The sequence below is a fragment of the Muscardinus avellanarius genome (genome assembly GCF_963383645.1).
Source record: "Muscardinus avellanarius genome assembly, chromosome: 8".
Lineage (NCBI taxonomy): Eukaryota > Metazoa > Chordata > Mammalia > Rodentia > Gliridae > Muscardinus > Muscardinus avellanarius.
Genome location: NC_137794.1, coordinates 116,686,930 through 116,829,992, shown reverse-complemented (window position 1 = coordinate 116,829,992; position 143,063 = coordinate 116,686,930).

Sequence of the window (143,063 nt, the reverse complement as noted above, 5' to 3'; positions counted from 1 at the left end):
CATGGTCTTTACCTGGTGCATCCATTTCCAGAGGCTTGGGGCCATTGGTAGCCCTGTCCAATTGAATTGTAGTTCCCTCTGACCTTTGAGCTCAGCACGCAGCACGCGGGGCCTTCTGCATTGCAGAACATCCTCTCTCACTGCTCCGGTGGGGACCAGTCACGCAGCCAGCATAGTACGCCCTTCTTTGCCTGTTGACTCAGAGGCATGAGGACCCTAAGTGGCATCTTGGCTCCCAGCTCAATGGACTCATTGTCCTGTCTCCTGGTGACTGCATGCTCCCAACCCCGCCTCCCCTTTTCTGGAACTAAGGCCTCCAGTCTAGCAGGGCCAAGGTCATGAAGCTGGAAGCAAACATTTTGTTAGCGGGGGCCCCCAGGGGTCATAGCGAGTGTAGCCACCCCTATTTCACTCTCTTGGTGTGAAACAGGGAAGTGGCCCATTTCCTGCTGTGGATGAAGATAAGCTTATCTGACCTCTTCTTTTTAAAGCAGAATTGGATATGGCTAATTAAAAATAATAAAAGTGTGGACATTGCAGGGCAAAGAAGGTCTCCAGAAGTCTTTGGGTGTCTGAGCTTCTGTGTTTCTATGTCCCCTGGTGTCTCCCAGCAGCACATACCTGGAACACAGATCTGTCCAGTCAAGTGCCTTGAGGTCTGCATTTCATCTGCTTAGTCATGAGCTCATTCAGCCATCCTTTCATTAATTTACTCATTTATTCAACAATTATTTTGAACAAAACAGCGTGCTGAGCACTGTTCTGGGTATGGGGTGTCCCTGTGACCCCATGAACAAAGCACACAACTATTTCTGCTGTGGCAGACCCGGTAACTGAGCACATGTTGGAGAGCACCCCACGTTCCTGGCCCAGGGTCTTACAGTAAAAGGGCGACAGGCTTTGGGTTTGGATGGGGATGCACTGACAGGTGGAGTGAAGGTGGTGGTTCTCCTTCTCAAGACCTGGTAGCCTCTTTCCTTAGAGAATATGTTTCTGAGAACTTTAGATTTGGTATGCAAGTTCTCCACAGCTAATCTAGACGCCTTGAGAACCAGAACAATACATATTTCCTTGGACTAAGAAAATAACAGAATAAAAGAGAGAAACCATCTGATCTTATTGTAATGATGGAAAAAACATTTGATGAATTTCCTAATAAACATGTTTGGCAAACGTGGACTAGAACTTCCTCAAGCGATAAAAAGAATCTGTTAAAACCCTACAATTGACATCCTATTTAATTTTGGAGGAACAATGGTTTTTCTCCTGAAACTGGGAACCAAGCTTTTCTTGCCACTTCTGTTAAATACTGTTACCCACTCTAGAGAGTTCCATATGGCAAACTGACAGAAAAAAAGGCATAAATATCAGAAACAAAGTGAAGCTGTCATTATTCACAAATGGCATTATGGTATATGCTAAAAACCCTATAGAATATCAAAACCATGTAGAATGAATAGATGTGCTGATGTCACAGGGACAAGTGAATAATAAAAATGAGTTGCACTTTCATATGTTAGCAGTGAACATTTGCAAAGCAAAAATGAAAGAAAATGCCAACATCTAAAACCACATTTGAAACATGGAGGAATAAATCTAGTGAGATCCATACGATGCCTCTATACTGAAAAGTAGAAAACATTGCTGATGAAAATGAAGGGAACCTGAAGAAATGCAGAGGAGACCATGGTCAAGATGAGACTCAGCCTGGCATGGTGGCGCACGCTTATAATCCCAGCATTCGGGAGGCTGAGACAGGAGGATCACGGTTCACGGACAGCCTCAGCTACTTAATGAGGCCCTTTGCAGCTCAGTGAGACCCTGTTTCAAAATTAAAGAATAAAAAATAGGGCTGGGGTTATAGCCTGGAGATAGAATGCCCCTGGGTTCCATCCCCAGTAATAAAAAAACAAAAAAAGATTAGGAGACTAGACTCAATATTGTTCAGATGCCAATTCCCCCACATGGACTTAGACTCAATACAATCTTTATAAAAACTCCATCAGCTTTAAAAAAAAAAAATAGGTAGGCCGGGTGTGGAGCACACGCTTGTAATCCCTGCGCTTGGGAGGCCGAGACAGGAGGATCGCGTAGGTTCGAAGCCAGCCTCAGCTACTTAGTGAGGCCCTCAGCAACTTAGTGAGACCCTGTTTCCAAATAAAATATAAAATAGGGCCAGGCGTGGTGGCGCATGCTTGTAATCCCTGCGCTTGGGAGGCAGAGACAGGAGGATCGCGCAGGTTCAAAGCCAGCCGCGCGCGCTGGCTTAAGAGACCCTGTTTCCAAATAAAAATGTAAAAATAGGTCTGGGAGTGTAGCCCGGAGGTAGAAGGGCTTCCAGGAACCCCAGTACCACCGAAAAATAAATAAATAAATAAATAAATAAATAAATAAATAAATAAATCTAAAATAAAATAGGCCTGGGTGTATAGCCTGGAGGTAGAATGCCTCTGGGTTCCACCCCCAGTACCATTAAAAAAAAATAGGTAGAATTAACAATATGATTACAAGTGCTGACTTTTTCAAAGGGCCTATACTAGCCAAAACATTTTTGGAAAAATTTGTTGTAGAATTTAGATTACTTGAATTCATAACTTATTATAAAGCTACAGTTGGATATTGGAAAAAGATTGACATATGTATCACTGGGATAAAATAGACAGTCCAGAAATCTATATAAAATATATATATATGGTGATATGGTCAACTTATTTTCAACTAAGCCACCAAGACCATCAAATAGAAAAGGTCAAGTTGTTCTTTTGGGGGGTTACTAGGAATTGAACCCAGGGGCATTCTACCGCTGAGCTACATCCCCAACCCTTTTTTATTCTGAGACATGGTTTTGTTAAATTACCACATGCTAACCTTGAACCTGTGATCCTCCTGTCTCAGCCTCCCAAGTATCAGGATCCAGATGTGTGCCACCATCCTGGCTTTGAAGTTTTTGTAAGCAAACATTTGGGTGGATAGAGTTAGATATCTATGGAAATAAATTAAATCTGACCATTTTCTTTGTGCCTATATATAAGTTCATTTATTTGTTTATTTTTATTTATTTATTATTTTTTATTTTTTTGGTGGTACTGGGGGTGGAACCCAGAGGCTTTCTACCTCCGGGCTATACTCCCAGACCATTTTTATATTTTATTTGGAAACAGGGTCTCACTAAGTTGCTGAGAGCATCACTAAGTAGCTGAGGCTGGCTTCGAACCCATGCGATTCTCTTGTCTCAGCCTCCCAAGTGCGGGGATTACAAGCGTGCGCCACCACGCCAGGCTATAAGTTCATTTGAACTGAGCATAGACCTAAACATAACCCTTCTAGAAGAAAACAGAAGAAAAATATGACATAAAAGCACTAACTATGATAGAGAAACATGCTTGGGCATGGAGGGGCACTCCAGTAGTCCTGGCTGCTCCGAGACCGAGGTGGGAGGCGACTGGGGACCAAGAGTTTGAGATCCGCCTGGGCAACACAGCAAAACCTCCATCCGGAAAAGAAAAGAAAAAAAAGAAAGGAAGGAAGAAGAAAGGAAGAAAGAAAGACGGAACCTCATAAAATTTGATATGTTCTGTTCATTAAAGACGGCATTAAAAAAATTAACCAAAGCCGGGCGTGGTGGGCATACTTGTAATCCCAGCATTCGGGAGGCTGAGACGGGAGGATCGTGGTTCTTGGACAGCCTCAGATACTTAGTGAGGCCCTCTGCAACTCAGTGAGACCCTGTTTCAAAATAAAGAATAAAACATAGGGCAGAGGGTATAGCTTGGAGGTCAAATGCCCCTGGGTTCCATCCCCAAACCCGTAAGTAAGTAAGTAAGTAAGTAAATAAATAAATAAATAAAATGAAAATTAACCAGCAAGCCATAGACTAGGAGAAAATATTTACAGTTCATGTAATGGACAAGGGACAGTCAAACTATGAACAGTTCAACAGGAGAGGAGCAAAGGTCCTGGGAAGGGTGGAAAGTGGGTTGTGTATCTTGTTTTGTGTAGAGTCCTTAAACTGGACACTTAGGGTTATTTTTACATAAACTGTGAGCATAAAAGGCTGCTGGCATCATGAGTCACCGTAGAGTGCAAATCAAAACCATAATGAAATGTCACTTCACACCCATTAGTGTGACCAATACACTGGTAGGAGTGTAACAGGGAACCTCCACTTTGGGGACCTCTGCAGTTTGTATTGACTTGAGCAGACCTCGCTCAGAGCTGGAGTTGAGCTTCAGTAGAGCGTACGCTTATGCACAAAGTCCTGGTCCAATTCCCAGCGACGACACCCCACTAAATTCAACACACACCTCTCCTACGATCCAGCAACTCCACCTACCCCTTAGGTATCTACTGCCCAAGGAAAAGGAAACCGTATACCCACCCGAGACCTGCTCACGGGAAGCAGACTGACTGGAAGCCAGCCCAGTGCACACCACCCCGAAGTGCACGGCAAACCGCGCTCTATTCACGCAGTGAGGTAGTGCCTGGGACTAAGGGACAGGCGGCAGACACGGCAGCACCGCCGAGCCTCCTACCCCAGAGGACACGAAGGGAGCCAGATGCACACGGTCCCAAAGGCCGTACTGCGAGCTCCATTTATGTAGAGTCCGGAGCAGAAGAAACTCTGGGCTGGGAATCAGGGAGCTCTCTAGGGTGATGGAAACTGCCCCGTGTCTCGTTCTGTGTGGTCACGTGGTGTCTGCTGTGTGGAGATGCACTGAACGGAAGAGACGAGACCTGCTCATTCCATTTTGCACTAATTATATCCAAATTTAAAAAGGAGCAGAAAAGAGCAAGTGCCGCGGCGTTGTGCCCCTTGGTCTCCTTCAGGCCAGCGCAGGGCCCCTCCCTGGACACCAGGGCTGCCGTCCCGGCTCACACAGGGCCAGCGGCTTCTGGACAGCTCTCCCTTGCTCCCTTCGACCAAAGTCAAAATTTCTCCAAATGTCGGTTAGGGTAGGACCTGCTTTGCGTGTTTCATAGATGTACTGAGAAGAGGACCTTTGGCAACATGTATCTGCTCAAAGACGCGTGATGGGCTAGGCCCTGGGGGGTCATGGCACAGACAGGCTCACACCACCAGGAGCCTGGGGGCGGCGGGCTCCGTGTCCGGCTGGACCAGAGCAACACCTCATCTCTCATGTCAGATTTCCACTGTTCTAAGTTTCAGATGGTGCGAATTCATTACAGAAACATTTTTAAAATACACAAAAGCATAGGAAGAAAATGCCAGGTGCCCTGGGCCTATGAGACCCAGCACCATTGTAGACACTTCAGCCCTTTTACTATATGTATACCTTCCCTCAAAATTATGATTATAGAGTACATTCTATGTCGTAACATCTACCAAAAATGCACTAAACATATACTAAAAAATATACCAGCTGGGCATGGTGGCCCACACTTGTAATCCCAGTATTTGGGAGGTTAAGACAGGAAGATCGCAGGCTCATGGCCAGCCTCAGATACTTAGTGAGGCCCTCATAAATTAGACCCTTTATTTATTCAAAATAAAAAAAATAGGGCTGGGGGCATAGCTAGGAGATAGAATGCCCTTGGGTTCAATCTCCAGTACCACAAAAGTAAATAAAAATATGTATAAATACATATATATATATATATATATCATATACTAAAATAATCCCCCATGGTATGAGATACTATTTTTAGACACTAGTTTTAATCACTTCCTGGTATTTCATAATGTGAGGATACTACAACTTATTAAGTCTGTTACTGGAAAATGTGTTTCCAATATTTATAAAATCTTGTACACATGGGCCTGCATGCATATTTCAGGCCCAATAAGTGCCCTTGACCACAAGTCATTCCCAAGTGTGTGCTGGGGGATGACCCCACGGAAGTGGGGGCTGGGTGGGCTCTGAGAACATTCCTTGCATGGGGTGCTGCCGCCGGGGCCTGAGACTCAGGATGGAAGGAGGGTTGGGCTAGAGCAGCAGGGATGTGCCACCACACCCCTGGTGCTGGGGCACGGGGCTGCCTCTGAGCGGGGTGCAGAGGAGCCTTGCCATGACGCTCTGCACAGGCGCTGGGATGGGAAGGCACCACCCTTTGGGGACCCTAGTCTTGGCAGACAGGCTGCCTGACGGCTGCCCAGGCTCCTCTACTTTGACCAGCTGGGGCCTGGTAGTGGCCACGGAGCGTTGGTAAGTGCAGAAGGTATGAAAGGCGCTTGGGCCGACGCCCAGAGTTAGCCAGCGCAGAGTGCTCAGCGGTGGCTAGAGTGCTGGGCATGTATCCCGGCTGCGCTCCTCTGGGGTCAGGGAGGGTCCCAGGCCACACTGGACACCTGCCTCTCACTGGAGAGCCCTGTTCCCTCTTGGGAGCCAGCATACAGGGGCAAGGGGGCCCGCGGTGGCTTCCCACCTGCTGTCCTGGGGAACCCGAGGCCTAATTCCTATCTCTGGCTGCTTGGCTGTGCCCTTCACCCCAGGACTAGCTCCAAACCTGCCAGAGCTTTTAATCTCAGATTCACCAGGTGGATTGCAGAGAATTCAAGAGGATGCTAAGAAGGGAAGAGGCAGGCTCTGGGTGGGGCTGGCTCTGGCCTGACCTGCAAGGCCAGATGCATTGACCCTGTGCATCAGTGCCCGCAGCCCTGTCTGGACACCATGGGGACCCAAGGAAAGTGCCTTCCGCCTTCTCACTTTCCTGAGCGTAGAGTGGCCCGGCTGGGAGCACTGCGGGGCTCCACTACATCCTCTCTTTTCACAGATGCAGGCGGATAGCTGCCCACAGCCCAGGATGCTGAGTTCTTGAATGCATTGCATGCACTCCGAAGGAGCATCCTCCCTGGGAGGAACACCTAGGGCAGTTGGCTTGCCATCCACAGGCTCTGGAGATGCTGGGCCCTGGGTCCCTCCAGAGGGTATTGGATGGGCTCCTCAAGTCTCAGGGCCTTTCCAAGAGGGTGAGGAGGACATGAGGAGAAAGGACATTTGCTTAGTTTTGAAGGCTGGCTCTCCACAACACTGGGACGTGGAGAGCCAGGCTGCAATGCTCATTAGCACACGCAAAAGCAGCTGGCCTGGCACCTGAGAGCCCCGTTCCCGGGTCTGCTTTGTTCCAGGCTCCTTAGGTCCCACCTGCGTGTTCAGCACAGCTGGCTTTCTCATGAACAGGCTCCTGAGGGCGAGGGAAATGTGCTTCAAACAATCCCAGTGACCAGAGGGTTAGGGTTATGGCAGAGAGGAGCCCAGGGAGCGGTAAAGGACCGCCCCCCACCCTCCCGCAGGAGTGGCTCTGTGGGCCCGGCTCCGGGCTGAGGGCAGGGTCCCATGCCGTCAGGGTCGGGTCAGCTTGGACAAACAGAGGGGGCAGGAAGATCAGAGGGCTGGGGCTGGGCGGTCAGCTGGGAGGCCCCGCAGGATTCTCTAATATTTTGCAGCTCTTGTCCTTTCAGAGCCAGGCCTCGGGGCTGGCAGGAGGACTGGCTTCTGGCCCCTCCCGGCTCTTTGTGACGCTGGGCGGTTCACAGCTGCCCACTGCTGCCCTCCCTGCATCTGCGGCACGAGGTCACTGCATTGCTAGCTTGGCCAGGGCCTGCAGGCACAGGGCATGGAGGGGCCTCGTGAACCCACGAGGAGCACCATCCTGGGACCAGATCCCCGGCGAGGGGTTCAGGGGCGATGTGGTGAGGAACGGCAGGCTGGCCCCCACAGCCCCACGAGGAAGGCGGGCCGCCGTTGTTGGGCCTGGGCTGGACCCCTGGGAGGGGCTGCCTGTGCTGGGGCTAGAGGCCATGGTCTCCCAGCCGCAGGCCGAGGCTGGGACTCCACCCAGGCTGCAGCGAGGTCCTGGCGCCCTGGCCACACCCTTGGCGAGGACCCTGCTTTCATTTATGTGTGATCGAAAGCTACAGCTGTGCCCGGGGTGGGGTGGAGGACAGCTTTCCTGCTCAGCAGGCTTACTGTGAAGCGCCTTTGAAAGTGCTGTAATTAAACCCAAATCGCTAAGGGGCATCGCAAGTTCAGGGCACCGTCCCGGGCTCTGCGAGCTCTGGCTTTGTTGCGGCTAATGGGTATGGCCGCGAGGTCGGGATTTAAATAGCCCTCTCCCTGGATAATGGCAGGCTGCTCTCAGGAAGTTGCACGATGTCAAATCGACTCCAGTGCACAGTTGGGCTCACAAAGACAGAGCGCGGTAGGTGGAGTGTCCGTCTCTTGGGGAGGGATTTAGGCCATCGATTAAAATAAAATGTTTCAGTGGAAAACCTGCACTTGTCCAAACACTGAGAGTGGGCTGGGAGCCACGGGGAGCTCAGGGAGAGGATGGTCCAGAGAGCCCAGGGCAGCTTGTGAATGGACAGACCATTCCCTTTGAAAATGTGTCCTACTTTACAGCAAGAGGATCAAATGCTGGGGCTGGATTTGGGTCTGGGGCTCCGGGAAGGTCTTGTGTTCACACGCACCGGTCCAGCTCCTTAGCAAAACTGATGTCCCCGCTGAGGGGAATGTCCTGTGAATGGCCAGTACCCTGAGGACGGCTTCCAAGCTGGACCTGCCCACAGAGGATGGCCATTCGGAGAAGGCTATTTCAACAGGTAACACAGGGAGAAGTGTGGGGGACGAGGAGAGGATGGAAACGGTTCTCTAGGTGAGCAGGTGAGGGGTGAGACAGTTACGAAGTTGAGTCATGTCCGGATGCAGAATTGACCAAACTTGATCATCAACTGGGTCAGAGGGCCAGGGGAGGGGAGCTAGCGGTGCCTGCTGGGTCCAAGGACAGAATTCAAATGTGATGAACCTGCCACAGGCCGGGGCAGAGCGGATGGCGAGGGGTCACGGACTGGGATGAGTTCACTTTTAGCCATGTTGGGTGTGGAGCGAGGGGAGTAGGGGTTGGGATGGGAGGTCTGTGCGTGGGTTTGGAGCCCAAGAGAAAGTGATGGGCTAGAGGTAGCAACGCAGGACTCTGCAGCATGGAGATGGTAATTCTAGAAGAGACAGGATTGTTTAAGACAGGGACAGGCAGAAGTCAAAGGTGGACTTGCTCAGGAAGAGCTCCCGGGCCCCTGAGTAGGGGCTGCGGAGGAAGGTACTCATGAAGGAGTGTGGGAAAGACCCGCAGAGAGCGGGGGCACACCGTAGGGGGCTACCGGGCGGTGAGAGTGGGGGCACCCTGTCCGCCTGAAAGCCCCTCACCCACAGAACCCCGGGGCCAGGCAAAATGGCTGCCTTTGACCGCAGTGAAGCAGTCAGTGTGTTAAAACACCTCGTGCTATGGCTGTTCAAGGACACACTGATTTATTTCTAAGGTATGAGAAGGAAAACTGTGAATGCCCAACAGCTCTTGAGGACATGTAACTTTTTGGGTAATGGAGGTGGTGGGGTGAGGAGGGCTGCGATGACCAGGTGTTCCCCGCACAGGTGCGGTCCTCTGGCATAACAGGGCTGGGAGTCCGTAGGATAACAAGGGTAGTTGCGCCACCCCAGTTTAGATTGTAATTCTGCTTCTTGCCAGCTGTACATGGTGTTGAGTTAGCCAGGATGGTTTTGGGTCAAGGCAGAAAGCAACTCCAACGAGCTCAAAGAAGATTTTCTCTGCTTTTGTGATTGTGAGCACCAGGGGAAAATTGCTGGCTTTGGTGTACTGTGCCATGGTGTACTGTGCCAGGGAGACACATGTGTCTCACCCCGCTCACTCTCGTTCAGCCTTGTTCCACGTGGGGAGACATTCACCAGGGCTTAGCCCTCCAGAACCCCAAGCTCCCAGCACCAGAGGGTTGGGAAACTCCTGCAGTGGGTCTTCCTGGGATCTCAACAGCCAGATCTATGTGGGGCTCTGAGCAATAGCTCAACGGGGAGGTGACTTCTCAACAGGAAAGATGAGCAAAGGGACACACACACACACACAGACACGTACACACACACACACACACACACACACACAGACATATAATCTAATGTCTCTGAACCTCAATCCCCAATCTGCAAAATGCATATGCTATCTAATGTCATCATGTTAGCTCTGTGTTCTTTGAGATAAGGTACATACTGCCCTGGTTTAGTGGCTAGCACAAAGTAGGACCTCAACACATGAGAGCTATCACTTTTTAAAGACTTGCTCTTGAGAGATGGTACAGTAATAAGCCACATACCTCCTGCCTCCACAATCCAGCCTTCCCTCCACCAACATGCCCCCAGAGTGTTACCTTTGTTACAGCTGATGAAATTGTACTGAGACACCAGCACCCTAAGTCCATATTTCATGCTGTAGTTTACTCTTGGTGGTGTACATTCTATGGGTCTGGGCAAAAATATGATGATATATATCCATCACTTTAGTACCATATGGAATATTTGCACTGTCCCACAAGTCCCCTGTCTTCTGCCTGTTCATCCTGCCCATGCTACCTTTTGTTACTGCAATAAAATACCAGAGATAACAGACTTAAAAAGAAGGAAAGGTTTACTCTGGCTCGTAGTTTTGGAGTTTCTGTTCCAGATTGAGTCTTACTATCCATGAACATGGAATATCTATTTGGTTCTTTTATTTCTTCATGAGAGTTTTGTAGTCTTCCTCATTTAGATCTTTTTCATATTTTGTCGGATTTATTCCTGAGATGTTCCATATGGGGAGTGCTAATAGCAATAGTAATGTGTTTCTAATTTCAGATCCCAAGACTGACTTTCGTATATTCATTTTATACCCTGTAATCTTGCCATTATTGTTTATAAGTTCCCGGAGATGTTTCAGTCAATGCTTCCAGATTTTGTCCGTAGATAATCACGCCATTTGTCAACACTGGCTTTTACTACTTCCTTCCCAGTCTGTGTAGCTTTTAGTCCTTATCTTGTTTACTGCATGAGCTATAAACAATGTTGGAAAATAGCGGGGAGACAGGACCTCCTTGCCTGTTCTCCATCTTAGGGGAAAAGTTGGATTCTTCTCACAATTAAGTGTGATGGTAGCTATGGGGTTTTAGAAGCTATTCTTTATTAAGTTGATGTTCCCTAGTTTACTGAGGGTAGCTATGATTCTTTTTGCGTGTGTGTGTGGGTCTGGGGATGGAACCCAGGGGCATTCAACCTCTAAGTTATACCCCCTGCCTTATTTTTTATTCTTTATTTTGAAACTGGGTCTCACTGAGTTGCAGAGGGTCTCACTAAGTAGCTAAGGCTGTCCGCGAACCGCGATCCTCTGGTCTCAGCCTCCCGAATGCTGGGATTATAAGCGTGCGCCACCACGCCCGGCTAGCTATGATTCTTATAGCTGAGCAAAAGGGTTGCAGCTTCAGGAGGGCTCCTACTGCACTGCACCACACAGTGTTCAACCCTGTGGATCCTCAGCTTCAAATGAAGACACAAAACCTAGGCCTGGGAGCAGAACACACCTAGAGGCCTGGCTGTCCAAACCTTCTCTGAAGAAGCTTCTCTTTAGTTGAAGGTGAAATGTGGGGCTCAGCCAGGTCCCCAGAGCAGGGCACTCAGGGCTGCAGAGTACAGTGCGTGCGGGGTCCCCTGCCCTGGCTGGCTGTGACTGTCCTGCGTGAGCTGGGGCCCCCTGCCCTGGCTGGCTGCGACTGTCCTGTGTGAGCTGGGGCCCCCTGCCCTGGCTGGCTGCGACTGTCCTGTGTGAGCTGGGGTCCCCTGCCCTGGCTGGCTGCGACTGTCCTGTGTGAGCTGGGGTCCCCTGCCCTGGCTGGCTGCGACTGTCCTGTGTGAGCTGGGGTCCCCTGCCCTGGCTGGCTGCGACTGTCCTGTGTGAGCTGGGGTCCCCTGCCCTGGCTGGCTGTGACTCTCCTGTGTGAGCTGGGGTCCCCTGCCCTGGCTGGCTGCGACTGTCCTGTGTGGGCTCCTCTGGCATCTCCAGAGCACACCCAGCCTATGATAGAAAGACTATCACAAGTGAGCAAACTGTACAACTGAATTAGGAGAAATGGTTTTTGAATGTTTTCTGTTTTTTTTTTTTTTTTTCTTCTTCAAAACAGGACAGTGAGGAATAGATAGGAACCAGAAGAGAGAGCACCTATTTCTGTCTCTCTCTCCCTTCCCAGCCTCCTCCACGTCCTGCTCTTGTCCCTCCCCGAGGAAGTGCTCAACAGTCCCCAGTGTCCAGCCCTTTCTGTGGTTAGACTGTGACGTACAAATTCCTGCATGTCTGGGTCTTAGCATTTTGTCATAACTGTGCTCAACTCTTTCAATGAGAAAGGTGATTACTGTCATATTGCTGTTATTATTTTAATAAGTGATTATTATTTTTAAAATATGTCCTGGAAGTTACATTAAAAGAAAAAAAGTTTATTCACTGAAGACATCTAAAGCAATGGAGAGCATTTTCTCTTAGCCTCATCGACAAGGACCTGCCTCTGCTAAACACTTTGGGGTTTAAATATTATTGAAAACTCAGTTGATAACACCCTATCTTCTTGCAGTTGGAAAGGGCTTGTCCTGTAAATCCTGTGTCCTATGCCAGGATTTATTTTCTGCTTTTGAACTCGGTAAATTCTAGCCAAGTGGACCCCTGAGAAATTGGGAATCCTTTGTTATTGTTTTTAAGAGGAGGGGCCTCTCTTTGTCAGGCAAAGGTACTGGATTAATAAGACTGGCCCAAGGGCAGCTTCTTACTAATGTATTTGCGAATGAGAAGAGAATTGGCAAGTAGAGACCCAATGTGCTCTGCCAGTCACCCTGGATTTTCTCTTTGCATTTCTTATGGAGACAGGCAGGTTTTCAATGGTTGAGCAACTTTCTGATCTGGCTCAGAAACCCGGAGTGTAAACACGAGCCATGTCCAACCCACTTCCTTTTGGATGGATGAAAAAGGAACACAGACCGCACCTCATATCACAGAGTGCTTGGAGGCCATTAACTGGGGCTAGATTTACATTTTTTTCTGGCAGAACGGCACAATTCCCTGTGGAGGGACACAGACTAATACTGGTGGTTTCAGGGCCTTAATTTGATAATAGGGCTCTCAGACCTAAGGGACAGCTGGACTCACAGCAAAGGAAAATCCAACAAAATAAAGAAAATTTGATGCTGGTTAGCATCTCATTTTAACTTTTTTTTTTTTTTTTTTTTTTGGTGGTGGTACTGAGGGTGGGAATCCAGGGGCTTTCTACCTCCGGGCTATACTCCCAGACCTATTTTATACTTTATTTGGAAATAGGGTCTCACTAAGTTGCTGAGAGCCTCACTAAGTAGCTGAGGCTGGCTTTGAACCTGTGGGATCCTCCTGTCTCAGCCTCCCAAGTGCTGGGATTACAAGCGTGTGCCACCACGCCCGGCTTAGCATCTCATTTTAACAGTCACTGGAACAGCTTAGCTGTGTTGACCAGCACGTGACAGATGACAGGGAAGGACAGAGCTGCCGGGCACATGGACTGGCCAAGTGGTCCCAGGTCCTGAGCCTCAGCAATGCAGGCGCTATGTGTCATTTGTCGCATTTGCAATGATGAGGGTGTAACAATGCAACGATGCTCGTCAAAATCAGGTAACCCTGATCTCAGACCACTTCACGGAAGTCACGCCGTGGAAAGCCTACAAGAGTATGTGTAAATTTACACATCGAAAGATTTTCGTGTTGTGTTATTGCTGGAAAAAAAAAAGAAGCCTACCATCAGCAAATCCAAAGGCTGTAACAGGATGTATTTAAGCAGCGATTTGAATCAGGGCAGTACAACAGCAAGAAAACATTTTAATTGTATAGAAGAGTTTAATCTCATTTCAGATTAATAAGGGAAATTATGTACAATTTAATAAATGATATTAGGACACCCATTTATTTCTCTGGGGGAGAAAAGTTAGATCCTACTTCATAGAATTTACAAAACTAATATTCAGATAGATTAAAAAACAAATGTTTTGAGCTGGGTGTGGTGGGCACACTTGTAATCCCAGCATTTGGGAGACTGAGACAGAAGGATTGTGGTTCACTGACAGCCTCAGCTACTACTTAGTGAGGCCCTTTGCAACTCAGTGAGACCCTGTTTCAAAATAAAAAATATAAATAGGGCTGGGGGTGTAGCTGGGAGGTACAATGCCCCTGGGTTTCATCCTCAGTACCGGAAAAAAAAATTTTGTTAAAAAATCTTCTAGAACTGCCGGGCGTGATGGCGCACGCTTGTAATCCCATCATTCAGGAGGCTGAGAGCAGAGGATCACAGTTCAAGGCTCAGCTACTTAGTGAGGCCCTCCACAACTTAGACCCTGTTTCAAAATAAAAAATAAAAAAAATAGGGCAGGGGGTGTAGCTCGGAGGTCAAATGTCCCTGGGTTCCATCCCCAGACCAGAAAAAAAAAAAAAAAAAAATTCCAGAACGGATACAGGACAGTAAATGAGATCATGTTTCAGTTCTTAGGGGATAGGAGAGGTCTTCTTAAGCAAGATCCCCAAAAGACAAAGACACTAAAGACTGATTAATTTGACTACATAACATTTTGATGTTTAATTTTTAATAAATTCTTGTTGGAATGTAATATACAATACACACACACACACACACACACACACACACACACACAAAAGCACAAAGCCAGTAATTCCCATGGCTAGTGGGATGTCATGTAAGGAATATTGTGTAGCTCCCTTTAGGTCTCCAGAAGGCTGCAGCTTCTGCCAGCAGATACTCAGGAACATGCTCTAAGAAGCACGCTCACGGGCGAACTGGAGCCGGAGCTCCCAGCCAGCAGCCAGCGCCACCACCCACAGGTGGGGCGCCATCTTGAATTTCCCAGCAGGACTGAGCCTCAGGACTGCAGATGCAGCCCAGGCGAGTCAGTCCACGGAAAATGAAGATGAGGCCTTAGCTTTTACATGACTAACTCTTGGGGTGCTCTGTTACGCAGCAGCAGCACGCTCACACGCTTCTTGGCTAGGCCTGTGCAGAATCCCCTTTATCTAAATCAAGCATCGCACTTCAGATCTCCTTTAGGGTTTTTCTGTCCCATTGTTCCATTTATCTACACTTCCACCAGCCCCGTGAAATGGGTTAGAGCTCCTCACCTTGGTAACACTGTGGAGTTTTCTATGTAGCGCGCTTGCGCATATTATTTTTAGCTTCACCCATCTTGTATTTCCTGAATATACAATTATGCCATCTGTAAAGAACCAAGGTTGTATCTCTTCCTTTCTAACCTCTGCCTTTGCTTCTTGTCTTTATAGAACTGGTGAGGCCCTCCCTCCAGTCAGGTTTCGAATAGAAGAGACGGCATTACACATTGCGTCTTATTCCCACCCGCAGAGGAAATGTCCAGTATACCACCACTCACATAGTATTCAAATGGAGATTGTCTTTTGCTGTGGTTGTTGGTTCCTTTTATCACACTGTGGGGATTCTCTTTTCTTTCTAGTCTGCTAAGAATCTTAAAATCAATATTTGACTAAGTCTTTTCTTCCTGTGTTTTTGGGATGATGTTATGACTTTATTTTTTGAATTACATTGATTTTCAAATCAATCCCACCTTCCTGCTATCTATCTTATGTGGTTGCTATGGATTTTTCTTTTTATATGTTGCTGGACTCAGTTCTCTCTCTCTCTGTCTCTCTCTCTGTCTCTCTCTCTCTCTCTCTCTCTCTCTCTCTCTCTCTCTCTCTCTGTTGGAAAGGGACATTGGTGTATTATTTTCCTTTTTGTAATATCCTTACTAGATTTTTAGCGCAATGGTTGTATAAGCCACATAAATCAAGTTAGGAAGTTTTCTCTTTTTTTTCTCTTAGAAGAGTTATTGTAGGTTTCATGTTATTTCTTTTGTTAAATATTTTGTGGGATTCACTGCTATAGACATTAGGGCCTGAAATGTTCTTTGGGGAAAGTTTTTAAATTGTAAATTCATTTTAATAGATATTATGTATAAACTAGAAATTTCTCTTCTTGCTATCTGACACAGACTGAAATAATACCCCATGTGTGTGCTGAATTATGCACAGGGATATTAATTGCTGTGTATTTAAAAAATTTTTTTTTGCCTGGGCATGGTGGCGTACGCTTGTAATCCTCGCGCTTGGGAGGTGGAGACAGGAGAATCATGCTGGTTCGAAGCCAGTCTTGCTGGCTTAAGAGACCCTGTTTTGAAATTAAAAAATATATAAAATAGGTCTGGGAGTGTAGCCCAGAGGTAGAAGGGTTTCCAGGAACCCCAGTACCACACACAAAAAAATGTTTTTGAATAGTATAAAATGGAAGCCATCTATATTTTTATGATATGAAATAAGTCTAACAGTTTTGAAAATGAATATACATTAATATATACTAATAATGGATGGAAAAGACTAGTGTCTTATCCTTTGAAATTGCTACAAATGTTTAGACTTATCTGACTTTGGCTGGCAGTGGCAGAGACCCCACCCGTGCTTGTTTGCGGAGCAGAGGCTTTCTAGAAGACCCTGGAGCCCGTTCCTTCAGGGGCAAGCTCAGAAACCCAGCTCCTTCCTATAGGAAGTCTAGGGCGGGTCTGGATTCAGGCACAGATGGATCCAGGATAAGATTGCCAGATTGTACAAGACAAAACAAAGCAACGCTAAACCAAACAAACTCGGAGTCCATTAAATTTAAGTTTCCCATAAGGAACGAATGTTTAGCATAAGTCTGTCTCCTACTCATTCTTTCTCTGCAATTGCCATTGAGTTGGGTAGCCGGCATGTTACCTGGTGACCCTATCCCAAGGGCTCGAGCAGTGGTTACCCTGCCTCTGCCTCCTCAGCCTGAGCACCTCTCCCTGTCTGCTGGTTTTTTTCTGGAAACCTCTGCAGAAGTGGTCTCCCCTTCCAGAGAGCGAGGCCTCTTGTCTTGTGGGGGCTGCAGGCCAGGTTTCAGGGTCCTGCCGGTACCATCCCGAGCTTCAGGGCTGAAGAAGAGGAGTCCTGGGTTCCTGCAGCGCGGGCTGTGGTGGGAAGAGCGGCCGGCCCCACTCCAGCCGGTGGAATGACTCCCCAGACGGGGCTGCTGGCCTTGAGCTTGGGACACCTGTCTCCTCCTGGCCTTGAGCTTGGGACACCTGTCTCCTCCGGCAGCCCAGAGCAGTAGGCCACCGGCAGCCCAGAGCCGCTCTCTTCTGGGGGAGGGATTCCCTTTCTTCTGTCCCGGGTTCTGAGGAATTCTTGGGGTCTGCATGCAGCATTCCTTTTTCTGCTTGCTCACCTGCCCAGGGGCCCAAGGCGTGTGCTGGGGAAGGAGCGGCTGAGCCTGCACTTCTGGGGGGAGAGCGATCCTGGGGGTGTGCGGGAAGAAGCTGAGCTGCTGCTCCAGAAATCGTCGTTACATTTTTAACTTGGCAGAAAATAAGTCACTCTGGAAATTAATATAACCAAGAACAATGGTAACAACAATAATAAAAACATGTCCTGGGGGCAGAGCTGAGCCATGCAGGGAACTGCAGTCAGAACTGAAGCCACCTGGGTGTTGTGTGCTCCATAGCACGAGGCAAAGTTCAGACTTTGTGCTGAGCTTTTATGTGTGTGGAGACACAGAGAGTTGCAGCTGATTCTGGGTGGGAAGGGGAGGTTGTCAGCGGCTGCCAGGGCCGGGGGACAGGTGGGTCAGGAAGGATGCTAGCGGGTTTCTGGGAGGCTGGCGAGGGGCGTGCGCCGCAGAGGTGCAGGCGATGCTCCCTCTCCCTGGAGAGGTGCTGGAGAAGCCCCAGCTTACCCTGCATGTGGCCCGGGTGGGCGGCAGGACCGCAGTCAGATGCTCAGCGGGGCTGGCGGCTGAATCCATCTGAGGAGAAGGGCGGCGCCTAGCCCAGAAACCAGCCTCGCTCTTCAGAGACGCGTTTGCTGAGGGACGGCTGAGGACGAAGGCAGGGGCGTCTGCGCTGTGCCGGCTGAGGACGAAGGCAGGGGCGTCTGCGCTGTGCCGGTGTTGGGAGATGGCTTCAAAATGTATTTGAAGATAGCTTTGGGACTAGAAAGCCAGAGCTTGGGTGCAGCAGGCACTCAGACAGAGAAGGACTCTGCAGAGTTCCAGGCACCGAGGGTGATCAGCAAGAAAACAGAGGGAGCCCAGGACCTTGTACATTTTAAACACAAGAAGAATTCCTCAAGGATGTGGGGAAATGCCATAGCCTTCAAGAGATCCCGGTCTCCGATAACTGATAACCAATTAATACATTTTGGGGTATACCAAAAGTCTTGGGGTCCATACCAGAGACAGGGAAGGCCTACAGTAAGGAAGCCGCACATCAAAAGACGTGCCTGAGAAGGGGCAGATGTATTCCGGTTAGAAGATTATTGGTTTAAAACTGTTCTGTATCCAAAAAACTTCAGGGACTTCAAGTCATCCCACTATATTACACTCTGTGACGTGACGCTTCAGTCTGTCTGTCCTGTCTTTCCATCTTTGGAATAATAAGATTGCTTAAGCTTACAGCAAAAAGGAGTTCTGGCTATTGTTTTCTACACAGAGCTGAGAACAGGAACCCATGGCTGCATCTCACTGTTACAGCTGAGAACAGGAACCCACGGGGCACCTCACTGTTACAGTTTGGGCACCATAACTTGTGCGAGGGACGCTGAGCTCCCTGTCTGCTTCCCGGAGGCCTTGGCTGCCCGGGCCCGTCGGCAAGGCCTCACGTGTCTTTCCACTGTGGCATGTGGTGAGGGTGCTCGCGTCGCAGGGGGAGGAGGGTCCCGGGCTGCACTCTCCCTTGTCTGGACAAGAAGACAGGCCCGCCAGGACCCACCAAGCCCGGCTGCCGCGGGCACGCGCATGCCTACGTGTGGAGTCTATGACCCTACAGTGACACGGGAACAATCTGTCATGCAGTTAGTTAGTAAATAATAAATACACGTGTAACTGGTGGCTAAATTATTTAGTGCAAAGCTTCAGTTCTGAAGGAGCTCCAGAAAGGGTGGGGTGGTGTCTTCCTGCGGGAACAGCAGCTTTGTAAGGGGCTCGGGGCTCGCAGCCGCCTCAGGATTCTGCGCACAGCAGGAAGCCCATGGAGAAGACTTCACCCAGATAGCGGTTTGCTTCATTCTTACGTAAAGTAAGCCCGGAGGCAGCCGTCCAGGGCAGTTTGCTGCCCTCTGCCTCACTCCTAATGCTGGCTGTCAGCATCTAGAGCTTTACTGTCTCTGCTTCCTAGTTCTGGGTGTGTAGCCTCTTGCCCTGCCCCAACCCCAGTTTCCTCATGGTTGCAAAATGGCGGCTGCTGCAGCTATAACCACCATGTCTCCATTCCACCTAGGCGAACCTCCCCTCTTAAACAGCTTTCCTGGAAGCCTCCCTTAACAGCTCAGAGTCATCTCTACTGCAAGAGAGCTCCTATTTCTAACATACAGGACTTCTCTGACTAAAAGGCAGAATGGCTATTAGACGCACAGTCACAGGCCCCTGGTTGTACAAGAGGACCCAGCTCCCACCCCATCCTCCCTCTCCTTCTGGCTCCGTCTGGAGCTGGAGCCCAGGGGTGCGCTGTGTCTCCCACGGTGGAGCCTGTGGGTCTGGACTGTCCACCATCTGCCTGGCTGTCTGCCTCTTTGGCCTTGGTGCCCAGTGAGACTGGCAAGGGGCCCAGGGTTCCAATGGGTGTCTTGCCTGTTCTGGGAGATGAGGTGGGTACGGACAGGAGAAGAGGCTCTGGGCTCTGGGGGAGTCCCAATCACTTCACCAAAACCTTCACCTCTTTTCTGAACACCAACCAGCCACCTGGCTCTGCTGATTCATACTCCGCCAGCCTAGGCACCATTGTCTGCTTAAAACAAAGGCGTTTTTACAAAGAGGTGGCTTCTCGGGCTATTCTGATTGGCTAGAGTTGATAAGGCTCGGTGATTTAAAAAAAAAAGAAAAAGGTGGAGAAGGTAGACACTGAGCCTTGACCATGAAGAGAGCCCGGCTCAGCAGCCCAGCAGCCGGGCAGGAGGGCACGGTAGGTGTTTCTTCAGCTCTCCTCTCTCTCAAAATTACTACTGTTGAGCCAGTCTGGCAACACACACCTGTAATCCCAGTCCTCGGAGGTTGGCACAGGGGGACTGTGACGCCAGCCCCAGTGACCTCATGAGACCTGGTTTCAAAATAAAGTAAAAAAGACTGGGGTGTACCTTGGAGGTAGAACACCCCTGGGTTCAGTCCTCTGTGGATGTACACACACACACACACACACACACACACACACACACACGTTCTTCTGAGACTGTTGTATGTTCTTTACTGGGGAGTAGAGCAAGAAAACAGAAAGTACAAAAAAATCCAACATGTGTTGGATCCAGTCTCATCACCCAGAAGTTTCTATTGACCGTGTTTGGGGAACTTCATTGTAGAGACTTCTCAATGTGTGTATTCTCTGGAGAGCAGAGTAATTTCTAAAAATTCAAATACAAAGCCAGTTGTAGTGGCGCAAGCTTGTGATCCCAGCATTTGGAGGCTGAGACAGGAGAATGGCAGGTTCACAGCCAGCCTCAGCTGCGTAGTAAGGCCCTTTGCAACTCAGTGATACCTGTTTCAAATAAAGAATAAAAATTAGGGCTGGAGATGTATCTCAGAGGTAGAATGCTCTTGGGTTTCATCCCTAGTACCACACACACACACACAAATCAAATACGTCAGTTCTTGATCTTATATTATTTGTATGAAGCCCAAACTGAAATAAAGAAAATGAGTGTGTTTAAAGTGCATTGGGGGGGGGGCACGCGTTGGGCCCGCCAGCAACCCCCGGAAGGTCCAGAGGCTCGCGTGGAGGGCGGGCGGCCCGGCCTAACCCCGGGAAGGCATGGTGCCAGGCAGGCGGCCAAGCCTGAGTTCCAGGAGGCCCGGTACCAAACAGGAGGCCCAGCTGCAAGATACAGAGGAACCCAGCACTGCTGTGGTGGGCCAGGCCGTGGTGTGCTTATAACAGCAGATTCTGCTCTGCGTGGTGAGGCTGTTGGACTCTGCTCTTGGAAGGGAGGAAAGAAAAAAAAAATTCATCACTACCGAGTGCCTGATTCCACAACCTCCTCAAACCATACATACTGTCCTCTCTTATTTAAAAAAAAAAAAAAAAGGAAAAAAAGAAAAATATTGGAGAGGGGTCAAGAAGGCCACGGCAGCAGCCAGGATACTGGAGATACAGACAAAATATATCCAACTGAACTGGAAATTTTGGAAAAATTCCCCACGAAGTAGGACTGCTGTTTCTCTACATCGCTAAGAATCCTGGACATCACCTGTAAGGAGAGTCTAGCGGAGACCTAGGAGGAAGGCGGTGTTGCCAGTGGTGGCCGAGATGGCAGTGGAGGCTTGTATTTGGGAGAGGCAGAATTCTGATCCAACCCACCCTGATCTTCTGAAGAAATTACCCCAAAGGTTAAATGCAACCATCACACATGCTTAGGAACACTGGACAACATGCACTGTGGGAAAAGAGCTTGGGAAAGATTTGAAATGGTGGAGACAGCGGCAATGGCAGCAGCAAGTACTCAGGGGAGGCAGAGATCTGACGCAGTACTCCTGGAACTTTTGAAGAAATAACCCCAGAGGCAGAATGCTACCACCACGCACCCTCAAGAACATGGGACAACCTGCTGGGTGAAGAGGGTGCTCGGATCGGAGCCTGCTGAGGAGTGAGGCTGGTGACGGGGACAGCAAAGCCAGGATTGGAGCCTGCTGTGAGGCAAGGCTGGTGCTGGGGCCTCTGAGTCCAGGATCAGAGCCTGCCGAGGGATTAGGCCGGTGCCGGGGCCAGCAAGGCCAGGATCAGAGCCTGCCATGAGGCAAGGCTGGTGCTGGGGCCTCCAAGGCTGGGACTGGAGCCTCCCAAGGGGTTGGCTGGGGCTGGGGCCAGTGAGGTCGGGATCAGAGCCTACCAGTACTCGGGCCTCCAAGGCCAGGATAGGAGCCTGCTGAGGGATTAGACCGGTGCCAGCGCCAGTGAGGCTGGGATTGGAGCCTGCCATGATGCAAGGCCGGTGCTGGGGCCTCCGAGGCCAGGATCAGAGCCTGCTGAGGGGTTAGGCCAGGGCTGGGGTCAGTGAGGCCGGGATTGGAGCCTGCCATGAGGCAAGGCCAGTGCTGGGGCCTCTGAGGCTGGGATCAGAACCTGCCGAGGGGTTAGGCCGGTGCGGGGCCAGTGAGGCTGGGATCGGAGCCTGCCGTGAAGCAAGGCTGGTGCTGGGGCCTTCGAGGCCAGGAAAGGAGCCTGATGAGGGGTTAGGCTGTTGCTGGGCCCAGCAAGGCTGGGATTGGAGCCTGCCATGAGGCAAGGCCGCTACTGAGGCCTCCGAGGCCGGGTTCGGTGCCTACGGAGGGGTTAGGCCAGTGCCGGGGCCAATGAGGCCGGGATCGGAGCCTGCTGTGAGGCAAGGCCAGAGCTGGGGTCTTTGAGACCAGGATAGGAGCCTGCTGAGGGGTTAGGCCGGTGCCAGGGTCAGCGAGGCTGGGATCGGAGCCTGCTGTGAGGCAATGCCGGTGCTGGGGCTTCCGAGGCCAGGATAAGAGCCAGCTGAGGGGTTAGTTCTGTGTGGGGGGCCAACAAGGCCAGGATCGGAGTCTTCCATGAGGCAAGGCTGGTGCTGGAGCCAGCAAGGTCAGGATCAGAGTCCTCCGGGTGGTCAGGCCACTATTGGGGCCGTCAAGAGTGGGATCAGAACTTGCAATGCAGGATGCACAGAGAAATATCACAGAAAATAAAAACCAGATGTTTCCCCTAATTAGCAAAAACTAGGAGGAAAGGGGTAACAGGAGGAGGTCGAGTTGTAGAAAGGGCCCTATTGAGAAGCAATCAGACCAATCAGAGGGGATGGGATGGGGGAGGATAGAACCTCTTTAAAACTCATGAGATACATGAACAAATATATCAAAGATAATCACCCCTCAGGAGGCTGGTCCCTGCCTGGTGTGGGCAGCTTCCCCTCAGGAGGCCAGGTCCTCAGGGAGCTCACCTTCCCCTCGGGATGCCAGGTCTCTGATGCAGTCCTCCAGCAGCTTCCCCTCGGGAGGCCTGGTCCCGGCCGCAGCACTGGGCGCTGCTAGGAGAAGAGGCCAGGCCAGCCTTGCGAGTTGCTTCTCAGCCTGGACACGTCGTGCGTTTTTATCCTTCAAATTCAGCGACTTCCCTAGGGTATTTCTCAGTGATGAGTGGCTGCAAAGTATTTTTCCCTGTAATAAGAGAAATTGCCCTTTTAATCTGCACACTTGTTCATTTCATTCTGTTTATTTCTATTATTTTTGTTTAAACACACCGATGGTCCTTGTGTTAGCTCATCCCCATTATCTAATTAGGTCTAACCACTGGCATTGCCATTTGGGGCCACTCTTAGATTTATGAAGATGGCGTTGGCATCACCTCGGTGTGTGTGTGTGTGTGTGTGTGTGTGTGTGTGTGTGTGTGTGTGCTCCCTGACTATCCACGTGCTTGCCCTGTGTGCCACACTGGGCTCCCGCTGTGTGCAGCCGGCTCGTGGCTTCTCAATGGGTGGGGCTTCTCTCATGATGAAGCAGCAGCGTCCATTTGCTCCCTGGCCCCTGCAGTTTTCTTCTTTTCATTTTATTCTGCTCTCTTCATCTCTTCTCAGTAATTTCTATCTGTTTTTTTTTTTTTTTTTAGTTTTAGTTTTAGCTAAATCTCAAGTTATTTGCCACTGGAACTTTTTTTTTTTTCTATTTCTTGGAACATGTTTTAAGAGTAGGATTCAGCTCTGTATTTTGTACCCTGTACACCTTTCCCTTCTTTTTCTTCTTTCCTTTTTTCTTTTCTTAGCTGTGGCGCCCACGAGAGGAGCCTCCTCTCCACGTCTCCGGCACTGGGGCTGCACTCGGAGGGACAGGGCTGTCTTCTGCCTGTTCTGAAGCTGTTGAGGTCACAGTGGGGACAGCAGTGGATCAGGAGTCAAGATCTTCAGCCTCTGTGCAACAGTCTCTGTGCAGGAGTGTGCACATTCCAGCACCGTGGCCTACTCTCGTCTCTGGGCAGCACACGCAGGTGTGTGATGCCGCCTGGCTTGGAGGAAGCCCTCCCCCCCCTCTCCCCGCTGGAGACAGGGTCCCAGGCAGGCACTTTAGGAGAGTTCAGCATGTTTTCCGAGGAGAATACCTCCATTCAGAACAATGCATGCAGGGGCGGCCCACCCTGTGGATACAGCTGGTTGTCAAGACCTACAATGTTGCGATTACACTTCACCTTCTCCCGAGAGGCTGTGCTGAGTCCTACCTCTGCGTGTCTAATGCATTTACCTTGAAAGGCACACAGTTTCCAGGCCCAAGGCCAGGATAGCTGGACTGTGCAGAAATGGGGCTGGCCTTCCAGCCTCCCGCCCACCTCCCAGAGCTGTCACTCAGCCCAGGCTAGAGCTTTCTGATTGGTGTCTCCCAGCACCACCCCCGGGGCGTGGCCTTACTCTGGTTTCTGAGGGGAGCCGAGTCCGTTAGCATAAAAACAAAGCGGAAGGCTGTCTCTGAAAGACTTTTCATATTAATAAACTCTGAAGTCGGGAAGCCTGGGTGAGTGAGGCCCGTGTCCCAGCGCTTGAGTGGGCCACTGCTGCTACCAGGCCAGCACCGTTCGGTGACCTGCCGTTCCACCAGACTCCTGGTGCAGCTTTGTGCCAGTGCCTGTCCTAGGTCTCACTCAGCCTGTCAGGTGTGTGTGTGTGTGTGTGTGTGTGTGTGTGTGTGTGTGTGTGTGCGCGCACGCGCGCGCGCCGTACTGGGGATGGAACCCAGGGCATTCTACCTCCAAGCTACACCCTCAGTCCTATTTTATTCTTTTTTTGAAACAGGGTCTCACTGAGTTGCAGAGGGCCTGAGTATCTGAGGCTGGCTGCGAACCACGATCCTCCTGTGTCAGTCTCCCAGATGCTGGGATTACAAGCCTGCACCACCATGCAACTTTTAAAGCCAGGGATTTAGCAGGGTGTGGTGGCGCATGCTGGTAATCTTCATCCTGAGACAGGAGGATCAAAGGTTTGAGGTTCGCCTCAGCAATTTCTAGTGAGACCCTTAGCAACCTAACAAGACCTTGTTTAAAAAAAAATAGAGCTAGGGGTGTAGCTCAGAGGCAAAAAGTCGTGGGTTTAGTCCTCGGCACCAAACAAAAACAGGAACTCTGTGGCACTCCTCCTACAACACACAAGGATGCTCTCAAAGGCGGAGGGGTGAGTGGACACGGGGACACAGGCCCCACGGTGTTTGCACACGTTTGGAGTTCAGGAGAGCTGAGTGTTTGATGTGAACACCATTCTCTGGTTTATTCTTCTCTCACTGATTTACAGAGCAGGTTGGAGCCCGTGTCTGTGAATCGCTGGCCTCCCGAGGCGGCTCCTCCGCCAGCCTGCCTCCCTTGAGTCTCAGCACAGAGCTCATGGTCGCTTGGAGAGCGTGGAGGGGCCGCCTGGCCCTTGCCCTCCTTCTCACATCCTTCCTGACCCGGGCTGGGTCACAGCTGCCCCGCCTGTGGCCTGCATCCCAGGGGAGGACAGCAGAAAGCCCCTGGGGACGCACAGGCTAGTCACAGCGCTGGGCAGATGCCAGCCGCTCTCTCGCTCAGCCCATGACTGGCCCTGTGCCACAGGAGCGGCTAAGGCAGAGCGGGACCTCTCTGTCCCGGGGGCTCTGGTGGTCCTGCCAGGGGATTCCCTGAGCTGCTCCAGCCCGCTATGCAGCTTGGTTTCTGAGTCCCAGAGAACCGCCCAACCTGGGGAGCTCTTGCGGTCTGTGTGGGGCTCATCCGAGATGTCTAGCAGCCCTGGGCACACCTCCAGCAGCCCGGGCTGCTGTCTCCTAAGAGGCTATTGAGACAAGACTCTGTTCCAGCTGCTTCTGTTTTAGAGAACTGCCCACCTTGGCCATGCCCCACCCTGATATCTGCATCCTCAAATCCTTCTGTCGAAGACGAGCATAGCCTGATTCGTACGGGGCCCCACACCTCAAGGGACTTGGGGTGCTTGACTCCACCCTGGAGCATTTCTGGGTGTCCTTAGTCCCTGAAGCACCGGGCCCTCTTTTCTTTCTTTGGCCATGGGCATCACGACATCATAATCCAGCAAATGCCAGGTCTCCGTGGTGTGGGGCATCGATGGCTGCTTCCCGGCCTGGCCCGGTGGTCCCAGAGTCAGGCCCCGCCAGCGGTGGCATGCGCACGACTTTTCCAGACAACTGGGCACAGTATTCTGCCCTCTTTGCAACCCCCTTTCTTCCTTTTGCAATTCCAAGCTCATTTTCTACCTGTTGATCAAAGTGGCCTTGCATTCTAATATTAGTTTCAATTTCAGAGAGGTGTTCTGTCTTTTTTGTTTGTTTAATGAGAAAAAGAAGGCCTGGCACACCACACTCCTTCCTGGTCCACAGACTCCCTGGGCTGCCATCCATGGAGACCCCTGTGGAGCACTGTGCAGCGGGCAGTGACGTCCTGTGCACTCAGAAGCGGAGTGCCCAGGACACTTGGACACCCGGCTGTACAGCCCTCACCAGAGCAGCAGGCTCTGCCAGGAGCTGAGTCGCCATGTCCAGGAGCCGAGCTGCCCAGCGGCTTGCACGTGGTGTTGCAGTAATTAGGACCCTCGCCCTCTTTGTGGGCTTCCTGCTGGGTTTTTGCTGCTGTCCATTTGCTTGTCTGACATTTAGAGGCTTAGCTCATTAGTTACACAGGCTGCGTGGTGTCCTGAGCAGGTCCTGGGGACCAACGCAGGTCTGTGGTGGACCACAAAGTCTGTTTTCCAGTCTGCTGATCCAGAGAAAGGCGCTGCTGGGCCGTGGGCCTGGTCTCCAGGTACACCGGCCCAGGACTGCCGCACCATGGTCCAAAGGCTGGACGCAGCGAGACAGAGGTGGCCATACTGGGAGCAGCTGTTTGGAGGGGCTGTTTGGAGCACTGTCCATCTCTGTCTCATCAGGGAGGAACAATCAGTCCCAGAATCTGCTTCCTCTGGACCTCTTCTTGGCATTCTTGGTCAGAGCGGGCCTCGTGGCTGCCCTGACTGTGATCAAAACCGAGGCAGAAAACACTTGAGGACCCACTGTGGCCGAGGTGACGGTTGGGAGCTGCGTGCGTCCGGCATGGCTGAGAGTGGACCTGGCTCTGGGATCACATCCGGCTGTCTCTGCGACATGCCATAGCCGTGTGTGTCAGGGTCTCTGCCCCGCTCCCTGGGCAGCCTTCCGGCCTGCAGAGCAGCAGAATGAGCTGCCGCTCCCAGCAGGGAGAAGCTAAGCTCTTGCAGGTCCCACAAACCCCAGCCAGGCCTGAGGAACAGGGCAGTGTGGCTGGCAGGCTTGGTCTAGGCAGAGAGAGCGAGCTCGGGGTGGCTCCCTGCCACAGCTTCGTGAGTCTCCTGAAGCCCAAATGCAGAAGTAGCCAGACAACACCCAGCCCGGGAGCCGGAACCCGGAACCCGCGGCTGCTCTTACGCATCCTGAGGGTTTGTGGTTGTCTCTTGTGGTTATCAAGTTGGAAAGCCATCACCAAATGAAATCACAGCGTCTGCCAACCTGGTCACCAGAAGCATCAGAAAGAATGACGTGTGCGGTGCGAGGATGTCACCCTGCAGCCTACCCTGCTGGGCGACCTGTCCTTGGCACTCCGCAGCGATTTCTCCAGGGCTCTCTCTCGCTATATACTCCTTGTAAAACCCTAGACATTATGCTACAGATGGGATTTTCTACTTAATAGCATATCATGGGCTCTCTTCATCTTACTGACCACTCTAATTAGACACCAATTTAATAACATGTTACTATTGTGCTGTTTGTATAGTCCCAAGGTGTACAAGTGTTTTAGTCAGGGACGCTAGGACTTAGTTTTATTTTTTATTTATTTATTTTTTTGGTGGTACTGGGGTTTCTGGAAGCCCTTCTACCTCCGGGCTACACTCTCAGACCTATTTTATCTTTTATTTGGAAACAGGGTCTCTTAAGCCAGCGAGGCTGGCTCCGAACCTGCGCGATCCTCCTGTCTCCGCCTCCCAAGTGCAGGGATTACAAGCGTGCGCCACCACGCCCGGCAAGGACTTAGTGTTAAATATTATAAAAATGCAAGGCAGCTGGGTGTAGTGGGCACGCTTGTAATCCCAGCATTCGGGAGGTTGAGACTGGAGGATCGCGGTTCTCTTGACAGACTCAGCTACTTAGGCCCTCTGCAACTCAGACCGTGTTTCAAAATAAAAAAATGGAAAATAGGGCTGGGGGTGTTGCTCAGAGGTAGAATGTCTCTGGGTTCACCCCAGTACTGTTAAAAAAAAAAAAAAAAAAACCCAAACCATGCTAGGGACCTGTCAGGGCAGAGCGTCACTGCTCAGGGCTCCGCTCCTTACCGCCTCCTCAGACACGCCGGAGCTGGTGGATGCCGCTGCTCTTCTACGCGCAGGCCTCCTTGCTCCTGGGAAGCTGCTGTGCCTCCCTCCTGTCTGGGGCCTCTGATCTCAGTCCTCCTCAGCTCTGAGCTGGACCTGAGATGGCGGGAGGAGGGCTCTCACTCACGGCAGTTGCTGTGGGGGGCGCTGACTCTGTGCTGCTGTGATGGACCTCCGCCCCCAGTTTCATGCTGTGGCTGTCACAGAGCCCACCTCCACCCTCACTGGCACGAGGGTGACCCCGGGTCTGATTCTGGCAAGGCTGGACGGGACACGCAGGGGTCCTGGGAGGGAGCAGCCCTCCGCCTCCACCGCACGTCGTCCTGACTGGACAAGACTTTGGGTCAGCGCCAGTCTCCCACTGCCCGGCGTCCTGAGGCCTGCAGCCAGCCCCGCAGCGCCCTGCCCACTCCCGGTCATCGTGGAAACCTGCTCTCTTCTCTTAGGCGGGGCGGGGCAGGCGCCTGTCCTCTGTGGTTCGAGCCCCCTGCTGACGCACACACGCGTGCTCCTGCTGCCTGCTCTGCCCATGATGGTCCCGGAGTCCTGGCGATGGCGGCTCGGGGGCTAAATCGGGAGCTCAGTGCAGTGTGCTCAGGATCCCTAACTTGTTTGGAATGAAATAGGAGAGAAATAAGGAAGCCGACGGGGGGTTCGCTGGCCCCGGCCAGCTCTGTCTTGTGGCTTTGGGACTTTGGCCAGGGCGCTGCTGACCTCTGAAGATGCCTTCTCTGTGGGGATGGTGGAAATGTGAAGCCTACAGGGGTTTCTAGATGGAATAAGATAAGGGCCCAGAGGTGGTCCCCGCAGAGGCCATGGGGCCCCTGATGTTGGAGGGGCCTGGAGCGTTCTCTCTCTCTCTCTCTCTCTCTCTCTCTCTCTCTCTCTCTCTCTCTCTCAGGAAGTTTCTGGAAGCTTCCAGAAGCCGCCCTTCGAGAGCAGGGAATGAGCAGTGCTCGTTGCTCAGTGCCTTGGCAGCAGTTCCAGGGATTTTGGCTCTTGCTGAAGAAGCAACAGGCCTGAGGAGGTGTGGCAAGAGAGAGGAGAGCGCGCTGAGGGCCACCTTCTGGATGGGTGGTTGCGGGCTCCGCCTTTAGAGCATTAAATTTCAGAAGACGCAACACCGCTAAAGCCATTTGGATTTATTTTTTAAATCTATGATAAATGGAAATAAAATAAGTTAAATTTATCAAATATTCTTATCAAGCATTCAGTGTGTTTCCTACATGTTGAATATACATCGACGATGTCTTCAGAAATGAATTTAGACACCACGTTCTGAACTCTTTTACTTTCACATGGAGAAGGAAGAAGAAGCCCTGCAGACCTGTGTGGTCCGGGAGTTGTGTACTTAAGAAAAAGGACATACTGGGTTTTTAAATGAAAAGGCGAGTCAAGTTTAGGAAAATAAAAGGTAAATAATGCTATGTGTATTAGGAGAATGTGGCTAAATGACAGTGATGGAAAAAAATTGCAAAAGCCTGAGAATTTTACAGCACAAAGAGTGCACGCTCCCTGACTAACGTGCTTTTTACCACAGCACACATCTTTTTCTCTCATTCATGGTATCACATGACAACCTTTAATCCTGAATGGACTAAGTCTTCTTCACTACCGTTATTTTTAGTATTTTCCAAGATCACATATCTTATCTCAAATTATACTACAGGTACATTTAAGCTTTTATATTTTTGAAATATCGTACGGCATAAGCAAGTTTGGGGGAGGATTATGGAAGTATTGTGGTGCCCGCCTAGGCTTGGGAAAGGGGTGCTGCGTGCCACGGATCAAGAGAGGGCGTGAGGGAGGATAGAAGAAATAACAGGAATAGAAAGGCAAGCGGGAGAGAAAGGGGTAGAGGGGCTAGTGTTTACATCTAAAACTCCAAGGACGCCTTGCCCTACTCCCCACCCTGCAAGCCCATTCCCCCCAGCCTGAGTTCCTCAAAGGCCCCGCAGGCCTTAGAGCCCTGTAAGTCCAGTTCACTGGTGTATACTTATCTTGTTAACTCACACAGTGTATTTTTAGGCTGGTCCATCAATTAGATAACGTCAACATGGAGGTTCTAAGTGCTGGCCATCAACCAGATAACGTCAGCCTGAAGAATCTGAGAAGAACCAGAGCGGGTGCTCCAAGATCAAAGGACCAGGCTCACACCAGTCCCCCATGTCCCCACTGCCCCATCTGCCCCCACTTACAGCGTTCCCATAAGGGAGAGCCAGGCTCCCGAGGGCCAGCGCCTCTGCAGGCGCCTGTGCGCTGGCTCCCTGTCGGCGAGGTGCTGTCAAGCCACATTCCCGCACTCAGCTTCAGGTCACTAATCCATCTGGGCTCCTGTTTCTGTTCCTAACTATTTTATTTTTTATTGCCGTTGCTCACTTTTTTGTTGTTGTTGGAGATTTGATTGGAATTTAGTATCATAATTCGATTTGAGAGTTTCTATATCACTTATTCTAACCAGTCTCGGGAGGTTGGCGGCATTTCTATACTGCCGTGCTTATATCATCAGCTAATTTTTTTACGTCTAATTTCAGTTAGCTGAATGTATTTTCAAGTAAGTTTTCTCAGGAAGTATACGCTGTATAAAGTTCTTGCATATCTGACATAATCTGTGCTACTTTTAACTAAAAGTTTTCTTCTTAGGTTAAAGGGCAAGAGTATGAATTTAAACACAGGAGCCTGTCTTACACTCAGATAGAGATCTGACTGGTGTTGTGATTTCAGGGTCAGTCTTTTTTTCTCTCTTATTTATTTATTGTGGTGCTGAGGATGGAACCCAGGGACATTCTACCTCCAAGCTACACCCACAGCCCTATTTTTTATTCTTTTTTAAAAATTTTGGTGGTACTAGGGTTCCTGGAAACCCTTCTACCTCCGGGCTACACTCCCAGACCTATTTTTATATTATTTAGAAACAGGGTCTCTTAAGCCGGCACAGCTGGCTTTGAACCTAGCGATCCTCCTGTCTCCACCTCCAAAGTGCGGGGATGACAAGAGTGCGCCACCACACCTGGCTTTTATTCTTTATTTTAAAACAGGGTCTCACTGAGTTGCAGAGGGCCTCACTAAGTAGCTGAGGCTGGCCGTGAACCCACATCCTCCCGTCTCAGCCTCTCAAGTACTGGGATTACAAGCGTGGGCCACTGTGCTTGGCTTTTCTCTCCTTTAAACTCTGTGTATGCTGTGTCATTTTGTCCTGGCATACAGAGCTAATTGCAGAACTCCGGCATGGCTTTAATTTGTGTTTGCTTGTATGTATTTTTCTTATAATATTTTGACCTGTATCTATCTAGGTGGATGGGGGTATTTAAAGGCTGGGCTGGGCGCACTGTGTGACAAGTCACAAATTCTTATTTGTGAGCTACTAGTCTTAACACCCACCAGAGACTTAGCGCTTCAGAGGCATACGGTCACAGACCTGACCTGACCGGGGCCTCAACGGTGCCCGCGCGAGACTCAGCAGGGCACACAGGGCGGCCTCCTTGGCGGGGGCCGCTCGCTCCCAGTTGTGGCTCTGGAACTGTGGTACATGAAAGGAAATAGGTGGTGCTCTCAGCTGCAAGAAACAGAAACTCTGACTCAAGCTGGCTTTAAAATAAGAGGAAATGATCACCTCCGACCAGGAAACAGGAAGTTCCCAGCAGGTGTGGCCTGAGCGGCTGAGTCAGGGAGAACAATGGCTCCCGCTGGGCTCAGCGCTCCACGGCTGGGGAGCTCGGCCCCGCCTGGTGTGGGACTGGAGAGCTCGGCCCCGCCTGGCGTGGCTGAGAGCAGTGCCCCAGTGGCGTCCAGCTCACACCAGCTGCGGGAGGGGACGGCCCAGCCACTGCGGCACACCCCTCACTCTTTGGCCTGCTGGACCAGTTTAGGCCTGTCCCCGCCCAGGACGGACAGCTCACAGGGAGGGGACGGCAGCTGAGAGCGCCCAGGGGAGGCCTGCAGGGTGGGGCTCCTTAGAGATGCAGAGGCCGGCTTGACCACAAGGGGCCTGGGGTGGGCCCAGCAGTCTGTGCTTTAACAAGCCTCCCTGTGTCTGCCCAGGGAGCAGACACAGGGAGGGCCAGGGTGGGGACCACCGGCTCAGACTAATCAGATCCGACCCTGCAGCTGGGCGAGGAAATGCCAGGAGGCAGATGGGGATCTGAACAAAATCACGGTGCTGTCAGCAGGGAGCAGTGCTCCCCGGCTGGGGTTGGGGTTGGGGCCAACAGCCTGCACAGCCTCTAGGGTTCTCATGTCCTAATTGGAGGAGAAGAGAGAAAAGCGCCAGATGGGAACTTTTTTATTTATTTATTTTTTGGTACTGGAAGTTGAACCCAGGGACAGTCTAAGGCTGGCCTCAAACCTATGACCCTCCTATCTTAGCCTCCCAAGTACTGGGATTACAGGTGTGCGCCGCTTGCACCTTGCTGGAGATGAAGACTCTTAATGGGGCAGGTGTCTCGCAGTCCTCAAAGCGCGGGACCTGGTGGCTGAGTTGGACTCGGTAATGAAGATGGCACACAAGCTCAGGGCCTCTGAAGTCTCCCGGTTCCAGGATTCCCGGTTGCTTGGAAAAGTGCCTGTGGGACACAGCGGGTCCCAGGCACATTTTCTGGTAAACGCCCCACACAACCACGGAGGACGGCTGCTCTGGTCCTCACTGCAGGCCCCATCGGCAGGTGCTAACACACATGGCATGTCCATCTTGAGTCGCTCTTCCGTGCACTGACCTTCAGCTCCTTCTCTGGCGGCTCACCGCTCACCTCCCTTCTCTTGTCACTGGCTGAAGGGTCTGGCACACCCTAAGGCATCAGTGTGACTCCAGGCTCCGGATGGCTGGGTGTTTTCCTCTCCTTCCACCCCCACCCCAGGCCACTGGCCAGCCTGCAAGCCTCTGTCTGGACTGGCCGGGCTCTTGTGGTTTGGCATCTGGTCTCCAGGGTGGACAGCGGGGTGTATCTCTGCAGCCGCGTGGCCTGGCAAGTGGCTTTGGCAGGCCCCATGGTGTCCGTAAGCCTCAAGTCCCTGGCCTGGCCCAGAGGGCACCGTGACGGTTGTGGTGCAGCCTCAAGTTGAGCTGCAGCGAGCTCGCCTGAGATGCGGAGGCGCCATGCACCTTGAGGTGACGTCCCTCCCGCGGGCGCTGTGGTGAATGCCATCACCACCCGCCTGTGTCCAGGAGCCCTGGACAGGCTGGAGGCACCCGGAAGCCCCTGCGGGACCTGCCTGCAGGCCAGGTGCCAGGAGGCACCACGCTGCAAGGACCTGGGTTCAAGTCTGTTTGAATGTGTTTTGCTCGGGGCCTTTGCCCGTGTTTTGTTTCCTCTTATTGCGGGGCAGCTCTGTGCTCAGGAAAGTAGAAAATCAAGTCTGTTCCTGCTGGAAACCGTAAAAAAGATGGCGTGCCTCCGCTGCAGGAGCGAGGCTTGGGGCTGCGGCTCTGAGCACCTGCTCCTGAGGGCAGATGGTGCTGCTGAGAGGCCACAGGCCAGCGTCCAGGTGCGGCCAAGGCCACCGCCGCTGAGATGCGGACCGCGGGCAGCACGCGGGAGCCCCTCTCTTTATTCATTCAGCAAACATGGGGTTTTAGAGGACACGAGTGTTGTGGGAGGAGTGAGAAGGTTGTAGAGATGTTATTTATCTTATTGTTTTTTCTGTCATAGTGAAGACTCATAATACGTGAGGAATTAAATTAGAGTTGGATTTCAGAGTTCTGCTGCACCAATAAAAACACTAAGCAGTGAACTTAGTTCAGAAGTAACTCTGCCAAAACCTAAGGGAACATTTGTCAGATATGGACTGTGAAGTCCATATTCCTCTCTCCACAAAATAAAATGAGAGACAGAGAGAAAGACAGAGAGAGAGAGAGAGAGAGAGAGAGAGAGAGAGAGAGAGAGAGAGAGAGAGAAACGTGTCTAGTTGTATAACATTAGAGCCTGGTAAATAAATAGATGAGATATTGCCAGAAACATCCGGGCAAATCTCTTCTTATTCCAGTGAGCAATACCAATTTTTAAAATTCCCATGGAGATAACTTACATGTAAAATCTCTTCATTACTGTTTTTCTTTCTATAAAGTAAATTCAGCCTAATAACAGAAACAACAAAACTAAACCTCATAGAAATAGAGAAAGATCAGCAGAGGAGTAGAAAACTAGATGCACATTTCTCCAGCGCCGGCCCCGTGTCCACCCGTCGAGGCCCAGGGCCGGGGCCGGTCTGTGCCTGGTGACAGTCCTTTGTGGTTTGTTTCTCTGGCTCCACTGAAACAAAGACAGCCTGTGACTTAATTGTCCCAAGAACTGGGTCATGCTCTGTTTCTGTTTTTTTTTTTTTTTTTTTTTTCAGTACTGGGGATGAAACCCAGGGACTTTCTACCTCCGAGCTACACCCACAGCCCTTTTTCTTTTATTCTTTATTTGAAATAGGGTCTCACTGCATTGCGGAGGGCCTCACTAAGTAGCTGAGGCTGTCCGCGACCCGTCACCCTCCTGTCTCGGCCTCCTGAGCGCTGGATGACAAGCATGCGCCCCAAGCCCGGCTCTGGTCCTGTTTCCCTCTTCCTTTATTGCTTAGCAATATGCTACAGCCTTCTCTCCACCACGGTACCTGTGGATCTATCTTGTTCTTTTAAACAGCTTCCTTGTATGGCTCCATCATGATTCTTTTTAACCAAAACCCTGCTGATTGACATCTGGGTTCTTTCCAATTTTTGCTATTACAAAAAAAAAAAAAAAAAAAAAAAAAAAAAAAAAAAAGCTACAGTGAAGATTCTTTATCTACAAATATTTCAAATATTTCTGAGTTGTGTGGCTGTTTCTCTGGATAAATCCTAAGGCGTGAGTTTGGTTGGCCCTAGAGCTGCGCTTGAGGTGCGTGTTTAAGCCCCACGCCCTGCCTCTGGGCTTCCTCCTTCAGGGGTTTGGGAGGCCTCTAGGAGGAAGCAGGAAGCCTGGCTGGAGCGCGGCCTCCCCTGCCCAACAGGTAAGCGAGGCGTCAAGCTCCCTGGAGCTGCCACCACTCTCTGTTGCTGTGGTTGCCCGCTCCCTCTCCTCCTCTTCTGTGGGTAGTTTGTCGCCTCTTACGAAATGACTGTTTTCTGTATCCTTTTTCCTCCGGAGGCCAGCGTTGTGCATTCTGGATCAGTTCTTTTCGCACTGCTCTGAAATTTTTAGCAGCCTGCTCCACTTCACCCCCAGAATGAACGCCAGGCCCTCCTCCAAAGGACACAGGCACCTTGGACGCTTTAGTCTGGCCCCCTTGCGCTGTCCCCCAGGCGTTTGTCCATTACTTCGTTTTATTTATTTTGCAGCATTGAGGATGGACCCCAGCACTGGACAAGCACTCTGCCACTGGCCCTGGCTGTCTCGAGAGAGAAAAAGGAAAGGGGGAAAAGAGAGCTGAGGAATATTTTTAGAGAAAAGGGAGAGGTGGGGGGGACAGGTGTAAGTCCCTGTGCCTGGCTCTGTGATCGGCACTGCGCGGCTCTCCAAGGGGCCCACGACGGCCTGCCCGGCTCCATGCCGTACGGCTCATCGTCACTGCTGTGGCTTTGACGTGGAAATGGCATCCAGGCGAAGCGAAGCTCACAGCCTAAGGCACGTTGTCGTCCCGGCCCTTCTCCACGCACGCTGTCTCTTTGCCTTTGAGTGATTGTTATCCTGAGGAGTCAGAAGTTGGGTTGTAACACTCTGATTCCTGGGCCTAGGTGTTTATGTGGTTTAAGACCATCGTCTGTCTTCTGGACCTGCCTGGACTCCTGCATCCACCTCGTGTTCGAATCCTTCTTGTGTTCCTTCCCTCCTGCCAACCGCCTCCTCCCTCCTCCTCCTCCTCCTCCTCCTCCTCCCTCCTCCTCCTCCTCCTCCTCCCTCCTCCCTCCTCCTCCTCCTCCTCCTCCCTCCTCCTCCTCCTCCCTCCTCCTCCTCCCTCCTCCTCCTCCTCCTCCTCCTCCTCCTCCTCCCTCTCCTCCTCCCTCCTCCTCCTCCTCCTCCTCCCTCCTCCTCCTCCTCCCTCCTCCTCCTCCCTCCTCCTCCTCCTCCTCCTCCTCCTCCTCCTCCTCCCTCCTCCTCCCTCCTCCTCCTCCCTCCTCCTCCTCCTCCTCCCTCCTCCTCCTCCCTCCTCCCTCCTCCTCCTCCTCCCTCCTCCTCCTCCTCCTCCTTCTCCTTCTCCTCCCTCCTCCTCCTCCCCCCTCTTTTCTCTTTCTCCCTCCCTCCTTCTCACTCTGTCTCTTCCTCTTCCTCTCTCCCCTTTCCTCTCTCTCCTCCCTTTCCCTCTCTCTGTTTCTAATGAAGGTCATTTTTCACGCCTCTTCCTGGGTGTTCCCAGCTTTCATCCACCTCTGAATGGGGGAGGTTCTACTCTGGCCTGTTTTCCCCACCATCATTGCTGGCTTCTCCCTGAAGGCTTCTTTTCATACAGATTGTCCTTTTAAACCACTGCCTGTGGGCTAAGCGTTCATGCCTATGAGCTGTTTGGAGGCGGCTCCTGGAGGCATCAGCAGCAGGCCAGGACGGATGGTTGGGGAGTTCAGAGCCTCCCAAGAGGCTTTCATTAAATCTCTGGGTCCCCAGACACAGGAGGACCAGGGAACTCTTGGGTTGGAAGTCTCCTCCTTACTGGAAGGGTGGGTCCCCGAGCCCTGGCATCTTTTAGACAAGTTATTTTAGCTCTCCCGAATGGTTCTCACCTGTCACTTCTGCAAATGGCTCTCGGGTCTCCCCTTCCACTGCCTCCTGGGAATTAAGACAGTAAGTATGTCGAGATAGTCTGCTCATTTAGGGTGGACACGTTGATGACCTGATGTTGGAAGGCCGTTCCAAAGAGCACGCACTCTAGGAAACAGCTCAGAGACATGGGTGGGCACTCAGCTGGTATGGACAGAGCCTTCTCTCCTTGTTTCTAATTTTATAGTTGAAATAATTCCACACTGATTTTCTTAAAAAGAAAAAACATGTCAGGCGTGGTGGCACACGCTTGTAATCCCAGCACTTGGGAGACTGAGACTAGAGGATCACACAGGTTGGAAGCCTCAGCTACTTAGTGAGGCTCTCAGCAACTTAGTGAGACCCTGTTTCCAAATAAAATATAAAATAGGTCTGGGAGTATAGCCCGGAGGTAGAAAGCCTCTGGGTTTCACCCCAGTACCACCAAAAAAAAAAAAAAGAAGAAGAAGAAAAAAAAAAGAATATGACTTTGTCCTGTCCAGATGATTTCAGAACAAGTGTGCGGTGTGGGATTTGAAATGTGAGCTTCGGCCCTTAGCGATGTTGGAGGTCAACCCCAGTGAAGGAAGCGCACTGGCTCCAAGCTGACGCTCTGCCTACACTGGAGTGGGCTCGGGGCTCGCAGCCCACTCCACCGTGACGCTGCACCTGCGCGGAGTCTATTTTGAGTTTTTAAACATATCCCTCCGATAGTCCAGGTGGAGTCCTGGCATTAGACCACCTCGCAGCGGACAGAAGGGCCTGTGTGATCCTCGTTCAGTTCTCAGAGGGTCCTGGGACGCAGCCACCGCTGAGGCTGGCATGGAAATCGGGAGCGTGGGAGTGGCCGGCCAGCAGTGCAGAGCCCCGGGGCTCCCTCAGCTCTGCCCCTCTCTGCCGAGCAAGGCATCTAGGAGTTCATTTAAACTCAGAACAAAAAGCACCTTCAAAAACACAGGAAGCGATTTCTATTTAAAGCCTCTTATCCACTATTGACCCAGAAATCTGATGGGCGGTTCGGTGATCAATGAGAGAGCCACGTCTGAGGAGACGTCCCAGTCCCCAGGGAGTGGCGACGGGGATGGAGTCTGCGGAAAGTCCCCACAGAATGGCCACCGCATCGCCACCTCTGCCTAGAACCGCGGCCCATTGCTCCGCTGCTGGGGACAAGCTCTCCTTGCCTGGGACTGACTTGCAGGCCAGGGCTGGCAGTAAATATGGATGCACATAGCCAGAAAGGTCCCAGGATGAGAGCCCCGCCTCCTCCCCTGGGGGGCTGTTGGAGCGCCCCTCCCCCGTGTGTGGCCTCGTTCCTGTGCACAGTGCACAGGACCCAGAGGCGGCCCTGCCCTCCCTCAGCAGTGTGTGGGACACTACACTGGGCCCTCCGGTGACTGGTGCTTGTTTCTGGGCCTGGGCCTGGGCTGTGGGATTTTGCAAAGACTTGCCGTCTCACCCCACCAGAAGAGTTGAGCCTGCGAGCGTGCTCATTATCTGTCATGAGCTGGGTCCTGGTGCTGCGTGGTCAGGAGAGGAGCTGCAGGCTGTACCTGGTCCCAGCAGAGACCGCGAGCCTCTCTATAGAGACCCTCTGCTTCTGAGACCCCTGGGTGTCCCCAGGGATGGAGGCTAATGCCGAGAAAATGGGGTCCTGTGGGTGCCAGGCCAGTGCTGGAAGGCCTGGCTGATCCTCTTAAGGGAAGCCTTGGGTCGAGCCTGGGGAGGGAAAGGAAGCTTTCAAAAACGCTCAGTCAGGCATGAGAGTGGCTTCCCCGGGAATGCACTTGGGCGGGTGGTTTCTCATGGACTGACCAGGCCCCAGGAAGCTGCAGCTGTGCAGAGCAGGAAGCCACACGCTGCCCACCCTGTAGTCCCGTCTGCCCATGGCCATTCCTCCCAGCAGCTACCGGACACCTTCAGCACTAGAGGCAGGTGTCTGAGAGGAGGAACAGCAGGACCCCTCCTGCTGACCTAGCCTGCCTCCTCCCTCCGAGGACCCATTGAGCCCAAGCCTCTTGCCACATGGAGGGCTCCTTCTTCAGCATGCGGTGTGGTTGGAGAACAGAGGCCCATCGTGTGGAGGGGGAGACACCTGCCACTGACCTTCCCGGGCCGTGTGACGGGTCCCAAGCTTGACAGCGGGGGCTGTGTTCCCAGCATCACCTCCATCGTGGCCAACTCCAGGACACACATCACAGGGACACAGTGTGTGGCAGAGCACAACAGCTCATCTCATGGCAGGCGAAGAGAGAGAGAGAGAGAGAGAGAGAGAGAGAGACCCCCCCCAGGCACAGAGCTAGTCCCCAGGGCTGCACCCCAGTGGTCCTCCAGCCACACCTGCCCCTGCTGCCACCCCCTAGACCCATTCAGATTGTTGACCCTTCAGCAGATTTACCTACTGATGAGCTTAGAGTCTGATCAATGACCTCCCCTCTGAATATCATTGCACTAGGGACACAGTCAACACATGAGCCTTTGGGGACGCACCGAGCTTAGACTATAAGAAGGCCCAAGAAGACCATCCCTTTATTACAAAATTTTTATTGTGCTGATGGTCTATGAGCAAAGAGTAATCACAATACCTCCTGAAAGGGACTACTGCCAACCTCCTAAAGAAACTTTTTCTTGTGTGTGTGGTACTGGAGATGGAACCCAGGGGCATTCTACCTCCAAGCTACATCCCCAGCCCTATTTTTTTTATCCTTTATTTTGAAACAGGGTCTCATTATGTTGTGGAGGGCCTCACTAAGGAACTGGGGCTGGCTGCGAACCTGTGCCCCTCCTGTCTCAGCCTCCCAAGTACTGAGATTACAAGCATGTGCTACCACACCTGGCTCTAAAGGGCCATTTTAATGAAGTAGTAAAGCGTCCCCAGCTCTCCGTGGCTCCGTGAGTCTGGGTGTTTTTCGGAACATTAGCCCAGCCATCCCTGGGTCTTTCCCTGGCCAATCACTTTGGATGTCTCCAGCGCATGCTGTCTGCTTCGCCCGGGCCTGTCCCTGGACCAGTGCTTCCCTTCACTGCAGCCCCCTGGGGCAGGATTGTGCTGAGGTCCCTCGAAGGGCCGCACATCACAGCGGGGCTGCTGGCCCGCATGGTGGCCCAACGGGTCCTGCCAGAGCTTGTTAAACAGCGGTCAGTGCTGGTTTTGGTGTTTAAATGGGTTACTAGTCAGTGCTGGACAGGACCGGGGAGCTCCAGGGTCCCTTCCAGAGAGAAGAGAGGGCCTGGGCCTCAGATAAACTTGCTGGCTTCACTGCCTGGTGAAGAAGGGCCATGCCGATGTCTGCAAAGCATTCCTCAGGGGCATCGTGTGCTCTCCCAGCAGAGGGCGAGGTGCCCGTGGTCTCCAGGAACCCAGTATGTTCCTTAGTGTGTAGCCTCAAGGCCCAGCCCCTTCACCAGGAGGGCTGCTCCAGGAGAAGCCTTGGGGCCTGGCGGGCTTCTTAGCTGACCACGTGCTGGAGGGCGAAGCAGGGACTGATGAAGCGCTCGGCTTGGACTCTGGGCAAAGTGCTCACGGAGAGTCCTCGCAGAGGGCGTCCCACTCCTGCCCCTGTAGGAAAGCACTTCCTGCAAGGCCGAAGCAGCCATGCATCCCCCACCCCAGAGGTCAGAGGGAGGGCCTGCCGCTGCCTGGATGGGTGTTGGCCCGTTGCTGAGTGCTCCTTGTCTGCAGACCTCTCTGAGCTTCTTAAAGGGAGGTGAGACTGTGGTAAGGGCTTAATTTAGAGGAAAATTCTCTCATGACATCAGCTGTCTATGCTTCTCCAATTGCTAGTTCTAATATGTTGATTGACTATCAGGAGTCCAGGCTTCCTGCCTGTGTGCGGCGCCGTCCACCTCGAGGATGCACCTTCGCCTTCCTGCTCTGATTTGAGGTAGGGTGGGAGAAATAAGACAGTGGGAGGACAACAAGGGAGCGGGGGAGGCTGTAACTGCAACCCCAAGTTCTGCACGGAGGCTCTCGCACCCTCACCCCAGAGCCGGCTCCACTCAAGGCCCGGCGCTCCCGGGCTTCTTGGAAACTGCAAATCTTCACCCCCGATCTTAAGGTTACTGGATAGTCACCCACTTGAGAAAGTTGCCCTGTGCACTGTTAATTAACCCACGAATACATGCATTTTTAGAATTGACTGAGCAGAGGATATACAAATCCTACAGTACAGTGCTTTCCCAGTGTTATATTGATCAGATAACAGAGAAGACGCTAACCTCGTAGTCAGCAGACTGGCGTCGTCCCCACACTCCCCCAGCCCACCTTCACTAGGTCTTCTTTAAAAGACCCCAGGACCCCTCATTCCGCATCCCACCCTCGCGATGGCCCCACAGTCTCCCTTGGTCGTATACTTAATAGATCTCTTCTTTGCCTCTGACACGGCTTGAAGAATTCTTTTCAACCAAGACGGTTGAGGAGCCCGTCTTTCTGGGTTGCGGTCCCCCTCTCTGGAACCTCCTTGGACCCCCTCTGGTGACATTTCAAAACACATTCAACCATTTATTCATTATAGCAAACAGCATCTGTATTCAGGGACAGCTCTCAAAGATGAGAGCTTCTTAATCTCCAAGTCTGCAAGGGAAGTGTCAACCAGAGGATTTGTAGCAGGAAACGGAAAATGCAAGGGGCACTGCATCCAATCGAAGAATTCCCTGCCGAGCGCGTGACCCGCATAAAGCTCAAACTCCTTTCCAGCACCCCTCAGCTTAGCATTAGAGGGTGCGGCGCAAAAGGCGAAGCCTGCATTTCTATTCTTCTTGATGTTTAATCAGCATTCTCTTTCTTCTAACTGGTATGAATCCCAAGCATCCAGCACCGGTCAGCAGCATTTGAAGTCCTCTGGGAGCCTTGACGTTTGGCCTCTCAGCTCAGGACGCAGGTGGAATGCTGGACAGGGGTCACGGGGGCAGCCAGGATGGTGGGGACCTGCTTTGCCATAGGGCTGTGGGGGAGGGGCTGAGCGAAGAGCTAGGAGGAGCTGTACGTACAGCCAGCGCCTTGATTCATATGCTAAGGAGCATTGAATTTGGCTTTAATTGGTGTGAGCAAGAGAAGTGCTGCAGCTGCCTAGTCTGCCCTGTGGGGCGCTGAGTATGAATAGATGCTTAAAAATAATCCCTGCCGGGAAGACCTGGCGGTGGGGCCGGCTGCAGACCTGGTAGTGAGAGCCCTCAGTGGGCCTCTGGGGGTGTAGTGGCCTGAGCTGCAGAGCACAGACCCAGGGGCCGTTTTCTAGTCTATACCCCAGGAGCCTCAGTCCTCCCTCTGCATTGGATGAACAGACCGGCCTCACCCTGGAGTGAGCAGGCCGTGGTACGGCGGACCAGTACCCCTGTCCCTGCAGCGGGGATTCTAGCTGGAGAGGGGCCAGGGGACCTTCCCACCTGTGTGCCTGCTCTCCAACACCCCACCTGGGCCTAGCCAGGGTTTGCAGGGAACCTCAAAAGAGGGTGTATTTGACATTTTTTTTTTTTTGAGCCACTGAGAGAAGGAAATGGAAGGCCCCCCCGGGACTGCTTCTCTGTCCAGCCCTGCTTGGGAGCGGCCAGCCCTGGTGGAGCGGATGCAGGTCTCTTCCTAGCTGGGTGTGAGGCGACCACGTGCGCAGCGGGCTCCAGGCCAACGGGCAGCAAGCTCAGTGAGTCCAGGTCAGGGAGATTGATGTCCATAGCAGGTTACACGATTCAGGTTTCAGGAGCTTTCCGACGTGCGTTAGGATGTCTCAGTCATCTCTGCTTTAAGGAAAGCCTGCTGGATTCCATCGTGCAAAGGACGTTTGATAGGGTTTCAGTAAGAAAAGGCCAGATATTCTAGGAGCTGAGGATGGTAGCTGACATGGGGCCAGACGGGTGGACACTCGCCGGGCTCTGTGGGCGGGGCCTGGCCACCTTCTGCTTTGCAGCAGCTACAGGATTTACATCTTAGAACAGTCTTCTTAGTGATTGGGCTGGATCCTACTTGTATAAATGTGATTTTAAAGCATGGGCTTCCAGTTGGAGGCGGCCCATGGCCCCTCCCCTGTCTACCTCAGGCTCCCAGTCCCTCACTGTCCTGGGCGTTCCTTTGTACCTGCGAGCCATAGGACTATAGCAGCAGAGTTGCTGATAGGTGAGCTCAGCCAGGAGGAAGCCGGGCCCCAGGCCGGGAAGCCAGGGAAACACCGCAGAGCTGCCCGTCCTGAGGCTGCGGCTGTGTGTGTGTGTGTGTGTGTGTGTGTGTGTGTGTGTGTATGTGCGCACGCGCGTGTGTGCGTGCCGTGGGCACCTGACATGGTGGACGCGGGCGGATGCCCCGCCAGCTCCAGGGACTGTGCTGGCTCCCGGGCCCTGGACCCTCGGCAGCCACTCTGGGCTAAGCTCCCGCTCTGGTGACGTCCCCAGGGGCGGGTCCAGCCTTTGTGTTTCCGCCTTGGTGAGCAGGCGCTTCTTCCTTCTTTGTCCCTGGCTGTTTCAGCAGCTGGTGCACGCAGGGCAGTAGGCCCAGGCATGGGGGGCAGCTGCACAGAGAACTGCAGGGTGGAGTTGTGCTTGGCAGCCAGGGTGCCCGGCAGGTCAGCACTGCGAGAGAGGGTCTGAGGAACAACGGCTCCTGCCTTCGTCCACACTGGCCTGGGCTCTGGGGAAGAGGAGGGGCCAGAGGGCCTCCCTGAGCTCTGGAGATGAGGCAGTGGCCTTTGTCTAGGCACAAGGCCCCCAAACTTATTGGCTCACCTCTCCCTTTTCAAGAAAAAACAAAAACAAAACAAAACAATAAAAAAAACTGCTCAGCACCCCTGGGCACTTCCCCCACTCCCTTATTTTTATCCAAGGCCACAGCCCTGTGATGCTCAGATATGGAGCAGCCCCTTGAAGAGCTCATAAATGGGTGTGTGGAGTTGAGATAATATCCTTTGGAGTTTGCAGTCTTAGTGGATAAACCCACTGTAATGGCTTCCCTGGGTGTGACTGGAGGGGTAAGTCCCGGGGGTGTCTTGGGGATTGTACTTGGTTCCTCCTCCCCCTGCCCTCGCTCTTGTTTTGGCCTCCATGTTGTGAGGAGCACAGCTGTCACTTTCCCCCTCTGCCTCCGGCTGCCATGCCCTGAGATCCGTGGGCCCCGGCCTCACCTGGACTGAACCAAAGACCATAAGGCAGTAAACCTTCTTTCCTCTGTGTTACAGTCTTTTAGATCATAGTGGCTAGAATGCTGATGTGAACGGGCGCTCTGATGGAAACATGGGAGGTAAGGTCACCCCCTCTGCTCAGGTGGGTGGAGTCTCAGCTCAGGCGGGGCGGGACTCAGCTCTGGCCTCCTACTCCCCATTTAAGCAGGGAGGGGCACCAGGATCATTCCCTGATGGCCACCATGCAGCTGAGCACCATTGCTGGCCCTGCCGGAGAGGCCCCCACAGAACCTGCTCACTCTGCTGGGGGCTGCAACACCCCTTCCTCTTGCTCTAACACCATGAGCTGTAAGACATGCCCTGGCTCAGGGGTCACCTTCAGGGAAGGAAGCTCCACTCTGCAGGTTGTCTGCAGGTGCACCCTTCCCCAGACTCAGTGAGCACCAGAGAGCAGTCAAGGAAGTCCCCTGGGGGAGTAAAGACTAATAACAATGCCTTTAAGTGAAGATATCCCCTGGAGACGGAGTTAATACTGGAATGACAAATCAGGGTTCAACATAATTGCAAAGACTGGAACAGTGGGCTCTTGTGGCAAGATGGAAGTTGGACAGGGTCATGGACAGTGGATGGCAGGCGGCAAAATTCAGGACAGGATGCATTAGTCAGAATTTTCTTTTCTTTTTTTATTTTTGTGGTACTAGGGGTAGAACCCAGGGTGGTACCCAGGGGTGGAACCCTACCTCCAGGCTACACTCCCAGACCTATTTTATACTTTATTTGGAAACAGGGTCTCACTAAGTTGCTGAGAGCCTCACTAAGTAGTGGAGGCTGGTTTTGAACCTGTGCGATCCTCCTGTCTCAGCCTCCTGAGCGCGGGGATGACAAGCGTGCCCACCACGCCCGGCAGAGTTTCATATCTACAATCTAAAGACATGCAGTTTAGAGGAAGGGGGACTTACTTGCTCACAGTTGGAGACTTTGAGACCAGGGACCGTGGGTCTCAGAGCGTGGCGGTGGGGGAGTGCACAGGGCTCACTCTCACGTCATGGAGGCCGGAAGCAAGAGGTGAGAGGTGAGAGGAGGGATCATATATAGTCCTCAAGACTGCAGCCCCAGGACTCAACCTCTCCAGCTACGCCGACCGGCCCGACACTCAGATGAACCCATTACAATGATTTAGCCACTGCTGAGAGTATAATCAAGCCCCGCTTCCAACATCGTCACCCTGATTCTCTAACGGAGAGACACCCCCAAGTCCAAACCATTGCACACATGTCTCGAGGCAAAGACGTGGCCGCTCACTGGACCGAGCTTCCGAGGAGTGTGTGTGCTGATAACTGCCCTCCGTGGGGTTCTGACTGTGAGCCCAGAGCGTACAGGAGTGTTACGTGTGTGCTCTATACACACAGATGCTTACACACACACGTGCATGAGCTCCTTTAGTTCTCTCACACCCACAGTGCTGAGTGGTAAACTGAGGGCTGGAGAAGCTCGGTGGCGTGCTGAAGACCACGCAGGGCACTTGACTCAGGCCCTGGACTCCACGACTGTCCTGAAGGCTAGCGGACTCCAGGCACGACTCCGTTCCTTTAGTGTGGATGTAATATTTAATTTAGAAGAATAGGAGTGGGTGAGAAGGTCCAGGCATTCTGAATTCTGACTCTGCCCACACTGGACAGCGGTGCCCCTCAGCGAGGCCCAGCCTCCAGCAGGACAGTGGGAATTCAGCGTTGATGTGGCCACGTTTGGCTTCTGGAGAGACCGTCTGGTGCGGTCAAGGCTCCTTAGGTGTTCAGTAAGGCCTCTGGAGGGCCCACGGTGCTGAGCCTGTGTCGTTAGCCCTTCCCTGTGGAAGGCTGAGAAGAGGGAGAAAGGAGCCAGGAACAGGGGTCCGCCCCTGGGTGGTCTGTGCATACCTCGTGCGGTGGACAGAGGGCAGCTGGAATGGGCCTCCTGGTGGCGGCCTGCCTCAGGCCCCCGAAGGGCAGGTGTGGAGACCACCAGACACCACGTGCCCTCAGGCCGGGAGGAAGAGGAGCAGGTCAGGGGTCATGCAGCGCTGGGCTCCAGGTCCAGTCCTGTGCAGGACACCTGTGGTCAGGATGAGGGCGGGTCACCCCCATGCCTCCTTGGGCTCCTCCAGGGGGCAAAGAGCCAAGGCGCATGCTCACCCCTGCCTTGGTTCTGTGTCCTGCTGGGAAGTGTGGGTCCCAGCAGCCCAGGGTTAGTGAGTGCCTAGGCACTGGAAGGTGACCTTGTGTCCCTCCCATGGCGGGGGCTCAAGGCCAGCCTCTGCCTTTGCCCCAGTTCATCTGCCTCTCCAGTTTCTCCATGTCTGCATGGAAGGCCACGTCTGATGGTGGGTTGGTGTAGGATGGGACAAGGCGGGGCTTTGTGTCTGGACAGTGCTGGGGGTGAGCTTCCTCCACACACCTGCCCCAGGTCAGGGGTCACCAGCCCTCCCCTCTCAGGGTCTTTCATGGCCAGCGGCCCTGCCTGGTCTCCAGCTGCTGGGGCGGGAATCCATGCTAGATCCATGCTAGCACCCCGAGCGCAGGATGAAGCGGCTCTGCTGGTCTCTATCCTCCCTATGCCGCCCACCGGGGAGCCTAAACCTGGGCCCTTCTCCCTCCTGGCCAGAAGGAGAAGGAGAAGCCTTCTGTCCACTCTGATCTTAGCGGCAGAGGAGCCCAGACAGGAAGAAGCATCTCCAGAGAGGGACGGGCTGCCCTGCGGAGCAGGTGGGCACAGACACTTTGCCCACACTGAACAGCCCGACCTGAGTCCGCTCTCCCGGTGCCCAGCTCTGCTCTGCCTGAGCTCCCTCTGGCCCAGGGTGCTCCTCCTGCATTGCTTTACACACACGTTTGGGAGAGCAGCACCCTCCTCTGTGGCTCCCTGCCCCCCACACCCCTGGTGAGGGCCTGAGGGCTGGGCCGGGGCCTGGTCGGGCTCCTTTGTGCAGAGTCAGTCCTGGGGAAGGACTCTTGTCCATGTGCCTCAGGAGCTGAGCTCACCCTTCCTGACCTCTGGTCAGGAGTCACAGACATCTGTGTGCGGACTCGCCCCTGAGCGGTGGAAGAGGTCAGTGTCCAGGTCTCGGTCAAAACCCACGTCTCAATCGGGTGTTCGTCCTCCACAACCCTGTGCATCCTGCAAGTGCCCAAAAAGTCCTGCTGACAGGATGGGATGTGAGACGGGAGGTGAGCGTTCACAGGCGAGGCGGCATCTCAGGCCGGCTCTTTAGGGCAAGAACGGGAAGGAGAAGGTGAGAAAAGTCAGCTTGGGAGAATAAAGTAGAAGTGGGATATTCTGGGGGACGCTGTGCATCTGAATAAGGCAAGGAGGCCGGTGCGATTGCGGGTGGCACAGGAAGCTGCTCAGAGATGGCCGCTGTCTTCCGCCTCTGGTCAGGGGCTCTGAGGGACAAAACTAGCTTGACCTAAAAATTCAGTGAAAGAAATACATCATCTTGCGCTGCCTCAGGCTGACTGAGATAAACAGCTGCTTTCAAAATAAACAAGCCACCCTCCTCGGAGCAGACCTCCAAACTTGTACAGAGTCCTTGGGCTCAAGACCCAGGGCGCCCTGTCCCCTCAGTCGGCTCAGCACTGAGCTTTATGGAAAGGTAAAGACACAGCAGGGGACCCAGCATCATCTGCACCCTCTTGCCTTGATCTTTTTACACTGCGCGTTCGTGGCCCACCACAAGGTACTCTCCTTGTGTGGTGGTAAAGTCAGGGCAAACATTTTCTGAAATTATCCTTCTTAATGGTGGCACAGCCAGGCTGTCTCCTACCCTTCTGAAGCCAACAGCACCAGGTGGCTATGAAAGTCACTTAGACATCTCAATAAGTACCCAGGAATGTGGCCATGAGGGCAGGGCCTCCCCCCAGCAGGATGCAGGATGAGAGGCCACTTTGCAAAGCTCCAGAGGTCAACTGAGGACAAACAGAGGAAGGAAGTGTCCTTTACACCATGGGTGTGACTCACGAGGCTATGGATGGAGTGGGGCTGAGATGGGCAAACGCCATAGGGGCTGGACTCAAGGGGCCGCCCAGGAGCCTCAGTGCGGGCGTGCTGTGTGGAGCCCCGGAGGGTAGGGCACGCTCAGCGGGGCCGGGGGGCTGGGGTGAAATGCAGGAACATAGACTTTACCCCTTTAACCACATTTCAGCGGTGCATTCTGAGACACAAAGTACGTTCACAGTGCCGTGGAGATGTCCCCACTGTCCATCCCAGGACGTTCCATCTCCCCACCCTGAGGCCCTGTGCCCACACGACGCTGACTCTGCCCTTCCCAGCCCCTGGCACCCCATCCTCTCCCTGCCTCCGTGAGTCTGACTGCGTGGAGGACCTCAGAGTGAACTGCGCAGCGTCTGTCCTTCTGGCTCCGGCTTATTCCAGTCCCTAGAGTGTCCTCCGGTTTCATCCACTTGTCCCGTGTGCCAAGACTCCCTCCTTCAGGAAACATCCGGCGCCAGTGTGGATGCGCTAACGGGATGACAAGTGACTTCTAGACCCACTGGGAACTTGTAAAGCGTGTGCCTGGCCATTTCTCAACAGTGTCCAGTGATTCCATATCTGGTCCCTGTTGGAAACAAACAAAACAATTTAACAAACTTTGTGAAATGGCGCTGTGCGTCTCCAGTGTGGGAAGAGACGTGGAGTGGGAAGGGTGCGGCACCTCCCTCGCCGGGCCCCCCTGAGCATCCTGGCCCCTTTCCATGTCTCCGCGAGGGGGAGGCCGGCCCCCAGCCGGCACCCAACACACTGCCCCCACTGGGAGCAAGGGGGCACGGGGGCATTTGGAGCGGGCACACAGAAAGGAAAGACAGTTCTGTTTTCTCTCTAGCTCACACACCCACCACAGCACTTCTGGCTCCAGATCCCCAGCAGAATATCTAAGAATTCAGTTCTCACACTCTGTATGGTGATAGTGTCCTCACCTGGGGTTGAGGGCTCAGTCCCCTAAGCCTGCCCCCCCCCCCCAGACAGCAGTCCCAGGCCAGGACGCGCCCTGGTCTTCCACAAGCTGGCTATCATTTTGTTCCCGTAACCTCTTCTTCAGACTTGATTAAGTTTCTAGAGGGGATCACAGAACTCGCGGAGATATTTAACATTTTTTAGTTTATTATAAAGATATTACAGAGAATACAGATGAGGAGATGCCTGGTATGAGGGACAAGGAAAGGGGTGAGGGCTTCCATCCCCTTTTGGGGACAACACCCTCTAGCAGCTATCTGGAAGCTCTCTGACCCCCATCTGGGGGCAGGGCTGGTGACAACAGTGGCCACGGTGATCAAAGGAACCCAAAAGCCCTGCTCCTCCCGGGAGGGTTCCACCTGCAGTCCTGCCTTGACATTTCTGACAATCAGCCCCCTCCCCCTAAAACTTCCTAGCTCTCCTACCAGCAGTCCTCTTATGGGCATAGAAAAGAATCTCATCACCTGAGGTTGGAGGTTTTCAGAGTTCCACGTTAGGATCCCTTGGTTTTCGTTTGCTCCACCCTAGAGAACTGGCAGCTGAGCTTTCCGGAGAGCAAGGATGTCGTGGCAGAGATTTCATGGTTTAATTTCTCTGTCTGCAACTGCTCGAGTTCAGAGAATGCTACCCCTGAAATACAGTGTTTATTTGCATGCAGAGCAGTTGAATTGAATGGAAATTAAAAAAGCTATAAAATGCACAGAATGAGGGTCCTTCATCTTTCCCTTTCTATTTCACATCCCTGAGAAAAGAGGTTTCTGCAAAACTCCCTTATCTGCCTGAAGCTCAAACGCCAGGGAAGAAGTAATCACCTCTGTCTGTTTGTTCCTGAGCTATTGTTAACCAGCTCCTGTCTAGAAGACTGAAGTCTGTCAGTGCACCTGCGCAGACTCTTGGCACAGCTCATTGTCCTCTCCTTTGGTTCCCTGCAGGGTTTCAAAGAGAATCGTCACAGTTTATCATCTATTTTGCTGGTACACCAGACTTTGTCCTGTGCCAAGGACAGTTTCCTACAAACACACTGGAGAATTGGCTCCCAGAGGCTCGGCATGCAAGACAAAGAGAAGGGGATGGAGGAAGAGAAGGGTGGAATAAGGGAGTCCTTTAGAAGTGGCTTTCAGACATTGCTTACATAAATACATGATGATGATGACAATCATAATAGCAAGAATTACAATACACCTTTCATTTTTTATTTTTTAAATTTTTATTGGTGCATTATATTCATACATCATATTGGGGTAAAAAACTTGTGTGTAGAGACATGCACACATCACTGATTTAACCCCTACCCCATTCCCACCCCATTCCCTCCCCGTCCCTCCCTCCCTTGCTCGGCTTAGTGGTTGACTCGATATGTTTAAGTACATTGTGTGTTTTAGAGATTTTCCTCTTCCCCCCTCCTTTCTCCTCCTTTAGGTTGTCTTGTTTGCTCCTCCATAGGATTTCCTTTTTCATCTAGAGTTCCTCCTATGACCCATTTCTCCCTAGCGCTCACATATTAGGGAAAGCATCTGATTTCTTATGTTTTGTGACTGACTAATCTCACTTAGCATAATGTCCTCCAGTTCCATCCATTTCCCTGAAAATGATGTTAACTGAGTTTTTTTTGATGGCTGAGTAAAATTCCATTGTGTACATATCCCACAGTTTTGTAATCCATTCATCTGTCGATGGCCATCTTGGCTGGTTCCATAGTTTGGCTATGGTGAATTTGCATGTGTATCTATGTTCATAGCTTTCAGGATCAAGTCACTTCCATTATTTTGGGCAAATAAAAATGCAAGATCATTTCACCATGCCCTGTTCTACAGTCCTCACTCAGGCAGCCTGAGCTGGACCGGTTCACAGACACACACGTGTGCATGCACAGCCATGCATCCACATTTGTATATACACTGCACACAATGCACGCACTGCGTATACGTGTAACACGTATGCATGCACAGCACCACATGCATGTGATCCACTGACAGTGCAATCACACAAGTACACATGCTCACACAAGCATGCAGCCATGCATTCACATTAATGGACACAGCACATATATGTGCACACAAGCATAAATACATAACATATGCATGTGTGTACATACACACCCAGAAGTGCCGGGGTCCAGCCTCGTCCAGTCCAGGGGTCTTGAAGGCGACGTACGGTTGGCGAAATGAAGAATGAGAGACACCACGCTTAGTAGCAGGGGGAAGGCATCTCTGCTTATGTTCTAGAATATACTTTATTTATACACGAATCTGACAAATTACAGCCAGCCACATCATACGTATTTTGTTTTTCGTGTAGTTTTTCAAAACCACATTACAATATATTGTTTTTCATCTAGTTTTTCATTAACCTGAATTCCATGTAGCAGGCACACCTTGAAGCCACCTGTTTTTCCTGTTTTTGATTTTTATTAATTTATAATAAATTAACCTACAAAACATATTACTACTCTACATCACACATAATAAACTTTAACTGACTTATCCTATCCTCTATCTTAACCACTCAATATTAGACTTACTGTATCTACTTCTAAAATTAATTGCTAATTTTATCTGCTATTTTGGCCGCTATATATTCTATTAACTCATTTTGACCCAACTACAAAATCACCACTGAACTTATTCTATTTCTCTAACAAACAATGCCTACACCTAATTTTCTATAATACCTATTCAGTTGTTTACCAAGAGAACTCTTTTGTGCCTTAGTGAGCAGGCACCAAGGAGGTCCCTGTCTGCCCAACCCTCTGTAGAAACGGCAGAGTCCTGACATCAAGCCATTTTCCAGTAATATTAACTGTGTGTTTTCCATTCATCATACGCTCCTGTACAGGAAAGTGGAGGATGGTTGGAGGTGGAAAAGTATTCTGATTAGCACTAGCTCCTGAGGGGGATGCCACAGTCCACCCCCTAACTTAGAAGCAACATATGGAGGGCCCTGCACAGTAGGTATAATTTCCCTAAAGTTAACTTTTCCTTTCCTGGCTAAAACCTTAAGTGAGTCAGGTGTTGTAAGCAGAGGAGCAAAGCCCTTTTCTACATATCTTCTTGAAAGTTCTCCCACAGTCATATTCTTAGTTCTGTTCCCAACACAAACCTTAGGGCATTTTCCAGTCATATTCCCATCAGTTTTCAGATTATCACAAAACAGCAATCCCCATTCAAAGCAATTTTCAAATTTCATTAATATTATCATTATTATAATAAAATCAAGAGGGACAATGGCTTCAGTTTTGCCAGAGTCTTCCAGCCCTGCGTAATTCTCTTCCCAGCTGCGACCCTGTCATACAGCGGGAATGGCGCCGCCTCTGCCACAGAGGTGCGAGTAGCGTGGACTCACAGCCTTCTCCCGGTTTCTGGCCCCACCCTCTGGCCTGCAGGTGGCTGAGCTGTGGCCTCCTGGACCCTGGGTGGTTCTCTTCTCAGTGCAGAGTCTAGCATGACCCCTGTTCTGCATGCATGTGCAGTCTGGGAGTGGGCTGCACCAAGCTCACGTGCTGACCACTTCCTGGGGCTCCTGTTTGTCCAAGACATGTTTGGACATACCTGTGATCTCAAGCTGATACTCACCAGCGCCTGGGGTTGTCTGCGGCCCACACAACCTCTGCCCAAAAGCTTAGGTTTGACTTCTCTGTAATTTTCTGGTGGGTGCAGGTCTAGAGTCCGGGTGCGTGGACTGTCCTCTCCCGACATTGGAAAGGGGACCTCTTGGTTGTGGAGTGGTGCGTCACGGGGGCTCCTCGAAGGAAGGAGTCAGCACACCGCAGTATAGATGTCAGCTCAGAACCTCAGTGCAGCGGAGAGGCTGGCCCCCAGGGCCGCATGGACGGCGCTGTGGTGGAGAGCGCTGGCCTTGTCTCCCACCCCTCTTGGGTCGTTAGCACGTGTCAGTACCCCGCTGGGCCCCACAGGACATGGCCACCGTCCCTTGGTGTGCTTCTCTTCATGTGTTCTGCATGTCAGGAAGGGGTAGGACAGCCTTTGAGTTCCTTCTCGTACTGGACTGCAATGCGCTCCTGGGAATACTCAGCAGACAAGGAGTCAGGGACATGACTGCGGTCAGCAGGCTGTGCTACAGACTTTGCAGATGCCTCAGGGGAACAAGCTGGGCCAGGACAGGGAGCACGGGGGCACATCCTGGCCACCCAGGCTGTGCTGTGTGGTGTTTTGCTAGGACGGCTCAAGTTGACTAAGAAGTGTATTTTATTTTACTTTTGTGGTACTGAGCATTGAACCTAGGGGTGTTCTACCTCTGAGTTACAGGCATGGCCCCCCTTTTTTGTAGTACCGGGGATTCTACCTTCGAGTGACATCTCCAGCCCTATTTTTTATTCTTTATTTTGAAACAGGTTCTCATTGAGTTGTAAAGGACCTCAATAAGTAGCTGAGGCTGAGTCCGAACTGCAATCCTCCTGTCTCAGCCTCCTGAATGCTGGGATGACAAGTGTGTACCACCACGCCTGGCTCACAGCCTTTTTGTATTTTGAAACAGGGTGTTACTAATTTGCCGAGACCTCTCTAAGTGGCTGAAGCTAGCCTCGAACCTGTGATCCTCCTGTTTCCCCTCAAGCACTAGGATCACAGTCATGTACCACCATAACTGACTCAGAAGTGTATCTTAAATTATAAGTCACAGAAAGAGAAGGAGGTTTGACAATCTAGGCTTACCAGAGGCATTACAGTCCTGCCATGATTTAAGACCATACACATAGTCCCAGCACCCCAGTAAATAGGGCTCCCTGCCGGGCAATCTCGTGACCCTTCCCTCGTACCATCCTAATTCTGGTATTTCAGAACTAGCAGGAGTGTTATATGAACTAACTCTTGCCCCGTATCATGGGGGAACTGCGCCAGAGGAACTCTGGAAGCCGCATCAGTGTGACCTCACACCCTTTCTCCAGTCGTTGGAGCCTCTCAACGCTGGCCTTGGTGGGCCCTGGGATGTGGCGCGTCCCAGGGCTGAAGTGCTGTGTGAGTTTTGTGACTCTCCAGTCCCGGTGCATTTCTCTACCTGCCCCTAACTGGTTTCCTTTCAAACCGCAGACTTTCACGTCCACCTTGAAGGTGGCCGTGGCGGAGTTGATTCTGGGAGCCCACACTCTTCACTCGCACGCGTCTCAGCTGGCTGGGGAGGCTCACCCCGACCTCGCTGTGACTCGGGCTTCCTGGGGAGGCTCACCCCGACCTCGCTGTGACTCGGGCTTCCTAGGACCGTCTGTGCAGTCCACCGTCCGTGTTGGGTGGCCAGCAGGGCCCCACGCGGCGCAGCCCCTCTCCCTGGGGGCCAACAGGCTGTCAGTCCACGTGGACCTGATGGGAATTGGCCAGAGGGCACTGGGCTGGGTGCAGGAAGCCAGCGGGATTGCACAGTCTGAGCTGCTTCCTGTTCTGGTGTCGCGTGATTCTGTGTTACTTCTACCAGCTCTGATCAAAGACACCAGAGTTGTTATACTCAGGACTCGAGCCTCTTGCGCTGAGGCCTGGGAGCCCGCCCAGCCACACGGGTGGGGCAGTGGGTGGGGAAGGGGGCCTCCACCCTGAGCTCGCCTGTGGCCCTGGCATCTGCCCACGAGATGGGCCGTGTGAGGACCGCCTTATCACCTCTCCCTGATGACTGCACACACATGTGGTCAGAGCTCCCTGGTGAGCAAGCAGAGAGTCTCAGGAGGGGGCCCTGCGCTGGCCTCACCCCACACAGCCCTCAGAGCGCCTCCCACCAGGACGGCAGCACACGCCCCCTCTGTGACGGTGGGTGTGTAGGTATTGCGTATAAGTGTGTTCTGTGTCTGATGGTGGGTGTGGGATAGTGGTATGGTGTGTGTGTGTGTGTGTGTGTGTGTGTGCATGCTCCTATGTTGTGTGTGTAGGTATGTATATGTGGTGGTGGTGGTGTGTGTGTGTATGTGAGAGAATGGTATGGCATTGTGTGTGTTTATGTTGTGTGTGTAGGTATGTATATGCAGTGTTGGTCTGTGTTTGTGTGTATGTGATAGTGGTTTGGTGTGTGTGTTGTGTACCTGGGTCTGTGTATGCAATGGTGGTATCTCTGTGTGCGTGTGTCTACATCTGGGGCCCTGTGGGCAAAGAGACAGTGTCGTGACAGCATGGGCGCGCGGGGCAGATTGATTAGCTATGACACCTGTCAGCACAGGAAGTGGCCACAGGCCCCCGTAGGGCCCCCTGGTCCCCGCCAAGCCGGAGACTGGCTTGGCAGAGGGATCCTTTCCTTCCTGTGGCCCATGGGGCGCTGTGCCTGACCACACCACAGAGCAACCAAGAGTGGGCCCTCTATTGCAGAAATCCCAGGTGGCCTCGGCGGACACATCCACAGGTGTCCGTAGGCCGTCACTGTCAGGCTCCAGCGAGCCCGCGCCAGGGCCCCGGGGACCGCAGCGGAGCGGGCCCAGGGAGTCCTCTCTGAGCAGAGGCGACTGTTTCTGCTCCCCGCCGTCCTGGCGCTTGCCGATCAGGACACGGCTCGAGAGTGTTGGGGTCTTCAATCCCTTCAATCCCACGCCCACCATCAGACACTGGCCTCCTTTGGTCACGTGGCCTACGCCTTTGACATAAAATGGCTCTCCTTTTATTCCACATCGCCATTCCGAGGTGTCAGCCTTAAACTCTGAAATGGGATTTTTCTTCTACAAATAGGCAAGAGTTGTTTGGAACTTTTTGGAGAAATACAGTGAAGAATAATGCTGGGTCATGTGATTTTTGGTGAAAAACCAGAAATAAGACTGGCTCTTGGCGGCTCAGACTTGCCCTGGAGGCAGGCCAAGAGGGGATTCCAAAGATGTTTTAAGCGCTAGGCGGCCTGGCCGCGTGTGGGCCAGCCAGGGCTTCCTGCAGCGCCCACTTCAAAAGGCAGCGCTGGAGGCCACCGCGGCCTGTGAGCTCATTAAAGAAGCGCTCAGCTGCCAAGCCAGGCGAGGCTCTGCACACAGGATGCTCTCCCCAGAGCCCAGGGCGTCCATGCCCAGCGCTGCCTCCCAGCCCCCGGCATGTCAAGTAGGTCTGTTTCGGACTCTGGAAGATTCCCAAGGCAGACAATGGCTCCTTCACCCAGGATCCTCGATACTTGGCTGGGATTACTCCCTGCCCGATACCAGGAAATTTATTTTTAGATCAGGAAGAGTGTGGCAGAGGAGGTGGGGTTTGGTGGGTAGAGCATTGCTGGTAATGGGTCACCAGGGGCTCTCTTGGAAGGAAAGAATTTATGCGTGCATGTTATACACGATTTTTTTCCCCCAACAAAAAGGTGCAAAGCACACAGTAACTCAAAATGAACATACGGTCCTCTTTCCCTGGGATCTGGGCAGCCATGGGTCCCCTGTAGTGGGGGGCTGGCGCCCGCCCCTCCCCATGTTCGTCGCCCAGCCCCTGGCTGAGGGAGACAGGAGTTTGCTGGGAAGTGTACTTCCCTGATTGTCCCGGGGGCTCCCCAACGGCATTCTGGATTTGCGACAACTAAGGAGCGATTTGCCTTATCGTTCCCGACTAGCTTAATTCCCGGTAGTGGGTTAAGAGCGTGCCTACAGTTTCCACAGAAGATGGACACGTGGGCCAGAGTGACCTGCTCAGTTCATTTAAGAAGTAGTCATCTTAGACATGGCTCCTGGGCTGCTGGCTCGCTCTGTCTGTACCAGGAAGAACTCCTCAGCACCCAGAGAAGAGAGAAACTTAAATGCTCCTTTTCCCATGCACCCTAAATTCGACCTGGTGTCCCCATGTCATGCACACACCGGCCAGCGTGGTCCCCTTCCGCTTCTGGCGTCTCTCCGTGTGAGCACATGGTGTTGGCCCACGGCAGCCCCCTGCCACGTGAGGACTGCGGCTCAGTTTGATGCTCTTAGAATCAGTCAGTTTTGAAATCTAGTTCGTGTGCAACCCACAGGCATTTGTCACCTTGCCTTCTTCTAGATGAATGGCGTTCACACGGCATTAGTGAAAGCGGAGACACGCTGTGGCTGGCTGGCAGTGCCCGTGAGGTTAGATGACCCCGTGCGCCAGCGTGGGCCTGGGTTCCATTCACTGCTGTGTATTCCCACTCTGCACACAGCCTGTACTTTTCTCTTGGGCAGAGTTCGAAATGTCTGTCTTCGTCATCTGGGCTGACTTGTGCTGATTTGGGGTCTGTATGGAGGGCTACACTTTGGAATCGGCCTTGGGAAGTTTGGGGGAGATGCAAGAGAGAAAATCAAAACCAAAACATGAGCTGGGTGTGTGATGAACGCCCGTCGCCCGAGCGCTGGGTAGGCCGAGATGGGAGGGACCCTGTTTCAAAATAAAAAATAAAATGGGTAGAATTCCCCTGTGTTCAATTCCCAGTAACAATGAAAGAAAAAAGGAAGAGGGAAAGGATGGAAGGAAGGAGAAAACAGATTTCTTAGGACCTCGGGACGGCTCGACAGTGTGACTGTATTGTTGGTATGATGTATATAACACGGCCATGAAGGCAGACAGGAAGATTGAAAGCAGCCCTCCTGGGGAGCACGGGGCTGGAGGCAGGCTGGGCCGCCCGCTGCCTCTCCTGATGTGGCAGCTTGGTCCTGGTAAGAGAAAGGTGCAAAGTGGGCGGCCTCACAGAAGCCGAGCGCTGCTGAGTCGGAGCGGGAACAAGCGCCTGCCCTCTCCTCCTGCGATCGCTGGCTGAGCCTCTGGCTCACTTGCCCTGGGCGTGTTTTAAAAACCAGCACGTTCAGTTGACGCCAGGAGACACTAAAGTCCTGGCCGCTGGTGGCTTCCTCGGGCATTACTTCCCAACCTCTGGGCCGTTCCCGCCCAGCCTCACCCAGAATCCGACTGTGAGGGAGGAGGATTTGAGGTGTATTCTCCCATGTGAACAAATCCTCGTTTGCAGTATTCATCGTTTTGGTGACTGGCGTACTGTGAGGTGGGCAACGGGCCTGATTCAGTCACACGAGTAACCATCAAGACGAAAGGGTTCGGTTCTCGGGGAGATGCAGTCAAATCGCACCACACTCAGGCGGCTTCTCTCGGGGCTGAAACCGTGGGCAGTTTTCATGTCCTTCTTGAGGACTTAGGGGATGTTTGTGTGCTTACGTCCACAGGCCATCATCTCTCCGGAAGCTCCGTGCAGGGCTTCCAGCGGAGGTGCTGGCCGGGTTGGGGGAGCCGGATGCCACGTGTAGCTTTTTCTTGTTTTAAATTTTAAGGCAAGTGAAAATAGTGGCTTTTGAAAAACACAGTTTAAACAAAACATCCACTGTATGGGAAGTGCTTGTGTCCCAGGTGCTGTTGAAATGGGTATTTTTACAAACAGAAAAGTGATCCCACGGTTTATTTGGGGAAAATCAAAATCCTTACCAAGTGACCATGAGGGTAATTTAAAAATTTTAAATGTGATAAGTTTGCACCAGGTGTGGTGGTGAAACGGGGGTTTCTTGAAAACCCGGCGAGTTCTTGTCTACGGAGAGCGAAGAATGACACCCGCAGACCTCAGGAAGGGGAGTAAAAGGTTTATTGGAAGCAGCAGGGAATAGGGCAAGGGTGGCTGAACACCCCCAAAGGGGCTGGAACTCGGGGTCCAGCAGCTGCCTTCAGGACAATACTTGAGAGTAGCCCAAGCCGAATTGCCTTCAGGTGCTTTCTTCCAGAGTCCACGCGATCTGCCAGAAGGGAATAGAGAAAAGTGGCCGAACACCCCATAGGGGCGGTCGGAACTCCGGGGTCCAGTAGCTGCCTTCAGGGTCACTACCCGAGTGTCGCCCGAGCCAAGTGCCCATCAGTTGCAAACTACTTTCTCCCAAAGTCCACGCGATCTGCCAGAAAAGAGGTGCAGGTCACCCCTAGGGGCCTGGTCAGCCATGATGTCCAGTAGAGGCCTTCAGGTCACTACTCGAGAGTCGCCCGAGCCACGTGCCCTCAGATGCACTCTGCCTTCTCTCAGTGCCAACACGACCTGTGAGAGAGAGAACAGCTCCCCAAAGGGGAGGAGGTCCAGAGCGGGGAAAGTCCCCCTTTTGCCATCTGACTGGCCGATGCCTGACCGCTTGCAAGTCCGTTTGTGGTTAGGGTGACTTTTGGGATTCCAAGGAGAATTTGCATAGGGCATTTGCAAGTCCTTTGAAGGGTCTCCTTTCAGGAATGCCAGACTTGCTTGGTGGGTTTGTTGATTAGGAAACTCAGGATGGCTTTGTGAAGCTCTGGCCTTCTTATCTCTGAGCCTTTGGTGTTTCAGGCATTTGTCGTCCCTCAGGAAACTCAGGAAATTAACTTTTTTCTACCAAGGCCTTTTCCCTATCTGCCTATTTCCTTTCTATCTCCTCAGTGGCGCACGCTTGTAATCCCAGCATTTGGGAGGCTAAGGCACACGGTTTGCAGCAGCCTCAGCCACTTAGTGAGGCCCTCTGCAACTCAAAGAGACCCTGTTTTAAAATAAAGAATAAAGCTGGGCGTGGTGGCACATGCTTGTAATCCCTGCACTTGGGAGGCGGAGACAAGAGGATCGCGCAGGTTCGAAGCCAGAGCGCTGGCGTAAGAGACCCTGTTTCAAAAATATAAAATAGGTCTGGGAGTGTAGCCCGGAGGTAGAAGGGCTTCCAGGAACCCCAGTACCACCAAAAAATAAAAAAAATTTTAAAAATAAAGAATAAAAAATAGGGCTGGGGGTGTAGCTCAGATGTAGAATGCCCTTGGGCTCCATCCCCAGTACTGCAAAAATAAATAAAATACAATAAGTAAATGAATGAAATAAATGTGGTAACTGATTTGTTCAAGTCTGTGAGGCTCCAAGTGGCAGCGACGGGCCAGCAAGGCCAGCATTTGGGCCAGAGGGACCCATGGGGCAGAAGACCAGACTCAGGAGGCCCGAGGCCTGCGTGAGAATGATCAGCAGACACTGTTTTTGCAGCTTCAGGAGTCTGTGAGGTGCGATGGTTTTCTACTATTTAAGGCTGTGACTAAACTCCATAAATAACCTGAGGTGTGAGGTTAAAATAGATGAACTCTGAGCCCGCCAGAAGGCCAGGGTGACGCTGGGCGCGTGACCCAGGTGTTGCTGACAATGAGGCAGGACAGACCAGCCTGCGGGGCGGTCCCGCGGTGGTGGCTCCAGCCCTAACATAAACCTGTGCAGAAGGTAGTACTATTATCTCTGCTTTATGGTCAAGGAAATCCAGGGTCAGAGCAAAGCTGGTCCCAGTGTCATCGGTTGCGTCGGAGCTGAGGTTTAACTCTGGCTGTTCTGCCTTCGAGTTCTGCAGGGTCACCAAGAGCCCCTCACCACACGCAGCCATATTGGCAAGACAGCTGCTGCCAGCAGGCCAGGGAAGCCTCCCAACTTCTGTCTCCCTCTGTGCAGACACACACTCCACCAGGATCAGACAAATGGGCCCTGACAGTCCGTGCTCTAGCGCACCTGGCTCTTCCTGTTAAACCGCGTGTCCTGGAGATCTAACCATGCCAGTTTTCCTTGATGACATTGTGGAAAACGTGCAGAGTCTAGTGTAACCACCTGGAGAGATGGCTCTGGGTTCCGGGGCACCTGCTGGGCAGAGGTGGGCATCGGGAGTCACGGTTCCCTTTGAAGCCAGCAGTCAGCCACACCAGTTCCATGCGCCTTCCTGGTCGACATGGCTTTGTTTTCAGGGAGGAAGGCCTGGCTGGGTGTGCCTTGGTTTCAAAACACTGGACACCTGCCAGGAAAAAACACCCCTTTGTGAAGAGTTGATGTGGCCAACGCAGATGTGCACCTAAGTCAGTAAGATCGGAAAGCAGCCTACATACAGGTCGGCATTCCAGTTTGCTTCTGCCATGGCGTGATTCAGGAGCTGGGAGCGGCCCTGTGGCCCTGCTGGTGGTGGCGGGAAGGAGGCTGCAGTGCTAGTGTCTCCCATGCTCCCTGGCTCTGCTGGGCAGCTCCGACTTCCTAGGGCACACGTCACCAGCTGCTCAGACTCCAGCTTCCAGCATCCTGCGTAGTTCTCTTACTCCCCTTTCAGGTTTGTGTCTTCAGTTTCTCCCGTGCAAGCCCCTCCTGCTGTCTTTGGACAGTCTACTCCGCTCCAGTGGCTCATCCTGATGGACAGGAGCTCCCCTGGGTTGATCCAACTCGACCCCGGAGCACACAGTGCATCTCCCTTGTCCAAGCACCACACGACCTACCTACACCTAAGCGCCGTGTTCAGCATTGCTCTGGAGTTTCAAACACCGCAGCATGCTCGCCTAGCTGGCCATGCCAGGGTCCATCCATGCCAGGGTTCCGTCCCCAGTAACGCAGAAAAATAACAAACATACAAACAAGCAGACACAAAAATAAGTCAGAAGTAGATAAATTCAGCCCAGGCTAAATACAAATGAAGATTTGAATCAACAAGCAACTTTTAAGATTAAATTAAAATCAACTTTGAACTCTCAAGCTGTTAAGCACGTGTGCTTTTTTTAATGAAATAATCTCATAGTTTTTTTTTTTTTTAACTTCTTCCCTGTACCATTAAGATCCCTAGGCAACTAACCTAGTTCCTGAGGCCCACACAGACCCTCAAACACCAGGGCCTCCCAGGTGCCCTGTTCCTAGTCCTCGCGCCTGCACAGCGCCTGCCATCGTGGGTTTGTACTGGACGTCGCAGGCCTACTTTGCTCCTCTCCTTTGCCCTCCTGTCCTCCTGTCCTCCAGGAAGTCCAAAACACCCCATAGGCCCTGGGAGCAGTCACCCGGCCCACTTACCCATGACACAGAGGAACCACCTGGCTACTTAGCAGGGTCTTTTAAGTCTTACCCTCAACTGGAGATTACAAAGGAGGGACGTCAAAGTGGAGTGTAGTCACGCAGCACATAGCAATGTTTGGGTGGATGACAGGTCCCTCACACGCCGGCAGTCCCCCAGAGGATGGAGCTGGGAAATCCCTACGCCCGGTGACATCACGGTCACCGCTGCGGTCTGGCACCAGGCATTCCACGTGTAGATGCCGATGCTGGTGTAAAAATGTCTCTGGCACCACAGAAGAGCAGAGACATAGGACCATGCACCACGTATGAGGCCCCAGGATGTTAACCAGTGACCGTACTCACCACATTTTTAATCCTTATTTCAGAGCGTACTCCTGCTCATTAAAAAACAAAACAAAACAAATGCCAAATGCAAAGGCCAGCATCAGCAATTTAGTGAGAACCTGCTTCAAAATAAAAAATAAAATAAGACTGGAAGTGTAGCTTAGAACCTCCAGTATCAAGTTAAAACAAAACAGAAATCAAACACACACACACACACACACACACACACACACACACCCAAAACACAGTGCACTGTGAACCAGCTGCCAGGTCGCGCGCACAGCCCCGTCCAGCCCCTCCCTCCCGCTGAGCACACAGCCTGGCTGTGTGAGGAGCCCGCGAGGGGCGAGCTGCCCTTCAGGTTGGCGTGGGAGCACGCTGTGCCGTCTGCACAGTGGTGCAGTCACCGTGGGCATTTCTCAGACGTGTCCCGTTGCCCACCCTGTGCGCCTGCATCTTCTTTTCCTTCCTGGGGTGGGAAGCCCTCCTGCAGACTCGGTGGGCAGTTCACTGGAGCATGCCCTCTGGGAGAGCGCAGCAGGCTGCAGTCCGGAGGGTGCCAGCCCAGATGCACCCGGATTTTAAACACATGGCTTTTCCCAACTTGATATTTCAGTCTTTCTCTTTATCATGATTTTGAATAAAAGAACATATTTGGCGATTACCCTTGGGTGGCTTATGTATAAATATTTCATAAGACTCCATAATGTTCCTGACTTCCTTCTGGCGGCTATGTTTTTACTGCTCTAAGAAAGGACAATAGTCTCTGATAGAGTATCGAGTCCTCGGATTTCCCTCTGTATTCATTTCAGTAGTAACCTGGGAAATGGGTCTTTAATTTCCTCACCGTTACCCACTGGCAGCTTGTACATTCTTAAGGAATTCAATGTCTTTTTGTGCTAATTTCTCCGACATCTTTTCCTTTTGAGAGAAAAAAAATTCCAGTGTCACTTTTGACATTGACTTTGAAATGATAATGTATGTATTATCCTGCACGAGGCAGCTCAGATCTTAGTATGACCCCAAGAAATCCTTGAAGCTATTGTGAATATTTCATCTCCCACCAAGGGACAAACTCCTTTATTTTCAACTAAATCAATCTGTTCTTTTTTTTTTTTTTTTTCCGTACACTGTGAGCGTTTTACTAGCATGACTAAAGAATGACCTGTACAGGAAACGTGTCAGTAACAGAAAGCACAGACAGATCCCGGCTTCCTGCGCACTTGGCGCCGCTCCTCCTCCCCAAGAGCCGGGGGCTTGGCCCCTTAAATAGAGGGAGGCTGGAGACAAGCAGAAGTGGAGGTGGGTCCCACACCTTCCTGTGTGTAAAATAAAAATTCCACCCTGTCCTCTGTGTCCCCCGAGTGGCAGTTGATGTCCCCAGGTGCTGTCTCCAGCAGCCCTCGTGCTCCACACCTGCGCCTTCTCCTCCACCTCCCTCCCTCTCTCCTCTCCTTCAGTCTCAAGGCCCAGGAAGAGCAGGAGAGCCTGGAGCCCACACCTGCTCACAGGGATGGGTGTGCTGCACCAGGGCCGTGCAGGCTCTCCAACAGGGTCCTTTTTTTTTGTGGTATGGGAGCTGGAACAACTCAGGGGCATTCTACCTCCAAGCTACACCCCCAGCTCTACTTTTTATTCTTTAGTTTGAAACAGGGTCTCACTGAGTTGCAAATGGCCTCACTAAGTGGCTGAGGCTGTCTTTGAACAGGGATCCTCCTGTGTCAGCCTCCCGAATGCTGGGATTACAAGCGTGCCCACCACGCCCGGCTAAAGTGGTCCTTTTGAGAACAGCAGGCAGCAGATGCCTCCAGCTTTGGACCAGGGCCAGTTCTGTCAAGTGGTTTCGATAACAAACTCCGTGCCAGCAAATGGAGCGCCCTCTACACTCAGCGGAGAGGTTTTGGAAGGGAGCAGAAAGCACCCGGCATTGCTCAGCAGCACGACCGCCTTCCCAGGGCCGGGCCTGCCTTGAGGAACTTGCTTTTAGAGCAGGTGAGACAATGGACATCTGTAAGTTCAAGTGAACAGAGGTCCCAAGTAATAAGTAAAATAAAAAATTAAATGTGAGTAAAATAAAAATAAGTGAGTACGGCGGAGTGTGAAAAACACGAGAGAGGTCCGGTACACGTGGCATGTAAAGTTTTAATGGCACGGCTCTCCCGGGGATCAGGGCGAGGCACCGTGGGGCCGCGCGCCTGTCCGAAGCTAGAGGACGCGGGCTCTCCTTTTAAAGGCATGCATCTCCCGAGATGGGGGTTTACTCGCGGGAATGCCCAATTCTCGCGGGGGTTTCAGCCCCTCCCTTGCCCTGCAGAGGTCATGTGACACAAAGTCACATGAGTGCAGGACCCAACTTAACATTCCGGCCTTTTGATGGTAGGGATAATGGATGACGATTGGACCCTCTAGCTTCTTCCTGCTGTCAAGGGGCGTCATCAGGGGCCCCAGGCCGGGAAGAGTCGGGAGTTCAGTCCCCCAGAAGGGGGTGCAGGTGGGTGCATAGCTGCAGTGCGAATTGGAGGTTACCCTGGACAGCTTAGTGATGTGCGCTTGAGGAGGCTTGAACAGGCAAGGGCCTTTTCCAAGGGCACTGTTCCAGTGGCCCTCCTGGCCACACGCTGAGCAGTCTGATTGGTAGGCGTGGCTTTGCCCCACTTGAGGCAGGCTCCTGGAGGTAGTTGTCATTGCAGTCCTCCACACCTAGGTGGCGCTCCAGAGGGCTGAGCCGCCACCGCCAGCTGAAGGGCAGCTACCAGGGATCTGCTTTTTGGCAAAGTCGGAGTGTACGCTCCATTTCCTCCTGTTTCTCTCTGGAATGAAAACTTTAGATGACATGTTAAGGTTCTGTCAGCTGCGACGGACCTACACTCACAAAGAGTGCGTCCCGGGGCTGGTGTCCGGCAAGAATGGCAATGCAGACTCCCCATGGGCAGAGGGTGTCGCCCCAGCCCCGGCCTGGCCCCGGCGTTTCCCGAAGCACCTAGGGCGTGCCCAAGCGGGCCGGAAAGGGAGCCAGAAGCCGAGCGCATTTAGGACCATGCGGAGCGGCCGGGCAGCCGCCCAACAAAATTGTAGTCTGGTGGGGGCCAAGATAGCGACTGTGACGTCACCAGGCAGCGACTGCACGCCATCACAAAATGGCGGCTGGGAGAAATTAAATGGCAGCTGATAGGGGAGAGCATTTGGAGGGATACCAGACCACTTAGAAAAGTTCCTAACTATTCCTGGGCCACTGCAACCCATTTCCCAACTCGTATCAAGGCAGACAGGCTCTCAGGGCATCTGCTAGTATAAAGGTTCGACTCCCCATAATTGGTTTGCGGGCGGAAACGAAGAACAGGAAATGGGCGTCCCCGATTTCCCTGCTCAATCGTTCGGAAACAGAGGTTAAGAGATAGGGAAGAACGTCTTCATTCCTTCTCAAAACCGGAGGATGACCTGGTCATCCGCAGGGTGGTCCCAGTGGACCGGGGGACAATGGGTCACCAAGCGCTTGGATTTTAAGGTCCCAGTGGACCGGAAGACCCAAGTCCGGAACCCGCTAACCAAGGGAAGGAGGCAGTTTACCGGAGTATAGTGATGTCGGCCAGCGCTGGCTGTGACAGAAGCTCTGAGAAGCTGCTGGGGGCGCGGTGGAGCCAGGGCGCGCGGATGCCGGTGGCTGGTGTGGATGGCACTGGCGGCTGGCGCAGGTGGGATCAGTGGGGGTGCGCAGGTGGCATGGCTTGCCGGGCCCGCGGCGTGGAGACAAAATGGCTTCCAGGCACGCGCCAGACGCTGAGGCTGGGCCCCAAGGAGCACCGCCAGTGAGCCTGGCTCGGGGCGGGTGGGGCAAACCGGCCAGAGGTCCCGGCGGTGACCGGAGAACCAAGCTGGAACGGTGCTTTAGGAGGTACAAGCAGCAGGCAGAGGTCCTGGCCCGCGCAGGCGGTTGGCAGGCAGAGCAAGTGCCAAGCTGCCTGGCTCGGGCCAGAAAGATGGCCGCCGACTCCTAGGATTGGTTAGGAGTGGAAAGTGGGAGGGATTAAAGATTGTGAGGCCTCCAGTGAGGCCATGAGGTGGGAGGGGTTAAAGATGGCGAGGCCTCCAGTGAGGCCATGAGGTGGGAGGGGTTAAGGATGGCAAGGCCTCCAGTGAGGCCATGAGGTGGGAGGGGTTAAGGATGGCGAGACCTCCAGTGAGGCCATGAGGTGGGAGGGGTTAAAGATGGTGGGGCCAAGATGGCGGCCCCCCAGTGATTCCACGTGTCCAAGATGGCGGGCCAAAGCTGGCGACCCCCCCCCCCAGTAATTCCATGTGGCTGCTTACCGGAATGGCCAGGCACAGGCAGCAGGGGTGGGCAGGCACAGGGTGAAGGGCGCCAGGGCGCAAGTCCGAGTGGAGGAACCAGCTGGAGCGCGGGCTGGACTTGGCGGGCTGGGGGCTGTTTAGCAGAGTGGCGGCCACCTAGATGGAGGAGGCAGGCGGCCCCGGCAGGCGGGTCTAAGCAACGCCAGGCGTGGAGAAGACATAGGTGCGCAGTGTGGCGCAGTCCGCGGGCGGCGCGGTCCCATTCCAGCGGCGGGCAGCGTGGGCAGGCGGGAACGGCCGTTTTAGGAGGTCCAAGCGGCAGGCAGAGGTCCTGGCCCGTGCAGGAGGTCGGCAAGCAGAGCAGGTGCCAGCATCACCCAAGGAGCCTGGCTCCGGGAGGGTGGAACTGGCAGCCTGGCGGCCGGCAGAGCCTGCACGCCCCGGCGGTGGTGGCTGCGGCCGCGGTGGCAGTGGAAGATGGCCTCCGGTGCTCCAGAAGAGAGCACATGGGCGGGAAAAGATGGCCACCGGCTCTCAGCAGAGCTCGGGGCCGAAAAGATGGCCGCGAGCTCTCAGCAGAGCTCGGGGCTGGAAAGATGGCCACGGACTCTCAGCAGAGCCCGGGGCGGGAAGAAGGCCGCCGGCTCTCCCGGAGAGCGCGGGGCTGGGGAAGAAGGCTTACGGTCCGGGCAGGCACGGGGCGGTAGCAGCGGCAGTGGTGGGAGCAACGCCTGCAAGCAGAGCGCTGGTGTGGGACCTCACAGTCGAGCTGCTGGCTGGTCGGAGAGGCCGGGGCTCAAAGAGAGAGTAAAAATAAAAAGAGAAAACAGAGAAAAAAAAAAAAAGGAAAAAAAATGGGGAGGGACCCAAGAGTTCTCCCGGTTCGGCACCAAATGATAAGTAAAATAAAAAATTAAATGCGAGTAAAATAAAAATAAGTGAGTACGGCGGAGTGTGAAAAACACGAGAGAGGTCCGGTACACGTGGCATGTAAAGTTTTAATGGCACGGCTCTCCCGGGGATCAGGGCGAGGCACCGTGGGGCCGCGGGCCTGTCCGAAGCTAGAGGACGCGGGCTCTCCTTTTAAAGGCATGCATCTCGCGAGATGGGGGTTTACTCGCGGGAATGCCCAATTCTCGCGGGGGTTTCAGCCCCTCCCTTGCCCTGCAGAGGTCATGTGACACAAAGTCACATGAGTGCAGGACCCAACTTAACACCAAGGAAAACAGAGAGACAGAGACAGACTCAGTGTATATCACTTGCCCAGTCCCTTTATTTAAAGAAAATTTAAACATGGATTTGCACTTTTGTGAGTTGAATTCTTGTCCCCCACAAACAATGTATGTTAAAGCCAGGCATGGTGGTGCATGCCTGTAATCTCAGTACTTGGGAGACTGAGACAGGAGGATTGCAGGCTCAAAGCCAGCCTCAGCTACTTAGCGAGGCCCTATGCAAGTTAGTGAGAGCCTGTTTCAAAACAAAAAAAATAAAATAGGGCTGAAGGTGTAGCTCAGAGGTAGAATGCCCCTGGGTTCAATCCCCAGTACATCCTCCCACCCACGCACAAATATATGTTGACATTCCAACCCCCAGGTCCTGTGAGCCTGGCCTGATTTGAAAAGAGGGCCCTGGCTGTGTATGCAGCTCAGAGGGGCCGTCGAGGCAGGGCTTGCTTGAACAGCTGGTGTCTTGTAAGAAGAGGGAAAGGCACGTGGAGACAGGCACCCTGAGCATGGCCAGGGTGTGCTGAGGACCTCGCTGCAGTGGTGCAGCTGCAAGCCAGGTCACCAGGCCTGGAGTGCCAGCAGATGAAGGAGAGGCTGGTAAAGGTCCCCCCCCCCTTGGCCTCCCAGGGCACGGCTCCACCCAGATCTCAGGCACCAGCCCAGAGCGGTGCAGAAGGTCTGGCTGCTTCTCCTGTTCTAGTTCCCTGCACTTTGGAACAATGGCCCTAGGAAACAGATCCGGTAGAACTCGCTGAAGCAACTCGCTGAAGCCTGTGCTGAAAGGAACCTGAGCTCTAGACTGCGCTCCTCGGCTTTGGGTGGTTTCTGTCAACGTAAAAACAGGGAAACAAAACAAGTCTCTTGGTGGGGACAGGCGGGACCCTGAGGGACCCTGCTCAGGACTGTGGAGGCGAGGCGGCAGCTGCAGTCCAGGCCACTCCAGCCTTCACCGGGCCCCGCCTTGGTGGGGCCTCAGGCCTGGCAGCCCAGGGTTCCCTAGCTCAACAGAGGGGCCCTCGGTGTCTGGGGCCCGCGGCCAAGGGGCTCTGGGCATGGATTTTCTGGCCCTGCTGGGCCTTTTTATAGCGTTGGGCCAAGAGCTCTGCCACTGAGCTACATCCCAGCCATTTTTACTTTTTATTTTGAGACAAGGTCTGGCCAAGCTGCCAAGGCTAGTGTCCAACCTGCAATCCTACGTCAGCCCCTGAGCCTGTCTCAGGTGCGCACCACCAGGCCTGGCTTTGACATGACAAGAAGTCGTTTTTATTATATGTATTTATGTATTTATTTATTTTGTGGTACTAAGAATTGAACTCAGGGGGATTCTACCTCCAAGGTATATATCCCTATGCCTATTTTAGTTTTTATTTTGAAACAGAATTTTAGTTGCAGAGGGCCTCTCTCAGTCGTTAAGACTGGCCTTGAGCCTATAATCCTCCTGTCTCAGCCTCCCAAGTACTGGGATTACAGGTGTGCACCAACAGGCCTGGCAACATGTGTTTTTTTGTTTGTTTTTTGGTGGTACTAGGGTGGAACCCAGAGGCTTTCTACCTCTGAGCTATATTCCCAGACTTATTTTATACTTTATTTGGAAACAGGGTCTCACTAAGTTGCTGAGAGCCTCACTAGGTAGCTGAGGCTGGCTTTGAACTTGTGTGATCCTCCTGTCTCAGCCTCCCAAGCGCGGGGATTACAAGGGTGCACCACCACGCCCGGCAACTCTGCAGGATGCAGTCCTGGATGAAAGCCCCCCCACCTCTCTGAGGAGGCAGGTGCCTTCCCTGGTTTCTGGTTGAAGCCATGGTGGGCCAGCTCCATGCTGGCCCCACCCTCTGGCCAGTGCTGGGCACAGAGCCTTGGGGTAGAGGAAGCTCTGTGCACCCACAGCTCTGTGCTCAGGGAGAGGAACCGGATCCCTCCACCTGTCTCTGGGAATGGCAGTCCCAGAGATCCATGGCCGTGTCCCGGGTTCCCCACTGGCCTCTCCCCACTGCCCTGTAGCAGGGACAGCACAGGCTAGCTTTCTCACTGTTCCTCACTGAAAGCGCTCTGGGGTGCTCTCTTTAAATGATCGAATTTGGGGGGAAATTGCTTTTAAGTAGCATTCCCAGCCCGGCAGCCTCTCCAGATCTGACCTGAGCTCACTCCCTTGCCAAGTGCTGGGCACTTAAGGGCATAGCACGTGCCAACACTGCTAAATACTTTTCTTGCATCTTTTTACTTAGTCACGGGTGAGTCCTGGCACACAGACTTCCAGAACACAGCAGCCACAGTCCTGCAGACAGCTTGACCTTGGCTAGAGTCTGAGAGGACCAACCTTGGTTGTTTGAAGATAGTGGCTTGTGGGCGTGGTGGCATATAGCTGTAATCCAGTTCTTGGGAGGCTGAGACAGGAGGCCAGCCTCAGCAACCGAAGACACTTGGTTGGTGGTACTCTAAGCAACTCTAGACAAGGAATCTGCCAGGCTCTGTGTGAGTAAAGCGGGTTTGTTTATTTATTTATTTTGCGGGTCTGGGGGTGGAACCCAGGGGCATTCAACCTCCAAGCTATACCCCCTGCCCTATTTTTTATTCTTTATTTTGAAACCGGGTCTCACTGAGTTGCAGAGGGCCTCACTAGGTAGCTGAGACGGTCCATGAACCGCGATCCTCCGGTCTCAGCCTCCCGAATGCTGGGATTACAAGCGTGTGCCACCATGCCCGGCAATAAAGCAGGTTTAGAAACAGTGACACCCGAATCCATCTTGACTGTTCATCTAAATGTAAGAGAGCTAGCCGTGCGCACACATTTTAAGACAGCTCCTGGGCCCCTCTGCAGGCCTGGCTTCTCCTGAGCAGAAGTGGGCGCGTGGCCACTGGGTACTGGTGCCAACTGTACTGAAGGGTGGGCAGGATCACGTACCCAGTGCAGGGCCATGCGGGAGCCTGGCCTTGAGGTGCCAATTAACAAGGACAGCAACCTCTCTCCTGTGCCCTCTCCCTGGGCCCAGGAGCGTCTTCCTCCTGGCCCCCACAGAGCACCGGCGTGGGCCCCTGGCCCTCGGCTTTCTTGTGCTCTCAAGCACTGGGTGAGAGGCTCAACCTGCTGACCTTTGCCTCATGGGCTGGCCAGGGCGAGGACTATTGTGTCGTTATGAAATGGGGTTTCTTGAGAAGAAACATGACGTTTCCTTACTGGATTCTGGTCTGCGGTGAGCGAAGAATGACACCCGCAGATGGCAGGAAGGGGACTAAGAAGTTTATTGGAAACAGCAGGGAATAGGGAAAAGTGACAGAACACCCCTAAGGGCTGTCGGGACTCTGATGCCCAGCAGCTGACTTCAGGACAATACTTGAGAATAGCCTAAGCCAAATGCCTTCAGTTGCAAGCTGCTTTCTCCCAGAGTCCACGCGATCTGCCAGGAAAGAAGTGCAGGTCACCCCTAGGGGCCCTGGTCGGCCTTGATGTCCAGTGGAGGCCTTCAGGTCACTACCCGAGTGTAGCCTGGGCCAAGAAAAGCTCCCCAACGGGAAGGGGTTCCCAGAGTGGGTAACTGTCCTGGTGACTGGTCTAGGGGTTTATATATCTCGATAAGTCCTCTGTTACTTGGAGTCTGGGAGGCAGTTCTTAAAATCTGCATAGGGTATTTGCATGTCCTTGAGGGGTCTCCTTTCAGTAGAGGTGTCAGACTTGCTCCAGGGATGTCTCCTGGGTTTGTTGATTAGTAAACATGGTTTTGTAAAGCTTTGCCATTCTTATTCTGAACTTTGGAAGGGATGGTCTCTTTTTAGGAGCCTTGGAAGTTAATTAGTATTCATTGCCCCTCAGGAAATTAAGTTTTTCTACCGAGGCCTCTTCCCTACCTGCCTACTTTTTTTCTACCTCCTCAGAAGTCTCCAGTGGCCTGGACACCTCTGTGAGGTCAGAGACAGATGAGCTCAGGGCCTGGCTGAGGGACTCACTGGGAACCCACCCGCAGCCAGCCACCCCCAGCAGGCCACATCTGACCACATCTGACCCCTCCCCAAGTCACAGGCCTGACCTGTCCCTCTGTGACCTGGAAGCCAGTCCTCCGAAGGATCAGAAATCAAAATCAAATCAAAAGCACCTCGTCAGAAGGACCTGGTCACCCTTCTGCTCCCCCTGCAGGAAACAGCTCAGACTGCTGGTCACCGCCAGTGCCTCCTGAGCAACGTTCCTTCCTACCTGGGCTCAGCTTTGGGGGAATTACAGTCTGTTGTGATTTCTTCTCTAACCCAAAGAATTAATCCCATTTCTACCTCAGTCTGTTCTTTATTGTGTTCTTTTTCTTAAAGATCTCTACGATTCAGGGCCTTGAAACCCTGGCTGGGCCCTGCTCCTGGAAAGATGAGGCTGGGAAGAATGGCCTCTCCCAGTGGCCTCCACAGGCCTCCTTGGGCCGGAGGCAGGAGGCTGGGGCAGGCTGGAAGGCTCAGTTCCTGGGGGCACCAGAGTGTGAAATGGGAGGGTCCCAGGCCCAGCATGACCCCATGAAGATTTGAGAGTACGAAGGAAAGAGACAAAGATTTTCAGCAGCTGTTGTGAGTTTAGAATTCGGGTGTGGAGCTGTCCGGCAGGAATGTGAGGAGTGCTGGGGAGTTCCTGTGGGTCTTGGCAGGAGGGAGAGGGTGTGGGAGGGAGAGAGGAGGTGGAACTTTGAAACCTTCCTCCCTCTGGCAGCCGGAGTTTGTTATTTGAATGTTGAGAAGGTGAAGGCAGGCTGGGGACCCAGGGTTATCTTCAGGTTATCTCTCTATCACTGCCCCACCCGCATGTGGGCTCAGGTTCTCTGTTCCCTGTGGACTCTGCAGCCCCTCCCCTCCCAGCCTCCGGCCTCCTGGGTGAGTCTACCTCCGCCCCTGTTCTCAACCCTCTTCCTGAGCGTCCCACTCCTCCTTCCCATCCACCAGGCCTGCGGGATCCTGGCCCTCACTAGCTGGTCTCCCTGTCTCCCCTTTATCAATCTTCCTCAGAAGTCTGTCCCCCTCCCTGCGTGATGAGATCTTAGTTAGCCTCTAGGCTTGGCCTCTCAGCAGTTTCAAGGCACCTCTCTTTTTCTTTGAGTGCAGGCTGTGGCATAGATTTCCCTTCTCCATCTTTAGACTCTCCTGAAGGGTGGGTGTCCACATTAATCAAACACTGTTAATTAAGCTGGACTTATGCTTATAATACTTTATAGCACACTGTCAACGAAAAGCACACTGTCAATCAAACTTACTGTTAATCAAATTAATAAAATTAATAAAGCTGTGTCACTCATAACAGTGAGATCTGAAATGAGCCACTGAGGGATTTCTCTCTTCCTCTTCCTTACAGCGAATGCAGTTTAAAATCAATCGCTGAGTGGCAGGCATGCTGATAAGCACCTGTAATCCCAGCAGTGGGAGTCTGAGGAGGAGAATCACAGGTTCAGGACCAGTCTCTGCAATTTAGTGAGACTCTGTTTCAAACTGAAGTATAAAAAGTGCTTGTAATCCCAGTACTTGGGAGGCTGAGACAGGAGGATTGCAGGACACAGACAGCCTCAGCTGGGTAGTGAGGCCCTCTGCAACTTAGTGAGACTGTGTTTCAAAAATAAAGAATAAAAAATAGGACTGGGTGTGCCGGTATTGGGAAATGTCTTTGGTACTAATTTTAAAATGTATTGATTTCAAATGTTTTGGCATTAATTTTAAAACGTAAAAGTAGTCAGAGTAGGAAAAGCACTCAGGCAGGAAAAGGAAGCAGCGGTTACCTGCTCAGGCAGGAAAAGGAAGCAGCGGTTACCTGCTCAGGCAGGAAAAGGAAGCAGCGGTTACCTGCTCAGGCAGGAAAAGGAAGCAGCGGTTACCTGCTCAGGCAGGAAAAGGAAGCAGCGGTTACCTGCTCAGGCAGGAAAAGGAAGCAGCGGTTACCTGCTCAGGCAGGAAAAGGAAGCAGCCGTTACCTGCTCAGGTAGGAAAAGGAAGCAGCCGTTACCTGCTCAGGCAGGAAAAGGAAACAGCGGTTACCTGCAGAGTTCCCAGCACCAAAAGTGATTAGCAAAAACACAAAAGAGTTGTAGCCCACGGTCTTCATAATTTAGACAGGTTTACATAATAAATAACTTCTATACTGGGTGTGCTGGCGCACACTTGTAATCCCCATACTTGGGAGGCTGAGACAGGAGGATCGCACAGGTTCGAAGCCAGCCTCAGCTACTTAGTGAGGCTCTCAGCAAAAACTAGTGAGACCCTGTTTCCAAATAAAATATAAAATAAGCCTGGGAGTATATCCCAGAGGTAGAAAACCCCTGGGTTCCACCCTCAGTAACACACACACACACACACACACACACACACACACACACACACATAAATAAAAATAAATAAATAACCTCTAGCAGACAGGCTAAAATTCCCCAAGGATGCAGGAGGATGATATGGGCCTCTGTCAAAGGAGACAGATACCATGTGACCCCTGACTGTTAATCAAGTAACACATTCTGGTCTTAACAAAGACCTGCGCCTACACCTACAGGAAGAAGGCTTTTGGTTAAGCAGGGTATAAGATAGTATAGTGAATCCTCATAATCACATCAACAGGCTTGCCCCAGAGAATGGGCAGATCTACACCTAGTTGGGTCAGGAAGACTATTGGTTAAGCAAAGATGGGAGATAATAATCTTTATGAAAACTGTTCTGTACTCAAGAAATTCAGTGCCTCATACTCAAGGCACTCCACTATGTCATGTTGATCTCGTGCTTTTCTGTCCCTTTTTTTCTGCCTCTGTAATTATAAAAACTGGTTAAGCTTACAGAAAATAGTTCTGGTTATTCTGTTCTAAAAATAGCTAGCAACACGAACCCAAGGCTCCATCTCACACCATTACACGGGTATAATTTGGAGGTAGAATGCCCCTGGGTTCAAGTCCCAGTACTGAAAACAAAACAAAACAATAAAGTGCTTAAGGTATAGCATGCCTGGATTCAATCCCCAACCACATGTACCAGTATTGGGAAATGGCCTAAAAATATTCAAAAAAAGTTTTGCTATTAATGTATCAAAAATTGGTTTATCAAAAATGGGGTTCAAAATGTAAAAAGGAAAACAGTCAGGGCCTGGTTACTGCCAGGAGTCAGTCAGGTAGCTGTTATAATGCAAAGTACCCTCCCTAAAAGTAATTAACAAGTGGATAGAGGAGTTGGGACCTAGGACCTTCATATCCTAAAAACAGGTTTACATAATAAATGACATCTAGCAAAAGCTAAGACTTCCCCAAGAGTGTGGGAGGAGCAGATACCACGGCCCCTGACCTGGTGAATCACTCTGGTCTTAACAAAGAAACCTAGGCTTATACCTGCAGTAAGGCAGGAAGGTTTTTCTGGCTAAGCCAGAAATCTCCATAATCATAACAAAAGGGTCCTTAGGGTCAAAGGACCTAGGTGTAAGTCTGCAAAAGGGGAGTTAAGGGGCAGACTTACACCTAGGTCAAACAATGACCTGGTAGAGCAAGATGGGGGACTAGGTATCTACAAAAACTGTTGTTTTGTTTTGTGTTTGGTGGTACTGGGGGTGGAACCCAGGGGCTTTTCTACCTCCCGGCTATACTCCCAGACCTATTTTATACTTTATTTGGAAACAGGGTCTCACTAAGTTGCTGAGAGCCTCACTAGGTAGCTGAGGCTGGCTTTGAACCCGTGGGATCCTCCTGTCTCAGCCCCCCAAGCGCTGGGATTACAAGTGTGCTCCACCACGCATGGCTACAAAAACTATATTGTATTTAGAACTCCGGTGACTTCTTTTCAAGTCGCCCCATGCTATTTTGGGTATAGGGCTATATTAATCTATATTCTACCTTCCCATCTTTCTAATAATAAAGTAGCTTAAGCTTGCAGATTTCAGCCTGAGTTTCCGACGTCTAGTTCAGAACAAGGACCTGCAGTTACATCTCCCTCATGGGGACAGTTCTGGGAGCCCAACAGGGTCTCTGGAGCAGTTCTACCACCAGGAACAGCTTCACAACCATAACACACCAAACAATATGAATAAATAAATAAATAAATAGAATCAACTGTGGAGAGGGCGTGAGTATCCCGCTGCAGGGATGAGGTTCAGAGGGCAAGCCTCCTGTCAGAGGTGGCTCGGCGGGAGGGAGCGGGGAGGCAGACTCTTGGCCTTTCCTCTGGTGAGAGCCCCTCCCAGCTCGGGAGTTGACGCAGGGGGTTCACAGAACAGTGCAAGGGAGAGAGAGCCCTTTCACAGTCTTCCCAAAAGTCTCTGAGGACGTCAGGGATCCAGGCTTGACTGTAAGGTCTCTTTGAACAGGCATGACAGTGGCCAGAGTCACGGGCAGGCGCGTTCTGGAGCGAGTTCGCAGGGACTGCTGGTCCTCTTGTTCACGGCAGCCATGGGAAGTGGACAGGCTTTACTGCGAGGTGCAGTCAGGGCTCCCGGATCCTGGCCACCCGCCCCGTGTCTGCTGACCCCCAGCAGTTCTGACTGGCGCCATTGTGAGTCTCTTGCCCCAATTTCAAACAGAATGATTCCCTCTTAAAGCACCCACTTCCAGAAGCCAAATGGGAACGTTTGTACTTGTCTTTGGGGCTGTTTGAGGATGGGCATGGCTTGGCTGGCTGGTTCTGGGCACATGGCCAGCGCTCAGTGAGGGTAGAGTGGCGGCCACCCCCTCACACACACGCCATGCCACCCTGCCTCTTCCCGGCCAGTTCCTGGAGGTCACGGAACGGTAGCAGCCTGCACCGCCGCCCCCAAGCCAGCGTGAGCGTCCAAGACAGCTAAGCCGGAGCCTTCCATCCTCCCTCGAATCCCCAGCAGGAGGAGTCCACGGGTCCTCACCCCTGGGGACCAGCGAGTGCCCAGCCTTGACATGGCCCCCTCTGGCAGTGAAGACGCCGCGTACAGCATCCCACAGCTGTGGACAGAGGTGCTGTGCCCGCCCTGGCTGAGGAGCCGGTCTTCCGCCTTCCTGGGCGCAGAGGCGGGCTTAGCCTGGCCGGGCACTCACTGGCACAGCAGTGGGGTCTGTGTGGCCAGGCTGGGACAAGAGCCAGGCTCGACCTCTGCCTCCGTGCAGGCTCCTGTCTCCTAGAGACCAGCCGGTGCCGTAGTCGGAGCCAGCGCGGCCACAGCTGCTCTCCCGGGGGCCCCTGCCTGACACAGGTGTGCATGGTGGGGCAGGACATCAAACTTTGACCTTCAAGGCTTTGGGCAACCTGGCCTGGGCCTCCCCTCGTGGCCTCATGCCGCCACCCCTCCGAATTCCACAGCCAGGCTCCTCAGCCATCCCTGCAGCCTTCCTGCCCCGGGACTTGAACTGCTTAGACCCAAGCCCTCAGCCCTGCTGGCCTCCTGAACACCCGCTTCCTCCCCTGGCCCCTGGACACTGGGCCCCTCCTTGTGGTTCCCCTGAGCACCTGCCCTTCTTTAGGCTCCCGAGCACCCTATTTCCTCCCTACGGTCTCCAGGACTCCTGTGCCCCCTTCTGGCCTGTTTCCTCCCTGGTGAGCTAGCAAAGGTCCAGCTGAGGTGCCATGGCCTCCTGTCCAGAACTTAGGCATACGACTTAGTAAACAGCGGCTTCTTATGAGCTCTGAGGCCAGGTTTACCTGGGAACCTGGGGCCTGGCCCTCCAGGTCGGGTCCCTTGGCTGCCCGGGCACTGCAGTGGCTGAGGAGAGCTGCCCTGCCGCAGGCCACAGCCTCCCGGGTGCCGGCCGGGCCGTGACTGATGGCTGGAAACAGGCCCAGCTCTGAGGTTCCCACTGGGCCAGTCGCTGAGTGGGTGACTGGGTGGGTGAGTGAGTGGGTGAATGAGTTGGGCAGGTGAATGAAGGAGTGAGTGAGTGTGTGGGCAGTGGGCGCGGCTCGGAGTTTGACAGTCGGGAGCCTCTCCGTCTTGGCATGTTTGTATAGGAGACATGCCTTTGTATCTCCTGGGAGGGGACTGGATGGACGGGACATTTCATGCCGTTCAGGGTTTTGAATTACGCACTATGAGAAGATGTTATCAGTGCATACGTAACACTAATTTTGGGGGGAAGCATTGCCTTGAAATGTCCTGCCTCCGCCTTAGCTTCAAGCTGGTCCTGAGCTCATTAGAGCTCATTGGAGCTCAGCGCAGAGGGAGGCCACAGGGCTCTTCCTCGGGCTCCTCCGACCTGGATGCCGCTGCAGGCTCTTCTGGAGCCTGGTCTTCACGAAGGCCGTGGTGCCCTGGGAGCCTTCTAGGGATGGCTTGAGAGTAGGTTCCAGTGACTGGTGGGAGTGGGGCTGCCTTTCTTTTCTGTGGACCTTACTTCAAGTAGTGTAACCAGCTAGCAACCCGTCAGCGAGGTTGAGGGAAGCGAGGTTGAGGGAAGCCCTCAGTTCAGCTGAGCCTGTCCGGCTTTCTTCTGTGTGATGCTATTAATTTTATCTTTCCCATCCTGTTGCTATCCATGGGCCTTTTGAAACGAAGGAAGCATTTTGATAAGTTTCTTTTAAACCCCCTCCCATTGCTCACCCTGTTAAGATAATTAGTTCTTTCAAGCAGAGATAATAGCTGGTTCACTGTGTAAATAGTGAGCTTTCTTCGAGATGGTAAGGCAGAGAGAAGGCAGCCACTCCTGGTGAGTTACTGATTTGGGAAAGGCGGTGCTCCTGAGACCACCGGGTACCTGGGTGCAGGGCTCTGCGGTGACCCAGAGACACCCCACCTGCTCCACTGGCTCTCATGGGGTGGCACGGGGACCGGCCCTCTCTGAGAGGGAGTGGCCATCTTAGGGGCCTCTACTTGTCCTGTCCTTTTGCTGGGATTTTGGGTCACTGGTGGCTTTGGCAGGAGTGCGCCCTCGGTAGCTTCAGGGTCCTGGGTGCCTCTTACCCTTGGTCTTCCCTCTCCCAAGCTGGGGTCTCTAGCGAGCAGGGCCCAGCCTGGTAACAGAGCCCAGATCCACAGCCACCAAGCAATGTCTCTGTGAAATTTTCACATCTAAATGTGAGCATTAAAATCCACCCTGAAGTGGAGGAAACAGCCAGGGACATATTTGACCATTTAAATATTAGAATTTTCAAAGTAATAATTTGGTGATTTTTAAAAATAAAATATGTTCCTATCCATGCATCTCTGCTGGGCACTGGATTCTGGGCAGTTCTTGGGGGAGGAGAGGACACTGGATGTTAAGTCATGTTTAAAGACTATCTTAGACTGGATATTTACTTTTCTGAACGGAGTCAGTGCTATGATTGAAAACAACTGAAGGGCGATCTATTTTTGAGGAGTGAGCGGAGAATTCACAAGTGTGGGTGCATTTTCATCAGAGCTGTGGACCAAGGCCCCTGCCCAGCAGAGGCAAAGGGGTGCAGGAGACTGAGGCCCGTGTCTCCCTGCGTCACCTCCTGGGCTGTGTGCTGGAGAGCACGGTTTACAACATCAGCCAGGTCCTGGACTATGGCGCTCCACAGAGAAGTCCCCCGAACTTCATCGTAAGCAGTAAGAAGTTATGACCTTGTGCAAATGAGGAGACTTGAAGTCCCCAAGATTCAGTTCCTTTCCCCCAAAAGGCAGCTGGAGTGTATTTAGCATCTATTTGCTAGAATCTGTACTTGGTCTTTGTGTGTGTGTGTGTGTATGTGTGTGGTGCTGGGGACTAAGTCCAGGGGCATTCTACCTCCAAACTACACCCCCAGTCCAGTTTTGTTCTTATTTTTTATTTTGAAACAGGGTCTCACTGAGTTGCAAAGGGCCTCACTAAGTAGCCGAGGCTGTCCTCGAACCACGATCCTCCTGTCTCAGCCTCCCAATGCTGGGATGACAAGCGTGTGTCACCACGCCCAGCTATACTTGGTCTTACTTAGTGTCTAAATCTAATTTTAGTGTTGTTATTTGAACTTTACAAATGCAAAGTTAAGGTTTTAGATAAATAACTTGCATGAAGTTATATTGCAAGTCAATACTAAAACCTGTGGGGAGGCCCGGGTCCCTCGAGCGGTCTGCCAAGGTCCCAGCAAGAGGAGGACTCCTGCAAGGCAGGAGGATTATGACTCCGCTCACAGTGACCCTGTTTGTATTCTGTGTCCTGATTGGATTATGAATCAAGCCGCATGGTCTGGGTGGTCTCAGTGAGACATGCTGTTCTTTGCATATGAAGATGTTACAGGAAAAGGGTATTAAGATACCTGGGAAATGCTCAGAAATTCGTAAAGTCCCAAATAGTAAGAATCTGACTAGTAGAAACTGAAACAATTACATTTGTTTATAGATGCTGAGTCTTTTGAGAAAAAGCCTGACATGATGCCTGCAAAGTTAATTGAACCGGCTTATATGATTAAAGAGCGTCCCTGGTCACCACTTCAGGGGAACAGAGCTAATCAATACATAGCCCCCACCACCTTTTACAGGAACAGTAAGGATGGAGAATGGATAGGAAGGGTTAAGGGAAAATGGCTTGACATCAAGATTCTGCCATTCCTACAGAAGGCTGAGCAGGCAGGGACCTCCTTCGTGCCTGCTCACAAGGGCATAAAAGAATTCTTTTAGTAAATAATTTAAGAGGTGTTATAGAAAATTAGGTATAGACATTGTATGTTAGAGAAATAGAATAAGCTCAGTGTGGGTTTGGTGGTTGGGTCAAAATAAGTTAATAGAATACCTAGTGGTCAAAATAGCAGATAAAATTAGCAGTTAATTTTAGAAATGGAGACAGTAAGTCTAACACTTGGTAGTTAAGATAAAGAATAGGATAAGTTCAGTTAGAAGTTTATTATGTGTGGTGTAGAGGAGTAGTAAGTTTTGTAGTTAGTAGGTCAATTTATTACAAATTAATAAAAAACAAAAAAGCGGGGGGGGGGGGAGGCGGCTTTGAGGTATGCCTGGTACGCAGAATTCAGTTTAATGAAAACCAAAATGAAAACAATGTAAGTATAATGTGGTTTTGAAAAACAAAATACATATAATGTGGCTTGCTGTAATTTGTTAGATTCATAACAGTTTTATTTGTTATATGAATTTTATTTATTCCTATAAAGTGTATTCTAGGGCACAGGCAGAGATGCCTTTCCCCTGCTACTAAGCACGGCATCTCTCAGTTTTCAATTTTGCCGACCCTACATCTCCTTCAAGACCCCTGGGCTGGCCGAGGCTGGACCCCAGCAAACCTAGATTTATTTGTGGCCTAAATTTTCCCTATAGTACTCTGTTTCTCTATAGAAAGATACTCTTTCCAATACTCAACATGCCTCTGGATGTATTTCTTATCTATCTGAAATGAGAAGGAGATTTTCAGTCTTAAGAGGTGCTTAGTGAGCATCTTCTACAAGAAGCACAGTTGAAATAAGAGAAAACCCTGTAGCTCTAGATGGTGTTGACTCTGTCCTTTGTGGGCAGCCAGGCGGTTGAGGCATGGCATGTGGGGTCTCCAGCCTTCCTAGAGTGGCCGGTGGAGTCCACAGGTGGGGCCAGGCATCCCATTAGTCATTCACTGTGGCCAGGAGGCTGGGTCAAATGCAGCTCAAAGGAAAAAGCATAAGTAAAAGTAAAGGGGAGAGCGTTGCTAACGCTTGAGAATTCTGCAAAGGAAAGGGATTTCAAGAGTCCATGGCTGCCATTGTGGGACCTTTAAAATAAAAGTGATATATATGAAGACATATACATAGATAGATAGATAGTATACATCTTCAAGGCTGCTGCAGAGATAAGGTTTGTTTCTTCTTTTTTTAAATGTAACTTTGAAGATGGGTGAGGTAATGCCTGCTTATATTCCCAGTTCTTGAGAGACTAAGACAGGTAGATTGCAGGTTCAAGGCTAGCCTCAACATATTAGTGAGACTCTTAGCAACTTAGTGTCCCTTGGCAACCCATTTCAAAATAAAAAATAAAAAGAACTGTGAGTGTAGTTGGGAGGTAGAATACCCCTGGGTTCAGTACCAAAAAAAAAAAAAAAAAAAAAAAAAGAAGAAGTAGCTTTGAATTATAGGGATTAGGCCAAGTGAAACTCCAAGACATGTGGGTTAGAGAGAATGGCTATGGAGGAGAGACTGCCAGTGAATTGGCCTTAGATGTTGTAAAAGAATCCAGGGTCACATTTGAGATATATAAAAAGAATAAAGCTCCTTTTTCTTTCTTTCTCTCTTTTTTTCTTTTTCTTTCTTTCTTTCTTTCTTTCTTTCTTTCTTTTTCTTTTTTTCTCTCTCTTTCTTCTTTCTTTCTTTCTTCTTTCTTTTCTCCCCCCCCCCTCTCTCTGGTAGTGGAGGTTGAACCCAGAAGCCTCTACCTATGGGATCTGACCCCAGCCTGATTTTACTTTTTATTTGGGAATAGGGTCTCACTAAATTGCTGAGGCTGTCCTTGAAACTGCAACCCTCTGTCTCAGCCTCCCAAGTACTGGAATGACAGGCATGCCACTACGCCCAGCTTCTTTTCATTACTGTAATAACCAGGCTGGGAAAACAAAGTTCATTTCAGGAGCCCAAGCAGAACTTGTGGATTTACTGAGTTGACGAGTCAGACAGGAACTGAATGAGGCCAGGGTGCCTGGAATTTTCAGAGAAAAGAATAGGGAGCAATGCAGAGAAAGAATTTTAGAAATGTACACACGTGCAGAATGAAATCCCATCACGTATGCAAAGAACTTCCAGAAGTTATTATCTGAAAACTTCCCCGAACTTACTAATACCCTGGATTCTTGTCAAGCCAGAGTAGAGAGACAAGAGAAAAAAATGAGAGAAATTCAATAAAGATCCTAAAAAGGGTAGTCCTTAAAAGAGGAGCTAAATTAGTCTAATAGTAAAACACTCCAAGCAAGCTTGAAAATAAACACAGAAAGGATTCCTCAAAACACAACTCAACAAGTTTTTAAGGGGAAAAATAAAGTGTAGCTGTCCAACAATGTAAGTCTGTACTGCTCAGCATTCAACCAAAAATTACTAGACACAAAGAAGCAGGAAAACGTGACTCACACCAGGAGCAGAGCTAGTCTGCACCTGTCGACTCAGGGATGGTGAATCAGCAGATGAGGGCTTTAAAATAACTTTAAAATATAATTAAGGTTGTAAAAGAAGACATGTAGATGTGGATATGGGAAGAAAAAAAAGGTATATTTGAACCAAATAGAACTAGAGTCATAACATATGAGCTGAATAATTCCCAGTATAAGCCTGGCAGCAGATTACTGCCACAGAAGCAAAGGTCACTCAGTTCAAAGGAATGCTAATTGAATCTACCCAAAAGAAAGGTAGTAAGGAACACAAATTAAAACAAACAAACAAACAAACAAACACGAATCACAGGCCAGGCCCAGCGGCATGCTGACAATCCAGGCGATTGGGGGTGAGTCTGGAGGGTCTCTAGCTCAATGCTAGTCTGGGAAACATAGTGAGACCTGCCCTGGGAAGCTGAGACAGGAGAACTGCAGCTTTGAGACCATTAGAGACACTTAGCAACTTAGGGAGACTCTGTTTCAAAACAAAAAAATAAAAGTGAAACAAAAAAATAATAAAAAGTATGCCAGTATTGGGAAGAAGAATCAAAATGTATTAATGTACCAGTACTGGGAAATATTTCCAATTTTCAAAATATATCTTAGGTAGTAAAAAAGCCAGGAGCTTCAAGGAAAGGGCTGCAGGTTTCCAGGCACCAAGGGTAATTAGCGAGAGAATAGAGGAAGCCCAAAAGTCTAGGGACTTTTTACATTTCTAAGAGAAGCCAAAGTCCTCAAGTATGGGGGGGGGGGGATCCCAGATTCCCAGTAATCAACTTAACACATTTTGGAGTGTAACACATTTTGGAGTGTCTGTGCCAGAGACAGAGCTGGTCAGTCAAAAGACCTGCGCGCCCCCCCCCCCGCCCCCGCCAGGAGAAAGGGCAGATCTAGTCTGTTCAGAAGACTGGTTATAAAAACACTCTGTGTCCAGGAATCTTCAGTGACTTTGTTTTGCCCACCCCCCCCCTACTATCCAAAGATACTGTAACTGTCTCCTGTGTTTCTATCTTTGTAATAATCATTTTTCAACAAGAGTCCAGACTAGCGTTACATTGATCCTAGTTCTGGACAAGGACCCGTGGCTACCGGAAGTTTCTGGTAGCCTAACAGAGGTCCCTGGGAACAGTTCCCCCCAAACTGTAACAGTCCAAACTGTGACCAAAAGGGCTGGGGGTAGAGCTTGGAGATGGAATATCCTGGGTTCAATCCCCAGTATAAATGAATAGATACATAAATACATAGATAGGTAGATAGATTATAGAAGATAGATAGATAGATAGATAGATAGATAGATAGATGGATGATAAATGGTCTGGGATGAAGCTTGCTTGCCTAGCCTGTGCCAAGTCCTGAGTTTCATCCCCCGCAGTGCAAACACAAACAAAAAACAGCCCCTTGGTGACCACACATCATTAGATTTATATAGATGTATAGATCTGAACACGGAGTCCAAGAATGAGAAGTCAGAAACAATCTTGAAGAAACAATGACCCCAAAATTTCCAAGTTGATTAAAAATAGAAACACACAAGTCCAAGAAACTCAAAATGCCCAATCTGAATAAAACCAGAGCCATGACACGTGTCATCATCAAATAACTAAAAGCTAATGATAAGACATATACCTTAATACAGATAAAAAGAAACAAGTTTCACAGAAAAACCAGGCCACCATGGTGAGCTCCAAGGCACCGCCAGCTGGTAGGTGGTGCAGCTTCCAATGCAGACAGTATAAAACCTCTCAACCTAGAATTCCAGGTCCAGTGAACATAACGTTTCAAAGTCCAGGCTAATTAAGTTTGCTTTCAGAAAATCACAGCTGACCTGAGATATGGTCAGCAAATGCAATCTGTGGGGAGTCACAAAGGAGGTGTGTCAGGCCACAGGAGCAACCCCAGACAGTGAGAGGGGAGGCTCAGAACCAGGGACACCCTGCCTACAGACCTGTCCCCTTGCACACAAGACAGAGTTAAGATTCAGAACACAGAAAGAACTCAAAGCTCTCAACTACAGGAAACCAAGTAATCCAGTGTAGCCCTGGGCAAGAGATCTGAATGGCCACTTCTAAAAGAGACACGGAGACGGCTTGGAGGGCCCCGCAGGACCAGGGGCCTCCCTGTAAGGGTGGTGCTGCCTCAGTGCGCCCTCTGCCCGCGCCCCTCCCCTGGTCAGCATGAGAGTTTAAGGTAAGTGTAGGCGAGGGGTGAGGGAAGCAGTGCATGTCTGGAGCCAGGAGCACTCTGTACAATGCCACCCCAGTTCAGCAGCAAGAACCGAGAGGGCCAGGCCGGGGCAGGAGCAGGGTGAGGAGGGCCTCCTGGGAGGTGGGAGCCATAGCACCCAGCCTCTGGGCTCACACCCTGGGGCTCTGCGCCAGCCATCGCCGTCCTGGGCTCCCTGCGGGCTGCGGAGCTTCTTACCAGTGCCCGCCGTCTCTCTGCTTCCTTCCCTGGGTCTGGGGGGAGGAGGAGGGCCCGAGTGTCTGCCAGCTCCTATCACCAATATGGCACCTTCTCCACACAGTGGCCAAGGGTGCCCCATGCAGCCACAGCTCCACAGCTGGTCTGGAGACACTTGCGTGGGCTGGGGTTGCCCACTGGGGATACTTTGCCACTCACGGAACCCTGCCCCGCCCCTCGGCACCCCCACATTGCCCACCTGGATCCCACCCATCCCCTTGACCCACGCACAGCCAAAGGGCAAGGGACTTCAGGAAGATGGGTAGAAACTCAGTGCGCTGAGACAAGGCCAGGACTCAGAGGCCAGAGTGGACAGGCCTGTCCACTGTCCATGAGGGGCGCTCAGGTGCACAGGCCCCCTGGCCCAGGCTCCCATCTCAGACCTCAATGGCTCAGCCACTCCAAGGTGTAGAAGTCCCGTAGCCCAAGGGCTTAGGCTTCAGTGAGGACATTTCCAGCCCTGCCTATGTAGCAGGCAGTGAGGAGGTGCAGAGCCGTGACCCATCCCAGCGATCGCAGAGAAAGGAAACTCGGTATGGGTGTGAGTTGGTGTTTATTTTTGTAAAGAATAGCTATTATTTTCTAAGTGATGGCCCTAACACAGCACTATACTAAGCACATCATTTTTATTTAAGTTTTGGAACTGTTTAGGCAGGGTCTGTGTTTACAGGGAGGAAACAGAGGGTCAAGGGACCTGCTGCGGTGGGCAGTGCACCCACAGAGCAGGTGAGGGGCTCAGGGCCGCCGGGCAGCACTGCCAGGCCAGAGCTGGTCAAACAGGGAAGCAAGCCGTAGGCCGACAGCGCCCAGGCAGGTCAGGGCCCAAGACCTGCTTTTATCACCTCCTTCAACGCTGGCCCCAATGTTTGCCGACAAAGCTGCTTTGCTCTTTGAAGAGAAATAAGACCAGTTAAGATTTGTGTGGCTATTTTTTTTCACAGAAAAAGAAAATAAATATGGTTACTGTTATTCCTATCTCCCACAGGAATGTGAGGCCACCTAGTTAAATATTTGAAGTTTATTTGCACAGAGGGATCCTGTTCTACATGGAGAATTTCTTCTTTTCTTTTTTGAAGGAGCTGCTAAATTTTAGAAACACATCATGTGTGTTTTCTCTGCATCTAGTGTAACCAAGTGATGGCTGGCAGGATTGCTCGCCACCCCAGGAAAGTGGCAGACAGGACCACTTTTCAAGCCCAGGGAGGCCACAGGTAGGGACCTCGCGTGGCCTCCCAAGCCCGGCCTCCTGTGGGCCACGTGCTCATGTGGTTTACCAAGCCCAGGTCAGGGGGACGCCGTGGCCCTGAAGTTGGGGGGTCCTGTCCAGAGACTCTAGTCTCCAGGAAAGCTTTGCTCATGGGGCACAGAGTTCCCTTCCTAACCTCTTCTGTTCTCTTTGAGCAATTATAAAGATATCTCTCTCTCTCTCTCTCTCTCTCTCTCTCTCTCTCTCTCTCTCTCTCTCTCTCTCTTTTGTTTTTGGAGGTACTGGGGTTCCTGGAAACACTTCTACCTCTGGGCTACACTCCCAGACACTTATTTTTTATATTTTCATTTGGAAACAGGATCTCTTAAGCCAGCAAGGCTGGCTTTGAACCAGCGCGATCCTCCTGTCTCCGCCTCCCAGCACGGGGATTACAAGCGTGCGCCACCACGCCCGGCGTAAGATCTCTTATTTTTTTTTAACTTGTTGTAAAGAACATACATTACTTTCAACACAAAAAAAGAAAAAAGTAAAAAAAAAACTTAGCAAAAGTGAGTAACAATGGTGACAAGACAAAGATACCCCCCCACGGGGACGTTTCAGTGGAGGGAGAGGGCATGCTGTGCTCCGGGCAGAGCGTGGGCTCTTGCAGGCCACATGGTCCCAGTTGAGGCTGCTCAACAGCACCACCATCCCAGCATGAGCCCAGCGAGCGTCCACAGCGGCACCCACACGGGCCGTGACGGCTGAGGGCCGCGCTCAGGGACACTGCTCTGGACCCTGAAGTTTGATTAGATTTTTACATGTCACAAAATACTATCCTTCCTTTGATTTCTTTTCCCTAACCTAGAATTGTAAACACACACACACACACACACACACACACACACACACACACACACACAGAGCCAGAAAACCCTCCAGGTCATGCATGATAGAAAATGAGGCCGAATCAAGATATTTGGCAAAAAAAAAAAAAAAAAAAAAAGATATTTGGCTTTAGAAAACTATAGCCCCCTCATTCCCACAGGGAGTAAGGTGTCCTGAGTCAGTTTAAAGTAATCATTAGTAACTGAAACTGGATCATTCTAAAATGTATAATTTTTGCTAGCTTCCCCCCCCAAAAATAATCAACCAACTGACCAAACAAACAAAAAACCAGAAGCAATTTTTGCTATTTTATTTTTCATCCTGTCGGCAACAGAGGAAAGGTGTTCATCCTCCCGTGTTGTGTTCTCGCCTGGGGCGTTGGGTCAGGCCGCGGCCCCGGTGCGCCTGGCCTGGCAGGTACTGGGGAAAGCTTTCAATTAGAGCACGAAGTGTTCCGACGAGGACCTGGAGGGCTGGGGCTGGGGTGGTCTGTTCTGCTAGACCAGGTCCAGGTCCAGCTCCACCTCTGATGCCCGTCCAACTTCTCCTTGTTTATAAATAGGACTCTCTTCCTGGTAGGTCTAAGGATCAGCTTTTGTTATTCTAAGCTTGTCTCTCTTTTTCCAAAAAAACTTCAGAGTATCAAGTTGGCTCAGTCTGTTTGTGAAGTTCTCCTCTTTCTTTTTCTTTCCTAACGTGTGCTCAGGCAAGTGTCTGGAAAGCATCCCAACACAGTGGGAATGGAGGGAAAATCCTTAAAGGCACACACAGAACTGTAGTTGAACTTGGACCGTGGAGAGTTGGTTGTTTTGTGTGTGTGTGATGCTGAGAAGGAGATTGAACCCAGAGGCATCTATCTCTGAGCTACACCCCAGCACTATTTTATTTTTAAATTTTGAAATAGGGTCGCACTGAGTTGCGGGGGATAAGGAGCTTGCTAAATTGCTGAGGCTGGCTGTGAACCTGCAATCCTCCTGTCTCAGCTTCCCAGGTACTGGGATTACAGGTGTGTGCCAGCATGCCCAGGGCAGGGGTATAAATAAATAGTCCTGGTAGTCAGCAAGAGAGTATCCTATTCCTTGCCCCAGTGGGCATGCTGGGAACCTTGTGTCACTGTGTTGTGGAAGCCTTATTGAAAATGCTGGATTCCTGTTCACCTGATTATCCAGGGCCACGTGTCGCCCAAATGTGTGTCTCTACGCAGAATACTTGCTTATTTCGGTTTTCAAACCAATAATTATTTTATTGTGAGATATTTTAAGCCTATAGACAGTATAAGAAACTGCAAAGAAAATCTGTACGCACTACCCAGCTGTGTCGGATTTTATTATTTAATCATATTGGCCTCATTCATCTTAATAAGTAAAAAAAAAAAAAAAAAACACCCGGCTGAAGCATATGCCACCATGTTGCTTGTTCTGTGGATTTACAAACATAATATATGTGCCAGGGGTAAGAGAAGACTTCCAGGCTGGTGACTGGGTGGAAGATATCCTCTCCATGTGAATATTACTCCTCAGCACCTCACTCTTTGCTTACCTGCATGGAAAGCTTTCAAACAGACACACCACGGGGAAACAGAAGAGAATCATTCAGAGAATGAATGAGAGGGACTGGGATATGAGAAAGGGGTTCATATTCTGTATTCATTACTGATTTCATTCTACTGTGGTCGGAATAACCAATTTTGTATGGTTTCAATTACTTTAACTGGATGAAGACTTATGTTGTGGCTAAAATATGGCTTATATTTCCAAGTGTTCATGTGTATTTGAACAGAATGTGTAGTCTACTCTTTGGGGATGTGTAGTCTACTCTTTGGGATGTGTAGTCTACTCTGGGAACGTTCACACATTTGAGAAGGTTGGTAGAGTTCTACAAGTATTCTATCTCCTTACTTTTTTGTCTAGCCCATCAATGGTTGAGACAAGTTTCTCCCTGAAGTTCTATGGGTTTTGCCTTATGTGTTTTCTGGCTGAGTTATTGGGGGCCTACGCATTTAGAATCAGTATGTACCTCATATTCCATTGATTCCACTCTCCTTGTGGATCATCAACTGTAACTACTTTTCCCTATTCTAGTGACTGCTGTAGAGTTTGTATTTAAAGTGCATTTCTCACAGGTAGAATATCGTGGGATCTTGGCATTCACCATCCCACTCTAGTGATCTCTGCAGAGTTCATAGTGACATCATATTGCAGTCTGATCTCCTAATATTATGTCTCTCCCAGTATGATTTACAAACTTCCCGAGATAACGTGCACCCCAGGCTTTATGCTGTTGTCATCACACATGTCACTGTTTCATGTATAAATTATAAACCCCATAATACCTTGTTACTAGTTTTATTTAGACCATCATTTATGTGGTAAAGAAATTCACAAAGCAGAACATTATCTAACATGTTTACCCGCCTCTCATCCCTTCCCAGCTCCTCACCACTGCGCTCCGGTTTCACCCCCCCCCAGGATCTTACTAACATTTCTCCTAACACAGTTGTACTAGTGATGCATTCTTTCAACTTGTATTTCTGGAAAAGTCAGTATTTCACCTTTTGCTTTGAAAGCTATCTTTCACTGGGCATAGAAATCTGGTAGGCAGCTTTGTTTTTTGTTCCAATACTTTAAAGACACTGCTCAACTGTCTACCGGCTGGCATTCGTTCCAAAGACTCTACAGTCTCTCGCATCTCTGCTTTTGCATGCAACGCATCTTCTGTTCTCTGGCTGCTTTTAAGAGGGCTCTTTATCGCTGGTTTCCAGCCCCTTTGTTGTAATGTATTCTGATTCTGTTGTATTCCCGACTCTTGTGCTGGGCTTGTTGAGCTCATGCACCGGAGGGTTTCCATCAAACTGGAAGATCTTTAGTTGTATTGTCAACTGTTTCTTGTATACCTTCTCCCCTCTGTCCTTTCCTTTCCGTATCAGGCTAACCTGGTAGGTTAGCTCCGTGAAGTGTGTCCTGACTCCTGACACTTTATTGTTTACAATTATTTCCCCTTTGTTTTCTTTTGAATAATTACTACTGATTTATCTCCCAGTTCACAGATTTTTCTGTTAATCCCCCCCTTTTTTTAGTGCTAGGGATAGAACTCAGGGGCATTCTACCTCTGAGCTACACCCCCAGCCCTTTTTATTTTTTACTTTGAAACAGGGTCTTGCTAAGTTGATGAGTTAGCTTTGAGCCTGTGATCTTCCTGTCTCAGCCTCCCAAATACTGGGATTATAAGCATGTGCCACCACACTCAGCTGCATTTTAAATCTCACCTGTTGAAGTTCTCATCTAGAAGTTCTATTCAATTTGTTTTATCTTCTCCCTGCCTCTACTTAATATTTTGTGCAAGTGGAGTACACTTCTGGTATCTGTTTTCATGCCACAGTACTATTCTTTGTGTGTGTGTGTGTGTGTGTGTGTGTGTGTGTGTGTGTGTGTGTGTAGTACTGGGGATTGAATCCAGGGTCATTCTACCTCTGAGCTCTACCCTCAGCCATATTTTTTTATTCTTTCTTTTTTTTCAGTACTGGGGGTGGAACCCAGTGGCATTCAGACTTGGCATTCTACCTCTGAGCTACATTCTCAGCCCTATTTTTTATTATTTATTTTGAAACAAGATCTCACTAACTTGGGGATTGCCTAAGTAGCTGAGGCTAGGCCACAGACCTGTGATCCGCCTGTCTCAGCCTCCCAAGCATGGGGATTACAAGCGTGCGCCACCACGCCTGGCTGAAGATACTTAGTTTTTAAGAGTAAAAGTTTACATTAAAACTGAGAAGAAGATAGCAATATCTCATGTGCTCCTAACTCTACATAAGTACAGCTTCCCCCACCATCAACATCTCCCACTAGGATGGTACATTCCCTACAAAGACATGGCATTATCAACCCAAATTAATTGATTGTATTGGAGTTCATTCAGTATTTTATATATACAAATATATAAACTTTGTCTCTTTAAGTTACTATATATAACTCTACATTATATAATATACATATTATATATCATATACTATTTATTAACAAAGATAATATATAACTAACATATATATTATATATTATACATATTAACAAAGTTTATATATATTAACTTTGTATATTTTGTATGACAATCTTTTATCAGATATGTAAGAATTTCTCCCAGTCTGTAGCTTTTTTCTTTTTTTTTTTTTAAATTCTCCTGGCAGTGCCTTTCAAAGATCAAAATATTTTAATTTTAATGAAGTCTTAATTAATAGTTCTTTCATAAATTACAAGAAAAGCTATCAAAGGTATGTTAAAAAAGAAATTTTCAAACTCAAGGTCATTTAGATTTTTTTCTGTGTTACTTTTTAGGAGTTTAAAGTTTTGCATTTTATATTTGAGTTTGTGTTCCATTTTGACTCTTGAGAGAAGCATAAGGTCTTTGACTGGATTCTCTTTTTTTCTATCTTTTCTTCATTTATTTATGGTATCCATTTATGAGTTGTTTTACCACCATTTTTTAAGGAACTCTCTTTGCTGCATTGAATTACTATTGTGGTTTGGATGTTAAATGTTCCTGTTTCAGTCAACATCATCACTCCAAAACACCTGACAACCACAGCTTAGAGGAAGGAAGATTTATTTGCTCACAGTTCTGGAGATTTCAGAAATTTTTGTCCAGTTCATGTCTGTGGAACTCAGGAGGGTGGTAAGAAGGAGAGAGAGAGAGAGAGAGAGAGAGAGAGGAGAGAGGAGAGAGGAGAGAGGGGAGAGGGGAGAGGGGAGAGGGGAGAGGGGAGAGGGGAGAGGGGAGAGGGGAGAGGGGAGAGGGGAGAGGGGAGAGGGGAGAGGGGAGAGGGGAGAGGGGAGAGGGGAGAGGGGAGAGGGGAGAGAGGAGAGAGGAGAGAGGAGAGAGGAGTCTCTGCTCTTACATCATGGAGGTAAGGAGGAGAGAGGGGGGAGAGGAAGATAGACAGACACAGAGACATACATATAGTCTTCAAGGCCACACCCCCAGAGACCGCTCCTAAGCAACCAAGCCTCGCTTCCAACATGGCTGCCTTCTCTATGACCTGAGGTCTGGGGGACATTCTAAATCTAAACTTGAACAGTTCTCAAAAGCTCATGTGTTAGAGGCTTGGTCTCTAACTGATGGCACGGTTGGGGGTTGGTGAAAACTTTAGGACACAGGGCCGAGTTGGAGCAAGTGGGCCATGAGCGTGCCCTTGAAGGGTGTACCGGCACTGAGGTCCTCTCCTCTCTCTACCTCCTGGACAGCCTTCCTGCCATGACGCTCCTCCTCACCACAGGCCTCAAGATGGCAGGGCCAGTTTCCCATGAGCTGAAACCTCTGAAACTCACCTGAAAGAAATACTTCTTCTCTGTAAGCAATTTATTTATTTTTCACAGAGATAGAAAGCTAACACAATTGCCCATATTGACTATAGTTACGTGAGTCTTTTGTTTTTACTATTTTTTACTGACCTATTTGTCTACTTGTTTTTCAGTATCACACTGTACTGCTCACTGCCCCTCTATGGTAAGTCTTGACGTTAGCTAGTGTCAGTGTCTAGCACTGTTCTTCGGGACTGTGCTGGCCATTCCTGCTCTTCTGCCTTTCCATATAATTTTTTTTTTTTTGCGATACTAGGCATGGAAACCAGGGGCATTCTGCCTCCAAGCTACACCCCCAGCCCTATTTTTTTATTCTTTACTTTGAAACAGGGTCTCACTGAGTTGCAAAGGGCCTCACCGAGGAGTAGCTGAGGCTGGCCGCGCACCGCGACCCTCCCGAGTCAGCTTCCCAAATGCTGAGATCACAAGTGTGCGCCATCACACCCAGCTCTCCATAGAAATTTTAAAGTACAGTTGGTGGATATCCACAAGATAACTTGCTAGGATTTTTATTGGGATATGTATAAATCAAGTTGGGAAGAACTGACCTCTGGAAAACACTGAGGCTTCCTATCCATGAACATATAGACATATACAATTAGACTTATATGTAAGACTTTTTTTCTTTTGTTGATTTCTGGTTTTGGTTGCTAATGTAAATGGCTTTATGTTTTTAATTCTATAGTCTCTATGTCTTTGCTGGTATATAGAAAAACGAGTTACTTTTATGTATTAATCTTTTATTCAGTAACTTTTCTGTAATTGCCTATTAGTTTCAGGATCTTTGTTGCCAATTCTCTCAGACTCTCTACACACAAAGCCACACCATGGCAGACAGTTTTGTGTCACTTTCAAATTTGGATACCCTTTACTTTTTTGTTTTGTCTTATTCTATTATTTATGACTTTACATATGATGCTGAAAAGTAATTGTGTGTGGGAATATCTTCACTCTGCTTTGTTCCTAATTTTAGTGGAAAACTTCCAGCTTTTCACCATTAAGTATGATTTTAGGTTTTCTTGCAGCTACTCTATGTTGGGCCAAGGAAGCTTTTTTCTAATCCTAGCTTGCTACGAGTTTGTATCATAAATAGGTGTTGGATTTTGTCAAATGTTTCTTCTGCAGCTATTGATATACTTATGTGGTTTTTATACTTTATTATATGTATATGATAAACCATGTTAGTTAATTTTTAAATGTTGAACCCACCTCACATCCCTAGGATAAATCCTATTTGGTTATGGTATATGACTTTTAAACTCACTTTTTGCATGTTGCTAAAATATTGTGGAGAATTCTTGTATTTATATTTATAGAGATAGTAGTTTATCTAGTTTTGTTATTAAGGTGACACTAGCCTTATAAAATGAGTAGGAACTGATTCATTCTTCTTCCTTCTGAAAAAGATTGTAGTAAATTATTTTCCTTTAAATAGTTTGTAAATTCACTAGAAAACCTATCTAGGGATGTTGCTTTCTGTTCTCTAAGGTTATTAGTTATTGATTCAATTTGTTTAGTAGACATAGGCCTTTTCAGATTGCCTATTTCTTATTACATGAATTTTGATTGTGTCTTTGAAGGAATGGTTCGTTTCAACTCGGTTATTAGATTTGTGGACATAGAGGTGTTTGTAGTATTTGTTTATTATTTGGTTAACAACTTGTTTATTATTTATGCCCAGGGGATTGGTAATAATGTCTTCTCTCTCTTACCTGACATAAGTAATTTGTGCCTTCTCTGTCTCTTTTGCCCTCTCTTTGTCTGATTAAAGGATTATCAATTTTATTGATTTTTTATACTGATCTTTGATTTAACATTTTTTCCTGTTGATTCCAGGTTTTCAATTTCATTGAATTCTGCTGTAATTTATTTTTTTCTACTTACCTTGAAGTTAATTAGTTCTTTTCTATTTTCTAAGTTGGAAGCTTCCTTGATTTTTAATTTTTATTCTAATATATACATCTAATGTAGTACATTCCCTCTGAGCACTGCTTTTTTGCCTCTCCCAATTTTTGATAAATTATGTTTCGCCAATACTTTGTCTTAAGATTTAAGTTTGGAGCTTTCTGCTGAGATATCATAGAGTTCCGAGAGACTTCCCTCCAGATCGACTTCATCAAAAACAGTATTATTTTCCTTGTGATACTAGGGATTGGACGCAAGGACTCTATACCTCCAAGATATGCCCTTAGCTTTTTATGATTGTTTTAACAGAGTCTCCCCCGTTGTGGAGGCTGGCCTGGAGCCTGCAGTCCTCCTGTCCCAGCCTCACCAAAGGCAATCTTAAGTTCTGTAGTCGTGTTCTTGACCTGTAGTGTTTCTGTTTGCTTCTTCTTAGAGCTTCTACTTTTCTGTCCATATTTCCTGTCTGTTCCTGCGTGCCGCCTACTGTGTTCATCAACGCCCTTAGCATCTTAGTCATATTTATTTCAAATTCCTAGTTGATGATTCCAACTTTCTTGCCCTATCTGTCTCCCAATCTAGCCTCGTCCCCATTTTCTTTTCAAGCCACAGTGTACTCCTAGTGCCTTGGTAGATTCAGGTGAGGTGTCTGTTTAGAGCATCCCTCAGCTGGCCTGACTCTGGGCGCTCCAGGTCAGGAGACACACACTGTCCTGATCTTCTCAAGGACGCTGAGGACGAGCCACCCATGCCGATGACTGTCAGCTGTGTCGACTGTGGCCCTGCCTCGTCACAGCGTGATTCCCAAACGTAAAACTCGGCTCTTACAGACAGGGCATGAGTATGTGACACGGCCTCGTTTAACCCTTTAATGGGGGAGGGACAAGGAATTTGGTAAGTTTGGTTCAGGGGATTATAGGAAAGACAGAAGTGTTTACAGTGACTAAAAGAACAGCCTTTGGAGGAGACGGCAGGGTAGATGTGAGCTAGGTCACTGTTGTAGGGGCAATGGGACTGTGAACTTCAGGGTTATCTTTTCTACCCGAGAGACATCATTTGTATCTCTACCGGACAAAACTCATCTGCATTGTAATGAGAAAAGGATCATTTGCATTGAATAAACTTCCTACAGTGCAACACCTGCTTTTACAGAGTTGTAAAATATCCTAATCAATAGTGAATTGTGTGTCAACAGAGATGAGTAGCCCTGGAGAATTAGGCAGTCCTGGGTGAGCTTGGAAGTCAGCTCCGCTCCTGTGAAAGGGTATGTGGCCATGCTTGCCCATCCCCAAGTTCTGAGTATCTTTTTCTGAATAGTTCCCAGCCCCGCTGGACTGGAAGCCATAGGTGTGGTGTGGGGCACCCGGTGCACCGCTCGTTCCTCTAGTCATAAACAAATGACTGCAACGACTGAGAGCCTGGCCTGAATTAACTTCAACTTTGTTGAGAAACACTGGCTTTCCCACTCTACCCTTCCCTTATTAGCCAGAGTCTTATTTGTGTGTGTGTGTGTGTGTGTGTGTGTGTGTGTGTGTGTGTGTGAAGCACATTGTTGGCTGCTCTATCAGATAGTAAAAATAGGAACTGTGACCCAGACAACAAGAGCCCGTGTCATGAATTTTAAGTGGAGACTGTTTTCAGAGCCCATGGAAAGAGGCAAGCTAGCCTTCCATCTTTCTTTGACAGGGGTTTTGGTTGTATTCTCATTAACGAAAGGGGACCCCTTTGCCCCTTTGAGGGATTTAGCCTTATGTTAGGCGCATAGATTCCCAAGCTTACTGGCTTACTCTCCCTTTACAGAAAAAATAATCACTAAGCACCCTTGGGTGCTTCCACTGCCCCTTTACTTTCACTCAACACCCCCAGTTGTGGAGGCTGGGCTGGAGCCTGCAGTCCTCCTGTCCCAGCCTCACCAAAGGCAATCTTAATTTGTGTTCTTGACCCCTAGTGTTTCTGTTTGCTTCTTCCTTAGAGCTTCTACTTTTCTGTCCGTATTTCCTGTCTGTTCCTGCGCGCCACCTACTGTGTTCATCAACGCCCTTAGCATCTTAGTCATATTTTTTTCAAATTCCTAGTGTCTCCCCAGTGGATGGTGTTATCGACTCTGGGAACTATGCCAGGGTTCCAGTTTTAATTCTCGGCCCCTAGAGACCTAGCACACGAGCTTTCTGGGGACTGTTTACATCCAGACCACAGGGAAGGAGCCTGGGAGGCTGCATCTGGGCGCAGCCTCCACGCACGGTCCCAGGCCTGCGTGCGGTCCCTCACCCCTCCCTCCTCAGCATTCTATAGTAGTCCGCGGCAGGGATGCTGGTGTTTGTCCTCCACTCCACGCTGACGGACTTGAGTTTGCAGTTGTTGTTTTTGCTGTGAACAGTCTGCTTTAGACGCCAGATACAGAATTCCTGCATACGTGCTTCCCTGCCCCTGGGTGAAAACCTAGAAATGGAGTGCTGTGCCGCAGGGGCCGATGTCTCTGGGTGCCAGTCTCTGCCAGGTGGTTTTCAAGTGTGGGTTCTGATAGCAGCCTGCAGGCAGGCCTTGTTTTTTTATCTTGCTTGAGAACAGCTACCTTTTGTTTTGTTTTCTGGTACTGAGGACTGAACCCAGCAGTGTTCTACCTCTGAGCTACACCTCAGCCCTTTGTATTTCTTATTTTTGAACAGGGTCTCACTAAGTTGCTGAGGCTGGCCTCTAACACAGGATCCTCTCATCTTAGCCTCCCTTGTACTGGGTTTACAGGAGTGCCCTGCCACACCCAGCTCGGCTTCTACCTTCTACTTGAGAGCTGAGGGGACTTGCACTTCCTGCGGTGGCTGGGTTCAAGCTTACCTTCCTGCTAGAGCCCTTCCTTGCCCTGCTCGCTCCTGGTCCTTCTGTCTTGGTCTCTGCCTTCTGGACTGAGTGCAGTCTCAGTCTCATGGGCTTGCCCCGTCCCGGGGAGTGTGGCGGCTGCTCTGGGCAGCGGCTTTGGCCTCCCAGCTCTTCCCTTGGGCCTGGCTGAGGGCCGCCTGGCCCACTGGAGAGCTGTGGCCGGGCTGGTCCCGCCTGTGCCCTGTCGGGCTGTCCAGGCTCCTGTTCCTCCCTTCCCTTCCCTCTCCATCTGGGCCCCAAGTGTCCCAGGCTGCACCCAGCATGCCTCACCCCAGGAACCCACAAGGCCCCTGTAGTCTTTGCACCTGCCCGCGGGGCTTTCCTGTGCTTGCTGTGTTTGGGGCGGGAGGCTGGGGGCAGATGGTATGACAGATGGGGGAACCAGGAGGACACAACTTCTACTTTATTTTTCATTTCCTGTATGTAAAAATGGTGTTCAAACAGAGAGAACAGAGCCAACTTAAGGGAGCAAAATCTCAAAAGAAAATAATATGCTTCTGTAAGAGAGTGAGATATCAGAGCCAGTGACCTAACAGACCTTGTAATGAGATTGCGTGAGGACCTCAAAGGGAGTGGGGTGGGGGAGAGACAGACAGACAGACAGAGAGGGAGGCTCCAGAAAGGAGGTCTGGCTTTCCATATGGGAGTGAACGACGTGGAGATGAATGGCTCTCTATCTGGGCAATTTTAGTTTAGATGTAAAGAGATGTCTGCAAAATTCCTAGAAAAGGAAGGAACAAGCATTGGCTTTCTTATTTTTTTCTTTGTTTTCAATTATTTTTTTTATTGGTGCATTGTATTTATACATCATAATGGGGTAAAAAAAAACTTGTGTAGGCAAAAATGCACACATCCCCCAGCCAGCCCCCTCCCCATCCCACCCCCGTCCCTCCCTCCCATGCTTGGCTCAGTGGTTGACTTCGATATGAATAAGTACATCATGCGCTTTAAAGAGTTTCCCTCTCCCCCCTCCCATCCCCACAGTTAGGTTGCCTTATTTGCTCCTCTGTAGGATCTCCTTTTTCACCTGCAGTTCCTCCTATGACCCCATTCACCCTAGCTTTCACATATTAGGGAAAGCATCCGATTTCTTACTTTTTGTGACTGACTAATCTCACTTAGCATAATGTCCTCAAGATCCATCCATTTCCCTGAAAATACCACAATTGTATTTTTTTAATGGCTGAGTATAATTCCATTGTGCACATATCCCACAGTTTTGTAATCCATTCATCTGTTGATGGACATCTTGGCTGGTTCCATAGTTTGGCTATGGTGAATTGTGCAGCTATGAACATAGATACACATGCATTAGTTTGGTAGTTTGGTTTCTTTTATTTTAGGTAGATACCCAGAAGTGGTATTGCTGGGTTGAGTGGTAGATTTGTTCTTATTCTTCTGAGGTTTTCTAAAAAAAAAAAAAAAAAAAAAAAAAAAAAAAAAAAAAAGCCATGCCAACACAGCCTCGTTGTGGGACATTCCTGCCAGCTGGGGAAGCTGTGAAGTCCCCCAGCTTCAGGTGGACACTGGGTGTCCTTCAGGGCAGTGTGAAGGGTGGGTTTGAAATGATACACTCACAGGTCAACACCAGGCAAGCAGTGCCACCTCAGAGACTCCTGGTCACCCTCAGCTTTGTAATACAACTTTTAATTTTTCTTTTATGTGCACAGAACCGCTATGGGGCATAACAGACCCTCCTGTCTCCCGTGTTCCTGTGCTGGTCTCTCTCTCTCTGTCTCTTCCTCACAGCATCTGGGGAGATTCACAGCTATGAGGTAAGAGGAACCAGGAGAAGAGAAGAAAAATTTAACTTTAAAAACAATGCAGACTCTAAAATACAAGAGCTTCCCACCTATGAAGCCAGACCTAGGAGCCCCACAGCCGAGCTCTGCGGTTAGACCAGGTCTGTGGCGCGGCCAGTTTCCACAAGGCTGGCCAGAATTGCTCCCACCTGGCCCAACCTTAGAAGGGACCCCAAACCCTCAAGAGATCCCAGGAGCCCTCAGGAGGATTTATGCCCCAAAGAAGCCCCGTGGAGGGCTCCCGTGGGCCACCTGGGCCCACACTGAGGGTCCCCAAAGCCCGCCTGCTCCCGCAGCGCCCTCCGGGGACAGGTGGGACTGCGTCTCATTCTCTTCATGAGTCCTTATAACTCTCAGGTCTGCGCGTTGGGCAGGCGTATACAGAAAAGCCGATCAAGTGCTAAGCATGTTTTGAGATGCTGGTACCATAAAGCCACCAACCATATTCACGAGAAACACTTAAATCATTATTACTATTTTGGTACTGGAGAACATTGACATTTTTAAGTTTTCTTGAAGGTCGTAATCCTACGAGTGTTGCTTCCTTTCAGCCTCACTGAACAGAGGCCTCTGTGCTCAGGTCCTAAACAAAGCCTCTGAGGAAGGAAGTCCGGGCTGGGCCAGCCAGCCTGCGGGCGGGCAGGGGCAGGAGCCAGGAGTGAAGCCGCAGCTTCCCGGCCGGGGGCTGCCCTGTGCTAAGGCTCCCGAACTGCCTTGCGTAATAGCCAGACCTGGGCTGCACGCCACCCACCCTGACAGCCGCGGGGGCGTGGGACCCACCTCACAGAGCTCTGACCAAGGTCAGCAATGGAACATCAGAGACATGTTTCAGCACACTGAAAAAATTAAGGCAGAGGGGTGGGGCGGGCTTCTGTGCCTCTGCTATGGCCACCTGTGCCTCTTCCCTCTAAAGCAGCCTGGTAATCCCACTGCTCACCCACCCTACACTCACTCTCTCGCCACCCTCCTGCTGGGAATTTGATTAAGGTATTGGATGGCTGCGACCTTCAGAGAGACCTAGTCGCTGTACACACACTGAGGCTAGGCTGTGTTCTGGACTCACCCACTTCAATTTCTCCAGCTGCCTGTGACGCAAGGTCCTCCCAGTGTGGATGGGCCAACAGGCCTTTCCCTGGTGTTTACCAAGTGGATTCTGGTGCATCCTGGGAGACACACTTTCTGCACAGTTTTCCTGACAATGGCTTTGGGCCTCAAGGAGCTCTGAGCGAGATGGGTGGATTTGCCTTCAGAACACAGGAAAGAGGCCCTGTGCTAAGGAACTGCACTCGCATACCAATGGGATGGTTCCCTTCATTGCATTTTAAAATCTTCCCCCTGAAAATAATAACATTTCACTGTTTCAAATTATACTATATTGCCTACTGCAGGCTCCCTTGAAAAAACATTGAAAAGATTATGTTTTAAAATAATAATGGGGAAATGGCTGGAGAAGTTTAACAATCATAAGCATTCTTGCAGCATTACTAGCCAATAGATATCTTTGGGGTGTGCCTATGATACCTAATGCCATTGGAACCTGGGAGGATCTGATTTACAACATCCCTGGCCCACAGGTGCCTAATGAGCTTGGTATTTAAAACCTACTCATCTGGGGAGAAGCCACACTCCCTGCCAGATGTGCTGCTTAGAAACGCTGGGCTCCAGCTGTGTGCAGAGACGCGCGCCGCCTCTGAACGGCATCTCAGCCCGGCTCACAGTGCTGCGTGGGTTTGCAGCAGATGCCTGCATCTTGTGAGAAACTGTACTGGGCCTTGTGGGTTGCAGGACAGCCTGAGAATCGAAGGTGAAGGAAATGGCAAGGCACATCTGTCAGCCGTGTCCCTGTCCTGGGAAGGGAGATACTTCAGGTCCTGCCAGGACCTGATTTAAGGCAAGTGCTGTTAAGAGGCGTGTGTGGTGGAGAGGAGCCTTTCCCGGTCCATCTCCGTCCCGGCCAGCCCCCACCTCCCGAGCCCTCCATGTGCCATGAGAGGCTGTGAAGGAGCCTCCAGAGAAGCAGGACCCCAGCTTCCCAGGGGCCTGGACTTTGTTGGAGAAGATAGAAGACAGCAAGAATCTGCATTAAAGCTGGGTGTGGGGGCGCACACACTTGAATCCCAGTATTTGGGAGGCTGAGACAGGAGGATCACGGTTCACAGACAGCCTCAGCTACTAATTGAGGCCCTTTGCGGTGAGACCCTATTTCAAAATAAAGAATAAAAAATAGGGCTAGAAGTGTAGTTCTGAAGTAGAATGCTCCTGGGTTCCATCTCCTGTACCACAATAAATAAATAAATAAATAAATAAATAAATAAATAAATAAATAAATCTGCGCTACCTAAGACAAGGCAGGACTCCCTCTCAAGAGGTTCGTGACCAGCCAGTGATAAGCTTATGCTGAGGTGGGGGATTTTACCCCCCAGAAGTTCTCCATGAGGCCATCTTCGGTGAAGGTGAGGGGCAGCTTCCGGGGGCTCCCAGGTCCACCCCAGCAGAACCAGGGAGGAATGCGCTGTGCAGGGGAACATGGTGGTGGCGTGGCGGGAGGAGGGGAGGACAGTTTGTCCATCAGGTAGAGTCAGATTGTGGAAATACTAAAAAATTTGGTTGGACCGTTGTTTTTGTTTTTGCAGTACTGGGGATGGAACTCAGGGGCTCTACCTTCAAGCTACACCCCTACCCTTACTTTTATTCTTTATTTTGAAACAGGGCCTCACTGAGTTGCAAAGGGTCTCATTAAGTATTAGCTGAGGCTGGAAGCGAACCGCAATCCTCTCATCTCAGCCTCTTAGTGTAATGCTGGGAATACAAGCGTGCGCCACCACATCCAGCTCAAAAACTGTATTTCTAAATAAGGTCACAGGCACGGACTCTGGGGTTCAGGGCTCAAGCAGAATCTGGGTATGCCCAAGGCTATGAGCATGTTGGTAAATTAGGTTCTGTTTTCCAAGCTCTGTCAGTTGGTAAGTTGTGGGGGATGGGCCCGGGTCACAGTCCCAGGACAGGACACCCTTTGCCCAAGGCTGAGGCTGGGCGCAGCCGGGGTGAACAGTTTCAGCCAGGGTGTACGCAGTGCCATATGCAAGCACTTCTGAGGGGGCCGGGTCCAGGGCAGGCAGTGCCTCCTCCTCCCTCCTCCCTCCCCACCCCAGGACACAGAACTGGGAGGCTGTGAGGCCACCCTGCTGTCACCTGTGTCCCAGGTAGGCTGACTGACGGCCACACAGGCCGCACCTGATCACCTGAGCCCGTGCCGGCATTCACATTCTCATACTTGCTCACCCACGCGGTCTCCACTCGTCTAGGAAGAGCCATGAGGAAGTGCAGAGGTGACCAGCAGCCTGGCTCACTGGGCTGAGCTCTGGCTGCCGCTCCAGCACCACCTTTTGTTTTCCTCTTGCTTTTGTCATGAATCCCAGTGACCTGAGGCCTGTTGCCAGCTTGCTGGGGTCCAGGGAAATAAGCATTGCGCTTTTCCTGGAATCCAGAGCCCCTCCTTCCGACCTGCAGATTAGAAGGTTAATTGAGATTTCTGTGTCTGCCTTCTAATCTTCATGTATACTGCACTTAAAGCCCTTGCCTTTCCAGGCAGGGTAGTGCTTAATTACGCTCCGGAAGGCAAAGGCTGCTGTGTTCAGGATGAACTGCAGGGCAAGAATGGTCTGATAAACCCAGAGTGGCAGAAACAGCTATGATTATACAGGGTGGTGTGAGGGCAACCCAGGCCGACCAAACATGAATTCCAGCCTCATCGGTTGGTACTGATTGTTTTAATATTTCTCGAGTACTTATGAGTCATTTCACATGGATTTTAGTTTCAACTTTGTATGTGCTACTTAGGAAATCAGAATAATAGGTGCTGGTTTATTTTTAGAAATAAATTGCTTAGATGCAAAGGGTTGTTTTCCAAAAATTAAATAATTGGCAGAATAAAAAACAGTGCAGATATATACTGTATTCACATATCTGGAGGAAAAGTTCCTTCCGCTGTTGCCTTAATGTTCACAGCTCTGAGTACTGGGCACTTCTGGCTGTAGGACAGTGAAGCATGGTGGTTAGGAACACAGGCTTTGGAGTCCGTCTAGCCCTGGTGCAGATCCCAGCCCAGCACTGGCCAGCTGGTAATCCTGGTCCAGCTCGCTGCCTCAGTCTACTATCTCTTCTATAAAAGGCCAGGTTAATGCCAGAAGGTTCATATAAAGCCCAAATGAAGCAGAGCCTAGATCAAGGGAAGCTCACTCCATTGGTGAGGTGCTGCTGTTGGGGATGACAGTGATGGTGATGATGGAGAGGATGGAGATGATGATGGTGCTGGTGATGTGGTGATGATGATGGTGGTGATGGTGTTGGTGATGGTGCTGATGATGGTGGAGATGATGGTGATGATGGAGGTGTTGGTGATGATGGTGCTGGTGATGGTGGCAGTAATGATGATGGTGATGGTGGTGAGGATAGTGATGGCAATAATAACGGTGATAATGTTGGTGGTGATAGTGATGGTAGTGATGGTGATGGTGGTGGTGATGGTGATGGTGATGATGATAATAGTGATGGTGATAGTTTTGATGATAGTGATGGTAATAATAATGGTGATAAGGTTGGTGGTGATGGTGATGAAGATGTGTCGGGATCCAGCCTGACAGCTGACGGGCTTGGCGAGATGATGAGTACCGATGACCCGAACACAAACCCAGGAGCCGGGAGTCAAGTCAAGCAAGATCTCATTTATTTCTCTCCAAACAATCATATTTATAGCACCAAGACACGAGGGGAATTCCCATGAGAAATAGCCTAGCCTATCCGGGCTAAAGATCACTAGCACATAGTTTACAGCCAACCCCAGGCCAGTACATGAGCCATTCATGTGTGCAGAAGCTCCTTTAAAGGTAGAAAGGGAAAAATCGCTCAGTCTCCCCACCCATAATGAATGGGGAAACCACGCCTTCGTAGCTTCCTCCAGGCGCCATCTTTAGCCCATTTTCTGCTGAATCATTTTACTTAAAGTTTTGCCTTAGGCTGTAGGCCGCTCAGGCAGAGGAAGGCTGCATCTCCTTAGGCGCTGTATGGACACACCCCATCAGAGATGATAGCAATGGAGATAGTAGTGCTGATGTGATGGTGATAATGATGACGGAAATGGTGGTGGAGATGGTGATGCTGATGATGCTGGTGATGATGGTGATAATGGTGGTGGTATGGTGGTGGTGACGATGGTGGTGGTGAGGGTGGTGATGATGGTGAGGCTGTTGGTAGTGGTGGTGGTATTGGTAATAATGATGGTGATGGTGGTTATGATACATTGGGCATCTATGTAATATATGTCTGTAATATATTGCCCTATACAATAAAACCGTTATTTCTAACAGTTTTATCAGTATAAATTTTTTCTAACTCGTTCTTTGAAGAAAGAGACCACCTCCAGTAAGTGTGCTCACCTTCGTAGCCTGCGGATGCATCTTGCATTGTACATCTGTTGTTTGCCAGAGACTTTGGTGCTTCCAGTATCACCCTCATTCTCTTGGATTCCTTATTTCTATCTTAAATTACCATAATTTCTAAAGATAACCCTTATCTTGGGCCATTTTGGGAGGTATTCATGCATGAGTGACCCACGTAGGAAGGAGGTAGAAAAGAAAAGGTCCTTCTGAGTCCACAGGCGGTCCCAGGCCGCGGGGACCTGTCTCTTCCCCACCTCTCCCCATCGCATCCTCTGCCAGAGCCTGGCAGCTGCTCTGCCAGCCACAGGCAGCCCAGATGCTGTGGACGTGGTCTTCCACCTGGTGCTTCCAGAAACTACATGTCTGGGAAAGCATTTCTTTTCTTTTTTAAGAAGAATTAGTCATCATTTTTAGCATTAGGGTGTTACTTACCATGTTACTTAATGAGGAAAAACTTAGTGTTGAACAGCCTATTCTCTCGCTCTGTCTGCCTAGTACAGCTGCCATCCTGCGTCCCACTCCTGGGTGGGGCAGGCGGGACTTGGTCCCTGAGGGGCTGGGCTCTTTGACCCCACGGTACACGGTACACTTTGGCCATAGACTGTGGCAGACTATCCTGAAGTGGGGGCCCCAGAGGTTTGCAGCTTTGTCCTCATCCCCATGGCAGCTTGAGGCCCATGCTGGAAGAGGCCTGGGAGGGAAGGGCTGGAGAGGGGGAGGCATGTCCTCCTCAGCCGCCCACTCCCCCAGGGGAGCCAGGCTGGCCGGAAGGACATGGAGCGCAGGGCTCTGAGTGGCAGGGATGGAGCAGTGGCTAGCTGGATTGTAGGACCATTTCTCTCTCTCGTTCTCTGCATCGTCTTTATAGCTTCCATCTATTTTTTTAATGCCAACACATACCTTTTATTTTTTTTGTTGAATAAATTTTTATTGGTGCATTGTAGTCATACATCTTAATGGAATAAACAACTTGTGGAGGTATACATGCACACATCACCCAATCAGCCCCTACCCAATCTCTAACCCTTCCCTCCCCCACCCTTCTTCTCATGCTTGGTTTCCTGATTAATTTTGATATGTTTTTTTTTCCCCATATATGGTCAAGTTATTTTTGGCAAAGTTTTCAAGAACATTTGGTGAAGGAAATAATAATCTTTTCACTAAATATTGTTGAAAAATAATAATTACATGAAAAAGAATAAAACTGGGACCTTACCTAACACCATATACAAATATTAACTCAAAATATATAAAAGACCTAAATGTAAATCTTAAGACTATAAACTTTTAGAAGAAAGCCTGGGTCATAAAACTTCACAACATTGAAATTGGCAGTGATTTCTTGGATATGATTCCAAAGGCACGAACAACAAAAGAATAAACAAACTTCATAAAAAACAGAAAAATATTGTACATCCAAAGACAGTGTAAACAGAATTAAAAGTTACCGATAGAATGGGATAGATTATTTCCAAATGCTATATCTGAAGGTGTATTAATATTCCAAATAGAAATTCTAGAAATTAGCAACAATAAAAGCAAACAATACAATTTAGAAATAGGTAAAAGACTAAAATCGATAATGAATCTCCAAAGATTTTTATATGACCAAAAAACACATGAATATCGCTCATCATTATCATAATATAACTAATCATTAAGAAATACAAATAGAAACTATAGTGAAATACTACTTCACATTTGTTAGGATGGCTACTTAGCATGAATTACCTTGCTCAAGCCCTTTACTTGAGTTTGTTACTATCTTTACTTGTAAAGTGTGTTTCCTGTAAGCAGCAGATGGATGGATTCTGGTTTTAAAACCATTTTGCAACTTTATGTCTTTTTATTGGGGAATTCAGGCCAATTACATTCAGTGTGATTATTGAGACATAACTTTTAATTCCTAACATGTTAAGATTTATTTCTGTTTGAGATGCTGTTTATTTTTCTTTGCTTAGTTGTCTGCTGGATGGAAAATCTTGTTTCTCTAGTTCTGGTGTGTATTATCTATTTCTTCTGTATAGTTAATCTCTTTGAGTATTTTCTCTAGCGCTGGTTTTGAAGACATAAATTCCTTCAGTTTCTGTTTGTCATGGAAGCTTCTTATTTCCCCATCTAATTTGATGGATAGTTTTGCTGGGTAGGAAATTTTTGGCTGGAAGTTGTTTTCTTTCAGAGTGTGGAATATGTTACTCCAAGCCCTTCTGGCTCTCATGACTTGGTTTGGGAAGTCTGGAGTGATTCTAATTGGTTTGCCTCTGAATGTCACTTGGCCTTTTGTTTTTGTTGCCTTTAAGATTCTCTGCTTGGCTTCCACATTGGTCATTTTGACAATTATGTGGCATGGGGAACCTCTTCTCCGATCCTGTCTAAAGGGAGTTCTATACGTTTCCTGGACCTGTATATCAACCTCTTGCTCTATGCTTGGAAATTTTTCTGCTATTATTTATTTGAAGAGATTATTGATCCCTTTGGTTTCACCTTCTTTTCCCTCCTCTATTCCAATTATTCTTACGTTAGCTCTCTTAAAGTGGGCCCATATTTCTTCAATGTCAGATTCTTGCTGTCGGATTTTTTTTCTAAGTTATAAATTATGCATTCATTTTTGGAGTGATCATCTTCTAGGAGCGAGATTCTATTCTCCATGTGGTCTAATTGATTGTTTATAGTTTGAATTGATGCCTTCACTTCAATGATTGCATCCTTTATTTCTTTTAGACTCTCTCTAAATTCTTTTCAAAAGTCCTGTATTATTTCTACAGTTATATTCCTGATTTGATCTTCTGGAGATTTCTAAATTTCTGTGTTATCAGGTTCTGATATTATGGGGTTGTGGGCATTCATTGCTCTATTGTTGTTCCTCTTTCCCATGATTTCAGAAGTTTGTGCCTTCTCTGGGTTCTTCTCCGGGTCACCATGACTTCACTTAGGGTGCTCTGGATCTTGAGTTTGTGGTAATCTCAGCTGCCACTACTCTTTTACTGGTTTGTATCATATAGTCTCAAACCCAGGGAGTTAATCGAGGCTGCGCAAGACTGTGGGAGTGCCGAGCTGGGCATTTTCCCATGGGGAGCTGCGACTAGGGTGTGGTAACTTTGCCACCACTACTCCTTCACTGGGTTGGACTCCAAAATATCAGACCCAGGGAGATTATTAAAGCTATGCAAGTCCCTGAGGATTTCTTCACTGCAATTTCACTTACAGTTATTGTGTGTGCTGATCTGGAGCTGTCATGTGTGTGGTGAACTCACTGCTGCTGCTGGCAATATGGTGCTTCTGCCACGCCCTTGGCCATAAGGCTGGCATATTTCTTTTCTGGTTTTGAGCTCCTTTCTGAGTCCCTGGAAGGCATGATGAGCTTGGCCACTGGAAGTTTTAGGTGTTCTTTGCACTGAAAGAACTGCTGAAATTACACCTGAATGATCCGCAGCTGCTCACTTCAGCTCCTTGTTTACCTTTCCTCTCTGGAGCCTGGTGATGTGAGGCATGATGGTGCTGGTTGGCTCCGCAATGCAGGCTGATTTCTTTTCTGGTCTCCGGTTGTTCTTCTAGTCTTCTTTTTCTCTGTTCCTTGTGTTTACATTTTTTATTTCTCTGCTGATAGTGTTTCTGGCTATGAAAAGCGCTGATTTTATGGCAACAGAGATCAAGTGTTAGCAGGACTCGTAAACGCTGCTTTTCTCGGTCGCCATCTTCCCGGAAGCCCCTATAGCCTCCATCTTTACTGGTGAAGGCCACTCTACTACACCAAAATACACGGGCACCTCCCACCCTTCCCCGCCAGACAGAAAGGCAAAGAACACGGGAGCTCTTCTCAGCCCTGGAAGAAAACATCACAGTGCACGTTATTTTGTGTTTATCTGTCAGTACATCCCATTGTTCCAGAAAATAGTTAAAGAAGCTTACCAAAATACAAAGCCCTGAGAAGATAAAAATAAACACTCGGGGGAAACTGGAATAAAGGATACCTAAGGACAGAAAGACAGGGCAAAGTGGGGCTACCTTAAACCAGGCCCCCCACTGACCGGCTCGGGGGAGGGCCGCTCCTCTCCACCGTTTCTGGAAACCTGTCTTTGGAGTTCAGTGTGTGTACTAGGAGAAAAGAAAGGAGTGTCCTGTCTATGTTTTCAGGTTCTTTGGCCCTAAAGTAGGGCAGCCAATGTTACTATGCAAATGGCTTGGCTTTTATTCATCTTAAATTGAGGTTTTGAATGCTGGAAGTCAGTTTTTAATTTAAAAATCTATTACTGCACATGAAACAAATAAGGCATTTTAAATGCAACACTAAGATCACTAACTGGCTGCTGACCTTGGGGCAAATAATATCGACAGTCCCCAGGTTCTTGGTTTTAAAATGGGGGTGATGGACAGACCTTTTATGAGCTATTTGGAGAATTAAAATGCCAAGTACGGTGAGTGGCAAATCTGAGCCTTTCAGGGATTAGCAGCTGCGGTTACTCTCAAAGCTCAGGTCCAGCTACCTTGCCGTTGTCTCCTGGCAATGCCCGCATGAGATAAAACCACTTGGTAGCCCAAAGCCCTGCCGTTACACAGCTCCTTTCCCCTCTCCACGCAACTTGATTAGATATGTGCTTGTCTCTTATTGGCTGGAATATTCCTTAAAGGTAAAAGTCCTGCCTATCCTCCTCCAGAAAGCCTGGCAAATACCTTGACATATGCTGGGCGTGATGGTGCATACTTATTATCCCAGTACTTGGGAGGCCGAGACAGGAGGATCACGGGTTCACAGCCAGCCTCAGCTACTTAGTGAGGCCCTCTGCAACTTAGTGAGACCCTGTTTCAAAATAAAAAATGAAAAATAGGGCTAGCTTGAAAGTAGAATGCCCCAGGGTTCTATCCTCAATACTGCAAAATAAAATAAAATAAATGAAACCTTGGAATAGGATGGGGTCAGTAATTTGTAGTTCAGTCAGTGGAATTAAAACCCACCTCTCCACAGTCTGCCATGTCTGAATGCTCTTTTCAGGGAGCTTCCCAGACTCGGTGCACCAGTGTGGACTGTGGAACGGTGAGACGCAGTCCAAGGCAAGTGTCTGTGACTGGTTTTCTACCCTATCACTCTGTGGCCATCGTCTTATGTTAGAAGACGCCATTGCAAACTGTGTCCTGCTTACCTGCCCTCAGTCACACGCAGTTCCTGGCTGGGACATGCTGCCTACGGGTCCTGGGGGAGCGACTACTGGGGTGTGGACAGGTTGGGAGGCTTGATCCTCAGCGCGTAGGTAACGAGGGGGAGCCCTTATGAGGTGAGGCCTGGTGAGGCCATTCCATCACTGGGCGCCATGTTTAGGAGGCTAGTTCTCATGTAACCCTGGAGAGCTTTGCAAGAGCGACATGAGAAAAGAGCGATCCCAGTGCTTCCCAGGTCTGTTCCTGCCAGGAGGTCCCCTTCAGAGCCACATCAGTGCCCGCACCAGGCCCTTGACTGCCCCACAGCCGTGAGCTCATTAGCCTCCTTTCTTTACAAGGTAACCTGATTTCAGTTATTCTGTTATAGCAACAAACATCATCTAACATCGTGATTCATCTCAATAATCATATCTCACCAATATTTTATGTTTTAATTTTTATTGGTGTGCTAGTCTCACATCATGCAGTGGATTGTGTTGACAAAGGCATACATTCACACAGAACTTGGAGCCCCCCACCCAGCCCCCTTCCCCATTTCCCTCCCTCCCTCCCCATACTGACAATGTTATATTCACATCACAGAGTCGCACGTAGCGTTTCCATTAATGAACCTCAGCCTTCTTCCTGCCCTACCCCTCCTCCCTGGCTTTGCTGAGGTTTCCCCTCCATTATCTGGAGTCCCTCTGGTATCCCCAGTGCTCCCTAGCTTGAGCATGTTAGAGAAAACATAAGTCCCTTCTCTTTCTGTGCTTGGCTGATCTCACTTAACATGATCTCATGATCCCATCACGCCCTCCGCATGATCCCAGCGTGCCCTCCACATGATCCCAGCATCCCTTCCGCATGATCCCAGCATGCCCTCCGCAAGATCCCATCACGCCCTCCGTATGATCCCAGCGTGCCCTCCGCATGATCCCAGCGTGCCCTCCGCATGATCCCAGCGTGTCCTCCGCATGATCCCAGCATGTCCTCCGCATGATCCCAGCGTGCCCTCCGCATGATCCCAGCGTGCCCTCCGCATGATCCCAGCGTGTCCTCCGCATGATCCCAGCGTGCCCTCCGCATGACCCCAGCGTGCCCTCCGCATGATCCCAGCGTGCCCTCCGCATGATCCCAGCGTGTCCTCTGCATGATCCCAGCGTGTCCTCCACATGATCCCAGCGTGCCCTCCGCATGATCCCAGCGTGTCCTCCGCATGATCCCAGCGTGTCCTCCGCATGATCCCAGCGTGCCCTCCGCATGATCCCAGCGTGTCCTCCGCATGATCCCATCACGCCCTCCGCATGATCCCAGCGTGTCCTCCGCATGATCCCAGCGTGTCCTCCGCATGATCCCAGCGTGTCCTCCACATGATCCCATCACGCCCTCCACATGATCCCAGCGTGTCCTCCGCATGATCCCATCACGCCCTCCACTGTGGTGAGCCGCCATTGAAAGATGGCGCCGGCTTCCTGCCTCTGAGCTTGATTAGGCACATGGCTGTGCAGGAAGCAACTCCATATTTGGAGGCTAGGGTTGCGTAACACATGACATGGTGGTGACCTGACGAGCGTGAGCCAGTGAGTGAGTGAGATGTGGCAAGAAGTGATTGGGTGAGTTAATGTTTATAATGCCCTGTGCGAGGCAGATCTTCGCCATTCCGCCATTACTAGTATCCTGAATAAACGGCTTGCAAGAAGAGCTTCGTGTCGTGTCTTAATCGCTGGTCGAGGGACGCGACAACTGGTGGCCCGTACGGGGAAAAAACAGCTCCCGTGCGTGAAGCTCAAAACTTGCTGTCGTCAGGGAAGGTGCACCGGTAAGTCCCCTGGTAAGTTGGGGGGTCCGCGAAAAATGCGGGTAACGGCTCTCACCTGTGGATAAGGGGAGAGCAAATCCAGTAGAGCTGCGATCAAAGCAGACGGGAAAGTGACAGTAGAGCTGCGATCAAAGCAGACGGGAAAGTGACAGTAGAGCTGCGATCAAAGCAGACCCGGGAAAGTGGAAGTAGAGCCGCGGTCAAGCAGACGCGGGAAAGTGAAAAGTGGAATTGCGGTCAAGCAGACGCGAAAAAGTGAAAGTGGAATTGCGGTTAAAGCAGACGCGGGAACGCAAAGGTAAAGCCGCGATTAAGGCGGACCATTTGTTGCGGTCAAGCAGACGCGAAAAAGTGAAAGTGGAATTGCGGTTAAAGCAGACGCGGGAACGCGAAGGTAGAGCCGCGATTAAGGAGGACCATTTTTGAATTTCATTTTGAGCTTAGTTTTGGGATGGGGGCTTCGCAGTCTCATCCAATTTTTTTTGGCTCTCCAGGAGCTACTTTATTCTAGAAGTTTAGAATTTAGAGAGTCTACTTTAGAGAAATTTTTAAATGATTGTGACAGAGCTGCTCCATGGTTTGCTGTCTCAGGTAACCTGACAGTTCCTAGTTGGGAAAAGCTTGGTCGAGATCTTGAATATGCCAAGCAACAGGGAAGCCTTAATCCCTGTGTTCTACCTATTTGGAAATTGGTCAAAGGTTGTTTAGAAGATCAAAAATATGATGATGCTATTAAGGAAGGGCAAACCGCCCTCGAGTTACTCAAAGAACAGAAATCTGAAAAGCATAAGTCAGAACGGGCAATTAGTGAAGCAAAGGAACCTGTCTGTTCCTCACTCTATCCAAATTTGTCTGAATTTAAAGGGCCAGACTCCTCTTCTGATTCTTCTGATGAAGAAAAGGGTTCGTTAAAGAAACAAATGGCCTGTGTGTCAATTCATTCAGCCTCGAAAAAATCTCGTTTGCCTAAATTAGATCCGGACTTTCCTATGCCCTCAGGTTTACAAGATCCTCCTCCTGGGCCACCGCCATCCTTACCATCCTCCACTCAGGGATCTCATAATTCCTTTTGCCCTCAAGTTTGGTCACGTGTTAGAACTGAGCTCCCGTTGGCCTTTCCTATTTTTCAAGATACACAGGGTGCTTGTTTTTATGAACCCCTTGATTTTAAGGTCATTAAGGCATTAGCAGAATCAGTTCGCATGTATGGGGTCACAGCTTCCTTTACATTAGCCCAAGTGGAAGCTCTGGCTAGAAACTGCATGATGCCAGGGGACTGGAATGGATTAACACGAGCGTGCCTCACCCCTGGACAATTTTTGGAATGGAAGGCCTTTAACATAGAATATGCCTCTAATCAGGCTGCTGCTAATGCTCTTGCTGGAAATCCTCAATGGGATCGAGATATGATTTTAGGACAAGGGCTACATGCCCAAAACCAAACCCGACTTCCTTTGGAAGTTTATAATCAAATAAATTTTTGTGCTATTAGAGCATGTAAATCCCTTAGGAGCTCAGGGGAATCTGCTGGTAATCTAACCAAAATTAAGAACAAGTTGAGGTATTATGGCAGCTTGCACAGCTTGGATGTGAATGGAGATATCCTGGTCTCTGTGTTACCAGCGTTCAATATGAAAATTTTACAAAAGCCACTAACCTGTCTCGGGAGTTGTCAATTTATCTTTTAGGCAACTGGACGGGAGAATTTGAAACCCAACTAGAGAGATTATGCACTGCTGTGGTCACCGTCAACTCGACTCGTGTGGACATCAGTTTGGCTGAAGGACTGTCATCTTGGATAACTCATGCCATGAATCATCTAAAGGAATGGGCTGGATTGGGGGCCTTGATGGGATTATTGGTTGTGGCTGTGTTGTTTTGTGTCTGGTGCATTGCTCGTCTTCGCCAAAGTTTTAATCATAATACAGCCATGTTTATACAGGCCTGTGTGGCTATCGAGGCAGGACAATCACCCCAAGCCTGGCTCGCGGCAGCTAAGGCATAGTGGCTCAGGTTGCAAGGCAAAGCACTGCAGCTGAGGGCACAAGTTTGGTCCTCAGGAAGAGTACGCTTGACTGCACACGGGTTAGGCACCCAAGTACCCGTCCCTAGAAAAAGGTGCCAGTGATTAATAGGGGTCAAACCTCTGCTCTTACCTGTTGCCTATAAAAACAAAAAGGGGGAATTGTGGTGAGCCGCCATTGAAAGATGGCGCCGGCTTCCTGCCTCTGAGCTTGATTAGGCACATGGCTGTGCAGGAAGCAACTCCATATTTGGAGGCTAGGGTTGCGTAACACATGACGTGGTGGTGACCTGACGAGCGTGAGCCAGTGAGTGAGTGAGATGTGGCAAGAAGTGATTGGGTGAGTTAATGTTTATAATGCCCTGTGCGAGGCAGATCTTCGCCATTCCGCCATTACTAGTATCCTGAATAAACGGCTTGCAAGAAGAGCTTCGTGTCGTGTCTTAATCGCTGGTCGAGGGACGCGACACTCCACATGATCCCAGCGTGTCCTCCGCATGATCCCAGCGTGTCCTCCGCATGATCCCATCACGCCCTCCACATGATCCCAGCGTGTCCTCCGCATGATGCCCACGTGCCCTCCACATGATCCCAGCGTGCCCTCCGCATGATCCCAGCGTGTCCTCCGCATGATCCCAGCGTGTCCTCCACATGATCCAGAGTGCCCTCCACATGATCCCAGCACGCCCTCCACATGATCCCAGCACGCCCTCCACATGATCCCAGCATGCCTTCCACATGATCCCAGCACGCCCTCCACATGACCCCAGCGTGTCCTCCACATGATCCCAGCGTGCCCTCCGCATGATCCCAGCACGCCCTCCGCATGATCGAGGGCTGTCTGAGATTCAGTGAAGTGCTGTCTTGACACAGCCATTGGATGTTTTTGTGCATCACACAGTTCTAAATGTTGATTTCATCTTTTACACAAGGCTACCTAGTAGGTTCTGTCGTTCTCCTTTCCCCACGACTGACTAAAGTGCAGGCTGGGAGAGAGAAAGGAACTTCTCGTCTTCCGTGGGTCCCCAAGCCAGGACGTGCCAGAGCTGAGGCTGGAAGCCAGGTCCCCCACCTCACACCCAGGCCATGCTGGAGATTGCGCTCAGGGCCTTCTATCTCTGAGCCACACGCCCAGCCCTTTCTATTTTGTATTTTAAACAGAGCCTCTCTAAGTTGCTGAGGCTGGCCTTGAACCTACGAGCATTCTGTTTCAGACTCCCAAGTGAGGGAATTACAGTCTGCACCATCGCGCTCAGCCAGCAGAATGTTCTGACCTGCGAATCTGATGTTAGGCCACAGAACAAGGCTTGAGTGCTTCCTGAAGGAGGGAGACCTGGTAACAATGGGCTCCGCCTTCCTTGGTCCTCCCCACCCCACATAACTGCTGAGGTGTGGAGAGTGCCCGCCACATCTATGTGTGAGCTCAGCCTGTGACGGGCTGAAAGGCCTCGGGTCCCCACCAGCAGGCCCTTCCGCAGCGACACCAGCCCTGCTGCAGAGTCACCGAAGGCCCCGCGGGAGGGGTGCCTGGCGCAGCAGGAAGCTTGGGGTCCACCGCAGGGTGGAGCTGTGATTCCTCCAAACCTAGAACTCTGACACTCTGTGCTCAGGCCTCGCTCAGCTTCCGGGGAAGCCTCAGCTTCCTTGCAGCTGTGGGGCCAGCTCTTTCCCACCCTCGCCCGCCTCCCCCACGCAGACCACCAGCGCCTGCCTGCTCCCTGTCCACCCATCCAGGACTGGCAGCCCCCAGTGTGGCTCCATCTAAGAGGGGAGAGAAGGCTGTTTTGGGTGAGGGAAGGCGTGCGTAGGCGCCATTGTGGATCAGGAGTGACGATGGCGGTTCATAAGCCACCCTTCGTCAACGTGGGGCATCTTTGAACAAGGAGCCTGAGGAAGGCAGCCTCCAGGGTGGTCCACAAGGCCCCAGCCTTCCGGAGCCAAACCCTGTCTAGTCTCCTCCCATCCTGAATTAGGTCCCATCTAGGTGGCTGGTGAGCGGGCGATGGGCGAGGCCACCTTGATCTCCCGGGTCGGGTCGGGTCGGGTAGGGCTCTGGGGAGGCTGCCACGCTCGTGACTCAGTAGGCTGAGAAGAGGCCACTTGGAGTGAGGTCTCCAGCCATGCTGGGGGCCACCCGGGGGCCTGCCAAGCCATCCAGCCTGCAGCCAGCTGTGGCCCTGGCCTTCGTCCCAGACCATGAGACACCCCCAGCCACAGCCTCCTGCTGGGCTGCTCTGGAGCTCCTGGCCCCAGAGCTGGGCGAGGGCGTGTGCTGTGGCTGTCCCGTGCCACTGGGCTCTGGCCAGCTGCTCCACAGAGCTGGGTAACTGGCATGGCCACCAACCCCTCACTTTAGTCTCATTTATATTAATGAACCGGCAGCGAAACACAGGAAGGGATCACCCATGGCCATCACCATGCCCCCTCCCTCCCTCCCCTCTCCCCCCACTCCCTTCTCTTTCTTTCTTTCCTACTGGGGCTCAACCTCAGGGCCCTGTACGCTGGGCTGCATCCCCAGCTCCTTACTCAGGAGAGCCGAGACTCCTGCCTCCGCCTCCTGAGTCACAGGTGCGCCAACACGCTGGACGTCACGGTGATTTCTAAAGAACCAGGAAGTTGAAAGAGGCCGCTTTGACTCTCACCCTGAGACTTTGGAAGAACACTTTTCATTTTTAGGTGTGAGGGAAGGAGGTTCAGGCCCAGGAGGGCACCGGAAAAACAGCAAGCACACAGGGCCGCGCTCAAGGCAAATGGGAGAGAACTTCCCGGACCCAGCCGGTGGTAGAGGGTGTTTTGTCCTCCTGTGTCTGCCTTGAAATTTGGCTCTAGTTATTAAAAATATGGGAGAGAAAACTAGAGAGCTGGGCCAGCGGCCGTGGGCTGTTACTTGAGAAGCCGGTGTTGTCCAAGCGACTGTGCGTCTGTTTATGAAAAACCCAGAGAGCAGACCCAACCCGATCCCAAGGCCCGGCCAGGGACGGGGACGGACAAGGCACAGGGCCGGTGCCTGGCCACGTGCGGCTCGGCCCGTCTCCGCTCGGTGCTGGGTGGGCTCCGGAGGCACTGGTTCTAGGGTATCAGTTTACCTGCCCACCCTGGGTGTTCAAGGCACCCTGCCAATGCACCCTTCTTCACTGCGCGCCCGGCGAGGGGAAGGCCCATGTGGCCGCCCACACCCCAGTCTACACACTGTCCTCCTGAACAGAGAGGTCTGTGCTCGGCCGACACCCACTGTCAGTCCTCAGTGAGGTGCGGGGGGAAGGAGAACCCCTGCTCACCTGCCCCAGGTGCCCACCTGGCACCCACCTTGACCCTTGAAGATCACTGCTTCCTCTGGCCAGTCTGGACTTCGGTCCTGTTCTTCACTCTCTGAAGCCGCTCTGAGAACCAGGAAGGCCTGGTCCCCTGTGGCTCCTGTGTTGGCCTGGGGTGGCCGCCCTCCCGCCCAGGCAGTGGCCCTGCAGGGGGCGCAGGGGCCTCACTCGGGGGCACTGTGTGCAGGCTGCGGGCCCTGTGCTTTGAGGCAAGGTCCTCCGTCCAGCCCCCTCCTCTGATCTTTACATCACTCAAAGCGGCGCCCTCAGGATTCCACAAACAACCTCTCTCAGCAGAGCCTGAGAACCCAAAGACCCCCGCTTTCAGATGATTGCCTGTACCTGCAGGACAAAAGTGGGCCGGCTGGTTTGCTTAGGGCCTTGAAGGCCAGAAAGTGACCGCTTCTTCCCTGGGATGCTGGTAGAGAAAGGAGGAGAGGGGGGAAGGGGGGAGGGACTGAGGGAGGGAGGGAGGGAGGGAGGGAGGAGAGGAGGGAGGGAAAACAGTGTGTCGAGCCTTCCCCAGCTCTCCACGCCAGCCTCGCCCCAGCCCTGCAGCCCCTGCCCACCGTGCCTTCTAAAGCACCTGTACCGTGTGCTCACTTCCCTCTGCAGAGCCCCCACGTACCCGCTCTCTCTGCCCTGACCCCCACCTGAGGGAAGCCTGAGTATGTGGTGGACCCCAGGGCTTCAGGACTGCTCTGCCCTGTCGCCAACCAAACACCGGGGCCCCGCATGCCCAGCAGTGGCCCTGCCTGCCAGGCTGTGGGCAGCAGGGATGCCAGGCAGGCGAGGGTGATGGGGAGAGGGTGGCCCTCCATGAGGTGGGGCAGCAACCCTTTGCAGTCTCCATGGTTCCCAAACCGTGAGGCTGGGTGGCGCCTGTCTGCCACCTGCCAGCCCTTGGGCCTGGGACGGGGGGCGAGGCGGGAGGCAGATGGGTTCTTGGCCAGGCCGCTGCATGTAGCTGTAGGGGAGGACCCACATCTGAGTTGAAGGTCACGGGTATAGGATTGTCCAAAGACAGCCAGAACCCAGAGGAGCCAGGCGGGCCTAGGATCTCCCAAGGAGATTAGGGAAACAGGGAAGGAGGGCCGGAGCCTTGGTGAGGGGAGACAGCCAGCTCTTCCAGGGAGCCGTTGTGTTACTCAGGAAGCCAGCAGTGCGCCCTGGGCAGAAGCCCTCCCCACCCCTGCTCCCCAAAGGCTGCCCAGCGCCCCTACAGACCCGGGCTGCCCCAGATGACCACCCGGCCACAGGCCAGGAAGGCTGGGCCCCGCGGGCTCCTCCTGGCTAATCCTGCCCTGAGCTTGGGCCCCAGCCACCAAGCCGCAGTCCCTACCCTAGGACCCTGCACTGGGTCGGGTCCTCCTCACCTGTGCCTCAGGTCCTCCGGGCTGTCCCGCCCTCCTTCTCTAAGATGGCTGCCCTACAAGACAGCTTCTCTGCTTCTCTGAGGATCCGGGCCCTGAACGGTACCCTCCCCAGACCTCCTAGCTCTGCTCTTTGCCCCAGAGGGGGACCCTTCCAAGAACCGGCAGGAGCCAGGAGCCCTCGGGACATTCACTGAGGCCCCAGAAATAGAACGTCCCCAAATAGAACGCCAAGCTGACCTCGAAGCTGAGCAGAGCCAACACACCCGCCCTGTGGTGTATCACAAACGCACTTACAAAGGCATTTCTCTTCCAAGACTAAACACAAGTCGTTTGTTTACTGTGTCCAGAGGGACGTGCGCCCCAGGGGTTTCCCTGTGAGCTGGGATGACCGTCTGTGTGTGCCAGCTGACCCAGGACACCGCGCCCTCAGCCTCGCCTCCTCTTCTCCATGGCCACACTGATGCTGAACCAAGCAAAGGTGTGCTTCTCCTCAGGAGACCACAGAAAGGGCAGAGGGCAGTGGGCCAGCTGCCGGGCAGCCTAGCTCAGTCGCAGAGCATTGTGCCCCAAGTCTTTCTACAGGTGAAATGTACAGACGTGGTCTAGGCCTCTTTATGACCTGTCCTAAGGCCTTTGCACCCCGACAGAAACAATGCCAGGAGTCTCCGTCACTCCCGGGGAGGGAGTGCAGTGGGCTGCAGGCACGGTGTCCAGGCTGGCTCTGTGGTCCAGCAGCCTTGGGCTCCCATCCTGGCTCTGCCACATGCTAGTTTGAGACGCAGGGTAGGTCTCTCACTAATCTGCACCTCTCTTCTCTCAGCTGTGAGGTGGACATTATCTCCACCTCATAGTGCAAATGGGGACCCGTGTGGAAAAGGTCCCACCATGCTGGGCGCACAGTGATCCCCAGGGAGCCTCTCCAGCCTGAGGACAGTTCACATATTACCTTCAGCAAACATCCTAGTAAGGGGAAGGGAAGTGGTGCACCTGATGCTAACCGGCCAGAAAAAGAAATGCAAACTGACCTGCATGAAAGGAAGAAGAAATAAAACTGTCTTTATCTGACAGTGCCATAATTCTACATGTAGAAATTCCTAAATTCACAGGAAACTATTGCAACTTGTGAAGAAGTGCATGAAGGACACAGGATACAAGGTAAATATACAAAGCCAATTGTATTCTTAGGTACACGCAGTGAAAACCTAGGGTAAATCAAGAATACAATCCATGTACAGTAGTGTCAAAAACAAAACATACTTTCTATTTGGTTGTGAGCAGCTGAAAAAAAAATATATATGTTATAGAATACTTTCTATTCTGCAGAGCCCAGTGTCTCAGAGAAGAAACATCAACAGCCAGTCCTCGGGCACCCTGGCTAAGGCTGGCGCAGGGCTCTCGGGAGGTCCATGCAAGGTGCCACCGACCAGGATGGGATTCAACATGACGGAGGGCCACCCGGGACAAATCCAACAAGAGGGCAAACGCCCCGTGCACCCGGGGGCTCCTTCCTCCTTCTTCAGGGCTGGGCCAGGGGCTGGTAGAATGTGCTTTTAACTCCCCAGGCCCACCGGAAGCAAACAGTACCACAGTTTGAGGAAACACCTTTGTTTACCTGGTACTGAAAGATCACAGGCACACAGCTTCTAGCCAGCTGCACCCCATAGGAAGATCTCAGGTTGTCCAGCGGGTGCAGGGCCAGGACCAGTCCTGGGCTCTGCAGGACATGGCTGCCGGTTACACACTCACCAGACAGAAGGCTGGGCCAGGATCCAGGGTCCAAGGCTGCTTCCCCCAGGCTGAGGACATCCTCCCCCGGCAGAGTCCTGGGGAGTGGCTGACCATGAGGAAGCTGTGCAAGGCGCAGGCAGGACAGGCTCCCAGAGCAGCTTAGGAGGCCCTGGGAGCTGCCGTTCTCTCCTGCCACCCTGCTCACTGATTTCTTTGATTTGCTATCAAATCAGTAAAATTTCCTTTTTCTTCTTCTTTTTTAAAATTTTGCGCTACTGAGGATGGAACTCAGGGGCATTCCACCTCCGAGTGACACTCCCAGCCCTATTTTTGATTCTTTACTTTGAAACAAGACTCACTGAGGCACAGAGGGCCTAAGTAGCTGAGGCTGTCCATGAAATGTGATCATCCTGTCTCAGCCTCCCGAATGCTGGGATTACAAGTGTGCACCACCACGTTCAACTTCTTTTCTTTCTATTAAAGGCGGGTCCCAATCATTTGATTTGGCAAATTGGGGCAGGTACTAACTTTCTGGCTACAGCACCACTTGGTCTGTTGATCTTGGCAGCCCTGGGGTGGCTGATGGGGACGCAGGCCTGGGGACCGTTGTGGGAGGCAGCCCGGCTTGATGGCCAAGCACACATGACCTTGTACCTTTTACACTGTGAGTCCTGAGGAAACGAGCTATCTGTCCAGCAGCAGAGAGGACTTTGTGGACTCACGTGCTGTCAGGGCCGGAGATGACCCTGGAGGATGCCTGTGTCCTTGAGCAGCAGATGTGGAGAGTGAGGCAGCTCTGTTCAGGTGCCGGAGCCAGCTGGCAAGAATACAGGTTCTGAAGAGAGGCGTGAGGATGAAAAATTTTTAATTCTAATGTGGGGGGACTGCCAGCCTACTATCTCTACTGGCTGACCCCTGTTTCTGGGTCAATGTTTCCTACGGGTCGACGACTACACCTGGGTCAGTATTCTCTATTGCGCCGACGCTCCTGGCTGACGCCCACTTCTGGGTCAATCTCATCTTTATTGCGCCGATGCCGGGTTTGTTTTTCCAGCGGTATTTATACAGTCACAGGTCAATCAACACTCTCGTGCCACCACCATCAGAATACAATAAAGACCAATACAAAACACATACATTACAGATAGGTTAATCAGTACCCTCATGCCATCACCACCTGATCTTCTCTCAGACCTTTTTGAACTTTCCATAACCCTAAACCTTGTTGACTCTGGGTGAAGGACAGTCAGCTGAGTCAGAGACAGTAATCTAGGGGAAGGCCTAATGGCTCCCCACATTCAGGTGTGGTTTTGTGATGATCTGCTTGGTGAGGTGGGGGGCCAGGAGGCGGTAGCCTCTGTGCAGGCATACCAAGTTCCCAAGAGGAGGGAGGGCGGAGCAGCAAGCACCGGCACAGGCCCGCCTGGAGCACCTGGGTCATAGGAGCAGAGGGGCGGGCACAACCTGGGCTTCCCTGGAGAGGCGGGTGGGGAGGCGCGGCAGCTTGGGATCGCTGCTGCTGCTGGTCCCGTCAACGCATTTGGCATGTAGGCTCCTGGGTGTCTGACACTTGGCCCTGGGGAACCCTCCTGTCGAAGGCCAAGTAGTAGGGGTTCATGGGTGAGTCTCTTACCACCCTGGGACAACACCTCCAGGGTCAGCAGGGACACAGGAGAGGTCAAAGAAAGAAAAAAAAGACATGTGTAACGCAGACCAGAAGGTAAAACTCCTGCTTGTCTGGGAATAGTTAGAGCTGGAGATGCGGGCCTGGGTCTCTACAGACATAAGCCTAAGCAAGGCGGCTGAGGTGGGCCTCTCGGGAACCACAGCAGGAGATCGGGGATCTTAACTGGAAGGGCGATTTTGCTGCTTTTAAAGACCTTCAAAGGCAAGGTGCAGGACCCGCTGTGTGATGCCGCTGCCTGTGTGGAAGCAGGGGCCTCACGCCGCCCGCACATGCAACACACCACACGCTCCCTTGCCCGCGGCACAGGCAGCCTCTGCTGCACAGCTCCTCGAGCTGTGGGAGGGCCTCACTAGAAACATCTTTGCTGTGCACGTGGCAGGGGCAGGAAGAGCTTGTCTTGTCCGGGCAGAGGGCCTGCCATGAACCCCTGCAGCCAGGTCACGTGGTGCTGGCGTGCGCTGGAGGAGGGCCTGGCCGGGACTCCAACCGCTTCAGGTCAGAACCAAGCCTGGTGTGAGCCGAGGGGCAGGTGGGGCCTCAGGAGGTGCCCACAGCGCTGGCCCACTGACTGCACCGTCCCTCAGCCCCTGAGCACCTTCGCCCAGCCGATGCACAGGGCCCGTGGGACCTCAGTGCCTTGCCTCCGGGTTGCCGCCAGCTGAGGCGCGGAGCGGCCACAGGGCCACTGTCCTTGCAAGTTACCCTGAACACGGCCTCACGTGACGACACTTTTCACCCCACCTCATAGGCAAGACAGAAGCTGGGGACCAGGGGGCGTCTGGACTCCCAGCAGAGTAAGCGGGGAGTGGAGCTGTCTGCCGCTGTGCCCACGAGGCTGCAGTACCCCCGGGAGGAGAGGCCAAGGCTGGCAGGGGTGACCCTGGCGCAGGGCTGCCCCAGCAGGGTCTGAAGGCAGGTGCGTAGCAGAGCCCCAGGCAAACAAGGGAGACCCGTTTCTCTGATGACTCAAGACGGTCTAATCTGCACCTGCCCCGGCTCTTTCTTCGCTGTGGCGTGGGTGGCACTCCTTCCAGGCCTTCACCTTGTAGGGCCAGGCCTGCCGGGACCGGTGCGATAGAGCACGTTGGTGTGAGACTCATTGGGGTCCAGGGACGGGGAGGCTGGCGGGGTCAGGGCATGTCAAGGGCTCAGCCGCTGGCCTCATGAACTAGCCAGGCAGTCACATGTACACGTGCACACTCACAGGTACGCACCACACACGCGTACACGTAGCTGCCCATCCCACTCACACATCTACCCACATGTGCCACACATGTGCACATACATGCATGTGTCATGCACAGCACACATTTGTGCACACCACACACACATTCACAGGCTGAGTGTATGTTAGGCTGTGAGCTCGGGACTGGCCGTGCTGAGTGCAGGAGGCGCAGGCCTCGCCGGCCTGTCCAGCAGAACCTGGAGGCTTGGCTCCCATGAGGATACAGACCTGAGCCCCCTGACACTGGGACCAGACAGATGCGCTTAGGGGGACGGCGGGGCGGTGCTGCTGGCCAGGTGCGTGGGCAGGCGGAGTGGCCGGGGAAGGAGGGAAAGGCAGTGTGCAGGGGCCTGGGAGAGGGCTGCTCGGGAGGCCGGGACGGCCACAGGAGGAAGTACTGTACAAACAGCGCCTGCCCCCAGGACCAGGAGGCTGGGGGTCTCCCCAGAGAAGAACGCTCCCATTGAGGCCGCTGTGAGCATGTGGCTGAATACGGTCCTGCGTGTTTAGCCTGCTTCCTAACCGGGCAGGGGTGTGTGTGTGTGTGTGTGTGTGTGTGTGTGTGTGTGTGTGTGTGAAAGAGAGAGAGACAGAGAGAGAGAGAGAGAGAGAGAGAGAGAGAGAGGGAGAGAGAGAGAGAAGGGGGAGGACGAGCCTGGGGATCTGCTTTTGAACTATCCCCATAGTGCTATTTATTTATCTATTTTATTTATCTATTTAGGTGGTACAGGGGATGGAACCCAGGGGCCTTCTACCTCTGGGCTACACTCCCAGACCTATTTTATATTTTATTTGGAAACAGGGTCTCTTGAGCCAGCTGAGGCTGGCTTCGAACCTGCGCGATCCTCCTGTCTCAGCCTCTCAAGTGCGGGGATTACAAGCGTGCGCCACCACGCCCGGCCTTATTTATTTATTTATTTATTTTTGAAACAGGGTCTTGCTAAGTTGCCGAGGACCTCCGTAAGTTGCTGAGGCTGGCCATAACATGCGGTCTTCCTGTCTCAGCCCCACAAGTACTGGGGTTTCAGGTGTGCGCCCCACGCCTAGCTGCAAATTTTCTCAATTCACACACTGCTGCCTTTGGGAACCCCGCTGGTGTGTATCTGAAACGTATGCACCAGCTGCCTACTGTGTGCCAGACACTGTTCTGGGCCCCGAGAACTTGAACCCCTCAAGGAGAGACCGCAGGCAGGTGCCAGGCTGGGCGAGGAGGTGCCTGAGAGGGGAAGGTTGGCAGGATCAGGTGAGGTGAGAGTAGGCCCATGGAGAAGTAATACCGCACAAGCCTAGCAGCTCAGAAGTGTATCTCTCACGATGGAGGCCAGAGGTTAAAGAGGTAGGTGTCAGCAGGGCGGCACCGGCAGGAGACTTGGGGGCATCTCCTCGCATCCTTGGCTTTGGCACCCCTGTGCTCCTGGGCGGTGGCTGCAGCGCCCACCCTCCGCCCATGAAGAGGAGAAAGATACCCTTCATGTTAATTTCTCACCCCTGTCATTTGACGGTTTGTGACACCCTCACATGTGTTTGCATTTTTTCATTTGCGGGCATTGGCACTGACAGAGGGACCTATGGGCTCATCTAAGAGTATCATCTATCAGTAGACAGAACCACGCTCTGGTGGGAATGCCCCTCCTGTCCCGGGCTCTGACGGCATTCAGCACTCAGCTAGAAGACGGAGAGTGAAATGCCCCACTTGAGGATCTAAGGGGCTGTGTGGCGAGCAGAGCGGGAGCGAGCCTGGGGGTCCTGGAGGCACAGTGTGTCATTAGGGAGAGGGAGCTGCAGAAGGCACAGGTCACACTGAGGAAGTGTCTAGAAGGCTTCCTTGAGCTGAGAAAAAAGAAACAGAACGGTCCTTACTGAAGGAGTCACATGTCTCCACATAGCAGAGATGTTCTTGGACACGCATTTTCTAACCTGGAACTCAAAGGCCAATTGTTTCAAGTGGCCCTGCCCCCTCAGAGAATTTACTGGGAGAAGAGATTATTTTGACTTCCTGGGCTGTGTGTGCTATGGATCCACAGTGGACCAAGCCATCAACTTCCAAATTATCAACCCCGAGTCAACAGGTGGAAACCCCGCTTGAGCTCCAGGGTGTGCCCTTGCGGCTCCTTAGGTCAGGCTGAGTCCCGTTTGGTGGGTTTAGGTTTTGAGTGCCTGATTTATAAGCAGTGTACACAGTTCAGAAATGACCATTTTAATAGGACTAGGAGCGTGCCTTATTATTTTAAGTGTTTGTTAAAACTTTCAGTTTTGTCTACTTTTTTCTAGACCATTATTGGTTTTAGCTACAATTTTCTTTCTTTCTTTCTTTTTTTGTACTGGGGAGTGAGCCTAGTGGCATCTACCTCTGAGCTGTACCCCCAGCCCTTTTGATGTTTTGTTTTGGCCAGGGTCTTGCTAAGTTGCTGAGGCTGACCTCACACTTACGATCCTTCTGTCTACGCCTCTCGAGTGCTGGGATTCCAGGTATGCACCACTATGTCCAGCCAGCTATGGTTTTATTAATTATGAAAACATAGGTGAGCCGTCCTGATATTATCCCTTTAGGGAAGCACTTGCTCCTCTGTGTGCATGGTTTGCTATTCAACAAGGATTTCATTAACAACTTGCAGGGGAATGAAACCAGCCTGTGTTTTCTTCTGACATCTGGAAGCCAGGGTGGGGCTGAATGTGCAGAAAATGTTGAATGAGCTTGGGCTCTTTTCTCTTAGGGCAAGGAAAGCCCAGCGTCCTAGATAAAGAAACAAAATTTGGAGGGGCAGAAATAGAAGCAGGGAGTCTGGAGCAGTAAATGGCACTGCGCACGGTCCTCCCAGCCCATCTGGTCAGTCATCTGGTGAGGAGGAGGAGAAGGCTCAGCAAGACTCTGGGCCCGGCCCAGGGTGCTGATGGACACCTGGACACTTGGGCGTGCTCACAGTTGGAGGCCTCGGCCATACCCCGGCCAGCTCTCCAGCCAGGAAAGGCGCTAGTTGAGGTGGAGGTGCAGGCTACCAGCGTGAGCGTGACTTAGCGCAGACGTGCTCCTCAGCATTCACAGGCGGGAGGTGCCTGGCAGAAGTATAGGCTTTGATCTATTATTTACAAAATGCATCAGAAAAAAACATCAGTCGTTTGAGGCTGCCTGAAAAACAGCCTCTCTCAGCAGTTCCCTGCTGCAGCACTCAACACAGTGCCGTAAGACATGTTCCTTGTGTTGGAGGTCTTCTCCTTCGGAGTGGGACTCCCCAGTGTGTCCCTGAGCCCCAGAACCAGGTGGGAGCAAGGGCTGGGTGTGCCGCGGGATGCTCTGCACAGCGAGAGCCCTGGACTGATGCAGAGGTGCGCACGAGGCGACTGCAGGCTCGAGGGGTGTCTGGACGCAGGAATTCCTGTCTCAGCACTTGCCGGTTGCTTTGGGGGTGATGGCTGCCTCAGTGAAGGGTGTTGCAAAGAGTGCATGTCTGCGAGTTACTGTATTTCAACACATGGTGCAGCTTATTGCCCTCATTAAAAAGAAATCACATGAGAGACTTTGCCCTAAAGCTGCCTCCTGCCAGATAGCACACTACACAGTAACAAGGGGCCCAAGTACACAGAGACTTACCAAGCCACATTTTGCTCTTAAAAGACATTCGCTCTCTTACCAGAGAGAATACTCAATATGGCTCAGAAAATATGTTCGGAGTTTAATAGTGGCCTCAGAGGGACGCCCTCCTTGTTCAGAATTCTTGTCAAATGACGAGCCAGCCAGATGCTCTGCTGTGACTTTTCTATGGTAGTAACAATCCAGGCCCTCCAGGCAGACTTAATAACTTATTTAGGCACATTAGACAGATTGACTCATTGACCACAAACTGAATCATTGTCTGAAATTTTAAATAATGCATTTTCCTGGAATGCTGCTTGACTATCCTTCCTTCTTCTCTTTCATCCATCAGCTTATCCATCCATCCAACTGATTTATTCATCCCTGTATCCATTCACCCATCCATCCATCATTTATTTATCCATGTGCCTGTCCATCCATCCATCCATCCATCCATCCATCCATCATCCATCCATCCATCCATCCATCTCATTTATTCATCCATGTGTCCATATATGTATCCATCCATCCATCCATCCATCCATCCATCCATCCATCCCATTTATTCATCCATGTATCCATCTATGTATCCATCCATCCATCTATCCATCCATCTATACATACATCCATACATCCGTTGTTCCAATAAAAAATGGTACCAGGCAGCAAATATTAGTAGAATTACTTAGATACTTGGTGAGCAGGGAAAGAAGATGGGGTGGAGACCAAAATGGGGAAAAACAAAAGAGAAGGTATAAAGATAAAGAGAAAATGAACAGAAATTGGTTTATTCAAGTTGACTTTATTTCATTCTGTGTAATAGCAGCAAAACCAGATAAGAACAGATCACATTGTCCAAAAGGCAGTTCTTCATTTAAAAAACGAGTCTAAAGCAACACTTCTTTGAAGTAGCAGAGAAGGCAGCTCCAAGTTAAGAGGCTCCAGCACTAAGGGTGACCAGGGCCTCTTGTGTGTGCGTGGGCCTTGGCTGCAGCCCCAGCGTGTGCTGGACCCCACGCTCTTGCTTCCCTCACACCTGACTGTCCGGGTGATCTCGCTGGGTGTGGCTTGGGAGGGGAAGACACTGCTTCTTCAGTTCCCATTTCCAGCACTGGACTGTGTGTGCATTCTGTCCCCAGCCGCAGACCCACGGCCATTGACCCATGGTCATTTCTGATGCAACCGCTCTCTCTGGAGCAATGGGGAAAGAGGTGCTCCTCCCACTGCCTTCGGAGCGGAGGGAGTGGGAGCCCAGGCTTCTGAGGCAGGGCTGATGACCTGCTTCCCCAGGAGACTTAAGCTCGAGTGAAGGAGGAACGAACTCTGGGTGCAGAGGACATCAGCTGCACTCAGGCTTCAAAGCTAAGCAGCCCCACTCTGCTAAAGCAGTTTACACTGGGAATCCACTCAGAGCAAGCAGAAGCTGTGGAGCGGGGCTGCAAGCCACAGGGGCGCCCTGCCTCGGCTGTGTTCCTGTTCATTCCAGCAGGGATTGAGGAAGAGGACTGCCTGGCCCACTGCGGCTTCGCTGTGAACCTGCAGGGGTGAAGCCGAGAACTGCCAGGTGTCTTGGGGCAGATGTGCGTGTCTCTCCCGGCAAGGCCCCTGCCGCAGTGTCGGCGATCGGAGGACCCTGAGGATCCCACAGAAGCAAGGACTTCTCTGCCACCAGAGGTCTGTGCTGTCTTTTGACAGTTTTGACAGTTGAGATTTTCTAGAACATTTGGTGTCTGAATGAAGCCTGTGGCTCTGTAGTCTAACTCCATCAACTTTAGGTAAAAATGCCAGGATTAAAAAATAAAAAAAAAAAATCACACTCGCAGAAGTGAATATGGATTTTGCTTACGCTTGTGTTGTAGTGCAATCTTGGGGGGCATTAACTATTTGACCATCAGGAAGATTCACCCCTATGAAAATAATTTCCTGGCATGCTGGGAAGTCAAAGAGCAGCTCCAATAACCTCTACCGCTCAAGGGAGGGGAGGCTGTGTTTCGTGTGGAAACACCCCCTGTGCTTACCATGGGGTATCTATACTTTACCTTAGCGGTGGTGATTTAAGCAGCAGTGAAGCACTGATGCAATACGTTATGGCAAGCCTGCTTTGTACTTTCCTACTGTTCAACAGGCAGAAGTTCTCTGAAAAATGTCTTCCTGGAATCTTTTTAAAATATCGCACCAATATTTTGGGGACATTTTTCAGTGTGCCAGGTATTATGCTACCTACCTGGGATTCAAATGGAAAGACGACTGCTTTCTCTGTGCTTTCTAGGGGCTGGTAGCTTAATAGAAAGGGAGAGGAGGAATTAGCCTGAAGATGTAGCTCCAGAATAAAGTGAGGCTTGCCGTGGTAGAGGGAGGCTGCAGATCTGCAGGTGCAGAGCCATCATCCTGGCTGGCCGAGCCCATGGGTGTGAGGGTGGCCTTCCGGGAAGTCGCCCTGAGTGTTGTGGAGACGCCTCTGCTGCTGCCCCTCCAGCACTTCCAACATCGCGGATGCCCTGCAGGTGCCAGGCGGTAGCAGCGGGTGTCAGCAGCTCGGGGCATCAGCTCAGCTTTGGTCCTTATGCAGCCCTGGCTATCAGCAGCCAGCCAGCGTGGTAGGGTTTGTTCTGACTGGCCACTGCCCACGGGATGTGAGGAGCTGAATATAGAGGCTATCACCCCGAGCCCTGAAGTACCCAGCGTTTTGGTTGAGTTATCCCAGGCCCTTAGAGGCTGCTGCAAACTTTCAAATCAAACTGACGTACATTATCCAGAGAGCAAGGTGGCACTTGTGCCTCCCAGCCCCTAAAAGGGGGAAAAGAGAATCGTAGCCAGGGCAAAGCACCTGCTTTGCAGGTGTGGCACTCTGGGTTCAATCCCGGGTTCCCCCCCCAAAAAAAAAAGAAAAAGAAAAAGAAAATCATGGCTAAAGAGAGTCTTCCGTTATGAGCACAGCACTCACCCTGCCTCCAGACGTCACTGACTGTCAGCATGGCCACGCCGCCTGGCGTCTCCACCCTCAAGGGGAGGGCGTGGGCCTGGACACAGCCAAGCTTCTGTTACACGGCCACTCCTGCCGGGGGTCCCTGCGCCGGGAGCGCTGGAGGGAGCCGCGGAGACTTTCCACACGGTGGGGAACGGCTGAAGCTCTGCCGTATCGCCATCCTAGGTGCGCTGAGACTTGGAAGATCACGCTGCGAGGAAACTCAGGACAGCCACATGAGGGGCCGCGCTGTGACCCCAGGACCCCGGAGGCCGAGGCAGGAGGGTCACGGGTGTGAAGTGCCATAATAAAAGGAAAACCTAACAATATCTCATTGTCTTTTGTCGCTAATCAGGTATTGTCCTTTTTAATAAACATTTCGCACATTTCTAAGCCTTATTTTAAAATCTTGTCTTGAGCCGGGCGTGGTGGGCACGCTTGTGATCCCAGCCCTTGGGAGGCTGAGACAGGAGGATCTCACAGGTTCGAAGCCAGCCTCGGCTACTTAGTGAGACCCTGTTTCCAAAACAAAATATAAAATAGGTCTGGGGGTGTTATCCCAGAGGTAGAAGGTCCCTGGGTTCCATCCCCAGTACCACAAAATAAATAAATAAATAAATAAATAAATAAATAAATAAATAAATAAATAAAATTTTAAAAATAAGATCATTGTAAAGTGATAATGTGTTGTATATTTATGCCTTTATAAATGCACATTCTTAAATTTTATTAAGCTTATAAATATTTAAATATTGCATTCGGAATGTGTTTGGAATTTTTTTAAAACCCCATACAAATTCTAGACATTCTGCCTTTTTTTGTTGCTGTTTTTGTCCATTTTTTTGTTGTTGTTGTTGTTTTTGTTTTTGTGTGTGGTCTTGGGGATGAAACTCAGGGCCTTACACAGCTGGGCAGGGCAGGCGCCAACCACTGGGCCACACTCCACCCTGAAAATACTGCTTTTAAATGCCTGTATTGGTGCTGGGCTGGAGGTGCTGCTAAGGAAGAACTGACTTCTCTTGAGATATTCCACCCTGGCAGAGCAGTTGCTCCTGGCACAAAGATGAGTTCCCACCTGTGGGCAGGGTCCTTCCTCCCGGTTGCTGGGGCTGAGGTTGGACCAACACAGAGCCCGGGGTGAAGCCCTCTGGCTGGGGCTGACATGGCGCCTGTTTGGGGCCGAGGTGGCCTGCACTGCTGGGCTCCCTCTGTTGTCTCCTGGCACGCTGTTGTGGGGACCTAGTCAGGTGCCCCTGTCTGTTGAGCATGCCTCAGCTCTGGAGATAAAGCCCCAGACCCAGGGCTGCCCCCTCCCCATGAAAGAAACAAGAGTTCAGGTGGTGGCAAGCCTGCTGTGGGGCCGCACTCCCCCGCACCCACAGGCTGTTTGCAGGCACCAGTCGACGGAGGCCCAGCACTCACAGGGCAAGGAGGGACAGCAAGAAATAAAGATGCTGGGACGAGTCCTCCGCTCAGCCACTCAGGACCTGTGGGTCCTTGGCTAACGTGACGGAAAAGAATGTCAGCATGCTCCAGCCAGAGGCACGGACAGAGGCTAATTTGGAAAAAAGGGAGAAATACACATTCTAGAGAGATGAGGAAGGCATCTTGGGGAGTGGAGGGCTCTCTTCTTAGAGGGGACCCTCCTGAGAGGTGGGCTGGAGGAGGTGTCTGAGGATGATCTCTGTCCGGGAGTCCCTGAGGCAGTTCATGGTGGTCTGGCAGCCTGGTCAGCTCAGGGTGGGTGATCTTAGTCCAGTAGTCCCGAGGCACTGCCTGGTGAACTGGTGGCCTGGTGGCCTAGTGGTCTGGTGGCCTTGTGGCCTGGTGGTCTGGTGGCCTGGTGGCCTGGTGGTCTGGTCAACTTTAGGGTCCCCAGGCTGGTTGGGGTCCTCATTAGCTAGTTGACAGATACGCTAAATTAGAGGTTTCTCAAAATATCTTATCTGCTTTGTTATCAATGCACAGGACAGTTACAGTTTCTTTCAGTTTACTCTAGGATCCACAGATTTCCCAGGAATTTGGGAGCGTCAGGCCTGGCAAAGAGAACTGGTTTGTGGAGTGGAAGCTGTAGCCCTTCAGCCCTCGGTTCTTATATTAAAGTTCTATTTTACTTTCTCTTTCTATCTCCTGCTACCTACTCATTTCTTCTATCCTACATCATAACCACTGTCTCCTTTAAAATGTTTTCCAGAGGATCAAAATAAGCCCTCCACCGGCAGAGCCCGCCCTCCTCAGGTAGAGCCGGAAGGTCAATCCACGGGTTTCTAGCCAACATCTCCTGCTCTGGGAGTCTAGAAGAGGTAGGTCCTCAGCCCGGCTTCTCAGCAGGTGGAATGACCTGATGAGGAGACGTGGCCCTGTCTGGGCCTGGCTGGGCTCCTGTAAGCTGTGTGTGCAGGCGGGGGCGTCCGTGCTGACCTTGCAGGTCCCAGGGACACGCAGTGGTGACTCTCACCAGTCCCTCGTGGCAGAGGCATCACCGCCCAAGGTCACCCACAGCCTTCACACAGTGAACGCAAGAGAAGGGCTGCTCTGCTCAGAGGAGGGCCGCCCGTGGAGAGCCCCCAAGGGGCCCTCTGGAGAGGAGCCTGGGCAGGGACAGACATGGCCCACCCCATCCCGCCGCTGTCTCCTTCGCCATGACCCCAGCCTCTCCCCACCGTCCTGCTCCTTTGCGCCGGCCAGGCTGGAGAGAGTTCCACCTGATGGATCATTCTTCCTTCCTTCCAGAAGAAGAGATAGAGAGGCTGAGCTGATCTACTTAACAAAAGGCTGGGAGAGAAGCAAGAGCTGGGCCCAGCTCTGCCCAGCTCAGGGCGGAGCTGCCGTTGCAGGTTGCAGGGCAAGTTGCTGAGGCTGTCTGGCTCCAAGACCCCTGTCTCAGCCTCCCAGGTACTGGAATGACAGGCGAGCTCCTGACCCCTTCCCCCATTTAGGAACTGGGGATTGGACCAGGGAGCATTCCACCTCTGAGAGGCTGTGCTGGTCAGCAGTGCTCACCAAAGTCGCCCTCCTGGGAACCTTGGAGGAGGGGGGCTGACTGCCCCTCTGTGTATGCCCAGCAAGGGGGGCTCAAGGTGGGGACACTTGGACCCTGACAATTGACCTTCTGTGGCCGCCACCCCAGGGTATGGAATGTGAGCCTCCTCTCCCTGCCCAGGCCCAAGCCTGAGCCTTGATGGTAGACAGGGCTCGGCCTTTGCTCAGCCCCAACTCAGAGGCTCCTGCCTCCTCTGCTCTCTGCAGCCTGCTAGGGACCCTGCTCATCCTCCCTGGGGAAGACATTGTTCTCCTCGATTCTGGAAGTCCAGGACAACTGGACGCCAGGCTGTCTGCATGCAGCGGTGCCTTCCTGGAGACGGCAGAAAGCTCCCAAGAACAGCTTTACATCAGGAGGACCCATCCAGCCGTCCTGCGCTGTGGAGTGAGCACCCTGCTGTGCACAGCAGCACCCGTGTCTTGGAGGAGCCACGGGTCTCTCTGTCATCTGGAGTCTGCTCCTCGCCCACCCTGTCAGCTCCCCACATCCTCTGGCATCCCAGAGGAGCCGGCTCTGCTCTGACACAGGTCCCCATGCAGCCACCAGCCCCGTCCCTGGCATACTCGTGGGAATAAATATCCTGTCAGCCGTAACGGAAGCTCTTCACCTCCAGCAAATGCCAACAACGTCGGAGAAAAGCCCCTGAGTCCCCAGGGAACCGGCGCCCCCTCCGCGGCTGCGCACTGAGCTCCTGGGCAAAGCAATTCCTGCTTTCGCCTCAGCAGCGCAGCGGGAGGCTCTGGAGTCTTGCTGTGCTCTGTATCTGCCCTTCCCAATGCAGGAAGCAGGGAGGACGCGGGAGGTCCTCACACCTGTGAAGGCAGCTGCTCACCAGGAAGGAGGGCGTGGCAGTGTCCAGCGCACCGCAGCCCGGGACTGGCCACTGTGGGGCACAGGGAGAGAGCACTGTCCGCACTGAGCTTCAGGAAGCCGATTTCCGTCATCTTCGCTCTCCAGGACCCCTCCTTTCATGTAATAGACACATTTCCCCAAAGCTACGAATCCACATTTTTTAAAATTTTCTTTTTAAGATAATCGTTGGCTTTATTTGCAACGCTGGAATCAGCCAACACTTCATTCCATAAGATAGGACCAGCGCTCCCTAAGTCCAGTTTTGATAAATTAAAAACAAGACCTCCTTAATGTATGAATTGACAAGTGATTTCCACTCAATTTTCAGGGCTAACAATTTCAAAACCTCAGAGGCAGAGTCATAAATTTTTGGTTGACATTTACAAGCGGAGCCTTTCCAACAGCTATCTCGCCCGCTTCCTCCGAGATCCAAGTATTTTCTCCCGTGCTTAATAATTAATCATTATTGGGAATTCTGACAAGAATGTCTCTTTTCTCCCAAAATTTCTCTTTAGGATGCAGGTACACACTCTCCTGCCTGTGCTAACATTTTGCTGGCGTATCCCCCTTTCTCTGCCTGTCTCTTCTGAGGGGGCGTGGTGCACGACCCGTGCTATGGGGCTGGGTCCGGCCGGCTGGCTCACACCTTCTACAGGTGCTGAAATGGAAGCAGACCAGCACACTTGCCCTGAAAATTGATTTTGATTGAATAATAGAAAATGGAGGCAAGAGAGTGGGATCGATCCTCAGACAGATTCCATCTCTGGAGTAAATCACCCACAGCTTTCAAAATCCAGATAGCTCTTCTTCTGGAAATGTCTTCATTTTACATGGACTTGGCAGCCGAATTTATTGAAAGTCACAATGACTGGGGGGAGGCTCGTGGATTTATGAACACCACCTTAGAGCCTGGTGGAAAGATCTATAAACACAGCCTGGCTCCTCACAGCCCGAGGCACAGAGCCCAGCGTGCCCCCTGGGGTGAGCCCCACTCTTGCCTCTGCACCCGTCCCTTGTGCGGTGACACACGCAGCAGGTTAGGGGTGAAGGACCCAGGCAATGAGCAAATGCCCTGGAGCCGGGGGCGGACCAGGGATCTCAGCCCACATCGCTGGGGACACAGGACAGAGGAAGCCACCAACCACCAGGTCAGTGATGGCGGCTCAGGGTCTAAGACCCCAGGCATTTCACACCATGCCAAATGTTTGGGGAGATATGGTAATGATCACACAAGCCTGAAGCCTGGGAAAATGTGGGAAGCAGCGTTCAACAGGCCGTGCAGGCCCCGCATGACCGTGGAGCCGGGGGTCCACTGCGCTGCAGTCAACAGTGTCCTGTCAAGGGCCCATTTGCAGTTGGGGTGTGGCTCGGTGGGGGAGCTTGCCGGCATGCTGGACCCTGGGCTCCATCCGCAGCACTGCAAAGAAGGAAAAGGAAGGCTCACGCTAATTCTTACTTCAGCCGTTTAAAATGTGGAACAAAGCAATTTTGAAATTTTTGTGGGTGTGACATTTTTCCTAAACAGATTGAACCTTAAATTTAGATGTGGTTATTGAATAAGGAAGAGAAAATATCAGTGTTGCCTGAAATCTTGTAAGTCTAAGATCAAGTGAAACAGGATAATGTACATCAAGCCCATATTTGTCAGTAGCTCAGCAGTGCAAAGCTGGGGGAACACGTAGGAGGCATTACAAAGCTCCAGATGGAAATAAACCTTCAGTCAACAATGAACACACCCAAACGGGGCGCACCACTGACCTGAAGACGCACAATTCTGGGAGGCTTTCTTTAGTGGGAATTGATTGAACCCAGAGGGAAAAGGAAAGACACGACTTCAAGAATGATTTAAATGGCTACAAATATTTACCTAAAAATCTTAACACTTGAAAATAAAAGTTTACCAGTTTATGAGGCTATTTTTTTATTGTGCTATTCAGACCTGATCTTGAATTGCTTTTAAGAGAGACACGTAGAGGCCACAGTCCTTACAAGTGTGCCCAAGGAGGGGAGGCTCTGGAAGTCGAACACCAAACCAGAGTTGTTACCTAGTCATTGTGACATCAGTCGTTACCAGGGCAGTTGTCACCTGCTGAATGCCCCCGGTGGGCCTGGCACTCCACCATGCATCGTTCAGTTCATCTTCAGAATAGCCTTGAGAAACAGGTTTAAAAATGTGCCTTTACATTATCTAATTGATTGATTTTGTGAGTGAGTGTCACACAGGCAGGAGACATTTCAAGAACAAAGAGTCTACAAGGAAGAGGAAGCGGCTGGATCCGGTGTGCCCACCCCCTCCCGGGAGAGCAGCCCGCAGCGAGCTCTGCCGTGTTTCCTTCCAGATTTAAATTAGTGAGCCTTGTGTAAGCGGCAGCAGACTGCAGCGTCTTCATCTCCGCCCCGTCTCTCCACGCTCTGGAGACCGGCTCTGATCAGTACACACGGAGCCTTTTCATTCATTTTAACGATTGCATAGGATTCCATTATGTAAACGAGCTGTATTTATTCTGACTCATTTATACAACGGAGGGCTCTTGGACGGTCGCCAACCCTCCGCTTCCCAAACCACTCCTCCGTGGAGAACACTGATTCACAGGGAGTCAGCTGCTTGGAGCAGGCTCTGCAGCCCCCTCTGCAGGGCCTCTTCCCGCTCCCATCCTGAATGAGGCCAGGCTTTCTCCACAGGCATCCACAAAACATGCTGCACAGGCCGGATCAGGGCGGAGCTGAGACCAGCTGTCCTCTCCCAGGCCTGATGCTGAGACAACTGGATGAACACGGAAAACGTTGCCTTCTTTTCACTGACGTTGTTTACAATATAACTGATTTTAAATGTCCTCTTTATGTTGTCATGCAATGGGCTAATGTTTTACTTTATAAGGTAATAAATATCATTTAAACTTCTCTTTTAGCTTCGAATGGCATAAATATCAATAGATAGATCTCACATGAGCTCACGTAATTTTTAGAGGATAATATTTAGAGTATTTTAGAGTAAAAATTTTTTCAGTAATTTTCAGAGAATAAAGTGGTCCTGAAGCCAGAAAGTCTGACAGTCATGCCATGATTGATAATCAATAGGTGAAAGGTAGGTGCTTTTATATCTTGGTAGGTATTTCCAAATTCCCTTTGTGTAAGTCCTATGGACTCATTCCCACCGGCAGTCTGTGAGCTCCCTCTCCGCTCGAGAAGCAGCTGCAGGGACATTTTGATTTTCTCCTACCCGAGAGCTGAAAGCGTTTCCCGGTATAATTTCACAGTCCCCCCTCTCTGGACCAGTGTGAGTATCGAGGTCCACGGTGCCTTCTTCATAGTGGTCTCTCTGTTCATGCTTTTGCCATTTTCCTCCACGTTACTTGTGGTTCTACCGGCTTTTAGGTGTTCTCTCTACATGTCTGCAAATTCTCTGCACACTCCCTTTCGGCAAATTCTCCGCACACTCCTTCCTTGCTGGGTCTATTCCTGGACTTCCTTCTCTGTTCCAGTTGTTTCTGACAACTGGGCAAGGAAGAATGTTCCGGCCACCTGGGTTACTGATGGTACTGACTGTCTTGCTGGGACTCAGGCATGTTCTCTTAACAAAGGCCCGAGGCTGGAGGACCTAGTTTTGTAAAGAAGGCTGAACTAGAGGAACTCCCAGTTCCTCCAAAATATCATAAAAGTATTTTGAGGGCACCCCAGGGCTCAGCCCTGTGTGCAAAGGGCTGGGGAGTCCACTGACCACTTACAAAGGGTTCGGTGCACACTGCCAAGCAGAGGAGCCAGTCCCCTGTCATGTACATAAGACGCTCACATGTAAGTGCAGTAAGGTCTTCAATAAGTAGATGTCAATTCTGGAAAAAGCCTGCAAGTCTTGTGTTACACAGGGGGGCCTGGAGTCAAGGAGATTCTGGAGCTTGCCCAGGGACAGAGATGTGAGATGAGAGCCGAAGTCCCGAGCCAAGTCTGCTGCCGCTTCACGCCAAAAACACACTGATCAGTGGCTGTGAAAATACTAGACATACATCCCACGTGATGCACCTATGCTTCGGTCATTTAAACTGTTCTTTATCTCTTCAGGTTCCAATCACAGATTGCTTTCGGCATTACTGCCTCTCACTAAAAGACAGCTCTCTGACCTTTCGCAAGGACTGGATGGCACCTGCATCCCCTAGCAGGGAGTTTACCTTTGTTGACTTTCACAGAAGGAAATGGCTGGCAAATGTCTGACAAACGATCGCTGGTAACCCTGGACTATTCACCCACTGTGATGGCCTCCTTCTCTTCCTCCTCCTCCATCTTCTCCTCCTCCTCCATCTTCTCCTCCTCCTCCTTCTCCTCCTCTTCCTCTTCTCCTCTTCCTCCTCCTCCTCTTCCTCCTCCTCCTCTTCCTTTTCTCCTCTTCCTCCTTCTCCTCCTCCTCTTCCTCCTCCTCCTTCTCCTTTTCTTTCTTCTCCTTCTTCTTCTTCATCTTTGTCTTCATCTTCGCCTTCTCCTCCCTCTCTTCTCCTTCACATTCTAACATCTCTAGGGGTATATTTTATAATTATTTACAATTGTGGTTGACACCCAGGCAAGGCATAGTTTCGTCAGCCCAGCTGAAAATGCATGTAGTTGAAAAGAATAAGGCCAGATGCGATGGTTGACACCTGTAATTCTGTAATTCTAGTACTCGGGAGGCTGAAATGGGAGGATAAGGCCAGATGCGATGGTTGACACCTGTGATTCTAGTACTCGGGAGGCTGAGATGGGAGGATAAGGCCAGATGCGATGGTTGACACCTGTGATTCTAGTACTCGGGAGGCTGAGATGGGAGGATCAGGGTTCCAGGCCAGGCTCAGCAACTTAATGAGACCCTCACCCTCAGCAATTAAATTTAAAAGACCCTGTTTCAAAATAAAAGACAAAACGGATGAGGGTGTGACTCAGATATAGAACCCCTCTGGGTTCCATCTCCAGACCTCCTCCCCTGCAAGTACAGTGAAAATAAGAACAAGCTCAATGGTGTCTGCTTCTCCCGCACACTCCCCGACATGGGCGGCTGCTGAGGCTGGCGTGGGTCCTGCGCAAGGCGAGCTGCGCATCACGAAGTGCTCCATGGCTTTAGAATACAAAGGCATCCGCGTTGGATGGAAAAGGGAGCTGAACTGTCACTGTTTGCAGATGACATAACCTTATATCTAGAAACCCCTAGAGACTACAGTGTAGAACCACAAGAACCAGCACACAAACTTGGCAAGTTGTAGGATATAAAGCCAACCTACAAAAGTCGGCAGCATTTTTATATGGCAGTAGAAAATTATCTGAAAATAATAATGCTTCTCCTTAAAAGAGAGCTCGCTGACCTTTCACAAGGGCTGGATGACACCTGCATCCCCTGGCAGGGATGAAGGAATTAAGAAGACAATCCCATTCATAAGAGCTACTAAAAAAGAAACCCATAGCACCCTAGGAATAAATTTATCATGAAAGGTTTTTATTAAAAATGGTGAAATATATAAGTTAAAAAGGACTCCCCCCCCCCCCAGTTATGTTCATGGATCGAAAGAATCAATATTGTTAAAAAAAAAATTTCATACTACCCAAAGTGATCCAAAAATTTAGGATAATCCCTATCAAGCCAGAGCAAAGCAACTGCCATTTCGGACCCAGGATCACACACTGGGGACAGGTGAGGCCGCCCCGCCCCGAGCGAACGCTCCTGCCCCATGGTTTCTGGAATGAAATACAAAGTTCTCGTTAACAACGAGCAGGAGAGTGGGGCGCTTGGATGGCGAGCGCTCACCAAGCCATTGCTTGTGCCCTGCGCGGCCACATCGTTTCTGCTGGAACTCCCCGGCTTTCTCTTGATGCCGTGGCCCAGCTGGCTGCAGCTCCCGGAGTTGGGGAGGTAAGTGTTTTCTGATGCATTCCTCAGACTGCAGCTCCTGTAGGGTTGGTAGTGCCTCCTGCCAGGCGTGAGGGATCTGCAAAGGTTTAAGATGTTAGCAGTGCCCGCCAGCTCCAGGATCAACTCTCCAGGGCCAGGCGGGTTACCCTTGACTCAGAGAAGTAGCACAACTGGGAGAAGCAGTGTCGCTAAAATCAGGAGTCAGAATCCAAACCATCAGAAAGAAAAGGCAGAAACATTCCCTAAAATGTTAAGCAATGATAGTTGGTGTCAATAATGAAGCCCCAGAGGCCACAACCTAGCTGGTGGAGAGAAGCCCAGTGTCTCGTGTGCGTCTTCTGAGCCCAGTCCTGGACTGACATAGGTCCTCGGAATGCTGAGAGACTATGATGTGCCTTCTAAACCATAAAGGACCATGTCTGTGAAACTGAACTATTAGTTTGGTGTTAGACCTAGAGTATTTAATCAATTTTCACTGATTGAAAATTAGTGGTCTGGGTAGCATAGAGAATGAACCATAATTCTGGTAAAATGATATTTATTAAGTATCCAAATCTGATTTATTTTTATTTCTTACTATGAAGTACCATGAAACAAATCCTAAGAACTTTGGTAATTGTCTTCAACCCACAACATTCTCTTCCCCCAAATAGTTTATTTCTAAATTGAAGAAAATGAAAAGACACTGACACTTCCACTGAAGCTCAGTAAACATATCAGAAAACACAGATGAGTGCCAGGTTCACCTTCCTAAGTCTTCTAAGGCTTTTAAAGGGTAGCTACGCGCTTGACTTCTGTAACTTCAGAAAAGCCCAGGTCACGAACGATGGTCACAAAACAGCTGCATTTGTCAGCAGTTGGCCTCCTGTGAGCAAGCCGTGCCATCAAGAAACACCAGCTATGTTGGTGTCTTTCCACAGTGCCACAACTTATGGAATAATAATAAATGCACGGGCTACCCTACCTCCACGAGGTGCTCTTCACCAAGTTCTTGTGGGGACTTGGAAGCCATAGACAGGTCAATCACAAATCCTTTTATCCCAGTCTTAATTTCTAATATTTAAAACACTCAGCTGGTAAATCATATTTAACACACGGATCCACACACACTCGCATGTAGTGTACAGAAAGGCTAAGGAAGGGTCAAGGCGGCCAGCCGTAGGGATTCAGGAGGCTTTGTCTTCGCTGCAAAGCCACGGAGGCCGGGTTCGGCCCTAGGCAGAGGCAGTTTTGGGGTGTCTGTCTGAAGTGTCAGCTCAGAGTGAGCCTTGTGTTTTCATCACTGGTGGGAGAAGCCACACTGAGCTGAAGCCCCAGGTCAGGAAAATAGAGGTGTGTTGCAGTGGCCATTTTTCTGGGCAGGGCTAGTGACAAGTGACCAGATGGTGGGGTCTGAGTGCTGCTGTGAACAATCTTGGGGCGCCTCCTTCTTCCTGGGCCTCTGGGGTGGGGCGTGCTTCATTTGGTGGCCTGGTGTGTTTGATCAGTCCATGGGCCTGGTTTTCTGATAAGGGGATGACATGCCTGTTAGGTTTTGGCACAGTGAAAAGGTGAGAGAGACCTGAGCGCTGAAAAGAATTTTAATGCGGTCTTCTCTCGGGGATAGGAGCTGGACGGCTCCTGGAGACCTCCGAGCTCCTCCACCGCTGGAAAGGAAATGCCCTTCCTTTTAAGGTTTACGTCTCCTGGGTGGGGCTATGCGTGGAAACGCCGCCCCTCTCGTGATATCTCCTGTCTTGCGATATCGCCCATCAGCGCCTTCTCCTTTTCTAAGGTCCTGCCCCTGCGGGGAGGCCCAACCTGTCAATGCCCAGGCATCCGAGTGCTGTGGGTTTAACTCAGTCAGCTCACAGGTGGGCGTTACTTATTAGCACGGGTAGTTTATCATTGCTTTGTGCCTCGTGCTGGTGCTGGGCAGATATGGCTGCTGGCTTGTCCAAGCGAACAGCAGAGTCGTCCTGCCTCAGCATTTGTTCTCCAAATGGAGCGACTCATGCCAACCCGCTGCTTTACCAAACGCAGCGACTCGGGAGCTGAAACGCTCTTCTGTGCCTCCTGGAGCCACTCAGAGCAAGGCACAGGCCCCGCTCCTCCTTGCTGTGACTTCAGAAAGCAACAGGCAATTTAAGGAATTACAGTAATTCTTAGGAAATATTTAAGGCAAATGGGAATGTATTGCTTTTAAAATTTCTTAGAGTGAACTGGGAAACTATACTGTAATTATCACAGGCAACATTTAATAGAATTCCCTCTTGCCAGACACTGTTCTGTGGGGTGTGTGTGTGTGTGTGTGTGTGTGTGTGTGTGTGTGTATGCGTGTTTCTGGAGACTGAAAGGGGCATTCTACCTCTAAGCTACACCTCCAGCCCGTTTTGGTTGTTTGTTTTTTGAAACAGAGTCTTGTTAAGTTGCTGGAAGTCTTCTGTGTTTCTAAGTGAGGTAAGCTGCGCTCTTCTGTCTCAGCCTCCCAAGCCCTGGGATTACGGTCCTGCACCACCACGCCTGGCCCGGATCAGGCTCCATTACTTCTTACATAGGCAGAGGGACGCTATGGGGTAAGCCCTGGGAGAAAGCGTCACCACGGATGCAGAGCTGAGGTCTGAGGAATGAAATGGAGAGCTGGAAAGGGCAGCGTTCTGCACCGTGGGGTGGGACAGGCTTCATGAGGAACAGCAGGACCAAGGCTCAAAACGAGGACAGCAAAAGGAAAGCTTGTGTTTGTGTACAGAGTCCCAAGAGACGATGCTGCAGCGGCCACCGTCCCACAGTGAGCGGTCAGTTCAATGCAAGCCCAGCTAGAGTCTCACCAGGAGCATCAGCCCACATCGGGAGAGGGAACGCGACGGCCAGATACCAATGTTGTTGGTGGCATAAGAAGATACAATCTGACCACTATCGTAGACTAGGGAAGAGCAAACAAGTATATGGGTCATGACCGAGGAGCCATGCATTTCAGGAGAGAGGAGCTACTCAAAAAGTGGAGGCAGAAAAATGATCATTCATTTGTTGTTGTGGTTGTTATTGTTTCGTGTTGCTGGGGATGGAACCCAGGAACATTCCTCCTCTGAGCTACACCCCCAGCCCTATTTTATTCTTTATTTTGAAAAAGAGTCTAAGTTGCAGAGGCCTCACCAAATAACTGAGGCTGAATGTGAACCTGTGATTTTCCTGTCTCAGCCTCCCAAGTGCTGGGATTACAAGTGTGCACCACACACGGCTATATGATCATTTATTTGGGAGGACTGACAGTCAGGGGTACAAAGCAATCCATAGAGTTCTTATGTCAGAGGAAAATCCTTTAAAACCTTTGCTTGAAAATATGTGTTTTTCTTTCTGTCGTTGGGCTAGAGTGGAATTTATAAATACAATTGAAAGTGTTTTCTGCTATAAAAGAGTAATACATCTGATGATGAAGAAAGTAGGAGTCATGCGTATCCTAGGACAGCATAAAGAAGTGAGAACGCCAACTACAAACTGGGAGAAAACAGCCTCAGTGCCTTTAACCTGGACAAATTTTGCCAGGACTACATTAAGAACTTCTAAAATCCACAAGAAGGTTATAAACCACCCAGTGAAAAAGCTGGGCAAAAACCCGGCCTGCAGTCAGAGAGGAGAGGCGCTAAGAGCAGCGAGAAGGCTCGGGTTGCCGGCTCACTGTGGTCAAGCCGGCAAAGCAGCCTCTCACTCGCTAGTCGGGCTGGGGCTCAGGAGCTGCCATTTCCAATGAGCTCCAGTTCCCAGAGGCTGATCTGCAGAGACTAAACTTTGATAGTAACTGTCTGGAAGAATATCTTAAAAATAAAGTGGGAGAGCTAGCAAATCTAAACAGCTTACTGCTCAGACCTACACAGACACACACACCTGCAACACTCTAAAGTGAAAAGCCTCGGGGACACTGAACTCAAGAGTTAGACAGGTGGCACCTGTCTGGGCAGGTGGGTACGCAGTGAGGAGAGGGGCAGGGGACGGGCGCGGGAGGGTACACAGATGGTGGCTGCCAGCTCTGCACATCTTGGGTTGAGTGCAGGGGAGAGTCTCTGGATCTCGTTACATCACTAGAAAAGAATAAAGGAACAAAAGATAAAAAGACAAGCAGG